Source organism: Phascolarctos cinereus, unplaced genomic scaffold (genome assembly GCF_003287225.1).
Source record: "Phascolarctos cinereus isolate Bilbo 61053 unplaced genomic scaffold, phaCin_HiC Scaffold_2;HRSCAF=192, whole genome shotgun sequence".
In the NCBI taxonomy this organism is placed as follows: Eukaryota; Metazoa; Chordata; class Mammalia; order Diprotodontia; family Phascolarctidae; genus Phascolarctos; species Phascolarctos cinereus.
The window spans coordinates 94,924,107-95,068,285 of NW_027555625.1; the positions used below are offsets into that span (position 1 = coordinate 94,924,107).

General features: G+C 37.2%; 1 protein-coding gene, 1 long non-coding RNA gene and 1 pseudogene across 5 annotated transcripts; 2 read left to right on the forward strand and 1 right to left on the reverse strand.

Annotated features, from left to right (window-relative positions):
* Positions 1-10,980: 10,980 nt before the first annotated feature.
* LOC110218575 (uncharacterized) lies at positions 10,981-17,016 on the forward strand. 2 transcript variants are annotated; one of them, XR_002327356.2, is made up of 5 exons: positions 10,981-11,085; positions 11,507-11,608; positions 15,613-15,669; positions 15,812-15,894; positions 16,379-17,016. It is a non-coding gene; the product is annotated as an uncharacterized LOC110218575 (long non-coding RNA). The 2 variants fall into 2 exon arrangements; XR_002327357.2 differs by having other exon boundaries at positions 10,989-11,085; positions 11,285-11,608.
* A 19,750-nt stretch (positions 17,017-36,766) lies between these two features.
* On the forward strand, positions 36,767-109,916 carry FOXN2 (forkhead box N2). Of its 3 annotated transcripts, none has more exons than XM_021001274.2 (6): positions 36,767-36,952; positions 65,583-66,130; positions 79,558-79,682; positions 82,960-83,024; positions 105,321-105,389; positions 105,955-109,916. In XM_021001274.2, exons 2-6 carry the CDS (start codon positions 65,597-65,599, stop codon positions 106,470-106,472), a joined length of 1,311 nt encoding a protein of 436 aa, XP_020856933.1. In that variant the 5' UTR covers positions 36,767-36,952; positions 65,583-65,596; the 3' UTR covers positions 106,473-109,916. The 3 variants fall into 3 exon arrangements, with proteins under 3 accessions (XP_020856933.1, XP_020856934.1, XP_020856936.1); XM_021001275.2 differs by lacking the exon at positions 36,767-36,952 and adding an exon at positions 37,089-37,178; XM_021001277.2 differs by lacking the exon at positions 36,767-36,952 and adding an exon at positions 38,167-38,203.
* Positions 109,917-144,015: 34,099 nt separating this feature from the next.
* Positions 144,016-144,179, reverse strand: part of LOC110218552 (DNA-directed RNA polymerases I, II, and III subunit RPABC1 pseudogene) — a 357-nt pseudogene continuing 193 nt past the window's right edge.

Here is a 144,179-nt window from a genome sequence, read left to right on the forward strand (position 1 = left end):
CTACATTTTAAGGTAGGGAAGTATATTCTCAAAATAAAACAAAGCTCAGGGATAGCTCATGTCTAGATTCCTTTCCAGAAAACATACAAGGGGTAGAGAAGGGAAGAAAAAAAAAGAAATTTTCATGATAATTCTGTTGTATATTTGAAAGAAATAACAAGTTGTGCATAGTAGATTTGCAGTTTCAGGTACAATCATCTTTTTTATTGTACCATGTTATGGAAATGCTTGTTTTATTCCATAAATTAAAAAGAAAATAAAAAAAGAAAATGTATGACATGTACCATTAGTTCTACCATGTATAAAAAAGATATTGATAACACTCACTTCACAATGCTGTGAGAATCAAATAAGATACTATGTGTAAAGTATTTTGCAAATCTTTAAAGTACAATACTAATATTTATTATTATAGTTGTCATTGTTTACAATATGGACATTAGGTATAGGATTCTGGGTTCTGGACCTCTGAGAGCTCTTCTGACCTTTTGAAGATCACAAACTCATAACATAGTCTGTTTTATCTCCAACACTCATTCACCTAAGATCAAGGAAAGAATAAAACACAATAGGAAGAACAAAATAGCCACCAGGTGACAGGAAACAGTCACAGTATACTTGCATATCCTCTGAAGTGGGGGCAAGATTCTTCTATTCCATGCACTTGCAGAAATAGGTTCCTGAAGCATGCTGGTAGGTTAATATGAGGCAGAGTCACTTTCACATTCTCCAAAGACTGGTTCCTCATTGGCCAATTCCATTTACTTTCACATTTCAAGTGTGCCTATATGCCTTTCTTCTTTAGAGGAAATGTTATTTTTCAGATAAAGCCTATATTTGAATCAATAGGATATGTATGTTAGGGATCAGTAATAATGCTTATTTACTTTTCTATAGAATCCTAAGGTTTACAAAGCACTTTCTTCACAATAACCCAGTGAGGTTCAGGGGTACCAAACTTTCGGTTTGGCCTCATCCCAGTACAGCAGGAACCAGATTTAAAATGTAATAGGGAAATGTTTAACAAAATAAATAAAAATACAATACAACAGCGATAATGTTAATTTGTGGTTTTCTAAGTCAACAGCTGCAGATTGGGATTGTTTTATACTTGAGGTTGACACCACCAAGAAGGTCACTCAAGTAGCTTCATTTTACAAATAAGGAAATTCAGAGAAGTTTTCTCAGTCAGTGTCCAAGCTGGGTCTGAATCCCAGGGCTTTTTTGTTTTTGTTTTTTTGGTCTTCAACATCCCTGCTCTTTACTGTGTCATGTTTTGCGCCCCCAAATTTGAACTTGCTCACATTTAGTCTGAAATTTTCCCCCTTCCCTCTTGTTTCCTATCCAAATCCTCTCCATTCTTCAAAGCCCTGCTTCAGTTCCACCTAGACTTCCCTGACCATCCAATAATTTCCAGAGCCAATAACATTTTTCCTCCCCACTCACAAGCTCCTGCAGCATTTATTGTCTTTCTTCCCCCACTTAAATTGTTCTGTCCCCTTAGCTCCCTTTTGATGTGCATATATGTGATTTCTCCTCAACTAACACAGGCAGCTAGGTAGTACAGTGGACAGAGTGATGGGCCTGGAGTCAGGAAAACCTGAATTCAAATCTGGCCTCAGACACTTATTAGCTGCGTGACCCTGGGCAAATCACTTAACCCTGTTTGCCTCAGCTCCTCATCTGTAAAATGAGCTGGACAAGGAAATGCCAAATGGCACTCCAGTATCCTTGCCAAGAAAACCCCAAAATGGGATCACAAAGAGTCAGACACAACTGAAATTGCTGACCAACAATAGAAAATGCTAGAACACTGTGCTGAATCTGACAAGATGAAACTCAGTAGGGATAAATGTAAACTCTTGTACTTAAATACCAAAAATCAGTTGCACAAGGATGCAATGTAGGAAGAATGGATGAAGAGTAACTTCTGAAAAAGATATGATATAGAGGACCACAATCTCAATATGAACCAGTAGTGTAATGTGGCCATCAAAAAGCTAATGAGATATTGGGCTCCAATGAGAGGGACAGAGTTTCCAGAAATAGGGAAATGATAGTCCCACTGTGTTCTTCCCTCATTAGAGTATATCAGGAGTATTACATTCAGTTCTGGGCTGTACAGTCCATTTCAATGGACTATACAGGCTGAAAAATGTCCAGAGGAAGGTAACTAGGATATTAAAGGGCCTTGAGTCTGTTATCATAGTGGAGATTCCTTTGGTATATGGGCTGGGCCATGGCCACTGAGATCCCTTCAAAAGCTGTGATAGACTGTAAGTTCCTCAAGATCAGAGATGAGGCCTGACACTTAGCTTCTAGCATGGTCTTGCACAGGGCCTTGTAGATTAAGTAGTAAATGATCAGTGACGTTTGTTAAGAGATTTGGGTGCTATCCCATGGCTGGCTACCTTTTAAGGAAAGTATTCTTCCTCTAGTTCTAACCAAGGATCAAGGAAATATGCTTTCTCTTTATCTAAGGACCTGGGTTTAAATGAGACCCTATTTATGAAATGCTTTTCAAACATTAAAGTGCTATAAAAATGCTAGCTATCATCATCATCATCATCATCATCATCATCATCAATCATCATAGTGGTAGTTGTCATCATTGTCCTCTTGTTGTAGTCATTGTCTCAGCCACAATTGGATTGTGACCTTAGGTATAAATAGAATATGCAAATTCCCTATGTAGTATTATCTGAAGGCCACCAGGAAGGTTCTATGATTTTTACCACATTTATCCAACCATAAAATTCCACCTTTTGTAATTAAATGTCCTCTTTCTAGCAATTAAATTAAATATTCTTGATATTGGGGGAGGGAGTGGACTATACTAAGTTTTTAACACCTCGCTATAAATTAATTTATAATGTCAGATATTTTGAAATCTGAAGAAATAAAACCATTTATGTTTTGATACCTAATGATGGAGAAGAAAAATGTGAAAAGGTACTATTTCAATTCAAATCAAACCTTTAATATTAATTAAAAGTCTATGTGCAAGGCAACAGAAATACAAAAATGGGGACATATTTCCTGCCCTATAGGAATTTACATTTTAATTGAGGGGGGAGGGGGAGGAAGTGACATAGTTTAGAGGAAAGAGCACTGGATTTGGAGGTTAAGTGTTCAGATCTCTGCAATGCTACTTATTAGCTATCTGACCTTGAACAAGCAATTCTGGGCCTTGGTTTTCTTATATATATGTGTGTGTGTGTGTGTGTGTATATATATATATACACATATATATGTATATATATGTATATATATATATGTATATATATGTATATATGTATATGTGCGTATATATATATATGTATATATATATATGTATATATATGTATGTATATGAGCATTGTTGAACGATTTTGAAAGCTTTAGGGAATGATCTCTATAGTCCCTCCCAACTCTGAATCCTATAATCCTCCTTTTAACATATACACAAGTAACTGTATCACGTATGCTCTAGCTCACCCTCCAAGAAGCAGGCCAGCTACAGCTTCCCTTCAGGGTTCTAAAGTACCTAGAGTGGTTGGGGTGGACTCTTCTCTAACGCCATTGGCTAGAGCTACAACCTCTGCATTCTCTCCCATTTTAGACAAAAGTGACTAGTGCCTCAATTCCACTGAACCTCTTAACATCAATTAGCCCTTTGGCCCCAGTGAAAAAAAGAGTACAGCATGGGAATAGTCCAATTAGGCTGGAACTAATAGTATGAGGTAAATCTTGAGAGATAGTTTAGAAGTCACTGAATTTATTTTTTTAGAAGAGTGACATAATCAGAGTGGCATTAGGAAGATTACTTGGGCAATAATGTTGATAGGTAGATTGGAAAGGGAGAAAATGGGGTGCATAAAAACAGGGGTGTGCTGGTGAATGTTTTATTGGCTAGCCAGTAAATAAGACAATAATAATAATAAATATTCTAGACACACTTTCAAGTTTAATTTGCATTATTAACATTTTCTTCATTACTTTCTTTAGCCTAGACAATCAACAAAATAATAAATCAAGTCCAGTAAACTAGGCTGCCTTTTTAAATGCAGAGTATTTTACTTGCCAAGGAGATAAGAAAGCTTCTACCTACTTTGCATGCCAAAGGAACACTGCTCCACTTCTGAGGTTTCACCCAAACCATGCAAATTGGCAAGGAAGGCAAAAAAAAAAAAAAGAATGGGAATAGTTAATGTTGGAGGAATTGTGAGTAGACAGATTTGTTAATATACTATGGAACTGTGGATTGATCCAACTGTTCTGAATATCAACTTGGAATTATGCAACAAAAGTAACCAAATTCTCCATATCCTTTGACCAATCTATCCCACTACTGGGCATTTTCCCCAAGGAAGTGAAAGACAGGCAAAAGTTCAATCCATATCAAAATATTCACAGTAGCACTCTTTGGGGGTGTCAAAGAACTAGAAACAAATGTGAGTGTCCCTTAATTTGAAACGTGGATAAAAAAAAACTGTGATGCAAATATAATAAAATATTATTATATAGTAAGAAATTACTACCATGAAGAATTCAAAGACGTGGAAAGTTGTTTTTTTTTTTAATTAACAGAAGGAAGGTTCTCAATTAAGGGGAAATCTGAAAGGCTTCATTTTTAAAAAATATATATATTTTTTTCAATTACATATTAAAACAATTTTTAACATTTATTTTTTTATTTGAATTCCAAGTTTCCTCCCTCCCTTCCTACCCTCCCACCTCCCTGAGACTGTAAGCAATTTGGTATAGGTTATACATGTGTAATCATGCAAAATATATTTCCATCTTAGTCATATTGTGAAAGAAAACACAGACCAAACAAACAAGAAAAATAAAGTTTAAAAAAGTATGCTTCTAAATATATTCAGACTCTATTAGTTCTTTCTCTGCAGATGGATAGCATTTTTCATCACAAGTCCTTCAGAATTGTCTTAGATCATTGTATGCTCAGAATAGTTAAGTCATTCAGTGGATCATTGTACAACATTGTTGTCAGTGTGTACAATCTTTTCCTGGTTCTGCTCACTTCACTTTACAACAAATCATGTAAGTGTTTTAGTTTTTTCTAAAAGCATTCTGCTTTCTTATTGCACAATAGTATTCCATCACAATCATAGACCATGATTTGTTCAGCCATTCCCCAACTGATGGGCATTTCTTCAATTTACAATTCTTTACTACTACAAAAAGAGCTGCTATAAACATTTAAACAATTTTTTTACATCTAGGTCTTTTTCCTTTTTTCCTTTTTAAATTTCTTTAGGAGATAGACCTAGCAGTAGTATTGCCGGGTCAAAGGGAATGTACAGTTTTATAGCTCTTTGGGCAGAGTTCAAAATTGCTCTCAATAATAGTTGGATCAGTTCACAATTCTACCAACAGTGCATTAATGTCCCAATTTTCCCACATCCCCTCCAGTATTTGTCATTTTAATATGGGAAGATTTGTATGAATGATACAGAGCAAAATAAGCCAAACCAAGAGAACAATATGTACAATGATTGCAATGCTAAAAAAAAAAAAATCACTAAAAGGAGGTTGAACTCTGAGTAATTAAAAACCAGTGTACATTCTGGGAAAATATTGGCTATATAGTGAAATGCAGTCACTATATGGATGGATTTGCTAAATACTTTTTCTTTTTCATGATAAAAGGTTCAACCTGGGGTAGGGTTAAAAATGATTATGATGTAAAGACAAAAGTCATCAAATAAAAAAAATATTTTTAATAGGAAGAAAAGATTATCAGAAGATGCCATAATTTGACTTGGGACTTGGGGGCATTGCTCCATTTTGAAATACTGGGAAACCAGGTCCCAAACGAGGATGTGTACTAAAAATCCCCTGCCTTTTCCCTTCCCATACTCATTCTCACTGTTTCTCTAGGTATTTACGAGGTGGTGGTAATATTTTTAAATGTCCTACCCTACCTACTCTCTAAACATCTTACCACTCTGGAGAAACTTATGCCATGGGGCCCTTATTGATTATGATTGGTGACTGCTGCTTCCAGAATCAATATTTCAATAAAGTCCTTGCAACCATGCCACACTTCACTCTCAATCCACTCCAATCATCTTCTCACTAACAGCCTTGTTTAAACCCTTTCCTCTAACCTCTCCCTTCCTAACCAAAGTGTAATTTCCTCGGCACTATCCCTTCCTCTTTGTGTGTTGTTGCAGGGCTTAGAAAATAAACTCCTTGAGGGCAGTAACTCTGCTTTTGACTCAGCATGGTGCTTGGCAAATAGCATGCGCTTAATAAATGCTTTTTTCATTATTCATTCCAAAGTCAATCAATCAATTTATTAAGTGTTTAATACTTGCTAGGCATTATAGATATAAGGAAAAAAGTGAAACATTCCTTGACTTTATGGAGCTTACAATATAGTTGGGGGAGACATTTACATATATAATTATATTAATCAATCAAAAACATTTATTAAGCGCTTAGTATGTGTCAGATTCTGGGGGCAGCTAGGTAGCCCCTGGATGGAGCACTGGGCTGGAAACCAGGATGACTCATCTTCCTGAGTTTAAATCTGACCTCAGGCACTTAACAACTATGTGACCCTAGGCAAGTCACTCAACCTCCAAGAAAACCCCAAATGGGGCCGTTATTTGTTCCCTCCTTAGGACTGAAACGACTAAACAAGAACAGTCTGACTGGACCTTAGTATTTGGGAAGAGGAATAATCAGTTATTGGGTCCTGGGGTTGGGAGTGGTTGGGGTCTAGAGGCTTCTGTTTTGGATTCACTAGGACAGTTCTGAAATGTCATTAATGAATTATTCCTATATATGTGTAGGTAATGTACTTCTAGGCAAAAGAAATCATTCATTAGATTTTTAAAGGAATTTCTAAAGGTAATACGTTTAACTGCCGAAGTAAATTGGTCATTAGCATTTGAGAGACAGGTGTAAATAGCAACACCTAAGGGGCTAAACCAATAAGGATTGTTTGGAAGCAATTAATTCACTTCAAGCTACTAATATTAGCATTACTTTCATTTTCCCTAATGTAAGTAGACCACAATTTGTCTCACCTTTTCTTTAAAAATGAAGAGAAAACAGTGATTTTCAGACCAGCTGGATTATGGGAGTGGTAGAAAAACTCCCTAGTCAAATGCAAATCTTGGTGACATTAATATGCTAATAAGGGAAACAGGATAAACTGTAGGTCAAATTTCCACTCCTTCAACCTGAATAGCCCTTAAAAAGAGGGCATGAGTCTGCCATTCTGAGTTCTTTCTGCCAAATATCTGGCAGTTGGGGAAATTTAGCTGTAGCAACAACAATTAAGATTTATTCCGGGTATATTATGTGCTTGACTACATGAAAATGGAATAGACAGAAGTGAATTAAAATGAGGCATCTATGTGCCTGGGAATTTACAGTTTATGATGAAAGATGATACAGATGGAACCAGCATGTTAGTTAGGCTCTTACCAAATCAAACTGAGCTTTTAATGTTTTTTTCTTGAGTTTTCCTGTTTTGTCTTGTTTAGTCAAAGGAAATTTTGGGAAGAATAATGGCCCCAAGGAAAGGTGGCAGAAGAGAGAAAGTTGATAGTTGATGTTTTGCTACTAGAGGCTCAAAAAATATTTAAGAGAAGTTCAAAATGTGGACAAGATGAGGATAGGGAAACCTCAAGTGACTTGTCTTTTTATTTGGTATATCCTCTTGGTGTTTCTTATTATGTTCATTATCAGCTGAAAGCTGAGGGTTGGATATTTTCCTTTTAAAGGTTTGTTTTGTGTCGCTGTTACAGGTCCAATGACTGTATGAAAATGAAGTTTCTGCATTTAACTATTAATTGCCTTCTCTTTCTCATTTAAAATGACATGTGACAATGACATCTGCTCTACAATGACTTAAAGTCAGAGCTGAGCTAAACTGTCTCAATTTTAAGAGCCATTAGAGCCAGATTGTCACCATGTACTTTTTCTTGAGAGTAAATTAAACTCTTTGCAGAAGGATATTACAGTATCATTTTAAGTTTTAAAGTAGCTACTTAACTAAATACCAGGAAATTTTTGTGCTCTGAGAAAAATAGGTTCAAATTATGCTTTTTATGCCTTGGTTTAGGCTCCAGGACTCAACTCTCCTTTTGTCTTTAGAACTTTTTGCTCTCTGTTGATTTTCTCCAATTTATCCTGTCTATGGTTTGTTTGTATATAGTTGTTTACATGTTGTCTTATCCCATTAGACTGTGAACTAAGAGAAAGCTGTAACTGTCTTTTGCCTTTCTTTGTATCCCCAGGACTTAGCACATTGCCTGTAGGTTCTTAATGAATTTTTATTGATTTACTTCTGTCTTATATAGGTACTCTCTCTACTAGCTGAGGGACTAAGTAATGAGCCTTGGGTAGTTAAGCCAGAGCAGTTCACAACTGTAGTATTTTCTAAGGTGCTGAAAAGGCCTAGAAATGAATGTACTTTGGGTATGCCAGCCAAAGAATTCTTTTTTAGCCACAGACACTCAATCAAACCACCTATTAAAATGTGTTAACAGTTTCTGTGTAAGGCAAGTACATGTAGCAATAAATTCTTACCTCCTTGAAATATTTAGGTATTGATCCACACCAAGGGTGCTTCGGTAGAATACATTTTTATTATGTTGCATTCTTGTTAAATTTCTTGACAGTCTGTGGAACCCAAATTATAGGACATAGTTCTTGGCTGATTCTATGTGTGCAGAATATTGCATATACTGCCAGGCATGATTTATATGTTAATTGTTTTTGCTCAACTGTTTTTTTTTCCTCTCAAATTAAAAATAAAAATTTTGTTGTAAGAGATAGCTCATTGGGTGGGGAGGGGGGTATATTAAAAAATGAAGATGATATAAAACCAAAAGATATTTATAAAAAATAAGTGGGGGAGTTAATTTTACACTAGTACCTATCATCATCACTATAAAATCTTACATTTATGCTGAACATTGTGGTTACAAAGTATCTTATATATGTTCATCTTGACAGAAATATATTAAGCATCTCATTTTTTGAGCTGGGAGATAATAATGACACATTTTATTTTATTTTTGTCTTCTAATAATATTTTATTTTTCCTAACTGCATGTAAAAGCTATTTTTAATATTCATTTTTTAAAATTTTGAATTCCAAATTCTCTCCCTCCCTCCCTTCTCACCTTCCTTCTCCAAGACTGTAATCAATTTGATATAGATTATTCATGTGTAATCATGAAAAACATGTTTCCATATTAGTCATGTTGTGAAAGAAAACAGAAAAAAAAATAAAGCAAAAAATATTATGCTTTGAAATGCATTCAGACTCCATCAGTTCTTTCTGGAGATGAACAGCATTTTTTATCATGAGTCCTTTGACATTGTCTTAGAGCATTGTATTGCTGAGAATAGTTGTCATTCATAGCTGATTATTGTAAAATATTGCTGTTATTGTGTATAATGTTTTCCTGTTCTCTTCCCTGTTCATTCTGCATGAGGTCATGTAAGTCTTTCCCAGTTTTTCTGAAGTCCACCTGCTCATCATTTCTTATAGCACAATAGTATTCTATTACAATCACATACCACAACTTGTTCAGTCACTCCCCAATTGATGGGCATCCCCTCAATTTCCAATTCTTTACCATCACAAAAGAGCTACTATAAATATTTTTGTACAAATAGGTCTTCCCCCCCACACCCCTTTTTAAAAATCTCTTTGGGATACAGGCTTAGTACCATACCCTGGATCAAAGGGTATACACAGTTTTATAGCCCTGTAGGCATAATTCCAAATTGCTTTCCAGAATAGTTGGATCAGTTCACAACTCCACCAATATTGTGTATGTTCCAATTTTCCCACATCCCCTCCAACTTTTATCATTTTCCTTTTCTATCACATTAATCAATCTGATAGGTGTGAGATGGTACCTCAGCATTGTTTTAATTTGCATTTCTCTAATCAATAATAATTTATAGTATTTTTTACATATGAGTGTAGATAGATATGATTTCTTTGTCTGCAAACTACCTGTTCATATCATTTGACCATGTATAAATTGGAGAATGACTTGTATTCTTATAAATTTGACTCGGTTCTCTACATATTTAAGAAATGAGGCCTTTATCAAAGACACATGCTGTAAAAAAATTTCCCCTAGCTTTTTTCTTTCCTTCTAACCTTGACTGTACTGGTTTCATTTGTGCAAAACCTTTTTAACTTAACACAATCAAAATGATCCATCTTCCATTTCATGATTCTCTCTCTCTCTCTCTCTCTCTCTCTCTCTCTCTCTCTCTCTCTCTCTCTCTCTCTCTCTCTCTCTCTCTCTCTCTCTTTTTCTTAGGCAATTGGGGTTAAGTGATTTACCCAGGGCCACACAGCTAATAAGTGTCAAAAGTTTGGTCTGAGGCTGGATTTGAACTCAGGTCCTCCTGACTTCAGGGCCGGTGCTCTATTCACTGTGCCACCTAGCTGCCCCTCTCTATCTCTTGTTTGGTCATAAATTCTTCCCTTTTCCATAGATCTGACAGGCAAATTATTCTATGCTCCCCCAATTTAACCACAGCATCACCCTTTATACCTAAATCGCGTACCTATTTTGACCTTATCTTGGTATACAGTGTACTGATACATTTTCTGAAGCTGAAGTTTAAACATTTTGGCCACCTAATGAGAAGATATCACTCACTGGAAAAGACTCAGATGTTGGGAAAGATTAAAGGCAAAGGTTGGTAATTACTGTTGCGCCTCAGAAGGATGGCAGAGGATGAGATGGATAGATAGTGTAATGGAAATAACAAACATGAACTTGAACAAATGTCAGGAGATAGTGGATTAGAGAAGGGCCTGGCATGTCCATGGGGTCATGAAAGGTCAGACAGGACTCAAGGACTGAAAAACAACTGACGTATTTTGTGTCCAACAAACATCATGGCAAACACTCATGAAAGAACAGATTACTCCCCCCAAACAATTAAGCAAACCACTGCCAATTAGAGTAATTGCAAATGATATTACAATAATTTCCCTTTTTTTTTGTAGTTCATTTATTAACAAGTCTACCAGGCTTTGGGGGACACAATGATTATTTCATTTGGTCTTCACTCCAGCCCTGTGAGGTAAGTAACACAGATATTATTTATCTTCATGTTGCGGAAGATGAAACTGAGGCCCAGGAAGGTTTAGTGATTTGCCCAATGTTACATGGGTAAGTTGTAGTCATTCATCCTTTGTTTTCAAAGAAGATGTCTTGCCTCATGCATGAATTGGTTTTAAGTGAGGCAGTTGTGAACATATCAGCCTCACTCTCTCTTCCAGAGTCATTGAAGTCCAGTGACAAGACAAAGGTCAAGACACTGGCAATAGTCTAGGATACAGTGGATGAACTTTAGCATCTTGGACATCTGACCAAGCTCTAAGCACTCCACAGCACCTGCTAGTTGCCTTCATGGCCACTGGAACAAATTGTTCTCATCTGCCCATTTCGCCAGGGGAAGTCTCCACATGCAAGGGGTAGATATCCCTCTAACTTACCAACAGGTTTGAGTCCCATCAGTTACCTTCAGCCTGGTTTGCTAGTCTGCTGAGATGCTTTCACCAGGGTATGGCTGCTGCACGTGCTACAGCTTCTTGGAGCCACAGGTGAGAGTTGGGTGATAAGTGGACACCAAAGGTGGGTGAGTAACACTGAAAAGGGTTTGGCAATCCTTCACACCAGAAGTGCTAGTACTCCCTGAATACCACATACCCCAAACCTCCTCACACCCCTACACACCCCATATATATCCACTAGGCTGGAATCAGTAAATATATTTTACATAACTACAACTTTGAATTCAAAGTGTGTGGATTCAAAGATATGTGACTTCTACCTTAGTTTCTTCATCTGTTCTTCTCATGGTTATTATGATGTTAAAATAAGATAATATTTGGAAAGTGCTTTGTAAACATTGAAGCACTATATAAATTCTTGCTATTATTATTAGTTGGCATTGGTAACAAAAAAAATTTCCCTCAGAGAGCTTAAAGTAATTTAAAAATAATTTGTTCTGTAGGTTTTGTTGCCCAGAAAATTGAAGCCAATGAATGTTTTTTCCCCATTTTTTTCCTTTTCTTTTGTTTTGAGGGGGTTGTTCATTTATTTATTTTTGGTTTTCAACATTCACTTCCAGAAGATTTTGAGTTCCAAATTTTCTCCCCATCCCATCCTTCTTCCCACCCCAAGATGGCATGCATTATGAATACCCCTTCCCCTAATCTGCCCTCCCTTCTATTCTCCCCCCCTTCTCTCATCTTCTTCCCCTTCAATTTTCTGTAAGAAGCCAATGAATGTTAAGGGATTAAGTCACTAACCGAACCAGGAAACACATTGCATTATCTCATCTTATCTCCACCTTTTTTATTCAATCACTTCAGTGTAAAGCAATAAACAAAACTAGACATGCCTAACACCATCCTTAGAGGTACAGAAAGAAGCCATAAATCAGCATTCATCCAAATAAATGAAATGTATCTGTTGAAGTGGCTGAAGGAAAGTGAGGGTCACTTTTAGTTCAAACAGGCACATGAATCATTTCAATCATTTCGTCACATTTGTCATCACATCACCTCACTTTTGGAAAATGCTTATAAAAACTATTATTCCAGAGGGTCTTGCTGTCTCAGCACTGGAAATAAATAAATAAAAATTATGATGCAATTCACATCTATGCGTAGGCAGCACTTTATGCTACTATAGCTAAAAGGTATGTCCAGAAAAAAAAATGAATACAAAATTCGAGGGCCAACTTTTCCCTCTCAGCTAATTTTAACCACAAATCCTATAATAAGATGAATACAGTGAGCCTTATGGGCATGAAAAGACCTCACTTTCTGTTGAATCTATCCAGTGCCATTGTAGATTAGCAATGTTCTTGATAAGAAATGTTTTGATGGAGGGAAGATTTATTGTTATTTCTGATATTGCAAAGTATTTTTTAAGAATGAGAAAGAAGAAAAACAATAGCAGAATTTGTCAAATCAGCAATAGACCAAATTGGACAATACCATGAGATGGGAAAATAGAGCAATGGAGACAAATCACCAATGGACATAAAATTCCAGTTTTCAAAGATGCGAACTTTGCAAACACTAAGCAAAAATAAATAAATAAATAAATAAAGACTTTTTAAAAAATTATCTATGTCCTAGCATATATGCTCACATATATACACATACAGACATACACACACTCTTACACACAGTGCTTCACACATTTGTATATTTGTAAACACATACTTCATAGCGAACAGACATTAGCTCATCGAAGGGAGTCCAAACATCATGACATGTGTAGAAGGGGAAAAATTGCTGAGTGCAATTTTTATGCCTAGGTATACAACAGGATCTTGTTGGATAGATCAATGAGTTGTCCAGAGTCCAGTAAAATAAGGTACAAAGTAATCACCAAATCAATGTCTTCCATAAAGATCATTTAGTCTAACTTAAACACAAAGTGAGGACTGGGATGTTCTGTTTACACAGAGCCAAAATTTAGAGGAGTCTGACAGCATTTATACTCCTTCACAATGCAGAAACAATTGAGCTAACAACCTAGTTGGCAAGTGTTAAAATAGGAGGCTAACAGATGGAGACCTTTCTTTTCACACCCACACATAGACACCTGATTGTACACAAGATGAGCTCCCCCAGGGCTGGCCCACCCTGCCCTGCTTTCTTTCCTAGTGGCCATATCTCTAGCAATTGCCTTATGTCCCAGGATCTCTGTCTTCCCATCATGAAGTGATGTCTCACATTATATCCCCATATACGGCTTTGTATCCACAGTTTTTTATCATCCTCCACAAACTATGTATCAGGCACTGTGCTAGGCATTAGAATACAAAAACAAAAGTGAAACAGCATCTGCCCTTAAGAATCTTATGATCTAGTCCAAAGAGACAACCTGTGTATGTATGTATGTATGTATGTATGTATATTATATATGCATGTGTTTATATGTGTATATATGTGTCTCACACACACACACACACACACACAATAAATGTAAAGTTTTTGGGAGGAGAAGGTCCTAACAGCCAGGAGGCTCTGCAAAGCCTTTTTTGTAGAAGATAGCACTTGAGCTTAAAGTTGAAGAAAACTAGAGATTATAAAATATAGAGGTGAGGAGAGAGTTTCACGCATGGGATGTGGGAGACAGCTATTACAAAAACATGGAAACTGGAAATATAATGTTGTCTGTGAGGAAAAGCAACAAGTTCAGCTTGGCTGGGCTGTAGAGTATAATGCAATAAAGCTGAAAAGATAGGAGGGAGCCAGGTTGTAAAGGGCTTTAAATGACAAAGCAGTTTATGTTTGATACTAGGGGCAATAGAGAATACTGGAGTTTATTGGGCAATGCTTTAGGAAAACCATTTTGATAGTTGTGTTCAGAATGGCTTGGAGTTGAAGAAGGACTATAAGCAGTCAACCAAATTGGGATGCTCTTACAATAGCTCAAGAGAAATGTGATAAAGATGTTAACTGGGGTGGTAGCTATGTGAAAAGAGAGAAGGGAACAACAGGAGTGCTATAGAGGTAAAAATGCTAAGATTTGATAACTGACTGGATATGTGGGATGAGCAAGAATAAAGAGCAGAGGATGACACTGAGGTTATTAACATGGTTGACTGGAAGGATAGTGGAAGTTAGGAAGAGGGGAAGGTTTTAGGGAAGAAAGATAATGAGGTCCATTTCAAAAATGTTCAATTTGAGATGAGTGTGGCACTTCTAGTTCAATATGGGGGCAACTAGGTGCAGAAGACAGAGTGCCAGACCTGGAGTCAGGAAGATCTAAGTTCAAATCCAGCCTTACTAGCTGTGTGACCCTGGGCAAGTCCCTTAATATCTGTTTGCTTCAGTTTCTTCATCTATAAAATGGGGATAATAATAGAACCTACCTCCCAGAATTATTGTGAGGACCAAATGAGATAATAATTGTAAAGCGTTTAGCACAGTGGCTGGCACATAATAAGCACAATATAAATGTTAGCTGTTGTTGTTGTGTCATTATTATGATGAGGAGGAGGAGGAGGAGGATGATATGATGACCATAGCTCAAGAGAGAGACTAGGGTCAGATATATAGATCTGGGAGTCTTCAGCATAGAGATGATAATTAAACTCATATGAGCTGATGAGGTCACCAAAAGAGAAAGTTTATACAGAGAATTGGGCCAAGTTCAGAGCTGTGGAGTATACCCATAGTTAAGTGGGCAGTACACAGATGATGATCCAGCAAAGGAGACTGAGAAGGGCTCGAATTGGAAGGAGAACCAAGAGAGAGCAGAGTCATAAAAGTTCAGAGTTGAAAGAGTGTCTGGAAAGAGAGGGTGGTCAAGAGCATCAAATGCTGTAAGAAGTTAAAAAGGAGTGAGAAAAGGCCATTAGAGAGAATAGTTTCAGTGCAGTGATAAGCACTGAAGCCAGATTGCAAAGTGTTAAGGAATGAGGGGAAGAGGAAGTATAGGCAATGTGTGACTTTTTCTTTGTGTTTGAGAAAGGGAGAGAAATATTGGAAAGTAGTTTGAGGGTACGGTAGAGTCAAGTGAAGGGTTTTTATTGTTGTTATGTTTTGTTTCTCTGTTTTGTGTTTTTTCACTTTTTAAGGCAGCTGTGAAGGAGGAAGAAGGAAGAGGATAGGAAGAGACTGGAGATCGTAAAGAGGTGATGATAGTTGGGGCAATCTGCTGGAGAAGGTGGGAACAAATAAAGGGATGGGACCAATTTGCCAAGGTTGTAGTGGGTTCAACATAAGCAAGACCCTTGCTGCTCTCATAGAGTTAAAAATGACCCATCTTCCCCACAGCAACAAAAGAGTTGAAAGTATTATCCTTTTTCCCCACACCTGGAGTACTGATGTTGCCTTCATTATTAACTATTTGACCTCAGGTAATGTATACTTCTCAATCTGTACTTTGACTTTGGGATTCATATGTGTCATAGACAGATAAGAAGTAGACCCTCTGGTCGGCTTTTGCTGGAGGGCACATGATGGAGCGCTAAATCTGTGCTCTAACAACTTCTAGGGAAACATGTGGCTTAATGCTTAGGGACTTGTCACTTTGGGATTATATAGCAAACCTTGGGTCTTTCCTTTGTCTTTCACCCTTTGACTGTTGGCCAATTCATTGGATTTTAAAGGAAGTGATCCCACCCTCCAGATATCCCTTTCTCCCCCTCTGTAGATATTGTCAGAATTCTTCAAACGTTTCCCTAGAGGCGAAAGAGGAGGGGCACCTGAACTTTCCCCCACCACAGCATGGTAGCTGTTAACACAGGGCAGTGATAATACATGTACTGGCTAGGTGAGCCTGAACCTGGACTTTAAACTCCTGGCTACCTTTTCTATTTTGTCTGCCTTCTGTGAGTATAGGTGACCAAAACATAATCCCAAGATGAATTTGTTCAGCCTTGGAGGCAGCTTTCTGACTTTGAAAGAGCAGAGAATCCCAAGTCCCTCAATCACAGCTGACTGTCAACAGGAGGAGTGATCTTCAGCTATACCCTTCTTGGAGAAATGGCACCAACAGGAAGTTGAGTCCAATCCCTGACCTGGCTTGCCAAAAAATATTACTCTTGAAGAAGACAGTGCAGAGCTGTGTGTAAGGAAAAATGCATATTGAGCAGGCCTACAAACTGCTTCGTGTTTTGATGGTTTTAAATCTCAACCTTCTGGTAAAGTGTAACAATAGCTAGCTATAAGTTAATACTGCTTGTTTAAGAATTTGGCAATTTGTGGTGACCTCAGACAAACTGAGACCTGGGAAAGACTTAAATTTAGAAAGGCCAAGGTCATCTACTATATCTTGGGCCATCACCAGTTGTCTTGACCTTTGTCTTGCCATTGGACCCACATAACTCTGGAGGAAACAGTGAGGCTGATGACTTTGTGCATTTCTGCCTCACTCAAATCCAATTCATGTACAAGCCAAGGCTTCATCCCCATGATATCTTTGTTTCTCTTTGAGAATGAAGGATGAACAACAACAACAACAACAACAACAACTTCAATTTGTGCTTGTGAGTTTTTTGTGTTCCATAGCATCTGTTTAAGTAAATAGCTAGGCTACATCTGATCTATGGGAATAGTACCTTTCTATTATCTCCCCCTTCTGGGGAGACCTTAGACATGAGCTAAGCCAATGATTGAAGTGATTCTCTCTCTAGGGCTGTGTCATCTGGGCACAAAGACTCAAAGATGGAAAGGGGAAAAAAAAGCCTTACTCTCTAGTGGGGACAACGGCTTCCCCAGCACTGAACCTGGTCAGAGCACGTGGACAGAGTTGAGAGGGGCCCCTGAGTGTAAGAGCAGGCAAACACCCTAACCTCTTCAGGCCTAGCAGCAGCAGGTTCTATGTGTATTGTTACATGTGTTTCTTACTTTTTTCAATCCCAGCTCTTTGAGTTTCTTGAGGACAGCCCAACCTCTTCTACTGCTCTAGCCTTCTACCAGAAATCTCTCTCATCCCTTTATTCTTATCCTCATGTTTTCCAACTACATGAGGATCAACATTAGTCTATAGCAAGACAGTCTATAGTACAGTTACATTTCCTTAATCTTTTTTAAGGTGGTCCTATTTCCACTGGCTCTCTTCCCTTCACTCCTGATCCCCTCATCTTCTTTGCTACCCTCTTTCCCTTTGAGGTTTTGCTTATTAGTTCCTTTTTCTCTCCTGATTTTATCTGGTAATGTAATTCTTCCCCTCTCCCTTTTATCTTCCCAGTCAAATAGTCTTCCTTTCTCTCCTCTCCTTTAATTAGTCCTGCTCATTAGTTCTTTAAATTTCGCTTTTTGTGCCCCTTTCCAAAAATAATTTCTCTCACTCTCTCCATTATCCATTATCCAACTTTCTTTTTAATCCAGACTCTTGTTCTCTGACTCATGACTCCAATAATTATCTATCCTCTCTCTCTCTTCTTTGTATTCCTCGTGCAATCAAAGATTCCAAGGTATCCATTCTAGGCTCTCCATGTGCCTCACTCCCACAACAATGTCAATTACTGCAGGTGTCAGAAAAAAATCTGTCCGTGGTTGGGCCCATCCTCCACCACATCCCTGATTATGCAGCCCATTGTGAATCTATACCTTCCCTGTTCCATGTTCTCACATTCCCTCAGGTTCCATTTGCCCTAAGAAGGTCCAATTACCCCTACTCTACCCCCAATCTTTTAAGGTAGGATAAGTATACTTTCCAAGGATCAAATTCCCTAGGCTATATTCGGCACAAGGTCCCCATCTTTTATCACAGACCATCTCTCTTCCTCCACAGGAACATTCATCATTCATCATCACCCTCTCACCACCAAAGGAAATTTTCCTTCTTTCCCCCTCCTTTTCAATCCTTTCCCCCTCCTTCTCACCCACTCCGCATTGCACATTGTACATTGCACATTCCTCTCTGTCCCCCCCTCTCCTTTTTATATACATTCTCATGTTGTGATGTAGTCCCCCAAAAAAGAAATCATTGATTCCTCTGTAGGCAGGGTGTTGCCAATATAAGAGTACCCCCAAGATTAATATGTCTGTTTTCTGTGAGTTGCCTTACCAGCCAGGTGCACTAGACACAGAGTAAGAAAGGAGTCAGATTCCTGCGGTGAGCCAAAGTCTTGCTCACTCTCAAGCACTTTTACTGGTGTTCACTCGCTGGCTGCTTGCTGAGCTGTGCACCACAAACTAGAACCAGCCTTGAATTCAACTGTTTCTACAAAACATCCTGATGGGCTCCTTTCTTACTCTATGGCTAGTGCACCTGCCTGCTAACATAACTCATAGAAAACAGATATATAAATCTCGGGGATACTCTCACACCAGGTCCTGTCCATAATGCCCTATGCCTCCTTCTTCATTATTACATCTATCAAATTTCCACCTTAACCCCGTCTCTCTGTGTACACTTAGATATATGTTTCTTACTAATCTCTCTACTGTTACTCTGTTGCTGTTGTTTGCTGCCTTTATTCATTTTTCCTGCATTTTTTGTGGTTTAGGGTGTTTAAGAAGTAAAAAATCTCTTCAGTTCTGGTTTTCTCTCTAAATCAAATACCTCTTTATTTTTGAATAGTCATCTTTTTTTTATAGATGATTAAGTTCATATTTGCTAGATAGGTCTATTTTGCCTGATGGCTCTATCATTCTTCAAAATATATCATTCCAGGGGGCAGCTGGGTGGCACAGTGGATAGAGCACTGGCCCTGGATTCAGAAGGATCTGAGTTCAAATGTGACCTCAGACACTTGACACTTACTAGCTGTGTGACCTTAGTCACTTAACCCCAATTACCTCACCAAAAAAAAAAAACAACTAAACCATTATTACATTTCTTCCTACATTTTCTGGTGGGTGCAGCATAGTCTTGTATTATTCAAATTTACTTTCCTTTGTATTTGAATCTCTTTCTACTGATCATTTTCAGAATTTGTTGTTTCTGAATTGAGTTGTTAAATATAAAACCACTATGTGTCTTAGAGTTGCAGTCTTGGGTTCTTTTCTGGAGGCAATTCTGGAGGTGAATTATTTGAATTGGTATTTCATTTTCTATGTTCAAAAGTTCTGGGAAGTTCTTGTCTATTATTTCCTGTATTCTAGTGTTAAAGGTTTTTGTCCAATCATATTCTTCTGGGAGACCTATGATCATTAGGTTAAACAAAATATACTAATCTCAGAAGTCAGGCTATATAGAGCTATACCTTGACTTTGGGATCAATATGTTTTGCTTTCACAGTGAACATGTTTTCATTTTAAGTTATTGGGGGGTTTTTTTGCTTCTCTTCTAGATTGTCATTCACTTCTGCATATAAGCATTCACAATCTATTCCTCATGTGACACTCTCTTTTGTTTCTTTGGGAAGACTTGTTATTGCAGATTCTAGTTTTTCTATTCTGCCCATTATTTTTGCTGTGCAGGCCATAAATTCTGCTCTAATAATTTTCATTTCTCTTTTGAACCACTCAGGAACAGAGTGTTATACTTCCATGTCCTCCTCACATTCCACTGGGTCCTCAGTCTCACCAAGTGTTGGATTATTTTTCTTTGTTTTGCAGTATTTATTTGTAGATGCCTGAACTCATTTACTAGATCTGGAGGCCATATTTCCTTCTGCTGTTAATGTTTTGCCTGTTGATTTATCTCCTTATATTCAAAGTCTATGAGTTTTCTTCTTCCCGAGATCTTTGGTAATTTCAGTCTTTTTTTCTTCTTTCTGATTTTCCTCTATTCACTCTATGGTGGTTTCTTTGAGGGTTGGATCTCAAAGCATCTCAGCCTGCTCCAATATCAAGCAATTTACAACCTAGGCTTCTGCCCCGAATGACTTTTGGATGGTCAGAAATGGTCCCAGCTGGATGCTGGTGCTCTTTCCTTCAGCTTTAGCGAAGTGCTGCACACATGGTGTCCTGTCATTCTCCCTCTGTTCTTTAGTTTTCTGCACCAACTGTTCAGAGCTTTGCAGTGGCTGTTCTATGCAGTCATGGCTGCTAGCAGGCTTTTGTTCCTGAAGGGTTGCAGCTATGCTGGCTGTCTCTTATGAGCAAACTTCTGAAACTTGGAGTTGGGGTCTTCATAGAACTTTACTGAGGGAAAGGGAAAAGGGTGTTGAGGGTGGGTTTAATTGTTAGCCTGTGTTGGGCCCTTGGGTCTGCTGGTGCAGCCTCATGTCAGTAGTGTGGGAGGTGGAGAGGGGTGTTGCATGAATTCAGGAATAGCTGAGACCAGTTCATGAGTTTTTACAATGCATGATTTTTATGGATTTTTTTTTATTCTGGGTGTCCTAGAACATGGAAACAGCTAAAGTTGCTTTATCTTTGGCACATAATTTCTGTCTTAGAGCAATTTGAGAGGTTAGGGTGATCAAAGAAAATGATCAAAGAAAATCCCTATCTTCCTTCAAAGCTTAGCTCAAGTACCACCTTGTAGATGAAATCTAACCTGATTCCCAGGCTTGGAGAAAGAATATAGATAGAGATCTGGTCCAGAAGGCAATAAAACCTGGATTGAAGTTAAGCCCCAACATACTCTGACTGTGTGACCCTGAACAAATTATCTAACCTCTCAGCATACTAGCCAACTCTCTTAAAACCATAAATTTCAGAGAAGTTGTTAACCTGCAATGGCAGAGGTAGCTTTCCTGAGAGTTCCCTATATCAGTGAAATCACAGGTCCAGTGCCTATCACTTATCTTCAACCCGAGCATAGTACCTAGTACATAGTAGGTGCTTATTAAATGCTGGTTAGTTGATTGATAAGTTATAGCCACCCCTTCATCTCCACTCATACTGTCACCATCCTAGTTCAGATGTTCTTCAGTTCTGACCTAGCTTTTAAACTACATGGCCTCTCTACCCCTTCATCCACTAACTCCAAACTATGTTGTCTCTACTCCTGAACTCCACCCTCACCTCCTGCCCTCCTGAACCTTAGGCCTGGAACCATGCTGGATCCTGATAGGTGGTTTTTTGCCTTACTTTCCAGTTGTCAATTCCTACTCCAGCCACCAAGCCCCTTTTCAGTTTCTCACTTGTGTGTATCCTCTTTTATAAGAGTGTAAACTTGTTGAGGCCTTGCTTGCTTATATTTGTGTCGTCAGTGCTTAGCACAGTGCCTGGTAAATAATAAGCGATTAATAAATACTCTATCATCTATCCCCTTTCCAATCTACCCTTTACAACCTGATAAAATAATGTTCCTACTTCATAGGCTTGACTATGTCACTACCTTGCTTGAAAATATCAATGGCTCTATATTACCTTTAGATAAAAGGACAAACTACTGTGGAAGGCTTTATCAAGGCCTCAAGTGTGCTATAAAATCCTCAGAAATAATATGGCAGTGTTCTAGTCTGAAGTTCTTGGTCTCATTTGGATCAAAAATCTAATCAGTCTCCCCAGAATAGAAGACATAATCAGTTTCAGGACAGGGTCTAGATTTCCAGAAACTAGGATTTTTAATGTCCCTCTCATTTATAGTAACACTAAGAAAATAAATGCCTCATGTTTACTCCAATTTAGAGAGGTTTCTCCTCATTCACCTTAGACCAGATTGAAAGGGGAATCTTTAGAGAGAGTAATCTTCCAGCAAAAATGCTAATCTGTTTAAGTAAATAAAACCCCCTAAACTTAAACTATGCACCTTTGTTTTCCTTTGTGGCAGAATTTTATCTTTTGTTTCTGTATTATCATAAAATGTAAATTGGGATTTGCTTGAATATCTTGATTGACAGGGGTCACCCTGACTTTCTCTCCAAGCAGAAATGCTTTTATATTAATAAACTATCTGACAAATTTTGGCCAAATTGCGAAGTATAGAGTTTTATTCCACATTATGCTGCAATTTACCTTTGCAGTCATAGTAGATAGAGTGTTGGACTTGTAGTTAAGAAGACCTGGGTTCAAATGTTGTATGACCCTGAGCACCCTTAGCCTCAGTTTGCTCATCTATAAAATGGAGATGATCTATGTCCCAAAGTTGTCATGAGAATAAAACGAGATATAGTGTGAGGCATTTTGCAAACTTTAAAGCACTTTATAAATGTAGCTATTATTATTTTGCACACTAGTCAAATTGGACTAGTAGCTAGCTGTTTCCTAGTCTCATCCCGACATCTACCTCTGTGCATTTTGGAAGGTCATCCCCATGCCAGACCTAGTGCCTGGAAGTCACTTCCACTTTATCTTAACCAGCTGGAGTCCTCTTCTTTCACAGTACAGCTCAGATGTCACCTCTGTGAAGAAATCAGTGCCCCTCCTCCAGATGAAAGTGTATCTCTCCTTCAAGTTTTCCTAGAGCACTTCGTATTTCTTCTTTGCCCCTTTCAGAATCTACCTTTGATCATACTTTTTGTGTGTATATGTACATACATACCTCACCTCAGAGATTATAAACTCTTTGAGAGTTTTGTGCTTTATCCATTTGTCTGACACAGTGCCTTGAATACAGAAGGTACTTAAAGAATCCTTAATGAATTGAATTATATATGTTTTGAACATCTTACTCTTTATTAGGGCTTTATGTAAAGTCCTGTAAGGCAAAATCTATATCTTTTAAAAACTGTTTATTAGGTAAGATGTGAAGGAGAGATGTCTGGTAGAGTATTTTTCATGAGCTTAAGCGTTTAATAATCATTTGTTGAATTAATTTGAACAAGTCTTACACGTGAATTCCAAAATTTAATTATTTGTTCAGTCATTCTGTCTGACTCTTTGTGACCCTGTGGACCATAGCATGCCAGGCCCTGCTCTCTTTCACTATCCCTCGAAGTCTGTTCAAGTTCATGTTCATTGTGTCCATGACACTATCTATCCATCTCATCCTCTGTCATCGCCTTTTCCTTTTGCCTTCAATCTTCCCAACATCAGGATTTTTTCTAACGAGCCCTATCTTCTCATTATGTGGCCACAGTATTTAAGCTCCAGCTTCAGTATTTGACCTTCCAGTGAATGGCTTGAATTAATTTCTTTAAGAATTGAAAACTTAATTAGGTTATCTTTTAAAAAATTTATTAAAAATTCACATTTGGTAAGGGAATGTGGGTTTTTTCATTATTATTTTTTCAAAATCTAACTATTCTTTCAGTTTTCCAGTTGCACCAGTGATCATCATTATTTGTTTTATTTCACTCTGCTTTTCATTATTAGGTGATATTAATGTTTAGTTAAAAATTTATCATCTCTGGGTTTCAGTTTCCTAATTTGTAAATTAGGGTTTTAAAAGAAAAATGTTTACTAAATTGAACTATGGTCCTCTTTATCTCCAGAATTCCGTGGATATTCTTCACCCCCTATCTAATAACCCTTCATTTTTTGAAAGGATTTCACAATGATCTGAAATTCATCAAAACAACAAATACTGCATTTTTGGCCTTTGGGGGGAACGAACCCTATCTATAGCTAAAGCCTCTACACAGTTAGATGGAGGCATGGATATTTTAGTCAGGCAGTTTAACCTTTTGGGCATAATTTTTAAAATCACTGTTTACATAGTAAATGCAGTGTCTCAGCTAGTTTAGCGTAGCTAGAGTTAATTCTAACCAGTGGGTTCTGGGAAATTTGCCACAAGTGAGTTATTTAAAGGTACTTAAAATGACAACAACTCTTAATTTAGCATTTTAATGAACTCCCTCAGGCAAAGGAGTGACTTTCTTGCACTTTTTTTCCACCTTCTAGCTAAAATGTAGCACTTACTTGAGAATAAACTATTTACTTTTTTTTTTCTATTTTAGTTCCTTTAAATGCTGTGTTTGTGGATTGATTACTTTAGGTAAAAGATCTAAGGACGCTGAGAAGTAAGTACCACAGGGCTAGTTTTCCCTTAACTGTAGGGGCGCTTGGTTAATAGATTTCGAGAGGTAGGGTCCTCCTTTATGAATTTAGAAATATCAATGCTTAGAGGCAGCCACTGGGCTATGACTTAGTGGATAAATCCTAGGGAGTTGCTCAAAGAACATAGAGGTTAAAAGTGTGCTTTGCCCAAGGTCACCAAGCTTTTAAGTGTCAGAGGCAGGATTTGGAACCAGGTATTCTTCTCTCCAAGCTCTACACCCTGTCTATTATACCAGATTGCCTCTTATTAAAAACATAAATGGTAAAATGTATAAATGATATTTAAATACCCTCTGGGTTAATAGTAAACACGAAAACATTTTAACAGTGAATCTTACAACCCTTCTTTCACATAAGGCATCTCAATTAATATGTCATCTCAATAAAAATATACATATTTTGGAAGGAGAAATAATTGAGCACAATATGCAGGGCAAATGACTCTATGTAGTACTGGAAGAACAATAAAAAGAATTAAAGAAATTATAAATATAATAATGTAATGAATTATAAATAAAGCATGAACTCAGCTGTTCTTCTTAGTTTTGACTCCAGGAACATCATTCTTCCCCCAGGACATTCCAACACCACAGAGATTGCTTCAGCTTTGGTGCCTCAACACCTCCTCAGTACCTTCAGTTGCCTTTCTCCTCTGACTGGAGGAGTGGAGGACAAAACAACAACAACAACAGATCTCCCAAATCCTTCCTTTATAGAGGACTCAGAATTTCCTGACTATTGGCTTTAAAAAAAATTTTTTTTTTGATTGAGGCAATCAGGGTTAAGTGACTTGCCCAGGGTCACACAGCTAGTGAGTACCATGTGTCTGAGGCCAGATTTGAACTCGGTTCCTACTGATTTCCAGGACCAGTGCTCTATCCGTTGTGCCATCTCGCTGCCGGGCTCAGAATTTCTAACTCATTATTTCCCACCAAGTCTTCTGCTTAATTTTGACTTCATAAACAACATCATCTCCCCTCATCTTCCACCCCCTTTTAGCTTTCTTTTGTGTATTGTCTTTCCTATTAGATTGTAAGATCCTCTAGGGACTGTCGTTTTTTTTTTCTTATTTGTATCCTCAGTATTTAGCACAGCTGACATATATTAGGCACATAAATGTTTATTGAGTAACTGACTGTTGTAAGACATTTTGCTAGACATCAACAACATAAAAGTGGGACACAGTCTCTATATCAAAGATTGTATATGTAAAACTACACAAGGGATAATAAAACAACTGCTAAAAAGAAATTCAGGCAAAGTGCTAAAAGAAATAGCAGGATCACTTTCACCTGAGAGAAGAATGGGTCGGTCAGGAAAACTTCACATGGGACATGGCACGTGAGATCCTTTTTGAAAGAAGAGAGGGGCACCAACATGAGAGTTGTAAAGGAAGTCCACTTTAGGAATGGGAAAATCCATGAGCAAAGGCCTGGAGATAGAAGAGGCTGGATGAAGGGAAAAGGGAAGGGAAGGCAATAAACATTTCTTAGGAACTTACCAGGTAAAAGGCACTGTGCTAAGCATTTTACAAATATTATCTCATTTAATTCTCACAACAACCCTTCCAGGTAAGTGCTATTAATGTCCTTATTTTACAGGTGAGGTAACTGTAGCAGACAGAGGTTAAGTGACTTGCCCAGAGTCATACAGCTAAGAAAGTTTTTTAGCTTAACTGGAAAGCATGACTGTACAAATATGTGTATAATCAACTTAATTTAATCATTATTTATTGAGCACCCAACATTAGGCACTGGGGATAAAAAGGCAAAACCAAAATAGTTCTTACCATCAAAGATTAGATTCTACTGGGGGAAAATAACATGTATATAGATAAATATCTGTATCCACAAAGTATAAGGTGAAAAACACACAGTACTTACAATCTAATCACTAAAGATAGCTGTATTCACGTAAAGGAGTTTGGCCTGATCTTTTACACAAGAAAGACCAAATGGATGAAGAATGTCTACTGCCCAGATTATAGCATGCATTTGAATAGACAGCCTATAGAGCTTTTTCATCATTATGTATATCTAGGATAGCCAGTACTGATCAACAAGTTGGGCCCAGAGTTTAACAAGAGGAGGAGACTTTGCCTTCCAGAATTTGCAAAGTTCCTTTAATGAATCCAAGCTTCCCATGAAAACAAAGATCTATCTTTTTAATACCAACATTTTATCAATGTTGTGGAATGGCAGTGAAATGTGGAACATAACAGTCTCTAAAAAATGAAGAATGAATATTATTATATTCTCCCAGGGTAAAAGGAAGGTATATGGTGGGTGTGAGCAGGCTGCAATATCTATCCCATGAGGTACTTCAAAGAAGAACAGAAGCAAAAGAGGTCCACAAGGAATTGTATTAACAGAAGAGAAAGTGGGTTGATCATGTGGAGAGTATAAGGATGGATGGCCAAAATGTTTTACTAGTACTGTCATGAGAGCCGGAGAAAACAAGAAAGGTCCCCAGCACAGTGGGTGGCCCCCTATAGCACATTTATAGAAGGTTATGGATAATAGGCAAACAGAATGGTAGGCAGGGACTAGGTTACAATCTACACTGTTGGAGAGAACTTCCAAAGGGATGAGCTCATAGATCCATTTGAGTAAACACAAGGTAATTTGGGGGTAGAATGGGATAAGGAGAAGAAACGTCTCCTTTTGGAGGTGGTAGATGAGCTGTGCTTTGAAGGAAATGAAAGATTCTGCAAGGCAAAGTTGAGGAGGGAAAGCATTACAAGTAGGAGAGTTAACCTGTTCAAAGGCACAGGGGCAGAAAATAGAACATCCTGTATGGCCGGACCATAAAGTACATGGCTGGGAACGAATATGTGATCAGTCTGGAAAGAGATTAGAGCCAGACTATGAAGATGTCAGACAGAGGAGTTTGTATTTTATTTTAGGGAAAATCGGGAATCTCTATGGGTATCATATAGGGGAGTGACTTGGTCAGATCTGCACTTTCGGAATATTACTCTATACTGAAGATTTCTGTGCTAATTTTTTTTTTCAAATTTAGCCAAAGTAGATGGAGCTGAACTAGAGCAGTATAGATGACTATATTTCCTAATCAAAAATTGAGATATATGGTCTGACAAAGGATATTCCTTCTACAAAACCTTGTCAAAACTACACTTCCTATTCTTGAAGTCAGGACCACCCAAGAAAATTGGAGGTACAGCTAGATTCCAATTATTGCAAGCAATGAATCCCCTGATGTGGTTACATATATTTCAATTTATATTATTTGAAGTTATAATTATGCAAAATATGGTAATTGCTATCATCCCAAAGGAAATACCCAATGCAAATTCAAATGATGTGACCACTTGAAGGGAACTAATTATTTGCACTAATCAGTACCTAGTTGTATTGCCACTGTACCCATGGGGTGGGGGCTGAGGGAGGGCAAGTGGAGATCTATAGAGCAACTGGATTTTCTTCTTTCAAAAATTTACAAGTTACTGCAGAGAGGATGCTAAAGAGGTCTCCAGATAGCTAAAGATGCTAACGACGATGTCTCCAGATAGAGGAGACATTTTGAACCAAATAGACTTGGAAATGATTACATTCTTTGTAGAAGACAAGGGTGAAAAAGAAAGGAACTAAGTTGTTTCTTCACCAAAACCGGGAACTTAATGTTTAAAAAAAAAAGGAATCAAATGTTGTTTCTGTTTAAGCCATTCCCCGTATCTTAGCTCCCTCTGAAATCCTTTAAGAATGGTTTCTAACTTCAGATATCAAATCTTTGATCACCCAGATAGAAATATAGACTTAAAATCTATTATGTAGGTTGCCAAATCCTAACCTTTTCCTCCCAACCAGTCCCTTCACCAGTAAAAATCAATAAATAAATTTAAAATAATTAAAATATATACATAACTTTATTTCTACCTTTTGAAGTATAATTGAATAGAATTAAAAATATAATATCTGCAGAGACCTATATGTTTAGGATCTATGGACACTATGGACAGTGCCCCTCAGGTTCACTCAAGGACACACACACATCAGTCTGCTAATAGTTTGTTTCCTTATAAATTATCTTTTTCATTGGGTCCAAAAGCAAGCTGGTAGAATATTCTCCAAAATTATTTACATCACAAAATTTTTCTATCTGATCAGTTCCAGAGTAAACTCCAGAGAAAACCAGGGAAATGTCTCCTACCCAATAACAAACCATAGATGTTTAAGCTTAAACACATATTACTTTTAGTGGTCATGTAATTTATTAGCAGTATCAAGTAATAAATACATACAAATAAGCATTTGAACAAAGTATAGAGGCTGTGATAGGGCTCCAAGTCAGTCACCTCTGTGCTCCAGGAAAGCAGATGAAAGAAGAGCTACTAACTAGACTCAGCCTTCCACCTACTGTCACAACTACTAGTTCTCCCTGGTGTTGGCTCTAACATACTCCTCTGCCACAAATTCACCTTTTCTAGCTTATGCATGTATCTACTTGTGTCTCACTCTCACTTATCTGCTTTTTTTACCTAGTACCCCAAAACTTAGGAGATAGTCCCTCCCTGAAGGCCACTGGAACCCCCAAACAACCTGGGCTCTATAGCACAAGGATTCTCCATCCTTCTAGGAAGGTCCTCCAAAGTCTCTGTAATCCTGGGTCTCTGAAATCTGGGTATACATTCATACCTAGGTAGTACTTAAAGGTTTTCTATGCAACCTCTTTTATCAGGAGCCCAGCTTTATTGATTTAGAACTAGAAGGGACCTTAAAAATCATCTAGTCCAATCCCTTTATTTTATAGGGGGGTGAGACTTCAATCCAGTGAAGCCCAGTGATTGGCTCAAGGTCACATAGGTAGGTAGTGAGAGATGAGAGTTGAATCTGGCTCCCTTAATTTCAAATCTTGGGCCCTTTTCACTATCCCACAAGACTTCTTGACTTCAAGACAACCAGTCTTTCAAGGAAACTACATTCAGTGAAACCCTAACTCACTTGGAGGACAACTCCTCTTACTTTGAGGGATCTAGAGCTTGCCATCTTAAAAAAAAATCTCTTATTGGGTTTGAAAGTGAAAGTGGAAGTTAAAGCCCGTGGGCAAAGAAGGCAAATAGGGTGTGGTTGGTGCTGAAAGTGTGCGTTAGGCTACTCACAAGATTTATGTACTGAGGGTGGAGGCTCTTCAAATAAGTGAGTAACTTCAAGAGAACTATTAGAAAATAAGATTTTCCATATAAAGGGTTTATATCTCTAAGAAATATGGCATCACTCTATTAATTTTTAGAAGGGAGGAGAAAATACATCAAAATTTTGGAATTTTTTTTTAAAGAACTGTGATAGATTAGTCATTGTATTTATTTTTGTTTTTTTATTGCTTTTTCATATCACATTCACTCATATTCCTCTCTTCCTCCTCCTCCAACCAAAGCATCATCTTTTATAATAACAAATTTCTTAAAAAAAAAAAAAGGGGGGGGAGGCGTGGGGATCAGCAAAACTAACCAACAAAGCAATTGAGTCTGATATTCTAGGTAGTTTTTTCATTCATCATCAACCACCTCTTCAGCAGCAGCAGCAGCAGCAGCAACAACAACAACAACCAGGATTTATATTCTCATATCACTTTTTCCAAGCCAAGGCTGGTCATTAAGATTAGAGAGTGTTCAGTTTCATTTTGCTGTTGCTATTATTTACATTCATATTGTTTTAGACACTCTGTATATTTTTCTTGATTCTGCTTAATTCACTTGTCATCAATTCATTTAAGTCTTCCCATGCTTCCTTTTTTTCTTCATATTCATTGTTTCTTACAATGCAGTAAAATTCCATTGCATTTATATACCACAATTTGTTTAGTCATTCTTCATTCAATGGGCATTTATTTTGTTTCTAGTTCTTTGCCGCTACAAAGAGCGTTAACCAGAAATATTTTGCCATATATGGGACATTTCTTTTTGTCTTTGACGTCTTTAAGCCTAGAGGAGAGAGAGAGAGAGAGAGAGAGAGAGAGAGAGAGAGAGAGAGAGAGAATATTAAATGCTTGCTAAATACTAGGTATATAAATAAAAGTAAGCAAGGCAATCCCTACCCTCAAGGAACTTACATTCCAATGAAGGATAACTACACATTGAGAGGTGTTTGAAAATGGGGGTTAGACATGACTAATGTGGAAATATGTTTAATATGATTGTATATGCATAGCCTAAATCAGATTGCATGTTGTCTTGAGAATTGGGAAAGGGGAGGGGGGGAAATGTAGAACTCAAAATCTTATAAAACGGAATATTGAAAACTAAAAATAAAAAATAAATTTAATTTAAAAAAAAGAAAAGAAAATGGAGGTTAGCGAAAGGATGGATTGCACAGCCTGGTGAAAAGGCTAGAAAGTGCCAAGAATGCCTGGTACTTAGTACCTAGCACTTAGCAGTTATTGATAGCAATTATTTATATACCCAGTACTTAGTAACTAGCAGTTATTGATTCAACAAAGATTTTTTGAGCCTACTATATATGCTTAGCACCATCAATTGTTGGTAAGTTCCATGAGGGCAGGGACTGTCTTTTGCCTCTTTCTGTATCCCCAGAGCTTACATAGTGCCTGGCACGTAGTAGGCACTTAATAAATGTTTATTGTCTGGGTTATTGTAAGTAAAGGGTACTTTTGAAACAAAGTATTGTGAAACAAGGGGACTCAGACTTAAGGTTAATTTGTCATGTTTGGAGACAATGTATCCTAGCTGAAGGAAGACTAGAGCAAGAGTCAAAAGATTTGCTTTTAAGTCTCCCCTCAGCAGTCATTTTGTCCTGTGAACTTGGGCAAGTCACTTAACTTCTGTGGATCTCAGTTTCTTTCTCTGTGAAATAAAGGTTTTGGATGAGACGACCTCTAGCTTTGCTTCCAAATATATGATTGCAGTTTTTTGTTAGGATCCAACAACATACTGTATGAAAAAGCATTAAAAGAAAGTCAAAGTTTACTTCTTCTAGAGCCATCCTCTGCTGCCTCCGTGTGACACAGAATTGTTCATGAAGGCAATGTAATTCGAGTAAAAATTTTAGGAAGTCCTACTGAGCTGGAAAGTGTTTGAACATTGTATAGCGATGTCATCAAAGAATTAGCCTAGCTAAGGTCAGAGAGGCTTATCACCATGTAGGCCACTAGAAGGCTCAAAGACTGCTTCTTAGGTTGTAGAAGAGGGGGGATCTTCATTGGTGGAGTAAGTACCTACATTTTTAAATTCATGGATCCTTGAATCATTGAAGTAAGGTGTTATATATAAATGTAAGGCATTATTATTGAGTCAATTCATGACCTGGGATAGATTTTGTCTCAGGAAAATAACTTGTGGTTTTGCCACACACTGAAGAAGTATATAGCAAATATGCCCTGGCCTCTACATCCCCTCAGGACTCTGCAGATAATCTAAGAGGCCTGAGGTATTTCTCTTCTCTACTACCTTCGGCCTGAGCCCCTACTAGCCATATCTCCCTCACTATTAGCCACAAGTAATTAGCATACCAATTTCATTTAAACTTCTGATATTAATTAGCTTTTAGAAAGGGATATTTACTTTGAAGATATAGCAAGAGCAGAAGTGCAAACTCCACCACCACCACTACACCCTTGGTGGGCACACTGTCCCTTCTCTTACCTCAGTCTCTGGGGAGAATAGGTTCAAGCCTTGCTTAGTTCCTATATAACATTGATCCAACCAAATTCATGTCCAGATGCTGTATCCATGCCAGATGGGTACTTATCTAACTTGGGATAGATCCTGAAGGTCACTCCAAAAAGTCATTCTTTTTTCCATGTGGCATTGATGCAGAGCTGGCTGCATAACTGGGATACAAGAAAATATTTCACAGGCCACCTCTCAGTCTTTATGGGGAGGACCTTAAGCCTCTTCCCTTAAATCAGTGTCCTTCACCAGACATCATTAAGGATGGAGTCAAATCAAGAGAGAAAAACTGAACAGAATGAAAATGGTGGCTCACACTAAAGACTTTTGAAGACAGTCCCAGTTCTGGCTACACAGCCAATTGAAAAACCATTTTCTAATTAAGTGGTTAATAGGGCAGAACCAGTTACAGAATGCCTACACATGCTCATTGTTTCCCCAAGGCACCTCCATTACATGTTATCACAATACCCCCAGAAGCAGGCTCCTAGTCTCTTCCATGTAGAGAGACACCATCAGTGGCTCTCTGTGCATGTGCTGGGCCCCCATTACAGCTGTGTATTCAGTTTGTGAGTAGAAAGGTTAACTAGTAGTTGATGAGCACCAGCTGTGTGCAGAATATTATTCTGGGTTTGCAGGGGAAATATATGCATACATAAAATTCAGGTCCCTCTCCTATCCTCAAAAACTTTCCAATTCAATTGGTAAGATAGAGCACTTCCGAAATTAATTTTAAAAACTCTTTAAGAGAGTAGCACTAAACAAGTAAAAATTAATAAAGCATAAGTATTGAGTGAACCCTGAGAATCACCCAACTATAGAATCAAAGATTTGAAAGAGACTCTAAGGGCCACACGTCCAGCCTACAACTAACCAAAAACCTTTATTGCGTCCCATACAAATGAACATCCAGACCTGACTTGAAGACATCACCTCCTTTTCCCCCAGTGAATAACAATCTGCCACATACAGCACATTTCATCTTGAAAATAGCTTTAATCATTATGTAAGGGGAAGCTAGGTGGCCCAGTGGATAGAACGTAGACTCTAGAGTCAGGAGGACCTGAGTTCAAATCCAGCCTCAGACACTTGACACTGACTAGTTATGTGACTCTGAACAAGTCACTTAACCCCAATTGCTTTGCAAAAAAAAAAAATTATTAAGGAGTAGGAGAGAGAAGAAAGAATCATTACAAATATGAGAACGCTGTCCTTACAACACTACATGTGTGACATCCTCTCAATGCCACATGTGTTCTACTGTTGTTCTAATGTGGCCCATTCTTCCAGCAATGGTAGATTTCTAACACCACCATGGATAGCATGCTTGTGTTCTCTAAGCTCATCCTTTTTTTTTTTTTTTGCTTTTTGATGAGGCAATCGGGGTTAAGTGACTTGCCCAGGATCACACAGCTGGTAAGTGTCATGTGTCCCAGGCTGAATTTGAACTCAGGTCCTCCTGACTCCAGGGCCAGTGCTCTATCTACTGCACCACCTAGCTGCCCCTAAGCCCATCCTCTTAATGCTGGTTACTATCCAACAACATGTGAAATGTGAACAAACTCTATACACACATTTAGGACATCTCTGATGAAAATATGAGAAAGGAACAGGAAGTTTTTTGCAAACAATATTCTACTACAGACCATATCTTTAGTCATACAATTGGTGCTTAGAATACAGACCTGCACTGCATTTTTTTTAACTATAAAAAAGGATTTGAATTGTTAAAGTGATATGTATCCTTAAAGTGTTTCCTCCAACAAGGCGACCCCATGTGTAACAAGCATAACCAGGGTTTGGAACATACCTATAGGATGTGCTCCTGAGAGTAGCACGAGGTCTTCTTTCAAAGGTGAATGAGGGGAGAGGAAATAGCTCCTTTTTAGGAGAGCCTGTCATCAACCTCTCTGGTTGCCTGAACAGGATTGTAAGACTTTGGCAATTTATACCTTGTAGAGGAAAATATTCCCTTATTCACACATATTATAAGCTCATACAAGGTTCTCGGAGAGATTCAATAACAGAGATAACTATTTGCCAATACTCTGATTATTAATTCAAGCAAAGTATAAAACAGGAAGACAAGTTTGCCAAAGGTGTCTGCTATTGTCATGGAGCATGAAAAGTCCAAAAGGAAAAAGAATTACCTATAGATGGTGAGGTTCCTTAAGTGGTCCTGCTTGTGAATGTCATTGTACTAACAGAACCAAGCTCTGGAACACTGCAGAACCTTCTTCTACAAGAGATCCATCACCACTCAAAATTGTTCAGCTTAGCTATCCACACAGGAACAATCATGTGGATAAAGAGTGCTTGTATCTAGGCTCTGATATGCAATTACATAACTTCTAGAGCTGGACCCAGAATTGATTAGAAGCAAAAGACTAGGCTGGATTGCTTTTGGGAAATCATGCAATGCTTTGAATGATGCCAAGTTTCTCTCTGGAACAAGAAAAAAATATGTGAGGATTTTTTGAAAAAATAGCAATAGCCTTCTAGTGATGCTATATGGTTTAGAATCATGGAAAACACATTCTCTGAAGAATCAAAACTGTGGGTCAATCTAAGCACAATTAAAAACAATATGGTGAGCTAAATAGACATATTACCAAGGAAGAATTACATACAAGAAGTGGTATAAAAGGTATTATCAAAAATATAAGGAAGTAGTGTGGACCTGCAGAAAGTAAGGAAATGAGTGCTTATTTTTTGCCTTAGTGCCTAAGCAATTTCAAGAGATCTAGAATCTAGGTAAAGGCCTTCCAAAATGTTGGACGGAATTCCTGTGGAGGGCTTTTGTGAAAATGGCACAGGATGAGAGGGCATTGATGAGTTTCCATTTGTACTACTGGAAAAAGATTCTGTATCAAAGAGATGATTCATCTAGTCAAACACTGAAGTACTACTAGTATTTTTTAAAGTGTTCGTGTCTCTCCAAGTTCATTTACCTCTCCCAGCCCAGGGAAGGACCTTGGATTTGCCTTTTTGTTTCCTCTGTTTCAGTGCCTAGTGGTTGCTCAATGAATATTTATTGAGTCACTGACCAGGCGATTATGGTACAACTGTAATCAATATGGAATTGATTCTAGTTTATAGAATCATAGGAGTTGGGACTAAAAGATCATGTATAAAATATATTTTTACATTATATATATTAGAGATCATGTATAAAAGAGATGAGAGGGAGTAGTGGCCAACGTGCCGAATTTATAGCCAGAAAGACCTGCATTCAAATACTGCTCCTGACATTTACTATTTATGTGACCATGAGGAGAGAAGAAGAAGCATTTACATGGCACCTACTACATGCCAGACACTGTGCTAAGAGCTTCTGCAAAGGCTTGGGCAAGTAACAACCTCTGTTAGCCTCAATTTCCTCATCTGTAAAAGGGGGATAATAATACCTGCTGTGAGGTTGAAATGAGGTAATGCCCATAAAGTTCATGATAACCTTAAAGTTCTAGATAGATGTTAGTTATTATTATAAGCAATAGATGGGTTGAAGGGAGTTCCCACACCAAGAAATAAGACTAACTGGGAATGATGGCTATCTTCAAGTGTTTGAAGCATTGGCATTCGAAGGGATTAGACTTGTTCTGTTTGTCCTGAGGGTAGAACCGGGAGCAAAAGGTAAAAGTCGCAAAAAGGTTGATTTAGGTTCCATGGCAGGGGAAATTTCCAGAGAAGCTTAAATATGGAATGGGTGGCCCGAAGTGGACTCCTCTTCCTTGGAAGTCTTGAAGCAGAGGCTATTTAACACTAGTGGGCTATGTTATAGGAGGGATTTCTTTCGTTGAACTTCTGAGGTCTTTTCGAACTCTCAAATTCTGATATGTATATGGAACAAAGTCAAGATACAGTTATTAAACTCCCTTCCAGCTTAGGGCCTGGTTAAATTATTTGCTCGTGGTTACACAGCTAGCATGTGTCACAGCAACACTTGAATCCAGGTCTTTCTGACTCTAGTCAGGTAACTAGCATTTATAAAATGTTTACCGCGTGCCAGGCACTGTGCTAAGCGCTCTGGAGATGTAAAGAAGGGCAAAAACAGCCCCCGTCTTCGTGGAGCTCACAGTCTAAAGGGGGAGATAACATTTAAACAGCTACGGACAAACATGATATAGACAGGCGAAAGGGGAGATAGTTTCAGACAGAAGCATTAGCCGCAAATTCCTGGAGATAGTTCACTGATGACGGGTTTAAGAGAGGGGTTAGGCGGGTTCGAGAGGAGCAACCTCCGACCAAAGGGGCGGTGCCCACCGCGCCTCTAGGAATTAGCTGACTAAGTCCCGCCCCTCAATCTTCGTATTGAGAGTCCAGCTAAGACATTTCCTCTTTTCCCGCCCCACAGCTCCCAGCTAGGCCACTCAGGGACGTTGCCCCGCCTCCGCCCCCTCCCATTGGCCCAGCCCAGGCCCCTGCACGGCCTTTCCATTTTCCCGCTTTATTCCATGCCCCCTTCTCCGCCCGGCCAACCCCTCAACGTCCACAACTCCCCGCCCCCAACAACCCACATCGCCCCCAGCTCTTTCAGTCCACAGTATTGTACGGAGCATAGTGCCCCGCCCTAGTTTTCCTCTCCCCTCCACCTACTTAGCGGCCTCGCCCTTTTGGGGAGGGCCAGCGGGGACTACGGGGTGAGTCCGCTCGGTAGGAAATGGGAGGAGCCCTGGAGGAAGGTGGGCGGAGCGCCTCTCCCTAGAGCCGAAGGGGCAGAGGGCGGGGCTAGGGACTTGGGCGCCTCGTTGCCATGGTAGCAGGGAGGGAGGGAAGAAGAGGAGGAAGAGGAGGGAGGGGGATGTGGCAACGCCGCCGCCGCCGCCGCCGCTGCCGCAGCAGCTGCTCGAGCGCCGCTGTCTCTTTCCCGGCGGCGGCTGAAGGGAGCAGCTGCGGGTCTCTGCCATATTGTGCGTCCCCCTCCCTCTTCCTCCTCCCTCCCTCCCCCAACATCCACCCACCCACCCTCCAGAGGCACACGCCTGACGGTGAGTCCGGTGCGCCGCCGCCGCCGTCGCGGCGCCCTCCCTCCTCTCCGTCTCCCCCTCCCGCGCGGCTGCTGCTCGCGCTAGCTCGTGGTTCGCGCCTTCTCTCCCCTGCCCCCTCCTCGCAAGTTCGGCCCGGGTCGGAGGGAGGGGGGCGGGCGGCTGCTGCCGCTGAGGAAGCGTGTGCCTACCCGGACTTGGCTCGGGACGGACGCGAGCGGGAATGGAGGTCTGTGTGAGGGTGGCGTCTGGGAGCGGAGCCTGTCCTGTCGGGGGGCGGTGGTGGATGCTTCTAGGGGGCTGGGGAAGGGTGGGGGGTGTCTTGTGTGGGAGAAGTTTTTTTGAGGAGAGGTTTGACCCCCGCGGCGGGTGAGGTGTCAGTGCAGGCGGGGAATCCCCGCCGGGTGCCCCCAGCTGTGAGGCGTGCTGTGCCGCCAGGGGCTGGGGAAAGGGGACGAGGCTAGCCGGGGCAGGAAGGAAGTAACCGCGTAGGACGATCGCTTAGTACTCGGGGCTAAAAATAATTGGAGAAGTGGGAAACTGCAGTTTGTGGGGGAGGGGGTGCCGAGGTGCCGGGTGCTGTTGGACGGCCCCCTACCCCCCACCTCCGGTGTCAGCAGCTGCCAGAGCGGTTAGTGGCACTGGCCTGGCTTGGTCGTGCAGAGTGGGTGTTTGTGTTGTGCAACACGGTCACTTTGGCCGCGCGCTTGTTTGCGTGTGCGTGTGCGGCGCCGTGGTTGCCTTTGCCCTTCAGACCCTTTTCCCTGGAAAATCGGGAGGCTTCTTGATGTGGGAGGAGGAGGAGGAGGAGGAGGAGGAGGAGGGAGGAAGGAAGGTTTCTCTTTATAGGGGTCATAAGGCACATGCTAAGCTCTTCCGCCTTACGCGTCCAGCCCTGCCCGGAGTAGGAGGAACAGGGCGGGGGGAGGGGGAGGAAGAAAGTGACCCGAGTGTCTCCTCCGGCCCTTCCCGTCCCCCCTGCTCTTCCCAACTTCTTCAAACTGCATGTGTCCACCGCAGCCCCTGGGATTTGGGGAAGGAGGAGGAGGAGGAGGAGGACCCCTTGGGCAGAGGAGCCTCAGCTCTGGCCCTTCCTGGTTGTAGCGGCAACCCCCCACGAGGAGGAGCGTATGCAGGCGAATGTCCCTCCTTCCTTGCCCTCTTTGCAAAAAGCAACTTTTTACTGTGCAAAAGGTGATTCAGCCTTTCTCTTTCCTCACCCCATATCTGTGAGCAAATGCCAGTTGGGAAGAGGTAAAGCAGACCCCCCCTCCCCCGCCTAATGAAGTGATAACTTTATCTTTAGGTTAGCTTTTTTGCTTTTTCCCCCATTGTAGTTCGGATTGTGAGAGACGTGTGGCCACCTCCGGCTTAAAGAGGGCGGGCAGCTTTTTGGGGTCAAAGGCTTTACTAGAGCTTGTGTCTTTATGGCAAAGGTGCAGCTACCTTCTGGCACTGAATTGTCAGAAATAAGATGTCATTGCAGCTTCTTTTTGCATGTAGTCCTCGGGTAACTTCTTGCCTTCTCAACCTTTTTGTTGACTCATCCTTAAGGTCTAGTGATGGCTACTTTAAGTAATTTAAAAAGGAGAGATCAAGTTGATAGAATTGTGGAGTTCCCCAGCTCAGGAAAATAACTCTAGATATATATCTGTATGTTATGTATAGATATATATAGATATAGATAGATATATATTGATTTCTTTCTTAATTGTGTAGATCAGTCATTAGATCTTGCTTTGATAAATTTTTTTAATTTGCTATTATTTTCTGTCAAAAGAGTTTTACTTTACCTCTCTAGTTTGGCTCTTCTATTTTTAAATAGAACCTGTTACCAGAAAGGATCTAGATAAGTTTTCTGCAGCTAGTAGAGTGCCTTAATATTGGAGTTCAGCAACTGTTTGTTGATTGAGTTTATGTTATAGAAATATTCTTTGATTTTAGAAGTGAGATGTTTAGTTCTTTTGAAGTACTGTGAAGATAAAATACATTTTCAGTGAATGGAATTTTAGGCTTGTATAGAATGCATGACAGCTGCAGCAATGTATGTGCAGATAAATTGAACATGTGAAAGCATAATCTAGATTTGATATTTGTGTGCTGAATTTCATAACTTTGTAGTGCATATACTAAAAATATTACTTGGAAAACAGACTACCTAACTACATAAAGTTTCATCCTATTAAATTTTTCTAAGTTATCTTTTGCTTTGTTTTTAGGTGATCTGGTTTTTACTTTAAAAAGTAACCTATGAAAAGCATTTAGATGGGTACAATGTCCAAATGGGAAACTTTGGTTTTCTATTATCTGTCATTGGAATAATGGCTAGGTAACAGTGGAATGCAATAATTGGATGAATGACAGTCAGTTGATTAAAAACATATGTAAGAGACTAATGGGGACGCTAAGTGGATAGAGCAAGAAGACTTAAGTTGTTCCAATGAGGCCTCAGACACTAGCTGTGTGAACCTGGGCAAGTCACTTAACCTTGTTTGCCTCAGTTTCCTCATCTGTAAAATGAGTATCTTTGCAAAGAAAACTCCAAAAGGGATCGGAAAGAGTCAAACACAACTGAAATTACTGAACAACGACAGGAGGCTAACACCAAGATACTATGCAGGAAAAGGAATGTGAAATAATTACTCTAGAACCTGATTGATCATCTTGTTATCTTCCCTCAATTAAATAAGTACTATACTGGCAATATAATGTGCCTCATAAATTATGATCAGAATATCATAGGGACATCAGTTAATAATATCCTCAATTAATTTGTCCAAAAAGGAAGAATTCAGCCACAGCAAAACTTGAGAAATATACCAAAAAGTACAGAAAGAGTCATGGAATGAAATAGAATTTTCTTGGTTAACATATATGTTTTAAAAACCAATTGTAAATAGTAGAATTTATGGTTTCATGTGCAGTCTTTAAAAAAACTTGTACTTTGGAATATTTTCTTTGGTTACTCAGTTTAGAGTTTTTAATGTCAAAAAAAACTAGAAATGTTTAGCTCAAAAAAGATTTAATTTTGGTTTGATGGATTGATTCATTCTACATTTAAGTACATTGATACAAAGGGAGACAAGTATAAGTAAAATCTACTCCCATCCCTCCCCCCACCTCCAGGTTATAATCTGGTTGCTCTGTTACTTATGTTTCTTATCTGTTACTTTGTCATCTTTATTTCTGTCTAGCTCTTAATAAATTAAATATCTGCTTTCTTGTGGTCATATAAAAATTCATCAGCAAGTGATTAGGTACTAAAAGGAAAACAATAAATTTTAAAAGATGTTTTTTGCCCTCAAATTGGAGAGGCAAGACTAACATTTCTGACATATTAATAAGAGCTGTTAACTTAATATTCTTAAGAGAGGTTTCAAGCTTCTTATCCTAGCACTAAAAAAATATTTGGTGCTGACATATTTTGCTTTTTGTGTCTGGCGTTTCCCTGCCCAATGACTGGGAGGGATAAATAAGTAAATAAATGAACAAATGAATGAGTAAAAAGGAAAGAGGGAAAAAAGCAATTTAGCAAAACTAACCTATGTTAGCTTAGTTTGATGGTATATACAGAGTTCTATATCCACAGTTCTCCAAAGAAGGGAGATAATTTTCTTGTCTGGTCTCTGGGGCCAAGCTTGATTATTATAATCTTGCATTAGTCTGGCATTTAAGCCCTCCATACTATGGCTCCTTCCTACCTCTCCATCCGGACTAATTTTACATTACTCCCATTCATGTATTCTGTGTTGCAGCTGAATTAGCTTACTAGTGGTTCTCTGTATTCTATGTGTCATAATCTGTATTGCATCCTCCCCTCTTCCACTTTGAACCACTAGCTTCTTTACGGGCTCTGATGCCTTCCCTCATTTCCTGAGTTCATGGGATCATAGATCTAGACCTGAAAGAATCTTAAGAACCATCTATTCTTACTTTACAGATGAGAAGTTAAGTGACCTGCTTAAGGGCACACAGGTAATAAATTTCATAAGAGATTTTAATCAAAATCCTCTGGCCTTAGAGCCAGGGTTCTTTTCAAGTTAGTCAGTGAGCTGATAATGGCTTTATCCCTCCTGCAATTACTTAGTATTTATCTGTGGATGTTTTGTATCCCTCTAGTAGGATAGAAGCTTCTTGAAGGTAAGGAATATTTTGTTTTTGTAATTTCAGTGATCTACCACAGTGCCTTGAACATCGTAGTTGTTTAATAAATGTTTATTTGTTAAATCTGTTGAAAGTGAGTGAAAGAACAGTAACCAATACAAGGCAATATGTGATCCTATAATTTAAATTTTAAACTGTGTGTTGCAAATTAGGTATTGTAGGTAACCTTTGAGGACTTGAGTAGTGAGGGTAAAGCTTCATGGAGAAAATAGGACTTGAGCCTAGCAATTGCTCAGTCTCCTGAACTTTTTCCTTTTCTGGTTCATCCTTTATACCACCACCATGAGATTCATCTTCTTAAATAAAGCATTGTTTCCTCTCTGCTCAAAAATGTTGGTATCTTTCCATTACCTATAGAATAAAGTTCAAACTACTCTGACTAATGTTTAAGGCTTTTCAACAGTGTTCATTTTTAGCCTTATTCTTCCCTATTCTCCTACATGAAACTTTCAAGCCTATTCTTTCTCACTATTTTCTGCACGAGAGACCGAATTGGGATTCTCACCTTTCCTAAAATATAACTTGTAAACCACCTGGAAAGCAGAAAGTACATCAGTTCTGCCTAATTGTAATACTCTCCCATTTCTTCATCTATGAAAATCCTAAGGCCCAGCTCATCTGTTTCAAGGTCCAAGTTTTCCTTGATTACACAAACTGAAATTTTGTGTACCACTGATTTAGCACTTAACTGATAATTTACATTCCCATTTAAATCTATTCTCATCCTGGGAGGCAGCTGGTTTCATAGAGCATTGGACCAGGAGTTGTCCTAGTTTCATTATGTATTATTTGTGTTATTTTGGGCAAATCATTTGAACTCTAAGCCTCAGTTTCCTCTTCTGTAAAATAGATAATTTTACTACTCACCTCATATGATAGTTAGGAAAGTGCTTTGTAAGACAGACTGCTCTATTTAACTGATCTAATAACCCCCGAATATCAATAGTGATGCACCCATTTTTACTATTTCCCATTTTTCTACAAAAATGGGGGGAAGATTGGTTTATTTCATTGTGACTCTTCACCATACTGATTAGCCATTTGGCTAGTAGTAGTCCTTAAAAATCTACTATCCATGTTGATGTATACACTTGTTCAGAACAAGTAATATGAAGATATAAATGTTATCTTTTACAGTATGTCTACCCAATGAAATTGTAAGCTTCCTGGTCTTGTACTTTCTGTTTCCCAGAGGTATACAAAAGGCCTTCCATAAATAATTTTTTGGTTGAAAGATTTGTAATGACAGAGTGTAAGAGAGCACTGAATTTGGAATCAGAAGCTTTGGGTTCTAATCTTAGCCCTTTGTCATTTACTAAGCCATGTAACCGTGGGCAAAGGACTGAACTGTTTTGAGCTTCAGTTTTCTCATCTGTGAAATGTGGGATAATAATTAGACTGCTCACTTCATGGAGTTGTTTGTGAAGATTAAATGACATAACAAGTTGCTCTTTAAAGTGAAGGTATTATATAAATAAGAACAGTTCCTTGTTCCAGATGAGGCTAATGAGCAAGTGTGGAGGGAGCAGAAGAAGCCTTGTAGGTTGTAGTGGATGATAAGACTGGATACAATAGGGTTCAGATTTTAGAGTGCCTTGAAAACCTGGCAGAGTTTAGATTTGAATCTATAGAAAACAGCCATTTGAAGGTTTTTAAACTAGAGTGACATGGTGAAAACAGTTTTTAAGAAAGATTAGTTGGGCAGCAGAATGTAGGTCTTAGAAGTGTGCAGGGCAGCCAGCTTATAGTGAGAATGGAGAGAATAAAAAATTTAAGTTGGAAGGAATCACACAAATTGTCTAATCTAACCCATACCAGAACAATAATTCTCCCTTTACAAATAACATTGCCAACGAGTGGTCATACAGCTTCTGCTTGAAGAACTCTGTGAAAGGCAGCCATTCCTTTCCCCAACAAGCCCTTTTTTTTTTTTTGGCTACGCTGTGGGGTTAAGTGACTTGCCCAGGGTCACACAGCTAGTGAGTGTCAAGTGTCTTGAGGTTGGATCAGGTCCTCCTGACTCCAGGGCCAGTGATCTATCCACTGGGCCATCTAGCTACCCCTACCCAACAAGCTCTTTTACTTTGGGACAGATCTAATCCTTGAAAAGTTTTTCCTTAGATAAATCCCAAATCTACCTCTTTGCAGCTTCCAGCCATTTGCTCTTGGATCTGTCTTCTAGGACTGAATAGAACAAGTAAAAATCATTCTTGGTAAGACCCATCTAAGTCTTCTCCTGGCTACGCATCCCTAGTTATTTCGTTTTATAGGACACCTTATCATACTAGTTCCTTTTCTCTAGAAACTTTTCAGGTTGTCAATGTCTTTCCTAAAAAGTGGGACTCAGCTATGGTTTGACCAAGGCAGAAAATGGTAGAACTAGAATTTCTTGCATACCCTGCTTTTCAGTACAGCCTTTTTGGCTGTCAAGGCACATTGTTGTTGACTCATTGAGCTTTCAATCTGCTAACATACTTAGATCTTTTTACACATATTGTTTTCTAGGCAAGCCTCCCACTTCTTGTACTTGTGTAGCTGATTTTTTGGGTTAAATTTCATCTTGATTCAGCCTAATTTTTTTTCTGAAAGTTTTTGTGTATTTTTTCAATTACCTGTAAAAACAATTAAATTAACATTCATTTTTTAAAATTTTGAGTTCCAAATTCTGTCCCTCCTTCCCTCCTTACCTCCCTCCTTGAGAAGGCAAACAGTTTGATATAGATTATATATGTGCAGTCATTTAAAACATATTTCTATATTAGCCATGTTGCAAAAGAAAACAGACCCAAAAACCCCAAGAAAAATGAAGTTTTTTAAAAAAAAGTATGCTTCAGTCTGCATTCGGTCTCCATCAGTTCTTTCTCTGGAGGTGGATAGAATTTTTTATCTTAAGTCATTTGGAATTGTCTTTGTTTCTTGTATTTCAGCCTAATATTCTAGCCTATCATCTTCTTTGTACTAACTGCTGTCCAGTGTGCTAACTCCTAATGTTTGTGTCATCTGCAAATTTGATGAGCATCATATCTATCCCTTCATTCAAATTGCTATCTCCATATGGTAACCAAAGTGATCTTACTTGCTAAATCCAATGACTTCCTGGTCCTCATCTCTCTTGACTTTTCTTCAGCTTTGGACATTGTGTTCTCTGGTTTCTGTGATGCTACTCTCTTGGTTTTCCTACTTAGTCTTTTGCTGGATCATTATAACTTCCCCATGACTTTGTCCTGGACTTTTTTAGTCTATACTCTCCCTTAATGATCCCTTGGTTTTAATTATTACTTCTATTCAAATGAATTTCCATATGTACATATCTAACCCTTATCATCCCTTTCCTAGGCTTTTAGCCTATATCACTGCTTGTATGACATCTCTGTGAATGTCCCATAGGCACCTTAAACTCACTATGTCCAAAATAGAACTCATCTTTCCCCTTAAACCTAGCCCTCTTACAGATGTTCCTGTTTCTATGTAGGGCACCACCGTCCTTATAGTAACCCAGGCTCACATCCTTAATGTCATCTGTTCTTACATTTCTTCCTTCCCTGTTGTCCCACCTTCCCAGTATCTAATCAGTTGCTAGGTCTTGATGAATTCTGTTTCAGCATATCTTGCCAAGATACCTAAGCTGTAACTTTGTCGTTGGGCATTTTACTTGTGAAAAGTAAAGGAATATATAATTTTTAAAAATTAATTTATTTATTTTTAGTTTTCAACATTCACTTCCATAAGCTTTTGGGGGGGGCAGTTGGGGTTAAGTGACTTGCCCAGGGTCACACAGCTGGTAAGTGTCAAGTGTTTGGTCTGAGGCTGGATTTGAACTCAGGTCCCCCTGACTTCAGGGCCAGTGCTCTATTCACTGTGCCACTTAGCTGCCCGCATAAGCTTTTGAGTTTTATGTTTTCTCCTCCTTCTTCCCCAAGATGGCATGCAGTCTGATATAGGTTCTACATATACAGGGAATATATAATTTTTAAGACACACATCTCATTTCGTTGTAAAATTACTTGGTTTTCAATCAACCAACAGACATTTATTCAACACCTATGTTTCAGGAACTAAGGAGAAGCAAAAACAGTCCTTCTACCTTTAAGGAGTGTAACATTCTAGTGGGAAAGGGAGGGAATGACATGTACACAAAAAGTATGTATAAGATACATGCAAAGTAGATAAAAGGTAACCTTAGAGGGAAGGTACTTTGGATTCTCCCAAAGTGAGTATTCTGTTCCTGTGTTCCTTAAATTCACGGGGTGGATAATTATTACTGTTCCTTAGGAAGTTTGCATGTAGGAGTTAAGGGAACTAAGCTGGTCATTGGAAAAAAGGTAGGACTTAACTATTCTTTTTTGTCTTGATGGTATTTTCACAATATTTAAATTTTAAAAATCACTTTTATGCAATTCTGAAATCTTTTTCTCTTCACCTGACTTTATGATGGGGCATGCTTGCTTCCATAGTAGAAAAAAAAATTAGATTGAGGAACTAGAAAATTCATAGATCAAAGTTAGTTGGAAGAGTGATAATATACTTTTCCAGGTATTTTTGTTTAATAATAGAATAGTGGTAGCATTTTTAATTATGACAACAGTGGTTATTAATAGAGCAATACTATAGAAAGTCCATAGAAAATTTATTGTGCGGTAAATAACAATGCTTAGTGAATGAAGATTTTAATTAACTGATTGATTTGGTTATCCAGAAAATCTCTTTAAATTTTAATCATTATTAAAACTCTTTCAAAAATTTGTTTGTGCTTATCATTTTTCATCTCATTTCTTATTTCTTCTGAAATTGAGTAAACTGAAGGTCACGAATATAATTTCTGTTTAAATATAGCCAATTGGAAATAATATAATGTGATCTGGCTTTTCCTCAGGGTCATTGTTCTGAAAACTGTTCTTATCTACATTGCTATACATTGAGAAGAATAAGATGAATTTGTACTGTGCAGGATATATTTTCAAAGTAGGCTTTTTGAACAAATCCCTCATTAAGTTGTTTTCTTGTGGTTTGATACTTTCTGATAAGATTGAGAGAGCTGCAAAACAAAATGGCTAGTTGAGACTTTGAGTTTAAGGTTTAACACACTTGGTTTAAGGACAAAGTTATGCATCCTTGTCAATTTGATAGTGTACCTCTTATAGTAAGAGGTACTATAAAAATATTTTCATTATTCAAAGGATCTTCTCCCAATATCCTTTTAAAATAGCTAGATGGCAGTTATTTCTTTTATCATTTTACTTGTGAGAAACTGAGGTACACTGAGTATACAGGCAATGAGATAAAAATATCAATGAGTTGTTTGGTTGCTGGTGCATATAATTGATAATCAGGGATTGCCACTGAAAAAACCTTAGCTTTTGCATTCCTCTATGAAGCTCCAGAGACCCCCTCCCAAAGACTTTTAAAATTTTCCTTCATTTATTACATTTTTAAAAAAAGGAATCTCAATTTAATTCTAAAACAATTTAAATTTTTTTTAGAGTTCTTTAAACTTTCCAAAATTGAAATTTTGGAGGATGTTCTTGTCACATTTTTTATACCCACTTAAATTTTGGGAAGTATTAATCTTTTTACAAATTTACTGAATTCTTTGAAAATTATATTCAGGCCTGGCTAATTCTTTTAAAATCATACTTTATAGCTTTAATATGTCTGTCACAGGGTATGTATACCCAAATGCATTGAAATCTGTTCAGTGGCCTTGATTATTTCCCTCTAATGAGAGAGCACTTAAGAATCAATTATTGCCTTTAGGGAGCATGTGGAGGGGTCATGGGATTGTTTTCTGTTTAGATACACTTAAGTGTTTGTGCTTTAAGTGTATTGCCTCAGGTTTCTCTATTTTTTAAAAACAGGACTGAGCTTTAAATATACATGGACTATCTAGAAGTTTTATGGAGCAAGAATTTTATAAACACTTTATGTGATATTAAAAGTTTAAATTTTTTGGTGCTGGATGACTTTTTTTTTCTTTTAGAGATATTAATCACATAGAGGAACAAAATATTGGGAAAAGCTTGATTTGGAATTCTTTTTTGTAGAAATAAGGAAGGTTACCTGAATCGCTAGCACCAGGTTCATTGGTATCATGAGCTAAGACATCATTTTCATAGAGCTGTACTATCAGTACCTTTGAGAGATTCGATATTGATTTATACTCTTTATAAATGGAATTTTATGTGGTATATCATTAGAGTCTTATGTGATGGTATTTTAAAATGATGAAAATCTTATTCAAAAAAAATTTTAGAGTGAAATAGCTAACTTTGCTACTTTGGATTTATGATCTCAATGTGGGTATTGCTGCCAATAATGTGTAGTTACTTTTTAATCTGTAGGGGTTTTTTTTCCATTCACAGGTTTATAATATATTTATAATTGTAGATTTATACATTTGTATACTTCATTGGATTTTATTGCTATGGATATTCTGTCCAGCTCTCTCGCCTCCTGCCTTCCCTGTCCATGTCTTTCTGTAAATTCTCTACAGAAGATTTTTTTTTCAGAAGATTTTTCTTACAGGCCCTCCTCATGAACATCAACCCTCATGGATATCAACAAGCTAGACTGTTCAAATCTTACTATGCCTTTACTATTGCTATTTAATCAGTGTGCTTCGTTTTCCAGTCTTTCATGAATATGGTGATATCTTCTGTAGGTAATGTCACAGAATTCCAGAGACTCTCAACTAGTCCCGTGCTAAAGAATCTTTTCAGCTACAACCCCAGTAAGTAGTTGTCTGATCTCTGTATGAAGATGGCCTGCCATTACCTCCTGAGGCAGCCCATTCTACTTTGGGATAGCTTTAATTGTTGAGGCATTTTTCCTCATGGCAGCCCTAAATTTATTTCTCTGAAACTTCTGCCCTCTGAGGTCAAGCAAAACAAATTCAATTATTCTCCCATGAAGCTCATCAAGTAATTACTTGAAGATATTTATCATGACTCCTCTAATTCTTTTCTTGGTTAAATGTCCCAAGTTTATATGCTGAAGTCTGTTTATACCTACTATATGTCTTTTCATTGATCTTTGCTTCACCTGCAATTATAATTCTTCACTTGTGTTCAATGTAGTTACTGCTGGGAGAATGATAGTGTTAACAAGGTGAGCTTTAACATTAATGAGAGTTTAAGATCATTGAAAATGCTATAAAAGTTCCTGAATACCTTTTAGTCTGATCTCTTCCATAGCCCTCTGGGTTCAGCTTTTTGTCTATATGCAATTTATTTCCCAGAAATACATTATTTTTTCCTATGTGGACAGTTAAAGCAGTCTCTTTTGAGTGACAGTGGATCTCAATGAGAAGGTCCCTGTAGCCTTCCAGGAATTGATATAATTAGCACAATGTCATCTGCCAGCATCCTCTCTCAATTGAGCTTTGAACCATCATGTCATCTGTGACACTGTAAATAGTCTCCATGTTTAATATTAGTACTCCTTAGTCTGTGAAGGAAGTTTGTCTCTTTGGTCATGTCTTCACCCAGTCTTATGTTATTTCAACATGTGTTTAGCATAGCACATGACATTTCATTAGTAGTTTTAAAATAAATATTCATAGCATTAATATGACTACTTCAATGTAGCCTAATGAAGAAATTACCATGAATTTTCAATACAGACACTTTCCTAGGCAAATCTGCTGCTGTGACTGAGAACAGGCCAATCACAAGTTATCTTAATCTGTACTTCCTTTTTTCTTACTCCTGTCCCAGTGTTTCTTTTCTTTTTTGATGAGGAATTTCATAGCCTTTCCTTGCTTTTTTGCAAGTAGACTCAAAACAGGTTGGCTAGTAACTAATTTAAAACACAGAAAATACCATGTTATTAAAGTGTACTTTCCCATGAGATTCTGTTAGTAGGGGAACTTGGATTTAATATGTTATCAGAATGAAAATAATAATCTGAATTTTCATGTTGATGGAGTTTTTCTATAGTGAGTCATGTAATATGCAACAATCAACCATTCAGTGGTCTTTAGGAATACTCTTCTCAATCTTGTAAGTACCAGCTCTGTGCAGGATACTGGATAGGTGCTGAAGATGCAAAATGAAGTAAAACTCAGACTTCAGACATCCTTAAGAAGCTTCCCAGTCTAGTGGGGAAATAGAGGGATAAGGTATTTATGCAAATACCTGTGATACAAGTCAAAATATAATCCCAAGCAAAGGAGAAAATCCAGACAAAATACTGTGGAAAGGTTACTTGAAATTGGGAAGAGGATATAGATCATCCTAGAAGAAAGTCAGTATTATTTGAATTTTATTTCTGATTAGGATTTGGATTATTGGAGAGCTGGAAAGAACCTTAGAGGGATTCTCATCCAATCCTGAATTTTTTAGATGAGGAAACTTGAGGCTCAGGACTATAATTTTCTTTCCCCTCTTGTTTTGTTTTTTTTTTGTTGTTTGTTTGTTTTACTTTTAGGCTTAATTTTACTTTGAATGTTTTATTGATCCCTTTTGTCTTTATATATGTCATTTCCCACTCTTCCTTCAGCTTGAATCCTTGCCAAAGGAAAAAAAAAAGCAAGTAAGCAAAAACATTTAATACAGAACCTTGTCCAAAAATATATACAAAATTCTGGACAAGTACATCTTGCCTCAGAGAAGTTTTAATTTGTCAAAGTCATCACAGAATTAGTGGCAGAAGAAGGCCTAAAACCCAAGTCTGACTCCAGGCTGATTTTCTACTATACTGTGTTGTTCTTCCAGTAATAATACTTTTCAAATGGTTCTGTGATCTTATCAGTTCAGGAGTTCACTCCAGTGATGCAAATTGCAACCCATCTAGAACTACCTATCCTGTGCAACTCTTGAACATATTCTCCTATAACTTTATTATAGGAGGTATACCTAATATTCTGGAGACCTTCCTTTTTTTCCTTTTTTGTGTTTTAAACTTTTATTTATTTATTTACTTTGTTTGTTCGTTTGTTTGGCTAGGCAGTGGGGTTAAGTGACTTGCCCAGGGTCACACAACTAGTGAGTGTTATGTGTCAGAGGGCAGATTTGAACTCAGGTCCTCCTGACTCCAGGGTGGTGCTCTATCCTCTGTGCCACCTAGCTGCCGTATTTATTTTTAAAAGTAAGTTTATTGGTATCTTTTCTACATCACCTAAATATCTCCAAGAATCCTCCATCATCCCTCAGAGAGCCTTCCCATATAAAAACAAAATGTTTTTAATGGAAAAAAAAGGAAAAAACCAATCTAAACACAGAAAAGTCTGAAAATATATGCAGTGTTTCATACCTTCCACCTCTGCAAAGGAGTGGGGGGGAGAGGGGAGGGAGACAGGGTGGGGATGTCTTCTCTTCTTTGGTATTATATTTGTTCTTTGAAATTCTGTGATGTCAACATTCAGTTGTTTTTGTGGTTATCCTTTCCTTATAAATTGTTGTGGTCATTATGTATCTTGTTTTCTTGGTTCTGCTTACTTTATTCTGCATCAGTTCATCTTTCCACGGTTGTCTACATTCATCATATTTCTTATAGCACAGTAATATTCCATTATATTCATGTATCATCATTTATTTATCAATTCCCCAATAGAATGACATCTACTTTGTTTTTAATTCACTGCCATCACAAAAAAATTGCTGCTTTAAATATTTTGGTGTATTTGGAAACTTTCGTATCAGTAACCTTTGGAATATGTATGTAGTAGTAGAATCTCTGGTTCAAAGGGTGTTTGTATAATTCCAAATAACTTTCCAAAGTGGTTATTTAGCTCCACCAAAATGCACTAATGTGCCTATCTTCCCATAAGTTCGCCAACACAGATCATTCTCATCTTTTGTCATCTTTGTCCATTTATTTGCTGGGTGTGAGGTGAAACCTTAGATTTGTTCTGTTATTCATTTCTCTTATTATTGTGAATTGAAACATTATTCTTTCATATGGAAGTTAGTCAATTCTTTTGAGAACTATTCACCTCCTTTGAAAAACTATCTGTTGGGAACTGGCTTTTAGTTGTACATACACATATATAATGTATCTATTTTCTCACACACACACACACACACACACACACACACACACGCAATTATAGAATAATACACCTAGAGTTGTAAGGGGTCTGAGGGACAATCTAGTCTATACACACTCCCATTTTACAGCTGAGGAAATTGAGGTGCCCATGGAGATTATAAAATGACTTGCCCAAAGTCTCACCAAATAGTAAGGATCGGAGGTGATATTTGAACCACAGCTTTCTGACTCCAGTGTTATTGATGCTCTTTCTGTTACAGTGGAATGTCTTCATGAATTTCTTTTTCTACCATTTTTGAAAGTGGTTCCAGTGAATTGAAAGAATGGTCAAATGGTTATTTAACCCTGCACAAACTTTAGCAGTCATCGTGATTAACTGCAAAACATGAGTCATAATGAATATGGATGTTCTAACTTTTAAAAAATAGGCAGTGAGAAGCCTGATCATGAGGTAGGACCAAATATACTAGTTATTCCAGCATTGTGGATGTCTGGAATAGGCATCTGGAATAGGATTTGGGAGAGTTCAAAGTATTCTGTACTTTACTCCATGTAATCCTGAATTAACTGAAATTTATTCTGCTTGAATAGTATATATGGTATATACTAATTATTACATATATAAATGTTATTACTAGATTGACGGTATAGCTACATGGCATCTAGCTGGTCCATAAAGAGAGCTGTCATTTTTAATTTTAAAAATTCTAGATATTTCATGCTGAGTATCACATCATTAGTATCTGGGAAAATATAAGACTTTTTTATTTAGATAATTGTACTGGGTTAGAGCTAATTGCATTTTAAGTAGGATTGATTTAACTATCTCCTATTAAATTAAACATGATGTTATAATGGAATTGCATCTGAATAGTCTTTTTTCCTTTATGGTGAGCTTAGGAAGTAATAGATTGAATGCTGTCAAGTTGTAAAATTCAATGAAGTGATTTAGAATTTCTAGAAGCAAATTCCTTTTGAGGTTTGTTTTATTTCTGTTGAAAACTTTACAGAAAAGATCAACACTATTAATAAGATAAAGTGTCTTCTACCTTTATTAAATTTATTTCTTATCATCATTGTACTTTAAATAGTTGCTTATTTTCTGACAGTAATATAGTGAAGTAATTGAGTAAAAAATGGTTGAAGAGTTTGACTGCATGACAGACATAATTACGGCAAAGATTCAAGGTCATTGAAACCATATTACCCATAAATTTTAATGACAAAACCAGTGGCTATTCTCAAGTGCCAACAAAATTTACCCTTGCATTTTATAGTATCTTAGATTCATTGACTTACACATTTCTGAAATGAACTTTGTTCAATGTGTGCATGTTACTTTTTAAAAGTGCCATTGGAAGATATCTGTCAGAGAACAAAGAGCCAGTTTAACCAGTGCCCATATCACTTGGAGCACATAACAGGTGGGCAATCCTTCTGATTATGAGTGAGTGTAATTAGCATTTTGTCCCTTTAATTTTTCTCCACTTTTAACAAATAATTTTTTATTTGAGGCTTGTGTAGATTGTTGTGACAGTTTAAAAATGTAGAGATTCTTAGGTTCGATTTGCTTGCTAATTATGATTTATGATTTGCAGGTTAATCTTACTATACTTTTATGAAATGTCTAGATAATAGAAGAATTTTATAAGTTCAATTTCTGTTAGCAGTATGCTTAGCAAAATATAGTAGAAACAGCCATGTTTCTTACTAGAAAATGTTTTTGCTTTCTAAATTTGGGTCTGCATTGTCTTTTGTAATGATCCTTTTTGAATTATCTATGTCCCCACTGTGGAAGAGGAAGTATTTGCTGACAGCATGAGAGCTATTTTATATAAAATTGTTTTCCTGAGACTATGAACTTTTGTCTTTGTGTCTCCAGCCCTCGTAGGGTGTTCTCTGCCCTATCTCCTCCTTCAACATAATAGGTTCTAGAATCAGATTTTGGAACTGGAAATAGATCTCAGAGGCCAGTGAGTCCAAATTCTTCATTTTATAGTTGAGGAAATCAGTGCTCAGAGAGATGAAATGACTTGAGCAGGGTCACACGTGTAATTAGTATCTGAGAAAAGATTTGTCTGTACCGAGGTCTTCCAGATTCCAAGTCTAGTAACCTCTCTAAAATTAAATGCATTGCCTCATTTTCTTAAGATGTTTATTGATTATCAGCAACGTTTTACTTTGAACGTGTATATACAACCATTTCACATCTCAAACTACTGAATATGACATATATATTGAAAACATGGAAAGAGGAACATAGTGCATGATGTAGAGTTTCTGGTTTTCACAAGTATTTGCCAGTAAATCAGATTTTCACAGAATTCAAGAATTTTGTTTTTTAATTGTTTTCCACATTCAGACTATATAATTCCAGGGTTTTTACTTTCTAGTGAGTGTCATTTTTGGTTACACCTTGATTTTTTTTATCTCCTCTGAGAATGATTTTTCTTAAGATTTAGAGAAATTATTTAGGTAGGTCTGGACCTTAAACACTTAGTTTTCTAAGAGTATTTAACCAAATTTTGGGAGCAGGAAGACTCAATGTAATATACCAGAATAAAAATTTCTTAAATGTTACTGTATTCTGCCTTTGAAAGATTAAAATAAATTTTCAAATGACCATAATTTGTTACCCGTTTTAAAAATAGTTTAAAAGGTTTTTCTGTGAAAACAGCTCTTTGACCCTTTTGTGTTTTGTCCCTTTTTGTTGTTTTGCTTAAGACTGCAGCTGCACACATTTTTCAACAGATCACATGCCATGTCACCTAAATCTATGACCAAGAGGCAGTTTTATCCCTAGGAGACCATAATGCTTCAGTTGTCCTGGATACATGACATCATGTTGTATTGTAATCAAATAGAAGCCTTTTGCAATGCATTTGGGATTTATATCTGATCTCCAGTCTGAGTAGCAGGTCTTCATGAGATGGACAGTGTCTTATAATGGAAAAAGCAGTGAAAACTGAGAATTGTTAAACTGATGAGAAAAATAGTTCTCCTTTGTGGATTTTAGTTTGTCAAAAGTCCTCTTAAGTTCTAAGTTGTTTTGAAATTGTGATGCAACCTCATAATTTTTGCTGCTAAATTATTCATTTCTGATAACTTAAATGTTGGGAATGAATGTTTAGTAAGAATTTGATTTTCCCTTTTTCCCCAAACTGAGACATTCTTCTGCTTCAGCAACTTATGTTTAGTATCTGTAAGATGTTAAAATGTTTTGTGTGTCCTGTTATTTTAACTATTAGAGGGAAGGTAGCATCTTCTTATAACTAACTGATATTAATGATCTCTTTCTAAAAGAATGGGATTGTAATGAGAAGGAACCCAGAGTTTCAATGGAAACTTCTGTTTCCCTTTATGATAGATACTAATCTAAGGCTAGGTTTACGATAGTAAAGTGAATTGTAGAACTGAGTCAATTAAATAGGCTAGTCAAGCAAAAACTATTACCATTCAGCAAACATCTTTGAGTTCCTTCTGTGTTCCTATCACAGTATTCTGCATGCTAGGGAAGATCTGAATTAATTGGATAGCTCAGCTCTCACTCTACGAGGGCATACCTGGCCTACTTAGTCAAATAAATGGCTGTCTGGAAAGAAACAAAATGGGAGAAGCACCACTGGTTCCTGCACAATTCTCCCATGACAGTCCTTTTACCTGGGAAATTTTTGAAATTTGCAGATGGAATTATGCTCTCCTGGATTGTAAAATGTCTTGATAATGGAAATAAAGCCAGCAAAGATATTAAGTGCCTAAAAAGAAAGTTTATGAAGATAATGAATTGACATACAGCAAACAATTTGGTAAAATATAAGACTGACATTTTTTATTACAGTTTTGCTTTAATATAGCATACAAATATAAACATACAAACCAAGATCAACTCTCTAAATATATAAGCAAAAAAAAACCAACAAAAAGAATTGCTAGTGATAGTACATGACAACATATACTTTCGTGATATATTTTTTGTTAAAAGAAAGCTGTGTTTAACAGGGTAGTACCAAGATATGTGTTGAATTTAGTCTGACTTTTGTTGCATTGTAATATTATCTTGATTTACTCAGTTGTATTGTGTATGTATACTGTGTATATATTCTTATGGATCTCCAGATGTTCACAAGGGACTATTTGTGTCCAACTTGTGGTAGAGTCTTCCAAGCTCCTGTTGGTCTGCTCAGCCACAGTTGGACATATTGTGCCTTGACTCCAATGTCTTCATGTCATTTTGGTCCTTTTCAAGCATGAAGGACAACAATCATTCTTATGGATCTACTGTCTTTGCAATTTAATTCAATATGAATTTTCCTATATATCTTTGAAGTAAATGTAAATTCATTCTTCTAAAAATATACTTGCCTACATTACAGAATGAATATTAATTTGGATTCTATCAATTCAGGATTTGTCATAATGCTATGATCCACCTTGAAGTTTCTTTATAGGGATTTAAGGGGAAGGGAGAAAAGTTTCCTAAACAAAGTAAATTAACAGTTTAAGCAAGGAAAATGTTTAGCCTACATAAGTGAATACTTCACTAGTCTGAAAGCAGCCCTTTAACCACAGTCAAGGAAGACTATGCTAATTATGCATGGTTCCTAAAGCCCTTTAGATTTCTCTTAAAATAGACATTTTCTTACTTCTAATACAATATAGAACCAATTTTCTGATTGGTTCTATAGTCCATAGTAAAGTGTTGCTTTGATGTGGATACAACAGATTCTCCATAAAAAATTACACAGTAACAGGGCTTAGAAATCACCTTAAGTTCTTAACTTGAGAAACAATATATTATAGTCGTACAATCAAAAATGAAAAAGTAAATATGTTAACATTTTCACTCTTGAATCTTCATTATCCTTTTCTATTATTTGTATTAGTGTAGGAAAGCCTCTCATTCCAAATGAGGGAGGAAAGGGCAATCAGTCTATGCAGTGGGTTCATAGTAGGTGCTTAGCGAAATGCTTGTTGATTGATTTCTTTTAATAGACGAGAACTTCACATATGTAACAGTTTCAATTTACTTAAACTCTTCATGAGATCCTTTTGGACATACTTTCCATCTGCACAAATTATAGCTCTTTAAAAGGCTTCTTTTTGGAGGTTCTTTCAGTTGCTGTATCCAGAGAAATTAGTTACTTGTTTTGCTTATTTTATGTTAACACGTGACTTGTAGATAATACTTTATCTACAAATGTGGTTTGCAATCCAAGTTGGTCATGGTAGAAACTCTTCTGAATTGTTTTGGCTTCTCAAATTTAGTATCCAATGACTAATCGAGTGATAAGCCTTTGTACTTAGCTATATTAAGAGCTAAGTCTATGACAGTCTATTGCAAGGTTGGTATGCAAAACCTCTCCATCCTAGTAGATAGCACCTGCCAGAGCTTATGTTTTCCTAGCATAACCTTAGAGAATCCATGATTACTTCTATACCATGTTAAGTAGGGCTTTAGTGGAGGAATAAGTAAAGTAAGTTAATGAACATTACAGTTCACACAAGGCCTATGTTACATGATTTCACAGAATCAGAATTGGAAGGGGCCTCGGAGATTTATCTAAGAGATTATCTAATTGAACCTGCACTTAAACAAAAGTCCACTTCACTGTTGAAATGACAACTAGTTATTTAGTTTTCCCTTGATGATGAGATCCAGGAGAGGGAATTAACTACTCTCTAGGCAGTCCATTCCTTTCTGGAGGCACCTCTGATCCTTAAGAAGCATTTTCTGAAGTCCAACGAAAACTTCCCTCTCTGCAACTTTCATATGTTGTCTTCTATATGACTGCCTTTCAAATTCAGGAAGAGAGCTATCATGTTCCCCCATTTCTTCAGGTTTTTCTTGTATGTGAAACCTTCACCATCCTGATCCGCTTTTTTTGGACACAGTACAGCTTGTCAGTGTTCTTCTTAAAATATAAATGCCAAAATTGAATGTGATAATCCAGATATAATTGTTCCAAGTCTGGTAACTTGAACTCATTTAAAATAGGTGCTGCTTACTATAAGTAGTGAGAAGTATTCCTTACTTCTCTTGAGTTTTAATTCCCTATAAAATATTTTTGTTCTATTTCTCCCAGTCTCAAAAGGATTCTCTTTGATAGAGAAAATGGCCGTTTTCCCATTTATCATTATTATTATTATTCACCATTAAGCACAACCTCTTCATTTTATAAATGAGGAAACTGAGGTTCAGAGAGGTTGTGACTTGCTCAGTGTCACACACTGCGTGACTGAGCTGAAAAACTTATTAACGCATGCTCTTCAGTCCCGTGAAAAAGACCCATATGTAACAAAATATTTATAGCAAATCTTTTTGTACTGGCAAAAAGCTAAGAAAATACTTGTCCCCTTAGAGGACTGGCTGGACAAATTGTGATACATGAATGTAATGGAATATTGTTGTGCCATAAGGAGTACCAGAGTCTGTTTCAGAGAAACCTGAAGAAAGGCTTGGTATGAACTGATGTATAATGAAGTGATCAGAAGGAAAATAGTTATACAATAAAAACATTGTAACAAAAAAACAACTTTGAAAGACTTCAGAACACTTATGAATTTAATACCCAACCAGTTCAGGGGATCAGTGATCAAGAACGCTATCTATCCCTTTCCTGACAGAGATGATAACACTAAAGATCCTGAGATATAAATTTTTTAAAAATGATTAATGTGGGAATTTGCTTTGCTTCATTGTTCATATTTGTTCCAGAGGTGTTCCCCCCCCCCCCAGTATTGGGGAGAGAGGAGAATATGAGAGGGGAGACAGTAAATGCATCGAAAGAATATTTGGTTTCTTGATTTCTTTTTTTAAAAGAACTTTATAGACGTTTGACTGGATCTGACCCCCATGAATAAAACCCACAACCTATGGAAACATCATATGGGAAGAAATTATTTTGAAAGTTTTTAATTGATAAAAGTTGTAACATCCTACTGTGGTGCTGGTTTTTTTAAAATTGATTTCATAGAGCTCAACATAGCCTTGATGACTCCAATGGGTTATCTCCTATGCATATGTTAAGATCATATGTTTACTTACTTGTTAAGTACAGAGGTTGAGATAAATGTCTCTTGACATCAGATAAGGTACTCTTTGCAGCCTGTCTTCATTCCTACTACACCTTTGAAACTGCTCTTTTCAAGGTCACTATTGGTCTCTTTAAAGCAAAATCTCATTGCTTTTCTCAGTCCTTATGCTTCTTGACTTTTGCAGTTTTTGTCACTGTTGAGTTTTCCCTCCTGAATTTTTTTTACTATTAAGGACTTTATTTTTTAAAAAATATTTTATTTTGAATTATCAACAATCATTTCCATAAGCTTTTGGGTTTTAAATTTTTCTCCCCCTCCTTCCCTACCTCTCTCCCCAAGACAGCACACAATCTGATATAGCTATACATATACATTCCTATTAAACATTTTTTCACAATAATGTTGTAAGTAAGAATTAGAACCAATATTGCTCGTGTATTTTCTCTTGAGTTTTTGTGACCAGCTCATGCCATAGTGGATAGAGCACTGGGCCTAGAGTCAGGAAGACCTGAGTTCAAATCCAACCTCAGACAGTTAACCTGTTTGCCTCAGTGTCCTCAACTGTAAAATAGAGATAATAATAGTATCTACCTTACAGGATTGTTGTGAGGATCAGGTGAAATAATATTTGTGAAAAGCACTTAGCACAATGTCTGGTACATAGTAGGCACTATATAAATGCCTATTCCCTTCACTAAAAGAGTTCCTTCTTACTATTGGATCAATCCTTTTTGGTTTCCTTTGTAGGTTTATCATCTATGTCCTGATCCTTATACTTAGGGATTCCTCAAGGCTCTGTCTTGGGCCCTCTCCTTTCTCTTTACCTCTTTTAAAGACTCTTGGTGATCCCATGTCTTCCATGGATTCAGTTAAAATCAATTCTGTTGTGTATGACATATGCATTACTAGAAATTACTGTACTATGCAAAATTGTGCATAAAAACCACTGGGCTAATGGGGCAAATGGAGTTAAGGGCACAACATTCAAAAGCTTTCTCGGTGACTTTTTTTTTTAATGACAAGGAACCTAATACAAGTAGTAACACAATTTTATGCATGTCAAGTGGTCAAGAATTACATAAACCAGGTTCCTGCTTAGCCTTTGTTCTGGTACTCACAGGGTAGGTTCTGGCAAGTTGAGTCTCTGCAAATGAAGCGGTGGCCTTGATGAGCTGCAGTTTGGGGGCTAAGAGCCTTAGCCATAGAGGAAGGTAGGGTGGGAGGGAGGTAGGAGTCAACCAGGCCTCTTCAGCCCACAGTTCCTACTTTGCAAGAAGATATACAATAAATTTACTACTCTGCTTGAAAGCGACTTGAAGTTTGCTTGTGGAAGTAGGAGTGAAAAGGGCTGTAGCTTGTGAAATTTGTGAGATGATGCAGTTTTCTGTGTTCTAACTTATTTTGAAGACAGTCACGCATAAGCAAATGCAAAATTTGAGTTATGCTCAAGTTGTTCCCTAATATATCCAAACATGTATATTAGAACAGATTTGCATTTTCAAAATAAGCAGTTATAGCACAACTGTGCAAATGACTTCCAAGTCTGCATATGCAGTTCTCATCCCTCTCTTGAGCTCCAGTTCTGCATCATTTAACTATCTTCATGACGTCTCTACCAAGATATCCTGTAGGCATCTCAGACTTAACTTGTCCAAAACAAGGAAGGGAAATCTTCCTCCCACAAACTCATCTCTCCTCCTAACTTCCCTGTTTCTGTCAAGGGCAGCATCATTCTTTCAGGTACCAAGGTTTACAAATTATGAGTCATCTCTGACTTTTACTCTCACCACCCCCCTCCCATATCCAGTCAGTTTGCCAAGTCTTGTAAATTCCATGTCTTCAACATATTTGTGTGCATCTATTCCCCTTCTGTCTAATTACATCTAGCACCTTGCCATTTCTCACTTGGACTATTTCAATAGCCCCCTAATTGGTCTGCCTGCCTTAGGTCTGTGCCTTTTCTAATCCATCCTCCTATACTGTTGCCAAATTGATAATCCTTAAGCATAAGTTGAATCATATCACTCCTCTGCTTGAGAAACTTTAGTGGTTGCCCATAGCCTTTTAGGATAAAAAACAAATTGTTTGCTATTTTCAGTTTATCGTCCTAGGCTGATTATATAATTTTTTTTCTTCATGTGTACTCTGTGTTTGAGCCAGACAAGACTGTCTGTTGTTCTCCATATACCACATTATATCTCCTGCCTTTCTGCTTTTGTCCAGGCTGCCCTTCATGAGCAGAATGTTTTCTGTTCTTATCTGTGTCTCTTGGTGCCTCCTACCTACCTTTAAGGCTCAGTTAAAGTGCACCTCTTTCAGGAGGCCTCTCTCTAGTTCTTAGTACCCCTCCCCCTCAATAACTTTTTAAAAATTTGGTATATATCTTGTACTCATTTAACTGTGACTTCTTGTCCCCTTGTAGCATCTTAGCTTCTCGAGGGCATCTCACTTTAGTAGCACAGTGCATGGCACAAAGCATGTAGTTAATAAATGCTTGTTAATTGCTTGATTTTGCTGTTATCACAGAGGACATCCACTACAGAGCTCAAATTGGAGAGGCTTTATTTATGGATAGAAGTCTTCTGGATGCTCCTGTTAGTTAGTTGATGACATTGTGCTGATTGCATCAAACCCCAGAATGCAGAAAGATTCACAACCTCTAACGAGAGGAAAAAAAGCAAAACAAAACAAAAAACAAATAGATGAAGAATGTCTTGTCCAGACTTTGATAATCCAACCTTTTGACCTGGTTCCTTATATATGTATGTGTGTACACATACACACAATCTTGGACAAGTAACTTGCTTGTGGCACAGTAAGATTGTAACAAAGGCAGGCTGAGACAGTTTTTTTCAGGGCAAGATAACAATTTATTAACAGTGATGGATAAACTGTTAGTAAAGTGGGTCACGCTGACCTTTTCAGCCAAAAAAGCCAGGGATCTGTCCATGATCAATTTATTAGGCTAGCAATAACTAATAAATTGGGTCAATAGCCTCTCTCCCATTGGCCTGTCAGTATATCATTTGGATCTCCCCTGCAAATTGGTAGGCATTTTAATAAGGAGGTGGGTTAAGAGTTGACTCAGCTCCTCCTTTGTAAACCTCAGGTGATAGGATTAGTCTGCAGGTGGGGAAGGTGGATTGGCCTTCAGGTGTGGCTTATCTTGACCCCATTTGGGTTTTTCTTAGCAAAGATACTGGAGTGGTTTGCCATTTCTTTCTTCAGCTCATTTTACAGATGAGGAAACTGAGGCAAACCGGGTTACATTTGCCCAGCATCACATAGCTCTAGAAAGCATCTGAGGTCAGATTTGAACTCAGGAAGATGAGTCTTCTTGACTCCAGGTCCAGCACTCTATCCACTGTGCCACCTAGCTGCCTAATTGCTCTGGCAATTAAGGAGTATTAATTGTTTGATGGGTATCAACTACCTCTAGTAAGTAATCTTGGCTAGAAAATCAGAACCATCTCAATCAGGATTCCCCTATTCCCATTTGGTTTCCCCTTGGAGATGAGATTATCCTCAACTTTAACAAGAAAAGAGAACAGGAGAACCCCTACCCACCCAGGATCCCAGGCCTAGCTGGTTTTTTTGTTTATCTGTAAATAAAAGCAAGGGTCCCAGATTCCTCACTGGGTGCCTGAGGGCTAGGAATGATTATTCTACCACGGCTATAGTTCAGACTGAATGTCTTTTGAGCTAGACTGCAAAATGGGGATTTGACCAAGTGCAGAATAGGATGGATTACAAAGTAATGTTGGTTATTAAATAACATAGCGTAATATTAATTTTCCTCAAGATGGACAGTGAACTAGATCCACAATTGAACTAGAGTGGGCATTTTTTTTGTGTTATGTTCCCCTTTGACAGTCTAGTGGAATCAACAGACCTCTTCTCTGAATAATAGCAAGGAACCCTGAGGGAGAGAGAGAAAACAGCATATGCCAGGCAAATCATACCACCCTCTCTACTCAGATCCTTTTGGAGACAGCCCAGGGTCCTGAACCCAAGAGCCTTGGTAATAATGCTTCTAGCCCAGTATACTCAGACATCATGGAAACTGATATGATGTTGTCAATCAAAGTAACACTAAAGAAGAGGCATTAACGTCTGCTTTGCTGCACCCTAAAGACCATGGAACTTCTATATCTGACTTGTAGCAGAAACCTTTCATGTATATTTTCTCCCCCCATTAGATTGTGAACTCCTTGAGAGTAGGAGCTGTCTCATTTTTCCATTTGTATCCCCAGCAGTTAGCACATTGCTTTGCACATGCTTCGTTCATGCTATATTTTTTTGGTCTGCATTCATAATAGAACAAATGCTCAATTTCAGTTAGAAGTTAGTGAAAATCTAAGTTCACTGAACCCTTGAAATCTGGGCAGACTCCAAGTTAAGAATTCCTGGTCTAGAATGTTGAGTGTAACCACTGAGGAAGGTTTATAAGAGAACAAAGATAAAAGCACAGGATGAGAAGACATAGGTAACTTGTGATCTGCATAGAGATAGTACTGACATCAGTGATAACACAGATGCATTGAAGATAAGTTGTTCAGTTGTTTCAGTCTTTTCCAACTCTTCCTGACCCCATTTGGGGTGTTCTTGTCAAGGATACTGGAGTGATTTGCCATTTCCTTGTCCAGCTTATTTTACAGATGAGGAGCTGAAGCAAACAGGGTATGTGACTTACCCTGTACCATACAGCTAGTAAATGAAGTGCCTCAAGTCACATTTGAACTCAAGTCTTCCTGGCTCCATGTCTGACATTCTATCTGCTGCACTACTAGCTGCCCCATTGAAGATTAAAAGAGTGGATACTCCCTCTACCAATAAAATTCACATTTCTTCATACTTAGTACACAGTTTGTTAATTGCCATGGCTAAAATAATTAATTACCATGTGGAAAACCCTCACATGTAGCTCATTTCTTCCTTTGCTCTCAGAAGTCTTTCCAGTTTACTAAAACCTATCAGATTTTCACTTCTGCCCTAGGATGAAATATATGAGAATCACGTTAGTGGAGGTCACATGAACCTTTGCTTATTTGAAATGTCTCTTCACAGACCTACTTTTTAAGTGGTGAATATTTGTATTTTGAGTGTAGTATTATACTGACTTGCAAAAACAAGTTAATTGATAATATAAATATTAAAGACTAAGCAGAAACATTTGAATTTGAGATTTAGTTATATACCTCAATTTTTGTATTTTTTCCCCCAAAGCTATGAGTATACATCAAATCAGCCAAAGGGATATAAAGAGGAAGGATAGATAGTATCCTTAACAAAATTTTTATGTTTCCAAAAAACTTTCAGTTTATTAAAGTTGAAAATTAAGAATGGTTTGAGTGCATAGTGTGATTGTATTTTAAGCCCACATTTCACTAATATGGGGTGCAGTGGACCATGTATCTGTAAAGAATAAGGAAATGAAAGTCTGTTATCAAAAACATGAATTCCCAATTGCAGCACTTTTTAGAGAACCAAAAGTTTTTAGTTTTATTCTTTTCCATGACTACAGACTGTACTTTAACCAGTCAGATGACTTTGAACAGGTGGCATTTGCCCATTGATCATACCAGATTGCCCAAAAGTGTTCCGTTAATTGGTACAAATCCTGAAAATAACAATCCTTTTAATATATCAACTTTATATGTGAAGGATAGAATGGATAAAAGTGGAGCTAATTGTATTAGCAATAATCATTTAGATTTTGTTGTGAATTTTTTAAAAAAAGACTTAAAAATTACAAATGGGAATTCATACCCAAGCAGTTTTTTTCTCTAAGTAAAACTTTCTGTGATTATGACAGTATGCTTTTAAATAAAATATATTCATTCTCTCCTAGAAGAAGGCTTTTACCTATTAGTGCTTTCTAGTGAATCTGACAAGACAGACATGAATTGAAATATGGGGAATTGGAGTACTAACCGGTTGAAGCTTGCTTGTAGAGTTGGTTCATCTAGGCCAGGTGATTTGACCTCATGCAGAGTGATTAGATGTTCTCTTACTTTCTCCTACGGTATCTTGGTAATCAAATCCCAGATTAGCCATTTTTGTGCTAGTCCACAGATCATTCTTCTTGGCAGAGAAAACAGAAGCAAAAATAAGGGCTAAGCAGCTCTGCCTTCTCCCTGAGATCAGTTATCATAATTCTGTCTCTTCTCTGGTCCTTCTCTTTTCTCCATTTTATTTTAAAAAAAAACACACACACAAACTAATAACCCCTTTTTATCTTTAGCATTCCTCTCATCTCCTAAATGTTTTCTAAAGTCCCTTCCAATTAGAGTGTCTGTTGTCCCTCTTCCCCTGGTACAAAAGTTCCTTTGATGACCAAATCTGGAACTCTACATTTAGAATTTCTTTCTAGCACTATTTTTTCAATCACTTATAAATTACTTTTCCCTCCCACAAATTTTTACTGTCTGAGAAGCATAGAAGTTGCTCAAAGGAAGGAGACATGCTAATGAGCCTGGATTACAATTAACTTTGGGTACTTGTAGACTAGCATTCAAATGCTTACTTGGGCTTGGGAGAAAGTGGGTGAATTATGTGAGTATATATAATGCTTAGCATAATTTGGTTTATTTCCTAGGTGGCCAACAAAGATTATAATTTTGATTATCTTCATATAGATATCCTAGCACTTCACCTGATTTTGCATGAGAAAGTTGCAATTATAGGTAATAGATTATAGTTTTTGAAAATTTGAATTTAAAGAAGAAAACCACATTTGGAAATACAGTGCCTCAGGCTATTAATAAAGACTTTAAAGTAGGCAGTAGTTGTCTAGTAAATACCTGTCCCTTTTTCTTTTTGTTGTAAAGCAAAACAAACAAACAAATAAAAAAACCCAACCTGATAAAATGAGTAGTTTGGATTATTCTAAATAATGATGGATTCAGTGGAGACGTTTTCCTTGGTTTCTCAAGTAGCGTGACTCCCCTCTTCACTCCCCCTCTTCCCCAGGGGTAAAGGTCCATTCAAATACATTGTTTTATATCTTTACTGTGATGATTGAATGAATTATTTGGAATTTGCTTTTAGAAAAGGAGTATCTCAAGTAGGATCTAGGGATCATTCTAAATATTAGTTTCTGTTATTTCTTATTCTTTATGTATTATAAGTGGGATTAAAAACTTGGTTTTATGTCTTTTAATTAATAAAAAACCTTTTTGTATAAAATTTCTTTTTATTACCTATTCATGTGATGGACTACAACAACATTCAATAAATAATCTTTTGATTATAAATATGGGGTATTTTCCATTACCTTATTCTTACTCTAAATTTATTTCATTATATGGGTATTTTAATATAAATATATATACACACGTGTATAAGTATGTGTTGGGATGGGCATTTAAATTATTACTTTGAGATGCACAAACAGGTTAAGAGTCTTAAGGATTACATTGATTTATAATTGTTTTCTTTCTTGCAGAGCCATAGGATTAAATGGGTCCGGTAACTGGAATGACTCCAGATAAGAGAGCTGAAACGCCCGGAGCAGAAAAGGTTGCAGGATTAAGCCAGATTTACAGAATGGGAAGCTTGCCTGAAGCAGTTGATGCTGCCAGGCCAAAAGCTACTTTAGTGGACAGTGAATCAGCAGATGATGAGCTCACAAATTTGAACTGGCTTCATGAAAGTACTAATCTTCTAACAAACTTCAGCCTTGGAAATGAGGGTCTTCCTATTGTTAGTCCAATATATGACATTGAAGGTGATAATGTGCCATCTTTTGTACCATCCTACCAGAACACAGAAAAAAAATCAGGGAATTCAAAACCCCCTTACTCCTTTAGTCTTCTCATTTACATGGCTATTGAACATTCTCCAAATAAATGTTTGCCGGTCAAAGAAATCTATAGTTGGATTCTGGAACGATTTCCATATTTTGCTACAGCACCAACAGGTTGGAAGAATTCTGTTCGACACAACCTTTCTTTGAACAAATGTTTTCAGAAAGTGGAGAGAAGCCATGGCAAGGTGAGATTTTTTGACCACTACTTTTTTTGGGGGGGGGGTGCGGAAATCTATCTAGCATTTTAAATGTAAAAGCAATCAAGAAGGTTAAATATATTCCTTAAATCGAATTATTTGCCACAATCTCATTATTGGCTTTAATTTCAGAGTTTTTAACTATTTTCTTGCTTTAGTACTGGGTGTATCTAATTATAGTAGAAGATCTTTTAAATTTGTCTGGTTTTATGTAGTCACTTTAATGTTTTTAATACTGTATTTGCCTCAGTAGCTTTAATTGTATCATTTTGTTCTTTGTGGAAAAGTTATGGTGGAAGGGTAATATTTTGTTTTCTAGGTGAATGAGCCACAAGAAATGGAATAATTATTTGCCTTCTACAAAGGTTACATAAAGACATTGTACCAGCACTCAAGGAGACAATGCAGACATTGCTTTCTTCTTTTTATATCATGAAAGGAGTCAGCTTTTCACTTTAAATTTCAACCTAGTAAGATCTAATTCTTAAGCCCTGTTAAGTAAGTGTGAATATAAAATAATTTGATTTCTTTTCATCATTACTGTCACTTATAGCCACCATAATCAAGGGACTTGGAATTTGCAAGTTTGCAAATTGGCCAGTTATTTGCTGTCTGTCTTTGTAAAATTTCTGTGCTTCATTCCTAATGTATAAAATGGAGATAAAACTGTCTCCTTGATGCATGATGAAAAGACTGACTAAATGTGTTGTCAGTTAATAAAAGCTCTTAAATATTGGACAATAAAGTGAAATACTGTAGTGATAGTTATAGAATTCTGTTGTAGCAATAGTATTTGTCATATTCATTCATCCTCATCTGTCCAGCATCACTTAATTTGTTAGTGAATGCAGTGAGGTCCAGTTTTCTGGGAGGTAAAAAAAAAAAACCCAACCAAAACTTTGTTGAAAATTTTCCAGAAATATTTTTTAAATCTTCATTGCGTTATTTAAATGAGTGAACATAACTTAATGTTATCTTATTTTGATGACTCAGGTTCATTGATATGAATAGTTATTATTGTAATATACATTAGTTTTTACTTTTTCTGTCAGTTTCTTGAGTTATTGAAGAGTTTAATAAACACTTATTAAGGCCTCCTAGGTATCAAAATCTGGGATATGTTAGGGATACAAAGACAAAATAGTCCATATTAAAATTAAAGAGCTTAAATTTATTTGGAGATGAATAACATGTATGTAAATACAAATAATTTCCAAGGGGAGGGCACAGGTTTACTATGAACAGAGAACTTCAGAGTTCACAGTGAAAAAGAGGAAATAGGGATACAAACTCCCTCACCTACCATCTAGTTACCCTTTCAAAAAAAAAAAAGATTAGACTGTCATGACATGCTTTTTTGATGAAACTAGGTGGGCTTTTAGTGGTCACTGCTTCCCTTTCTGAGAAGTCAAAAAGCCCTAAATCTGGACATTGGAGAGCCCTGGTTTGAATCCCAGCTATCCCCCTTAAGATGTGTGTTACCTTGGACAAGTCATCTGTCTAGCTGCTTTCTTCCTCAGGCACACTAGTATATAATTTGTAGATTCAATTCTCTTTTTTGAAAATAGAGTCAACATTAGTCTTCCATTTTGCAAAGATCCTGGACAGCAGCAATCTTGTCTACTAGTTTTTGCAGTTTTTTAGTATGAGGACAAAAATGGCTGATTATCTCATAAACATTTATATTTTATCTTTCCCAATCCAGAGATCATTATTCTTGACTGAGAAAACAGAAACCACAAATGAGTCTGAGTAGTTCAGTCTTCTTCTTATCAACCCTAAGCGGTTCCCAAACCTTTGATTTTTTTCCTTTCTCCCGACATACCTAAAAAACAAATCACCCACCACCCACCCCCTTTTTGTTCTCTTAGCAATTGTCATCAGCCTGAGTTCATTCTGGGCTTTTGCCCTTTGGATGTTAATCTAATAATCTAATACTCCTTTGAGTAAAGAAAATATTGCTTCTAAATATTCTAAATAAAATATTGTTTTCTAAATATGTCTTTTTAAAATCTGAGTATTTTGATAAGTTCTTTCAGTGTTTGTACTGGTCTCTTTAGACAGCTCCCTTTTTATGCTTTAGGACATAAAATTCAATTCAATAAGTACTTATGACACAGCTACTATTACTTAGTGTTGGGGATACAAAGACAAAAATGAAGTAATCCCTGCTGTCAGTGAGTTTACATTTTACTTTTCACTCTTGTCATGAACACAAAGATGTGGGGCGTCATACAGTACATTACACCTAAGTTACTGGAAAGTGCTGTGTTAAGCTCTGTGAAGGTGAGTGGGGTGATTATAACTCCTTACTTTTGAGATTTGCAGCATAGCATGATACTATACCCACTTCAATTTGGAAATTGCATACTAAACTTACATACTAATGTGTCCTTGCTTCCATTTTTGTTTAATGATACTCAAAAGGATACATGTTCCATAACCAGTTGGTAAAGGTGAGATTTTTGTAAGATAACAAACACTTCCCTATTGGCTTCTGAACAGTTTTTGTTGCGTGAATAAGGTCTTCCTCCTTTGCACACCTGCCCCCCCCCAAAAAAAAAGTCGTGGTCAGGTATTTAAATAGAACGATTCATTCCCCATTCCCTCTTCCTTTATGGATTATTAATTGTCAGAATCATTCTCTTGTTTAAGAGTCCATATCATGTACATTTCACTAAGCTCCCTAAGGGCTTTACATGCTATTGAGATGTAGGTGGTAAACAAATTATCCATGTGTTATTATAGGTAAAGGGTAAGAATTAGTCCCACTTTTTCAGACAAATCCCAGTTCTAGAGTAGCCTACCTAATCTCACTCTATCAATTTTTTTGGATTAAGTTATTCTTTTACTCTCATAAAAACAATCTTATGGTATGCCACGGAGTAAAAGTGGTATCTCCCTATGTAACATTTTAAAGCAAACAAATACACTTTTGAATCAGCCAGGTGAGAACTTTGAAAGATAGATTGGGAGGGAGCAGTATGAAAATTATACTTTAAGTGAATTTTAAGGTACAGTAGATTTTTTTTTTGTGGATAGAGATAATTCATAGTAGAAAAGGCTACTTAAAGTGAATCTACTTCAGATGGGAACCAGCAGTTCACAGTAAATAGTAAGGAAAGGGTGTGATTGGGACATTGTCTTGAAAAATGAAACAAAGTTTAAAAAATAAGTTATTTTATCTTACTTAACAAAATAATCAAAACTGCTAATTCTTACAATGAACACAGAAGCATAGAATGAACAAATTGGAGGTTTAGAGCATTTCTGGTTTTTTGTTTGTTTTGGTTTTTTTTTAGGGGGAAAAAGTGTGATAAGAAATCGAGATAACCTTTATTTCACTTTTTTTTAATTTCACTTTTGACATACAGTCATAGAGATGGTTGTTGCAAAATTGTAGGACTTCATCAATCTTCTTAGGGACTACTATTAATCCTTTTATCATTCCCTTTTGAAGACTCACCAAAAATGAGAGATTAACTGAGGCATGACAGTGAACTAGAATGGGCATATGTTCTGTCCCTAAGGCAAGAGGGATGTTTAAATTGAGACTAGTTTTATTAGTGATTCATTCATTAGTGAATGTTTTTCATATTGTGATTATTTTTGTTTCCCTTTGCAACCTAATAAGAAGGTGGCTAAAGAGTCAGCCTTGGTATCAGAAAGACCTAGGTTCAAGTTCTGATACAGCCTGGCTGTGTGGCTCTTAAGTATACCCCTTACCGCTGGATGCCCCGAGACAACTCTGTTAATAATTTGCAGAACAGTTGCTGATCTTTATTGCTTGAGGGTATTTCTTACTCCAGTGAAATCATGGGTCTGAACCAAAACAAATTGCAACTTCGTCATTAAGGGTACTCTAATTGGGAAGAGACTTGTATTTAAAGTTTTGAATGTACTCTTTTAAAAAGAGAAATTTTAATAAAATCAAATGAATACTTTAATAATAGTATTTGTGTAGAGCTTTAAAGTTTGCAAAGTGCTTTGCATATGAACTCATTTGGTACTTAGAACAGTCCTGTGAGGTAGGTTCTATAAAAAGGAAACTGAGCCTGAGAGAAGTTAAGTAATTTGGCCAGTGTCACAACATAGCTAGTGCTTGAGGAAGAATGAAATCAGGTCTTCCTGACTTCAGTCCATCTCTCTATCTACTACACTACCTAGTTTCATGTCAAATGGGGAGAAAGTTATTTTATGTTTTTTAAAAGCTTTAAAAAAGGTCATATACAAGATACTATATTGAAAGCTTTGAAAGTAAGACTGTTGTGTAGAGTAATGTTTAATGCTGCTTCCTTGTTTCTCTTTTTGTCCATTCTTGTGTTTCCAGGGAATAATGCAGTCAGGAATGTCGTATTCCCTTTAGAAAGAATAATGCTATTATTTTAATATTTGCTAGGTAGATGAAGGGCAAGTTGTGATAGTATGGAGCAATAGTTTGCTTTGAAGTCAGGATAACCTGGGCTCAAGGCCTGCCTCTGACATATAGTGGCTATATAATCCTCAGAAAGTCATTTAGCCTTTTAGCACTCTTTGTATTATTAGTTGCAGAGAGAGTAGTAGTCTACATTGATAGGCTAAATTCTTCACTGAGGGCTACATAAACTGATGAAATATAACAGGTTCTATCTGAAAGAAACAGATTAGCAGGTTAGGTTGGCAGTGGATAGATTGTTTAATCGTGAAATTCTCAAGCAGACGTGGATATTTTTTAATCTTTATAAATTTTGTGGCAGTTGTTTTGCAACAGTTGTATCTCTTAAGTTTAACTCTTTTTTTCTTCAGTCCCTATGCAAAGGTCCAGGGGTGTATGGGGTGTTCAGGAAGGACTGGCTCCTCTGGTGTGAGGGCTTGCTGAGTGCTTTTCAGGGCTGCTCATCCACCTGTGGTGGCCACATGGCACTCAGCTCTCACCTGGGCTGCAAGAAGCTTAGCATATGCAGCAGCCACACCCTGGAAAAACAGATGGGCTAAACCAGGCTAAGGGTAACCAATGGGTCACAAACCTGTCAGTGAGTTAGGGGGATGTCTACCTCAAGCATGTGAAGCCTTACTCTGAAAGTAATGGGCTTTGAAAACAATTTATTCCAACGGCCATGAACAATTGGTCAGAGCTTGGTCAGACATCGAAGATGCCAAGGTCATCCACAGCATCCTAGGCATCTTGACTTTTGTCTTGCCCCACTGGACTTTGATGACTGTGGATGAGAGAGTAAAGTAAGGCTGATGACTCTGTGCAACTGTGCCTCACTGAAATCATGTTCATGCACAAGTCAAAACATCACCCTGCAATGTCATTGGTTCTCTTTGAAAATGAAGTACAAGCAACAACAACAACAACAAGCAAAGGTTCTAAGTAAAAGTTAGAACAAAGGCTTTAGCTCATCTTATTTCACCTAATGGTTGGGAAAGCTCATAGTTCTAGTTTCTGAATGGTATGTTGACTTCATTGCTCATCAAACTTTAATTTGTTCATTGCTTTACAGCTATTTATAACTGTTTGCTGCACTGTCTATTCCCCTGATTGCCAAAATGGGATGATCCAGGTCAAAAGAACAAGAAATTGTGGCATGCTATTAAGTGAAGATAGTGGAACAATAGAAGAGCAGATAATGGACTTGACATCCCTAGTGAATAAACATTGGGAAGTACTCTAATCCTTTCAGACCACCAAGATGTTGTTTACTCTACTGGAGAGAAATCAATGTAATGAATTAATACTTTTCCCAAAGAATTTTACTTAATTGTGTGGAATAGTTAAATATGATCACCTACTGGTAGTTAGAAAAAGACTAGGGGAGTTAATAACATGAGGCAATGTAGAAATACCAAAACATTCCATTAATGCCAAAATTTAGTGAAAAAACTAAATATACAGCTCTTAAGTGTCAAGTGTTTGGTCTGAGGCCAGTCCTCCTGACTTCAGGGCCGGTGCTCTATCCACCACACCACCTAGCTGCCCCAGAAAGGGATCTTTAACTTGGCTTTAGTAGTAAGATAGAAGATTGACTTTTCCTACTACTATCTTGCTTTGTTGTTGTTTTTTTTCCCTTGTTTTTGGTGAGGCAATCAGGGTTACATGACCTGCTACTAAGTGTCAGGTGTCTGAGGTGAGATTTGAACTCAGGTCTTCCTGATCCGGGGCTGGTGCTCTATCCACTGTGCCATCTAACTGCCTCTCTCTAATTTGTTTTTGATGTCACTCTTTTACGTCTAAGTTATGCATTTGGAGCTTATCTTGGTATACAGGATGACATGTGGATCTCTACCTGGTTTTCTGCCAGATTGCTTTTCAGTTTTCTCAGCAGTTTTTGTTATATTAAATTCTTACCCCACTAGTGGGCGATCTTTGAGTTTATCAAACATGTGGCTAATGTGCTCAATTGCTTCTGTGTGTTGTCTTTCTGTTTCTTTGCTAGTATCAAATCATTTTGATGATTATATAAAATAAAGTCTTTATGCAAAGCAATGCAATTAAAATTAGAAAGGAAGCAGGTAAATGGGGAAAAATCTTTGTAACAAATATGTCTGATACAAGTCTCGTTTCCAGGATAAATAGGTTATTGATTCAAAGTTGAAAAAATGAATGTCATTCCCCAATTGATAAATGGTAGAAAGGTTATGAATAGGTTTTCTGAGGAGGAAATCCAGCCTATCCATAGTCATGAAAAAGTGCTCCAGATTACTAATAATGAAGAGAAATACAAATTCAGGAAACTCTGAGGTCACACCTTATTTCCACCAATTGACAGTTTGACAAAAAAAGGAAAGTGATAAAAGTTAGAGGGACTGTGGGAAGAAAGTACATTAATATACTATTGATGAAGCTATGAATTAGTCTAGTTATTTTGGAAAGTAATTTGGAACTGTTCTTCAAAAGTAACTAAACTGCATACTTTTTGACCCATCAATGACACTATCAAGCCTGTACTTCAAGAGATCAAAGAGGAAACCCATATGTGCAAAAATATTTCTAGCGTCTTGTTTGTGGTGGGAAAGAAATGAAAACTAATGGATTGCTATTCATCAATACAGGAATGACTGAACAAATTATGCTAAATTGATAGAATACTATTGTGCTATAAGAAATGATACAAAGAATGGTTTCAGAGAGAAACCTAGAAGACTTACAAGAACTGATGTAAAGTGAAGTGAGCAGAACCAGGAGAACTATATGTATATATACAAAAATATTTGTATATATATGTATGTAGAACTGTATATGTGTACACACACACACACACACACACACACATGCGCGCACACACACACACACACACACACACACACACAACATTGTAAAGACAACTTTGAAAGAAATGACCAACCATGATTCCCAAGATGAAACATGGTGTCCCTACTCCACAGAAAGGTGATAAGTTACAGACTGAGACATTTTTTTGGAAATGGCCAGTATCAGAATTTGTTTTGTCTTTCTTTGCATGTTATAATAGTTTTGTTTTTAGTTTTGTTTGTTTTGTTTTTCCAATGAGGGAAGGTAAGAGAGAGAAAAAGAGATTTTTCTTCATTAAAAATAAATTAAATTTTTCAAAAGGATGGATTGGAATAAGGAGAAACTTGAGATAGGCAGATCAATTAAAAGCTTTTGTGATAGTTCAGGTATGAGGTAATGAGAATTTGAACTAGGGCAGTGGCTGTGTGAATGGAAAAAGGGAGGCATAGAATATGAGGTTTTTTTTGTTGCTTCAGTCATGTTTGACTCTTCATGACACCATTTGGGGTTTTCTTGGCAAAGATATTGGAGTGGTTTTTTTATTTCCTTCTCCAGCTCATTTTACAGATGAGGAAACTGCAGCAAACAGCATTAAGTGCCTTGCCCATAGTCACACAGCTAGTAAGTGTCTGAGGCTGGATTTGAACTCAGGTCTTCCTGACTCTAGGCCTGGAACAGTATCCACTGTGCCACCTAGCTGCCTCCATGAGTTCTTATAAAGGTGGAAATGATAAGATTTGTCAACAGATTGGGTATGTGGGATGAGGTTATAAATCTGGGTGGCTATTAGGAGGATTGTGGTACTACTCACCATATCTGGGAATCACCTTTGTAGAGATGGTCATTGAACTCGTAAGAAATAATACATTCACTAAGTGAGATAGTATAAAGGAAAAAGAGAGGGGGTCCCAAGATAGAGCCTTGGGGGACACTCATCATGAGCATAACATGGAGAACTAATGAAGGAGCCTGAGGAACATATCACTAGGTAGGAGAACCAGGAGAGAGAAGTGTCACAAAAACCTAGAAAGGAGAAAGTATCCAGAAAGAGAAAAATGATGGACAGTATCAAATACAGCATAGGTCAAGGAACATCATAATTGAGTAAAGGGCCATTAGATATGGCAAGAGGTCATTGGTAACTTTGGAGAGAGAGTTTCACTTGCTGGAGGTTTACAGCCAGATTGCAGAGGATTTAGAAGAAAGTGAGGGGATTAAGTGGAGGCATCCAGTGTAGAATGTAGAAAAAAGATATAGAATGATGCTAATGGGAATGGTCATCAAGTGAAGGATTCTTGAGGATTGAGGAGAGTTGGGCCTATTTGTAGATAACAGATAGGGAGAGATTAAGATTAGAGAGAGAACAGGGATGATAGTGAGGGTGAGTATTCTTGGGGAGGTGATGGGATTAAAAGTGAATGCAGAGGGGTTTTTGCTTTGGGTAAGAGAAGGCCTAGGGCTGTTCATCTGAGTGAAATAAGGAGGAGGGGAGAAAGAGCTTTTAGCATACGATCTCAATCTTTTTGGTTAAAGTGTGAGGTAAGATTCTTAGCTGAGAGGGTGGAGGGAGCAGATGCTATGTATGGGAAACAAGGGGAGATGAAGTTTGGAACAGCCACTGTGGAGTGGTATAGCAGATCAGTTAGGGAGAATAGAAGGTTTTTCTTTTAGTGAGGGCCCAGTTGAGATGAATTAACATAAATTTGTAGTGGGCCCACTAGATAGATGATCTCTTATGATTTCATCCTAGCTTTAGGTTCTATGATCTGACAAGAAGGAGGTCTGTTGGTGAAAGAAAAAGATTGGAATATTAGCAAAATAGAAGAACAAATATTTTGTTTTTGTATTGTATGCTTTTTTTTTAAGAGTAAGGGACACCTTAGTGTTTGTAGGGAGAGTGGAATGAGATCCTTAGAGGAAGGAAGAACATATGAGATCGTGTACATAGGAGGAGTATCTTCTGTTGAGACAGAAAAAAAACAGTGAGATCTGGAAATAAGATTGTGAATAGAAACTAGAGTGGAGACAGGAATAGGGATGAGTAGGGACAGAAGTCAAGCTCAAGTAGAGGAAGTAGGGTTGAGGAGGGAGGAGATAAAACTGGACCATCCCTCAACCAAGATCCTTGGCTCCTGTCATGACACTTTCTACCACCTACCCCATTACTATGGAGATAGAAGTAATATCAATATCTGTCCCTTCTAAGAGAGAAAGGATATGTATTCCATCATCAGCTGTCTGGAACCAGTATTGATCACTGCATTTGATCTGAGTTCTGACAGTGTATGTATTTTCTTGGTTCTACTTTATTAACTCTGCATTAGTCTGTACAAGTTTTCTCATGTTTCTCTCATTTCCTTATGTTATTCTTTGTAGTGAAATAATCCATCACATTAATTTGCCACAACTTATTTTTCTGTCAATTGATGGATATATACTATTTCCAGTTTTTTCTACTGCTAAAAGTGCTATTAATATTTTAGTGTATACAGTATAGGGCCTTCTTTGTGTCATTGAATGCATTAGGATAAATGCCTAGTAGTAAGATTGCTGGTTCAAAGGGCATCCACATTTCAGTAACTTTTCTCTAAAGTTAATTTACAGTTTATAACTCTCCCAAAAGGATCATCATCGTCATCATCATTATTATTATTATTATTATTATTATTATTATTATGTTGATATTCCAGTGATGATTATTTGTGTTTTTAATCATCTTTGCCAGTTTGGGTGTAGAAGTGAAACCTCAGAAGTTTTAGTTTGCATTTCTTTTGTCGGATTTTTAGCATTTCCACCCATGCTTGTTGATAGCTCACGTTTCTTTTTGGAAAAAGAAAGTTTGCATATCATTTGGCTGCTTATTTGTTGGGGAATAAACTTTGCCCTTTCAGATTAGTTTTATGTGGAAAAACTATATATTATTCCAAAACTTTAGCAAATTGAGAGAAGATGTGTGCATGTTTCCTGTTCCCAATCACATATCTTCTCCTTCATTTATTTTGACAGCACTTTCTCAAAATCTCTTCATCTACTCGCATCTCAACCTCAGGAATCTATAATATAAAGATAATATTTTAAATGAATGTTAGTAAGTTGTTGGGTGTATTTTAACTACATAATCTAAAACACGACAACAGTAAGTACATAGTCATCTCATGTTACCAATGGCAGAGCTAGGGAAAGGAAATGCTACCATGGAAACATAACCAGAATTACTTGAGACCACACTCAAGAAGCTTAACTGTTCTCTAGCAGTACGTTTTCAATATTGATTTTCCTACTTTTATATTTTAAGAGCTCATTTTATAGTGATCAAAACAACTATAATCTTCCCACTAAACAATGTGGAATGCAATTTTGAATTTGTTTTTTAAGAGTCATAAGAGCTATGCCAAAATAGAACATTATATAGATAATTTTTAAAACTTGGTAATTTATTGGTGATTAAATTATTATGCTTTTTTTCACCTAACAACCATGGTTCTTGTGGATTAGAATTTATCTTAATCTAAAACTGAGCAAGGATCTAGCAAACAATAGTACTAGTTTCTGTAATTTGATACTATTATTTCAGAAGCAACAAATTATTTGTACTTTAATTTAAATTTTATATTCCTGTCATCCACATTTCAGTCACCCAAACACATAATTAGTCCTTACTGGTGAGATTTTTTTTTAAAGTAGTTGGTATTTTTCCTTAAGTACTAAAATATATATTTTTTCAAATTCAATATCTTTTCCCGTATTTTCTACTCTTTTTCCTCCACCCCCTAATAGAGAGACATCCCTAATAATAAAGTAGCAGGGAAGAAAGGAAAATTCCAAAAAACAAAACAACATATCCAAAAACTGATGTTCCATGCAATATCCCACAACCTTCATTCTCCCACTTCTGCAAAGGAGCTAGGTGATGTGTCCTCTCCTACCTTTTTTGAGGCCAAGCTTGGCTATTATAATTCTATATCATTATTTGGATTATTTTGTTGTTTTTCTTTTTTTGTGTGCATTGTCATAGTTGTTATATATATCCAGTCAATCAATAAACATTTGTTAAGCTATGACACTATGTGTCAGGCATGTGCTAAATGTTTCACTATATATGTCTTTCTGTGTTTCATGTTCATGGATCACACATTTATCATGTTTAGCATTTCTTACAGTACAATAATGTTCCTTTTTTAAAAATGCCTTTTTTTTTTTTGCATGAGTTCAACTTTTTTGTCATACTTTGTTAGGTAATAACTGCCTGTTCTTTAATCATTGGATTATACAGACCCAGAGATTTACATCAATTGACTATTAAGGGATAAGAAGGGTGAGAGAAGAGGAGAGGAAGAGGAGAGGTAGGGAAAGGGTAGGGGGAGAGTGCTTCATGTATAACAGTTTGTTTAGCCATTCCTTAAGCAATGCCTGTCTCCTTTGTTTCCAGTTCTTTACTCTCACAAAAAGTGTGACTACAAATATTTTGGTGTGTATGGGATCTTTCTGTCATTGACTCACTTGGGATTTACGAGTAGTGAAATTTCAGAGTCAAAGGGCCTAAATGTTTGAGTCATTTTCTTTGCATAATTCCAGATGGTTGTGCCAATTTACTAATTCACCAACAATCTATTAGTGTTCCTGTGTTGCCACAACCCATTGGATATTGCAATTTTAAGATATTGCCTTTTCATATGTATCACTTTGTTGCAGAGTTAAATCTATTCAGAGTTCTAATGAAACAGTTACTCTAAATTCTGAGATAGTTTTTGCTTTATTTTGGTTATGACAACCTGTAGTATACTGGAGCAATGTGGCACCAGCCAGCACTGTTCTTTGATTGTAGGACAAAATTAATTTATCTACTTGTTGGTCAAAATAAGAATTTTTTTTATTCACTATATGTTAAAGTGGTGTTAGAATTTGAGTGCATCTGGCATGGCTTTGAATACAGGACTGGACAATGTATAGACTGTAATCTTAGAATTAATCTAGCTACTTTGAAGAGATTTATCTGTAGGTTGATTTTGGAGTGATGGATTTTTTTAAACCAAAATATTTTTCTGCCATGGAAAAGAATGGTTGTGATATGCACTGGTGGAGAGAGTGCCCGTGCCAGTAAAATCCCAGATCCCTGAGAAATTGAAGTAATATATTAGATCATTTGAAAATAGAGTATGAAATAGTGTGCTGTTTCAGGTTTAGCCTTCTTATTTTTGATCATAATTGTTTTTTCTGAAAATTATAGCTAGAAAGATTTTTCCAATATGCAAATAAGATAATAGTTTCTCCACCTACTCCCTCCATCCCTAAACAAACCCTTTGGTTAGTGATATTTTTATCTTGATTTTCTAATCTTATTAGTAATATATAATTTAACATTACTTGCCAGGTTTCTTTGTGTAGGTAATGTTGTTATAATGTTCTGACTCAGCAGTGTAAGGATTATAAATTGCTTTAACTCTCCATCTAATTGCTTTCTTACCACCACCACCCCTCCCAGTTTCCTGCTATCTTGTGCTATAAATCCAATTTTATTAATCCTCTTTAAAGGGCATTTATTTTAGCAAAAAAGCTACCTGATTTGATTGCTATAATCTTCAGATATTTTGCAGAGTTTATGCATTTCAGTTAGCAAATGAATAAAACTCGGAATTGAGCCTATTATCTGTCATTTTCTATTAAAGACTATCTTGCCTACTCAGGCTGCTGTAGCCAGCAGTGCTTTCTTCTTGGTTTGACCTCACGATACTTATTGTTGATACTATTTGTTTAGCAGTTAATTGTGTTTTGACATCCTTTGTCAAATGAAGCCAAATATTTCCTGACCCTAAGACTTGGCATACTTATCCATCAAGTGTGCACAAACATTGCCATATGTCATCTGTATTTTTGATACACAATTTCACCTTTAATAGTTTGAGAGGAAGATATAACACTAGCATTGCATAGAAAACATCTTGGAAAATATTGGTATAAATTGTCTTTCCAGATAGGTTTTTTTTTAGCTTCTTAAGGGAGCAGCAGGACATAGTGATGTTACATATTCTCTCCCCCATCCCTATAGTCTTCCTCATTTCCTACCCTCTTCCTTCTCTGTAAGTTCATAAAGACTGGAATAAAAAAATTTAATTCTGGTTATCTATGTATCTAAAAGCTCTTTTTACAAAAAACATTAATTCTGTTGGTTCTTTACTGCTAGGTGAATGGAAAAGGTTCCTTATGGTGTGTTGATCCAGAGTATAAACCCAATCTTATACAAGCACTGAAGAAGCAGCCTTTTTCCTCAGCACTTGCATTTTACACCCCTCCTGCATCACCACAAAAGTAAGGGTTTATTCAGTTACAAATAATTAGTGGTTTAAGTGTTTTGTTTGGGGTTTCTGAAGTGGAGAAATGGCAAATTTTTTATTTAAAGAAGAATTTAGCATGAGAGAGTGATCTGCACTTTGTTTTTGCTTTGGGATTATTTCATTTATGCCTATGAGAAATAAGTAATCATTTTAATTTTTCTTTTAAACACATGTTTCTAAGGCCTAAGGATATGGTAGGAACATACATTTTCAGTTTGTTGGGGGGGAGGGGAGGGAAATAGCTTTTTTTGTGTGTCATTTTAAGTTTGTATATTCAGGTTTGAATTAGTGAAATCTCACAATTTCTGTTTTCAGAGTTCCTTTGCTCCACATTGAATTCACAAAAATAATCACTCAAGTGCTAAAGAAATTTGCCAAATAAAGTAAAATTTTACTGAGCTTTTATTTATCATTAAGATGTTTGTGGTTCTCCTAACCTTTGCCTTTGAGTACAATTTCTTCTATTGACCCCATATATTTGTCATCTTAATGCAGACCTTATTAAACATATTATATTTTTGAAGTAGAATTTGTTTCATTTGTCCAAGAAGCATTCTGTAGCCTTTTTGGATCTGTTGAGCTAGGTGCAATCATTATTGTATTTACATCAAGTAGAAGTCTGTGCCACTGTTGCAATGAACTTGCAAAAGTATGCAACACACTCATAGAACAGAGTTTATTTTTAATGTTTCTAGATTACATTAAAAATTTTGTTCGTTGAGAATTTAAAGCTTCACCTGGGAGTTTAAAAAAAATTTATCCAACCATTGGGAGGGAATATATTTGGACAGATACTATAAAAAGCCAAATTGACATGTCCGCAACTAAACTAGTAAATATTTTTAGCTTTCCATTGAACTATTATTAGGTTGGAAAAATGTGTATCAATAAGATCTAGCTCTAGTTAATACAATTTAAATAAAATCTAGCAGTTTTTACAGTTATCTTTCTTAGAGTAAAGGAAATGATCAGTTAATGATACTTATTAACAAGCCTAAAGAATTGGTAGTACAGTAAATGTCAAAATCGATGATGTTTTAAGTTTATTTAAATAATTTCTCCCCAAAACATGGCTAATTAAGAATTGACAATGTTTCCAGAAACCCACATATAACGCATTTGAAGTACCATGTTTTTTATGTTTCTACTTCAATATTTATTATTTTATTAATGGGGTTTTTTTGTTTTCTTTTGTTTTCTTTTTTTGACTTCCCATATGTTCAGGGTTTTACTGAGCCTACTGGAATTTTAGAATTTTTGCCCTGTCTGAAAAACAAATGACAACAATGTCACAATAAAGGATGCCTATTTTGATATAACCTTCTTCATTTTTTTGTTGATGTATTTGACTGCATCTGGCAATGTAGATAATATTCTGTACCTTCTCTCTTCCCTTTTCTCCTTCCTTCCCTTCCTAGATTAAGGAAGTAGGTTTTGTCTTGTGATCTCTAAGCTTGAGATTGGTCACAGCAATTGATCTAAGTCTGACTGCCTTTTAGAAAGGTTGTTTATTTTAGTCATTGTGTGTGCAGTTCACTTGGTTCTACTTATTTCATTGTACATTAACTTTATCTTGAGTTAAAATTCTCCCCATTTAGAATAATAAGATCTAGAAAAAAGCTTAGAGAGATTTTATAATTTACTCATCTTACGGATGACGAAACTAAGTTCAGAGAGTTGAAGTGACCAGCCTGCAGGCACACAGCCTGGTGTAGTGGTAGACTACTCTTCTGTTTTGAAGACTTTATTTCAGAAGTATTTGCAATAGAAATAATTTTTTTAACTGAGTGATCTCCCTTTGAACTCCTAAAATCCTATCACATTTATTTTTTACCACCTCCATTATCACTATTACTTTATCACCACCAGAGGTTCCCAAACTTACTTGGCCTACCTCCCCCTTTTGAAAAAAAAATTACTCAGTCCCCCCTGGGGTTAGGTTAGGTTAACCCTTATTTTTATTCAATGCCCCTCAATTGCACCCAAGGCTTCTACTGCCCCGATTCCCCCTTCCCACTTGCTGGATTGTTCCAGTGCCCCCAATGGCCCATTTGGGAACCTATAAATTCTAGACCCTTACCATTAAGTTCTCCATAACTGTTACCACTGAAATATTTTAACACTATCAGCACAGAACCATGGGACTAGGAACCTAGAAGCCATCAAGTCCAACTTAGAATTCCCGACATGAGACTTGGCACTGTGGCAAGAGCACCGGATTTGGAATCAAAGGACCTGGGCTTGAATCCTGGCTCTCCTACCTTCTTACTTGCTACTTATTTACTTCCTGATCTCAAACAAGTCACTTCACCAATCTGGGCTTTGGTTTCCTATTAGACTAGGTGATCTACAGCCCCTTTCTGCTCTGATGATGTATAGATCCTCTTGTGATATAAAATTGTAGTTCAAAAATCTGAAGGAAAAGACTTAATGTATGTAAAACATGAATAATAAACTAACAACACTGTGGTTATTAAAAAGCTGGAAAATGTATTTGACAAAGCATACATTTATTCTAACATAGATATCACAGTACAGAAGTAGTTATTTTTGTCCATTTTCTAGATTCTTGTGATTAAATTTTTAAATGTTGTTGCTTAATTCCATCTACTAAAAATAAGTACTTATTAGTGAATACAAGTGAGTATAAGAATAATGTTTACAATCTTTATTAGTATAAATGCTTTTTTAAGTGCTCACAATATGTAGATAAGTTGAATTGGTTGTCAGTAGAAATGAGTCTACATCGAGCAAACTTTTTTAACCCTGTAAATTATTGAAACTTTTGTCTCTATGGTAACACTTACATTCATCATTTAAGCATTGAGTCTTTCCTAAATTTCTCCAGTACTGAATATCATCTCAGGAAACAGAGACAATACAAAATTTTTTCTTATTGTTGTAATGGGGGGTGCTGTAGGGGAAAAACTCAGATAGCAAGGCCCAGACCTGTGATTTCGTCTGTGTTGAGAATTCCTATTAAGAAAATTCCTTCCATCAGTGTAAATCAGAAACTGTTCTGAATCTTATAATCTCAGAGAGTTGCCTGGAGTTCTGAGACATTGCCCAGGGGTCACACAGCCAATATGGGTCAGAAGTGGGCTTTGAACCTGGATGTGCCTGACCAAGGCCAGCCCTCTATCTACTACACTGCCTCTACCCTCCAAAAAATAAATTTGCTAGCTAATAAAAAAAAAAGTTGACTGTTAAAAAGGAATATAAATAAAACTCTTGTTGTGATTTTTTTTTAGTGGATCATCACCACCTCATTATATAACCTCTGTACTAAAGCAGAGCCAAGTTCGAACTCTCAAAGGTATGTATAAAAATTTGATGTTATAAATTATTTTTTTAAAAAATCTGAAAACATGCTGCTAATTCTTATAGAATTTAATTTCTCAATAATACCATCATGGATTTTCTTTCAGTTTCTGTTGTTTAGATCCATAGCTCAGTTTTTTTGTCTCAGTTCCTCAACATGTTCTTACCAGGTTAGTTCATAAAAAAGATGACTGAGCACCAACTGGGTGCAAGGAATGGTGTGTATGGCCAGTACCTCTAAAGAGCTCTTCTTTCGTCTGCCATTTAATTTGAGGAGAGTCGTTTTCACAGATTTTTCTTACCAACCGTCATTTGGTAGACTTAATCATGTTTTCCTCTTTTTGGGGGGCTGTATATCAATTTGCCTCTTCTACCTCCTCTATTCTCCCCCCCCAAAAAAAAACCGTAGTAGTACTATTGCCTTCCATTTGCATACTGCCCTCTAGTGCTCCCCTAGTGGAGCTAATGGATAAGCTGTGTTTCATTTTATGCCTTTGTATTTACCAACTTCATGGAACTGTTTTCCATAGTAATAACTGTATTTTCCCCCACCAATAAGCATGAGAAAAGTCTAGACCTAGAACAAGGAGGCTGATTCTTTCTGTTTTAGGGTAGCCAGCTTTCATTTGTGAGAATAGACTTAACAGAAAATATGATTATCTAGAAACCTGGGAAACCACTGAATTTGAATATAAGTTGAATTCTTCCCCCCCCCCCCACTTAGATAATTACATTGGGGCAGCTGGGTGGTATAGTGGGTAAACCACTAGGCCTGGAGTCAGGGATATCTTAGGTCAAATCCAGACTCAGACACTTACTAGCTGTGTGATCCTGAACAAATCACTTAATCTCTGTTTGCCTCAGTTTCCTTATCTGTAAAATGAGGATAATAACAGCACCTACCTCCCAGGAATGTTGTGAGGATGAAATAAGATAATTGTAAAGTGCTTAGAACATAGTAAGCTTTATTATCATTATTATTGTTATTATTATTATTTGGATATTTCTATCACAGTATACCAGTTTGCAAGATTCAGAGGAATTATATGCTGAGTAAGCAAGAGAACAGAATGAATTGTGTGTTTTTTATTGGATTTTTGTCTTGTTTGATGAGTTTGGAGAGTAGTGTTAGCATCATAGATCTACAGTCGGAAGATTTAGATTTAGATTCAGATCTTTGCTCTGATGCTTACTACCTGAGGGATCTTGGGCAAATCATTTAACCTACCTGGGTCTTAGATTCCTCATCTATAAAAGGAGGGGATTGAATTAAATGGCTCCTAAGGTCCCTTCCAGTTCTAAATGTATGATCTCAGGAACATCTGTTTGTATATTTAATTTAAGATGAAGCCTAGTTCTGAGATATAACAACTGTGGCTAAGAATTTAGCAATTTATGGTTAGGTTAAGGACTGTATTAATTAAGCTATTAAAAAAAAAATTGGGGCAGCTAGGTGGCGCAGTGGATAGAGCACCGGCCCTGAAGTCAGGAGGACCTGAGTCCAAATCCAGCCTCAGACCAAACAGTTGACGCTTACTAGCTGTGTGACTCTGGGCAAGTCACTTAACCCCAATTGCCTAAAAAACCCCCCAAAACAAAAAAAATCAAAGAGGCTAAAAAGTACTAACAATTATTGAAATAATATTCATACCATTTAAAATTTTTCTGGGCCAATAATTCCAGTAGGGGATATATCTTTTCCATTAAGATTGTCTAATATATATGTTTTGAGAGACTACAGGGCCTTTTCTATTTAAAAATGAAGAATTACCCATTGGAACTTCAGCTCCTCTCCCTATCATTCTTTAACCTGATTAAATAAGAAACAGACATCAAAAAGTTACTAGTATGTCTTGTAAGCTTCACCATTATAAGACTGACAAGGGGTCTTTGAAGATTACTAGTCTTGTTGTAAAATTGCTAGCATTTTATCACCATTTAAGCTGTGTACCAAATACAGACTAGATAGATCATTTATTAAGCACTTGTCATGTGTCTAGCTCTGTGCTAAGTGCTAGGGATACAAAAACAAGGAAGTAAGAGTTCTTGCCCTCAGTGGGGTAATGGTGAAAAGACAACACCAAAAGGAGAGCTGGAAAATAGAAATCTGAGGCAGACATTACCTACAATGGATCATAGCCAGTGGACTTTGGAAAGTTGCATAGAGGCCTGATTCCTGATAAGGCAAAAAGCTCACCTGTTAGAGCCAGGATGGCTAGGCATGGAATCCATGTTTCTGGGAAGGCAAAGAGGATCAGAGAGAAGTGTGATATTGAGGATACTGCCCTCTTTAGGTCTTTTGGAGTGAATGTGGACCTTCTGTTCTGCTTATAGTTCAGTTATTCCTATAGCATCTCAAATTTTGTAAATTGATAGGACCACTAAACTTTTTATTTCCCTTCCTGCCAGTAAGGGATCTTACTTAATCACTTAGATTAAAGAAACAAATACAAGCAAACTGCACCAAGCTTTATGCTACTTCGTTTTTTAATGAGCTCCTAATCACTAGAAGAAAGAATAATATTAGTCAAATTTTTTTTAAAAAATCAACCTCTTATTATTTGAGTGAGCCCAGAATTAATAGTCTTTTAGAATTCTAGCCTTAGAGTTTTACTTAGGAAAACCTATCTTAATAAAGGGAGGAACAGTTCAAATTTTTTTAATGCTGTGATCATACAGGGATGTGTAATTAGTATGGTTTGCATTTGTATTGAGCAAAACAATAAACATAATAAAAGCTATTGAAAAAAAATTTTCAATTATCAAGCATTTCTTGAAAAAAGTTTTAAACTATCAAGCTCGTTTTTTCTTTTCCCTTCTACTTAAGAGCTGGGGGGGGGAACCCTCTTATAACCAGTATGCATAGTTGAGCAAAACATTCCCAAATTAGCCACATGCAGAAATGCTTCTCATTTTATATATTTAGTCTATCACTTCTCTGTTACAAGGTGGATAGTTTTCTTCTTCATCCCTTCTCTGGAATCATGGTTGATTATTGTATTGATCAGAGTTCTTAAGTCATGAAAAGCCATTTTTAACAACGTTGTAAAATCAACAGCAGAGAAATTCTCCTTTATATCCCTATTTCGCTATATCTACTTAGAACCTTTGGCAAATTGATGCTTTAAAAATTCTTTCAATAGAGTGGGGGACCTTAAAGATGAGCTACTTAAACCCATTAATTTTTACAGATAAGGAAAATGAGGCACAGATGGTAAGCAGTCCATAGTTAAATGATTCATTTTTTTATTAATTTATTTTGATTTATCAACAATCACATAAGCTTTTGAGTTTTAAATTTTTCTCCTCCTCCCTCCCCAAGATGGTATGCAATCTGATATAGGCTATACATATACATTCCTATTAAACATATTTTCACATTAGTCATGTTGTGAGGAAGAATTAGAACCAATAGGAGGAACCATAAGAAAGAGGAAACAAAACAGAAGTAAAAAAAATAGCAAAAAGTATGCTTCTGTCTGCGTTCAAACTCTATAGTTCTTTCTTTGGATGTGGATAGCATTTTCTATCATGAGACTTTTGGAGATGTCTTAGATCCTTGCATTGCTGAAGGGCTAAGTCTATCAAAGTTAGTCATCGGACAATGTTACTGTTACTGTGTACAATGCTCTCCTGGTTCTGCTCACTTCAGTCAGCATCAGTCCATACATAAATGATTTTTTTTTAAGGCAGTTGGCCTTAAGTGACTTGCCCAGGGTCATAAATGATTCATTTTTTAACAAATAATGCACTTACTGTATTCAGAGAACTGTTCTAGGAAAAGATGCAAAATATTAGATGAGACTTAATGCCTACTTTCTTTGTAGTTGAGTATAGTAGGGGAATATTGCAGAATTTCAAGAGTTAGAAGGGCCCCAGAGGCCATCTAGCCCAATCTGTACCTGAACAAGAATCCTATAGCATGTCAGACCAGTGATCATTGAGTCTTTGCTTCAAAACCCTAACAAAAGTCTATAGTTGGAAGGGATCTCAGCAGCCATGTAGTCCAGTTCCTGCCTGAAAAGAAATCATCACTATAATCACCATAATGAATGGTCATCTAGTCTTGACTTGACCTTAAATGAGGAGCAACCCATTACTTTTTGGTTTTTTTGAGGGGCGGGACTAGGCAATGGGGTTAAGTGACTTGTCCAGGGTCACACAGCTAGTAAGTGTTACGTCTCTGAGGCCGGATTTGAGCTCAGGTCTTCCTGACTCCAGGGCCAGTGCTTTATCCACTTCTCCATGTAGCTGCCCCTGTGACCCATTACTTTTGAAGATCTCTGATTTCAGGAAGTTTTTTTCACATCAGACCAAACTCTTTCTCAGCAACTTCCGCCAATTGTTCCTGGTTCTACTCTATATTGTCAAACCAAAAAAGTCTACTCCTTCTTCTACAAAACAGTCCTTTCCAATGCTTAGAGGACAGGTAAAAGTCCCTCTAATCTCTGTGCCAAGTATTCTCTTTTCCTTGAGCTGATCCTCTCTGGTCATGAACTTGAGGTCCTGCCCCATCCTGGTCCCAGTCCTTTGAACACATTCACACTTAGCTGTGCCTTTCTTCTACTTTAGATGCATTCAGACCAGGGCAGACCAGAGTGGGGCTGTCATCACTATGGGTTTGGGCACAAGATTTCATTTAATGGGGGCCATAACTCTTAAGATTGCCTTAGTTTTTTGTTGTTTTGTTATGGTTTGGTTCCCATACCATAACATGCTGATTTTTACTGAGCTGGCTCCATTTTTAGATACATTGTCAAGCTAGCCATTCTCCCTGATACTGTAACTGCAGTTGATTTCTTAAATGGAAATATAAGATTTTCCATTTATTTTTACTAAATGTTCTTATTAGATTCCTATTATTTCATCTCTAAAACAAGGTTGGATTTAATACTCTTCCTTTTTTGAATCTGTAATTCCTATTTTATGCTGCAACATATTATCAATGGAAAGCTATGCAGGAGTAGCATAAAGATTGATTGATTGATTTTTGCTGTTTGGAGTTAAGTAACTTGCCCAGGGTCACACAGCTAGTATGTGTCAAGGATATGAGGGCAGATTTGAACTTAGGTCCTCCTGACTCTAGGGCTGGAACTCTATCCACTGCACCACCTAGCTGCCCCAAAGATTTTTCTTATTAGAGGTTTGTATGACGGGAAAAATAACTAAAGTGTCTAGTAATGAGAGCAAGGGCTAACCAATGAGCAGCCTACATACTGGTCTACTGGTATCCATGAAATGTTAAGAGATCTGGAGGAAGGTCCTTAGCATCTTGAATGAACCTACATTTCAGGCTTTATAGGAAGAGATCAGGAATCATATTCATCAAAATATTTGGCCAGGTCCAGCTGCTGTTCCTGACTTTGTTTTCTTGAACATTACTTCCACTTCCTTATAAGGCACAATAGTAAGGTAAAGCTGTAGAAATGCTGGCAGATCTGTTCCACTTTATACCTATTTATTGTCTCCTAGTGTTAACTGTAAGTACACTTGGAGTTATGTGGCTTTGTTGGGTCTCAGTTGATATTTTCTGGTGACTTGTTTTTCCTTCCACTGCTTTTCTTTTTTTGGAGGTCATATTGCATGTAATCTTCTGCAACATATTGCATCTTAGTCCACTATATTTGGGAAGGAGATTGAATGTTAGCATCTGAGGTGGCTTCAGGGCTCTTGGCCTCCTTATATTGCGATGATATTTTTTTTTTACACTGGATAATTTAAAGAAATAACAATAATCATAATCTCTTTCATCTAGCTTTCATTTTTTATTTAAAGGTCAAGTTGAATCTGCTTTAATTGCCAACATTGTTGCCACCTCACCTTTATCTTTCTCACTTGTTACTAATTTTTGTCTTCTAACCATTCAGTGATTTGAGTAAATAAAGACAGCTTGTTATTTTCTATCTGGTTAGCCCATTTCTCTTTTTGTGATGCTAAATGGTACTTACCACGTCCAGTGCCTTTCTGCTCCTTTCTCATAAAAAGTATTAAAAGATTTCTGATTAATGTACAGCCTTTTTGGCTTCTTTTTTCCCCTTTATCCTGTACCATCTTTTTCATTGTCCTTCTTGTGTCTACCTTCACACTCTAGTCACCAAGTATCCAGGTTTATGTTTACATAGTTTGGAGGACTTACATCAAGTTTGTTGTGGAATTTTTTCTGACTTAGCTACAGCATCATTAGCATAAAAACCACAACTATCTTTATGTTATTCCTCTTGCCTGTGCTCTTCTTTAACACCATCAGGTGAGATGGCCAAGTGCCCCTTGCTGTCTCTTGTTAACTTTAGGCACACAGTGAAACCAACTCTTTGTTGACAGGGAGAGTCTATAAAGAAATGATCCTTCCATTTAGTTGTAGCTTCTTTTTATTATCTATTTTATTATAGTGCCAGTATATGTGGTTTAGTTCTTACACTGGTATACTGATTCATTGGTTATTGGACAAAAATCTCACATCCAAAGTATCAAGTTGCATTAGTATTTTTAGATAATTATTTTAAAAAAAAACCCAAAGCATCCTCTACTCACCTTTCCCTGTCACTTTGTAAAAAGAAAGGGAAGGGCCTGAGAGGACTTAGGGTTATCTTGTATTGTTTTTCTGTTTTGTGTGACTAGCCTTTCCCACCTTAGCTACATTGACCCTCAGGCGGCAGGCACAATCAGAGGAATCAGCAAAAAGGTGTCATGCTCCTCAGGCATAGCCTTAAAGAGCTCAAGTTCACCTGCCTCTGGCACAATGAGACATAGGCATTGGACTTTTGTGACTGCCATTAAAAGCAGTCTCTTCTCAAATGGATACAAGGTGCTTTGTCAGTTAAAATGTAGCATTCTTAAGTGTTTTTAAATTAGCTGTAAAGATGCATTTTCAATTTTAAATACTAGAACAGATTGAGCACTATGAATAGAAATTGAAAATAAATTCCACTTAGAGATTATTATCTTTTTTCTAAGACTCCTAAGATCATACTTTGTCCAAACTGATATAAATCAGGGGTCTTTGATTATTACAGTTTTGAGGGGATTTTAGAATAGCATCACAATTAGGAATTTATTTTTCACTGCTTAATAGTTTGTATAAAATTTAGGAGGCTCGTATCAAAAGTGGAGTTACTGTTGCAAGGGGTCCACAGATTCACATTGCAACAAGCGTGGTTACTTTCGTCTTTAATTCTCAACAAATTATGCATCAGGCTTAGTATAATAATAAAGAAATGTATCTTCTGTAGGCTAAATGCATAATGTTTTATCTACATTGTGTTTTCAGATGTATGTAGATGCTATTGTAATTAATGAAATACAAATTTACATGAATTTATTACTGAATTCATAGTAACTTTTTGTCATTTTGTTGATCAAGAGATTCTAATATTACAACTGCTATTTGGGAATCTTAAAATATTTTTATATTAAAAGGAGACTTCATACTTTAAAAGTTAGGAATTGTTGATCCAGGGTACAGTTCAAGAGTTTGGCAGCTACGTCCCTCCTACATAGCCTTATCTTACTATAGCAAAACCAGTGTCCACTTTGATGTCTTCTCTTTTATTCCTCATCAGATTAGGCCAGCTTGGGGAAATCCAAAAATAGAGTAAAATTTTAAAGGAAATTCTCTCCCATGGCACTTGGCATTTGCCTCACTTCGTGGGACTTTGTGCGCTTCGAAAATGAAGGACAAACAACAACTCAACGGCATATAGTAAGCAGGACGAGAAGGTGGATGCTGAGCACTACCAACCCAAACTGGAGATTATTAACAAAGAGACATGGATTTAATATTAAAATGGATGCTAACTTTAAAATTAAGCCTGTGCAGGGAGTCAAGTTAAACCATCACAGAGATCACAGACTGCTATATATAATAATACTACTTATTCTCCAATATTCTCTTTTATTGAATTTAAAATCTCCAAAATAGTTTCAATGCCCTATCACTGAATATACCATTAAGTTTGAATTTAAGAATCTAATAGATTCTTCTTTTCTCTGATCCATTATTTGAATCCAGATACTATCATGATTTTAAGCTGTTGGAAGCTCAGTTTCTTTATCTCTAAAATAGGTAATATTAGTATTTGTGCCATGTATTTGGCTGTTGTTTTAAAGAAAGTCTCTTGGGAAACCTGACCTTTTGTGTGAATATAAAGTATTAATATTCATAATAGGGTGGTATAGTCTCAGAGGATCAGAGAATTAGTTCTCGATCATATACCAGAGATTGTATAATAACCATAATACTTCATTTTCTAGTATTTATGATTTAACTGTAAAATCCACATTTAATTTAATTTTTTTTCTAAAATTCAAACTTAATGGTATATTCAGTGATAGGGCATTGAAACTATTTTGGAGATTTTAAATTCAATAAAAGAGAATATTGGAGAATAAGTAGTATTATTATATATAGCAGTCTGTGATCTCTGTGATGGTTTAACTTGACTCCCTGCACAGGCTTAATTTTAAAGTTAGCATCCATTTTAATATTAAATCCATGTCTCTTTGTTAATAATCTCCAGTTTGGGTTGGTAGTGCTCAGCATCCACCTTCTCGTCCTGCTTACTATATGCCGTTGAGTTGTTGTTTGTCTTTCATTTTCGAAGAGCACCATGGCATCAGGAAGATGATGCCATGACTTGCAAGTGAATTGGATTTAAGTGAGGCAGGGCTGTGCAAGGTTATCAGCCTCACTTTCTCCTCCAGAGCCATCTGGGTCCAGTGGCCAGATGTAGATCAGGATGACTGGAGATGGCCCCCGTGCCATTGAGTACTACTGGAGAAAGTTATGAAATTGTGCCAGTTGTGTCTACTATAAAATTATGTTATTTAACCTCCACTACACCAAGGTTGCTGCATGGTGGGGGGGTTTTTATTCCTCTTGTATTACACTTTACTCAGCAATTATTTTAAAAGTTTTGTTACCTCAGTCCTCTAAATATACCTTCATTCTCAGTGGTGGTCTTGATTCTTACTTTAGAAAATGAAGGACCCTTAATATCAATTTCATCAACTTCCTTCTTAATAAATTTCAATTCCTTTCATTATTTATGCTTTCCTTTTTTCTTTCTGTCTCAGAGGAACTGGTGGCTATTAATTTGTGCTCTTGAATCCTTCTTCTCCACTTGCAGAGCCATCAACCATCCTTACTTTCCTGAATATCTTCAATTTGTTTTTTTCCCGCTGACCCTTTTCTCTATTTGCAGCTAGGCTTAGGTTTTCACAATTGTAAAAATAACCTTTTTCCACCCTGCTCTTCTCTTATTTCCATCATGTCTTTGTCTTTTTCTTGCCAATCATGTAGAATAGGCTACATTAAATGTCTACTCTAAAGTTCACCGTTTGGTTTCTATCTGTTTCACTCTACTGAAACTGCTATCTGAGTTACCTTGTCACCTAATCCATAGAATAGTCTTTTCAACCTTTCACTCTCTTTCCTCTCTTCAATGTTTGACATTTGACCATCCTTTTATTCTTGGTCTTTCCTATGCCTTTTGAGATGTACTCTTATATGTCTCCTCCTAGATATCTAACTGCTTTTGTTCCAATCTTCTTTCCCTCTTGTTCCTCCTTGTTAAATGGAAGCATCCCCCCACCATTCTTTGACCTTTGCCCTTTTTTCTTTTTGCATCTTTTGTTCAATATTTAAGTGTCTGTGGAAGATACTGTGCTAGGCACAGGAGAGATAAAGAATTCTTCTCAAAAACCTTCAGTTATTGTTTCCTGCCTGCTAATGAAAAATCTCTTAGCCCGTCATTTATGGTCTTCTACATTCTGGCCCTAATTACCACTGTAATAAACCACTCTGTACTCTAGTAGTCAACAGTATATACCCTTGAGGCAGCTAGATGGGGGGCACAGTGGATAAAGTGATAGACCAGGAGTCAGGAAGATCTGAGTTCAGATCCTGCCTTAGACACTAGCTGTATGGCCCTGGGCAATTCACTTAACCTCTATTTGCACGTTTCCTTATCTGGTTTCCTTATCTGTAAATTGGTACAATAATAGCACCTGCCTTCCAGAGGTTTGAGGATTAAATGAGATAATATTTATAAAGGACTTTATAAACCTTGAAAGTGCTATATAATATAAGCGCTAATAGTAGTAGTGGTGGTGGTGGTGGTGGTGGTGGTGGTGGTGGTGGTAGTGGTAGTATACTACCGCTCACCACAGCTTAAGTTATTCATAACTTTTCTCTATCACATCTCTAAATGTATACTTTGCTCAAACCATTCTCTATATGTAGAATGCACTCCCAACTCATTTCTCTGCCCCAACCCCAATCTTTACTTTTTGAAATCTTTCCTTTTCAGTGCTCAGTTTAGATACCACTAACTTCTATAAAACTAGTTGGGAATCCAGCAAGAAAAGAACTCAGGGAAGGTAGTCAGATAACCCACATAACACTTTATATCTCTTTTTCCAATTTAACTTTTTCTTGTCTTTATGTACTAGTTACTTATTGTAGTTAATTGTTATCCCTTGCTTGACTATATGCTTTTTGAGGGCAGGGAATCTTGTCTTATTTGGCTTTGTACCTCCCACAGAGCCTTCCACATAGTGGGTGTTTGAATAAATGGACAATATTAAAAAGCCAACTTTTCAAGAAGGTGGAAGATTATGAAGTCTTGGGTAAGAAGCTGAAAATCTTAGGGACATAGTTGTTGTTTTCATCACTGGTGTCCGTTTAAGACAAGGGGTTCAGAAGAAAAATACAGTTTGAGAAGTAAACAACTGGTTAAGAAGATGATGTTTAAGAATAAGATTTGGATGGAGCAGCTAGGTGGTGCCATGGATAGAACAGCACCGGCCCTGGAGTCAGGAGGACCTGAGTTCAAATCCAGCCTTAGACACTTGACACTTACTAGCTGTGTGACCCTGGGCAAGTCACTTAACCCTATTGCCTAGCCAAGAAAATAGAAGAAGAAGAAAAAGAATAGGATTTGGATTTATGGACTGTGGCTTAAAGCATAGGAATTACAGAACTTCCAGCCAGGGATAGAGTGCTGGTAAAAAGGTATTTGCCTAGAATATTACAAATCTAATCAAAAGAATTTTAAAATGAAAAGGAATTGGGAGAAGAAAATACTGCCGATGTATATTCACCAAGCTAGATGCCAGAAAGAAAAACTAGCTAAGTAGAAAAGGAACACTATCAAGTATTACCCCATGTCCCCTTCACCAGATGTTCACAGGAGACAAAATTGAGCAAGGAGTCATAAAAACCTGGACCTCTGACATTTGTACAGAAATATACAGAGTAACAAGAAAGATGCAAGATGCACTAGAAATCCTAGAGTAAGGAGGCGAATTTGACCTCAGTGACTGTATCACTGAGACTTGGTATGTTGCAGAAGGGATTCTTCTTCAGGTGTACTTTAGACTAGCCAGGGACTAAGATCTTGTCCATCTGTGAAATTACGTGATTTCCCCCAAGGTTCACAGCATTTCCATCCCAGTAACTTCTTCCTTGTTTGTTCTTGTACCTTTTAAAGGATGAAATCATCATTGAGGTAAGACAAGAAATTATTAGCACTCCTGCTTTGGGCAAAAAGAGATAACTAGCTCCTGTAAGAATCCAAGTAATGGAAGTATATACCATGCTGAAAATAAGTAGCATAAGTCAAGTTTGAGTCTGGTGTTTGGTGGTAACACTGTGTTTTAAGAAGATATATTTATGAGCAAATCCAGGAACCAGAATAGGAGGCAAGATGAAAATCTTCATTTGGGTAAAAATCAGCAGAGGCAGAAATGGAAGTAGTATTACCATTGGAGTATGCTGTAGCTCACTTTGACTGGGCCAAAAGAGAAAGTAGGTGTTTTTGAGAAACAGATCATAATTCTATTCCAGAAGCGTTTATATAGTATGAGATGCAACTCCATTACTTGGATTCTTACAGGAGCTAGCTATCTCTTTCTGCCCAAAACAGGGGTGCTAATAATTTCTTGTCTTACTTCAGTGATGATTTTATCCTTTAAAAGGTACAAGAACAAACAAGGAAGAAGTTACTGGGACGGAAATGATGTGAACCTTGGGGGAAATCACGTAATTTCATAGATGGACAAGATCTTAGTCACTGGCTAGTCTAACCCATACCTGAAGAAGAATCCCTATTGCTACATACCAGACATCCTTCCTCAAGGCATCGGTTCAGGGTGAACTTTGTTCTGACAGCCTATATTGGGGGTGGGGAACCTGCAGCCTCAAGGCCACAGGTTCCCCACCTCTGGCCTATACCAACTTAGGGAGGCTTAAATTATTAGTGAGTTTTTTTCTTAAAGCCCAGATTAGCATCCTTGCAACTTCCATCCATTGCTTCTATTCTGTTTTCTGCAGCGAAGCAAAACAGGTCTAGTTCCTCTTCCATGTGTCAGAACTTGATGCACTTGAAAACAGCTCTCTAGTTTTCTGTGCCTCAAGACTTTTTTTCCAGGCTAAAGATGCCATGCCCAGTTCTTTCAACTTGTTCTCATGATATGAGCTTGAAACCCTTCATCATCCTGGTTGTTTTTCTGGACACTTAGGTTTATCAGAACTCTTCCTAAAATGTGTTACCCAGAATTGAAGAATGTGTTCTGACCATGGCAGACTACATTGAGACTGTCACCTTCTTATATTTCTTGGCTACCACAACAGGGTATTGACATAAAATTCAGCTTGCTAACTAATCATTGCATCTTAGAGTTATGATTAAAGAGATGAAATGTCGGTATATTTGAAAAGCTTCCTAAGTTTTGGGACAGGAGATTGCAAAGGGTTCAGAAATAAGGTAGATAGGTTTCTACAAACTAAAAATTGGGGGGGGGGGCACCTGGACTGGGGTAGAGTCAGTTCTGAAGATGCTTTACTCGACAAATATTTTTTAAGTGTTTACTGTGCACTGGGGGGCGGAGCCAAGATGGCAGAGTGAAAGCGGTGACCTGCTTGAGCTCTCTCCCCCAAACCCCTCCAAATACTCATAAAAAATGGCTCTAAACAAATTCTGAAGCAGCAGAACCCACAAAAAGACAGAGTGAAACAAATTTCCAGCCCAATACAACCTGGAAGATTGATCAGAAAGGTATATCGCGCTGGGCTGGGAGCTCAGGCCTCAGAGGACTGAATCGCTGGCAGCTGTGGAGGTTTCCAGACTCCTCAATCCACCAAGGCCAAAGACAACTTAGAAGGTCATCGGGAAAAGTCTGTTTCTGCAGTTCTTGGAGAGGAAGGCGGGGTTTCAGCTCCATTCCCCAAGAGCATGGCCCTGGGTGGGGCAGCTGTATCCTGAGCTTCCGGCCCACAGACTGAGGGGGAATCCTGTGTCTGATCAGAGAGGGATTGCAGGGATCTCTTTGCCAGTGCTGAGGCAGGAATCTCTTGCTTTACCTGTGTTTGGATCTGGGTCACAGTTCTGGGTGGCAGTGCTGGGGTGAGGAGGAGAGCTGGCGTGGAGGAGCTTGTAGTGGCTGTGGAGAGGAGCCCCTCCTCACAGTTACAGGACAGAAAGGAGTACTTGTGGTCACAGGCCAGGAAAGGAGTAAACACCTCGCCCCTTATCATACCACCTTGGAGGAACTGAAAATTTACAGGTCCCTACAAGTATCTCTGAAAACAGCTATACAAACCCCTAAAGCTTGGGACAGTACGCTCTCCATGTTGGAAGCAGACTCTTACCTTAACAAGGAGTTTAAAACTCAAGTAATTGGCTGGGATCATGAGCAAGCAGTGCAAAAAGAGTCAGACCTTACTTTGGTGACAAAGAAGATCAAAACATACAACCAGAAGAAGACAATATCAAAGCTCCTACATCCAAAGCCTCCAAGAAAAATATGAAATCAGTCTCAGGCCTTGGAAGAGCTCAAAAGGGATTTTGAGAAGCAAGTAAGGGAAGTAGAGGAAAAACTGGAAAGAGAAATGAGTGATGCAAGAAAATCATGAAAAACAAGTCAACAGCTTGCTAAAGGAGACCCAAAAAAATACTGAAGAAAATAACACCTTAAAAAATAGCCTAACCCAAATGGCAAAAAGAGGTCCAAAAAGCCAATGAGGAGAAGAATGCCCTAAAAAGAAAAATTGGCCAAATGGAAAAGGAAGTCCAAAAGATTACTGAAGAAAATACTTCCTTAGTGTTTTGCATAACTGCACATGTACAACCTATATTGAGTTGCTTGCCTTTTCAATGAGGGTGGGTGGGGAGGGAGGAAGGGAGAAAATTTGGAACTCAAGAACTTGTGGAAGTGAATATTGAAAACTAAAAATAAATAAATTTATATTAAAAAAAAAGAAAATATCCTTTAGATGACTTCATTATAAGAAATCCTTTATTGAAAAGCAAAAATTGTCTTTCACAAACTATGAATAAATAGAAGAAAATGAAGATTCACTTTAACAACAGATATTTATTTTGCACCTACTACGTGAGTAAGGCACTGTGATTGGAACTGGGGATGCACAGACTGAAGAAACAGACTACCCTCAAAGAGCCTATATACCACTTGGGTTGTGGGGATATACACAAGTAAGCATAACAACAACAATAATACAGTATAAGAAGCTAGGAAATAGCAAAATTGGGAGGATCAAGGAAGACTTTTTGGAGGAAAGTACATCTAGATACATTTTGAAACAATGTAGTATATAGTGTAAGCTCCTTGAGAGCAGAAGGCTTTGTTTTTTTCCTGGTTTATATCCGGTATATAGTGTAACATTGGGCACATCGTAAACACTCGACTACTGTTGCTGAGTTGGATTGAGTGCATCACAAATTTATGTGGGCTTAATTGTGTGGGTCAAGTATTTTAAGTTTCTTAACATTAAGTGATCTGAAATATAATTTATTGAATTTTAGAATAATGTAACTGACATACTCAAAATAACTAACCACATAATGAATACTTTATTAAGTGTTGAGAAAAAAATCCATTAAATACTTGTTTTTGTTTAAAAAAAATACTTCCTTAAAAATTAGGATAGAGCAATTGGAAGCTAGTGACTTTATGAGAAATCAAGACACATTGTAAAACAAATCCAAAAGAATGAAAAATTAGAAGACAATGTGAAATATCTCACTGGAAAAACAACTGACCTGGAAAATAGATCCAGGAGAGAGAATTTAAAAATTATTGAACTATCTGAAAGCCATGATCAAAAAAAGAACCTAGACATCATCTTTCAAGAAATTATCGAGGAAAACTGCCCTGATATATTAGAACCAGAGGGCAAAATAGAAATTGAAAGAATCCACAGATCTCCTCCTGAAAGAGATCCCCAAAGGAAAACTCCTAGGAATATTATAGCCAAATTCCAGAGTTCCCAGGTCAAGGAGAAAATATTACAAGCTGCCAGAAGGAAACAATTCAAGTACTGTGGAAACACAATCAGGATAACACAAGATTTAGCAGCTTCTACATTAAAGGACCGCAGGACATGGAATATAATATTCCAGAGGGCAAAGGAGATAGGATTACAACCAAGAATCACCTACCCAGCAAAACTGAGTATAATCCTTCAGGGTAAAAAATGGTCATTCAGTGAAATAGAGGATTTTCAAGCATTCCTGATGAAAAGACCAGAGCTGAATAGAAAATTTGACTTTCAAATACAGGACTCAAGTGGAACATGAAGAGGTAAACAGGAAAGAGAAATCATAAGAGACTTATTAAGATTGAACTGTTTACATTCCTGCATGGAAAGATATTTGTAACTCATGAGACCTTTGTCAGTATTAGGGTAGTTGAAAGAAAAAAATTATATGTATGTATATATAGAGATAGATAGATAGATAAAGGGCACAGGGTGAGTTGAAGATTAAGGGGTCATATCTGGAGAATAAAATTAAGGGATGAGAGAGGATTATACTCAGAGAAGAAGAAAGGGAGAGGTAGAATGGGGTAAATTATCTCACAAAAAAAAAACCAAAAGAAAAGTCTCTTACAGTGGAGGGGAAGCAGGGGAAGGTGAGAGGGAATGAGTGAATCTTATTCTCATAGGATTTGGCTTAAGAAGGGAATAACATACACATTTGGGTATGGAAATCTGTCTTACCCTACAGGAAAATAGGGGGAGAAGGGACAAGAGAGCAGGGGGATGATAGAGGAGGGCAGATTGGGAAAGGGGTAATCAGAAGGAAGTACTTCTGAGGAGGGACAGGGTCAAAAGAAAGAATAGAATAAATGGGAGGGCAGGATAGGATTAAGGGAAATAGAGTTAGTTTTTCACAACATGTCTACTATTGGAAGTGTTTTGCATGACTGCACATGTGTAACCTATATTGAGGTGTTTGCCTTTTCAATGAGGGTGGGTGGGGAGGGAGGAAGAGAGAAAATTTGAAACCTAAAGTTTTAAAAACACATGTTTAAAAAAAATGGTTTCACATGGTGCTGGGAAATAAGAAATACAGGAGATGGGATATAGAAGTCTGTCCTGCCCCATAGGAAAATAGAAGGGGAAGGGGATAAAAGAAGGGGGTAGAGATAGAAGAGAGCACAGACTAGGGAAAGGGATATTCAGAATGCATGCCATCTTGGGGTGGGGGGAGGGCTGAGATGGGGTGAAAATTTGGAACTCAAAAACTTGCGGAAGTGAATGTTGAAAACTAAAAGTAATTGAATTTGTATTTAAAAAAGAAAATAAAATCTAAAAAGAAAATTTTTAAAAAGTGTTTACTGTGCGCTAAGCACTGTAAAAACAGAGAAACAATTCCATTGAGGAAGGGGATAAAAAATACACCAATCAAACTTAAATTTTTGTTTTTCTTTTTTTTAATTGTATGTTTTTTGTTTTCAGCATTCACTTTTATAATATTTTGAGTTCAGTTATGTTAAACATATTTCCACATTAGTTATGTTGTGAAAGAAGAATCAGAACAAAAGGGAAAAATCATGAGAAAGAAAAAATAGTATGCTACGATCTGCGTTCACTCCATAGTTCTTTCTCTAGATGTGGATAGCATTTTCCATCATGAGTCTTTTGAAATTGTCTTAGATGATTGCATTGCTGAGAAGCACAAAGTCTATCAAAGTTGGTCATTGCACAATGTTGCTGTTACTGTGTACAATGTTCTGGTTCTGCTCAGTTCACTCAGCATCAGTTCGTGTAAGGCTTTCCAGATTTTTCTGAAATCCACCTGCTCATCATTCGTTATGGCATAATAGTATTCCATTACATTCATATACCACAACTTAATAAGCCATTCCCCAGTTGATGGGCATTCTCTCAATTTCCAATTCTTTGCCACCACAAAAAGAACTACTGTAAATATTTTTTGTATATGTGGGTCCTTTTCCCTTTTTTATGATCTCTTTAGGATACAGACATAGTAGTGGTATTGCTGGACCAAAGGGTATGCACAGTTTCATAGCTTTGGGCATAGTTCCAAATTGCTCTCCAGAATGGTTGGATCAGTTCACAACTCCACCAACAATGCATTAGTGTTCTAATTTTCCCACATCTTCTCCAACATTTATCATTTTCCTATTTTGTCATGTTTGCCAATTTGTTAGGTGTGATATGACATCTCAGAGTTGTTTTAATTTGTTTTTCTCTAATCAATATGACTATAGATAGCTTCAATTTCTTCATTTGAGAACTACCTGTTCATATCCTTTGACCATTTATCAATTGGGGAATGACTTTTATTCTTATAAATTTTACTCAGTTCTCTATATATTTTAGAAATGAGGCCTTTATCAGAGATACTGGCTGTAAAAATTGTTTCCCAGCTTTCTGCTTCCCTTCTAATCTTGGTTGCATTGGCTTTATTTGTGCAAGAACTTTTTAATGTAATCAGAATGATCCATTTTGCATTTCATAATGTTCTCTATCTCTTGTTTGGTCATAAATTCTTCCATTCACCATAGTTCTGACAGGTAAACTTAAACTATTCCTTGCTTTCCTAATTCGCTTAGAGTATCATCTTTTATGTATAAATTCTGTACTCATTTGACCTTACCTTGTTGTATGGTGTAAGATTGATCTATGCCTAGTTTCTGCCATGCTATTTTCCGGTTTTCACAGCAGTTTTTGTCAAATAGTGAGTTCTTATCCCAGAAGCTGGATTCTTTCTTTGGATTTATCAAACAGTAAATTACTGTAGTCCAATCAACTTAAATTTTTAAAAAACACGTAGAAAATGAAAGCATGGAAAGACAACACAGGATCAGTGCAATAGGCTGACACAAGACTGTAAGATTAGTGTTGAGTGCTAAGTCTGAGCATGAACTAAAGGTAGGAAAAGTTAAGGATGACAAAAGGATTTTTTTAAATCTATATTGGGGAAATTAGATGGGATGAAGAAAGGGAAAGGAGGTCATTGCTTAGGGTACATGGGAAGATGACAGCTGACAGAGAAAACAGTTCAACTCTTCTTTTCCTTCATTTTTTTCTTCATAGAAGATAGTCTTTGGGTTATTTGAAAGGACAGAGCAAAAATGATTCGTGGGGAGTTGATACCCAACATACGTAGTGAAATAAAGTAAGAGAAAGCCTAGACAACCTTGATGAATTTAAGTTTCCTGACTCAAGTGAACAAACTCACGGTCTGTCACTCCAGGTGCTGGACCAGGTTCATAAATATCCTCTAACCCTTATAAACTGTGACCTTGGGTAAGTCTCTTGGCTTTTCTGAGCCTCATCTTCCTCATCTGTAAAAAAAGTTTGGACTTTTATGGTCCCTTTCGACTCTAAATCTGTGGTCCTATATATTCTAGGCACTAAACAAACTGGCAAATGTGATTTCTGAGCTATTATCAATTATCTTTGAAAGATCAGTGAGGATGGGGAAAATGTGGTAGGATTGGAGAAGGGCAAATGTCCTGATTTCAGAAAACAAGGGAAACAAATGGAGTTGGCAAAATTCTAGAACGTATTATTAAAGGTATGTTTAGTATCTAGACAGAGAAGCAGGAAATCTTACAAAGTGGTCACATGTATTTGAATTCATAATATTTGAATTATATTTATGTGACATAGTCATTTGTTCATTTGCTCAACGGATATATCCTGTGTGAATTCATTTGTTTTATTGGGGGGGGAATTCATTATTCATACTAATCAGGACCTAGCGTGCACACACACACACACACACACACACACACACACACACACACACTCTCTCTCTCTCTCTCTCTCTCTCTCTCTCTCTCTCTCTCTCTCTCTTTCTCTCTCACTCGTATACATATGTCTTATGGTATAGAAAAGATAGGGAATTTTCAGCTAGACATTGGTAATGTTTTCATATCAGCTTGGAAGGAGGTCTCCAGTGTTGTGCCCATGGATGTATGAATGACCTCATGCTTTGCAACTTTGTCAGTTTGCATAAAGGGATAGATGACACAAAGTTGGGAGAAATAGCTAACACAATGAAAGAGTCAGAACTTAAAAATACTTTGACAGGCTATAACATTAGGACAAATCTAGTATGGTGAAATTTAGTAGAGTTAAATGCAAAGGCCTACAGTTTGTTAACAAAATCAACTTCCCAAAGACAAGATGAGGAGGCATAACTTTAAAAAAGTTTGTCTGAAAAAGATTTAGAGGATTTAAAGGACTACCATCTTCGGCTGTATTAAATAGACACACAGCACCCAGGAGTAAGAAAGCAATGGTCCTATTATGTGGTGTCTTGTTCAGGCCACATTTGGAGTACTACGTTCTTATATTTTGGGAAGAACATTGATAAATTGAAGAGTGACCAGAGAAGAGCAGCTGGATGATGAATGGTTTCACATGTGTATTGGTTGAAGGAATTGGGTCTTTTAAGGCTGAAGAATAGATACTTTCATGCCTTGCTTGCAGTTTGCTGAGTCTGGACTTCATGATGCCTATGTTGCACAACTTCCACTGTACCCTTGATCCTTCTTATCTTATGCTTTCATTAGTGGAGTCCCTCCTGTCCTCTGATACTCTGCCTGGACTCATTTCTCAACTGCTGGCATACTCCCACCATTTCTTAGTCTTCCTGTTCTTTTAGAATTCCCATTTGCAGAAGAACTCTTCCCAATTTATGGCCAAACAAGAGATAGAGAACATTATTAAATGCAAAATGGGTCATTTTGATTACATTCCAGCAAAACAGTTTTACCTCATCATTCATTATTTATGTTTTCCATAGGTATTTTCTAAATTGTTGTGTTTTGTCATCATATTATTGTTTGCTAATTTTATTTTTCTCTTCATTGTCTTTATCCAAGTTGATGTGGTTTATAATACTTTCAGTTTCGTTTCTGGTGTTTTTTGGTATTTGTTATTTTTCTTTTGCCATCTTTCCTTTAGTTCATTTTAATTCATAATATTTATTCATCAAGGTGTAAGTTTAATTCAAATTCTTGTTTAAAGTTACAAAATTTTACTTGATAGATAAAACTTTTAGGAAGAGAATTGTTTGTTGTTTAATGATAATTACTGTTGAATTGTTCGATCCTGTCATCTTTATCATATTAGCAAGGCTGGCCATTACAATTTAAGATTTAATTTCTCTGCAAGAACTTTGGAATAGATAAAGTGATCATAATTTTTTTTTATTAACCTTAAAATTTCATCTTACCACAATGAAGAAGAGTGGAGCAGTGGAAGTTTTCCTATACTTGAACCATGTTTCAAATTGAAAACATATAATATGAAATAACTGTTTTGCCCTATCTGATCTTTTATAGATTCCTTCACTTCACTTTTTAAGGTGAACAGTTGTCTTGAGTAGGCTGATTACTGATGTGAACTGATGAAGCCTAGTTTGACTGGTCCCTAGTTCTTAGAATGCTTGTTTGCTAAGATTTAACTGCCTCAGAGACCAGACATCTCCCTGTCCCAGCTGCTTTTATGCTGTGGCACAATTAGAGTTGGGTTTCTTCAATCTCTATTCTTTATCCCTCATTTTTTATTAGGCAATTCAGGGAACGCCCTCATTTCAGTGATTTCTGGACTTCCGTGCTTCACTAATGATGAGACAGTCCCCTTTAGTGCCACAGCAGCTTTTTGGTACTAATGAACTAGCACTTTGCGTGTACGTGTACTTAGTCCATTCTCTGTCATATTATAATTTGTATACACATTTCTTCTTTTCTGATAGATTACAAACTCTCATATTTGTAATCCTTGGTATCTAGTATAATAGCTTACACATAGTAGGCACTAAATAAGTGTTTCATTGAACACATAAATAGACCTAAGATTATAATAGCATTCTCTCTTACAGAGACAGCTAATTTTACAATAGTTTATTATTTTATGCATGCTCCTGTACAAAGCTACATTTGTAGTTCTGTGAAAAGACATTGCTATTGAACTGTTTTTTTATCTTGTCACCTTTTATCTTGTGGCTTCATAAAGCATAGGTTGACCAATTGTATTTCCCATGTATTTGTTGTTCTTTGGCTTTCCTTCTCCATCTATTATGTGAGTGTCTTGCATGCACCTATTTCTGTACATGCACCTATTTCTGTTAAATGTTAGCTCTTTAAAGTCAAGGACTATTTTTCCCTTTTTTGTACCTCTGTCCTTAGCACATGCGTGTCATATACATATAAGCATTTAATAATTGCTTGTTGATTGTCTCTTTTTGTGTAGCCGTTGTAACTGATACATGGTGCTCACAATACCTGAGATTTCTACACCATATTAAGTATGCCAGCTACTTTCTATACATGATCACAGTTGAGCCTCACCACCTTGTGCAGCGGACAGCTAGGTGGCACAATGGACAGAGTGATGAACCTGGAATTAGGAAGACTCATCGTGCCTTCAGATCTGGCCTCAGACACTTTGACCCCAGGCTAGTCAATTAATCCTGCTTGCCTTGGTTTCCTCATCTGTAAAATGAACTAGAGAAGGAAGTGGCAAACCATTCCAGTATCTTTGCAAAAAAACAAAACAACAAAACCAAATGGGGTTACAAAGTTGAGCATGACTGAACAACGGAAACTGAGGTTCAGAAAGATTGACTGGCTCAAGGACACAGAACCACTGAATGCCTGAGTTGGGATTCTGACCCAGGTCTTTAAATAATTTTAGTATTTGTGGGTAAGAACATTATTCACAGCAAAAGACTGTCATGGACAACTTCATTAGTTTTACACACTTGCTGTTTGAGCAGTGAAGTTTGCAGAAACTAATTCTTGGACATGTGTCCTTGGCTTTCCCCAAAACTGGAAGCTTGAAAGCTGGTACTTAGTATTTTGTTCTAGCTTGTGATCAGAGAGCAGTATTAGAGGTTAAATAGAAGCTTCAGTAGTTTGAAATTTATAAATACAAGTGTCACATTTTTAAAATATTCTTTTAACAGAATATCTAAAATGTTACTAATGTTAACTTTTCTCATTACAGAATCTGATATTGATGCAGCCACTGCAATGATGCTTTTAAATACATCTATTGAACAAGGAATTTTAGAATGTAAGAAATAATTTTTTATCTTTTTGCTACAAAACATTTTGGACTTTTGAATATTTTTTTAATTAGAATATGAGTATTTAATGGTTTTATTTTCATGACCTTGGATTCCTATTGCTCTCTGTTCTTGGTTAAAGCAAGCTGCATTTGCATGCAACATTAATTTTATAATAGGTCAAAGGACTTAATCACCTTAGTCTCACACCTTTATTTTTCATTTGAGAAAACTAAGACCCCAGAAGTTGGGCCCATGTATGACTCACCCATGCAAGGAAGGTTACAAGTAGTGGAGCCAACCTAACAAAAACCTAGATCCTTTGACTCCAAAATCTATTGCCTTTTGTACTCTACTGTGCTGAAATTTTCAGATGTACCAGTAAATGGTGAAATTACCAGCATTTTGAGAAGATTAAGTACAATTTTAGATAATTTATAGCTCTGCTGAGGAAAGAGGCTGTGTAAATCCAAAGTAGTAGTATAGTTGTCTCAACAAGAAAATCCTGTATATAAATAACTCTTCATGTTGAGGTAAATGTTTTATTCATTGATTGAACTTCATTTTATGCAGGTGAGAAGCCCCTGCCACTCAAAACGGCTTTACAAAAGAAAAGGAGTTTTGTTAGTGCATTTAGCCATCCCAGTACCATAAATTTACAGGAGAGTGATTCTGCAGTCAACAATATTGATCCAAAGGAGGATCATAATTACAGTGCGAGCAGCGTAGCAACGCAGCGTTGTGCATCCAGATCCAGTGTGTCTTCCTTGTCTTCTGTTGATGAGGCATATGAGTTTATCCCAAAGAATAACCTTGCAGGAAGTGATGGCAGTGAAGGGTTTCACAGTGAAGAAGATACAGACATTGAGTATGAAGATGACCCTCTTGGAGACAGTGGCTACATATCACAGCCTTGTGCAAATACCTCTGACAAAGACCAGCCCATCAAGAAGCCTAAAAGAGAGTCATGTCAGGAAATTGATGAGGAGCTTAAAGAGGCAGCTGGATCTCTGCTGCACCTTGCTGGAATCCGCACATGTCTGGGTTCCCTGATAAGTACTGCAAAGATCCAAAAGCAAAGGAAAAAGTAGTAATACCAGATGGTCTGATTTTTTTTTTTAACGTGGCAATACTCTTCTACTTTCTCTTCACAAGGGAGATCAAAGCCATAATGGACTTCTTTAGCTGGGAGGTGGGGTGGGTGTTGGGGGGTGTGCTAATTACCTTTTTTCCTTTATACTTTTTTTTAATCACTGCAATTAGGGTTATGCTGACCTAAGATTGGGCCAATCAATGCATGATTGAAGTGCTAATAGCATACTTTTTCTAATCACTGATTCAGAGATTTGGAGAACTTCTACAGAGAAATCCTCAGGCTCCCTCTTAAAATTGTAGACGAAATCTTTCCCACATAAATATCTTATGTTGATGTAGCAAAATGGTATGACTTGCCAGTCAGTATAGCAATTTTTCCATTCTTTTTAAACCATTGAATACAGTGGATGAATTGGCTAAAAATGATATTTTCCCTTTTACTCTGTTTATTTTATTCACCAATGTAGAATATACACACACACACACACACACACACACACACACATATATACATATATATATTCTAGTGAATGCTGATTGAGACATGAACCAAGTGGGGAAAAAAGCTATATGTGAAAAAATCTTAGGTAGCTAAACTAGAATGATTGCAAGTCTACTCCATGTCTCTTATAACATCATCTTTTGAAATTCTTTGATTTATCTATTCTTATATCGAGTTTATTGGGGGCACTTTTGCTTTTACCCTAAGTGCTTTAAATCAGTAATTAGTTGGTTAGTTCTCTGTTAACCTTTAAGTTCTCTTCATATAGCAGATAGCCAATGAGATGATACCATGTAATAATCTCCATTTTTGGCAGACCTTTGCAATGAGAGATTCTGTTCTCTTATATTTTCTTGTCTCCACAAGAACAGTTATAATTTCAAATTATAATCATTATAATTTGAATGGAGTGTGATCTAGAATTTGGTTCAGTTCAACAATTAAATGCCTACTATGTGCCAGGCACTAGAGATATAAAGACAGAAAAAGGAAGCAATACTTGCCCTTTAGGAACGTGTAGTCTATATGAATAAAAGTTTTGTTGAATGTTTACAGTTAAGTAATGATAAGTAATTTTTGAAAATCTATCTAAACCCAGGGTAAAATAGGCATAGTCTTAATATTTCAGAATTAGAAAAATTAAACCCCTTTGGATAAAGCTGTTTAATACTCAAATGTGCCATTAATCTTTAGCTAATAGATATTACTGCTTCTAATAATGAATCCATTGGCTGAGGTGGTTAAATATTATTTGAACAAGCATTTCTAGGTTTGAAGTTATAGTTCTTCAGAAAAATCTAGGGATTTGAGATAAATTCAGTATTTATTAAATGAAATTTTTCCCCCTCTGGGCTTTTGGAAGGAAATCTTTTAAAAGTTTATTCTTGTCCTCTGTCATCTTTTTTTTTAAGATTCTCCCTGTAGGATTTTTTTTTCCCTCAGAAAAACTTCCTTCCTCTTCCTGCCTTGTCAGGATTATGTTGCCTTGATGCTTTCACATAATTTCAAGCTCTTAGGATTGTTAAAATTTGTTTGGGCATAATTTTCAAAGAAGATGCATGTTAATAATAAATGTTTCACAGAAACCTTAAGCAGGGATATGTAATGTTAAATGTTCTCTATTCTGTGTTAATGTCACCTATTTCAGTAATGAATGGACCTGCTTGGCCTTGTTAGTAGAATTAGTGGGAGTGTGAAGGTAGTCATTTTATTTATTGTTTGTGAAAAATAGCTCTTAAGCACAACTAGGTTATATTTCTTAGATTTTTTTAATTTTATCATATATGATGCAGTTATCAGAGGACATTAGTATCCCTAGTTAATAACTGTTAGATAGTAAATATAACACAAGTGCTTATTACCACAGTTTTTACAATTTGCTCTTTCTTCTACTAGGTTCAAAATAGGGCTTTTTACTTGGTAAGATTGGGAGTTAGCTCTAGGCCCAATAGACTGGGTACATGATGTCTAGCAATTTATTTATGACAAAGTTCAACTGTAACAACCACTTAAATGTCCCAGGGAATTTGTCACAATGGAATTTTGGCATTGTGGCTAAAAACCATGATTTCAGTTCAAATATAATTTGCCATATGTCAAAATAATAGAAATAGTATTAAAAATCCATATAATATTCCCTTATTCAATTTTTTACTTGCCATAGTTAGTATTCATTTTTCTTATCCCAAATAGAAATCAGTGTCTTCTAAATATATACATATGGATATGGATATGTATATATATATATATATATATATATATATATATACACACATATTAATTTGCATGTGCAATGTCTTACCAAAAGTTATATTTTCATTTTATTTTTCACATATAGAGAAAGAACATAGCATTTCCATATATATAGGAGGTATTTCTTTTAGTGAATCATCTTCTTTCTCCAGCTTTGTAACATTAAGTTTTTCCTGTCCCTCCCATATCCAGCATGGCTTCTCTTAAAGAAGTTTTTTTGTATATAGTACAAACTTAATGTAATTTGAATTGGGAAGGGGGGGAGCGTAATTTTATCCTTTGCTTACTTTTGTTTTTCATTTTTCCTTTCTCTTTTTGGGCTACTTTTCATGACATTATGTAAAGGGTTCATACCAAATGGTCAGCTGAATTGTGTTTTAGCAGGAATTCAAAGGTAGGAGGAAGTGTTTCTGGAGGAATGTGTGAGACTTGGTAGACCAGGAAGTCTTTCCTGCCAGTTTAAGCAACAAATGTGGATACTTCACAGAGTTCTAAAGACTATTGTCTTGAATTCTACAGCAATTTTTTTACATTTTGTGGAGACCATAGAATTTGTTGAAATTTTGAGGCTTTCTGGTTTGCAACTTCTCTAGAGTTCTTTGTTAGGCTGGAAAGGGAAAGCTTTGGTTAAAGCAAAGCTTGCTCAAATTTGTTAATAATGATGTAGTCAAAATATTTATTGACAGGAAAAGTAGAATATTTTAAGCATTGTACCTGCCATTATTTTTAAAGCACACTCTTTGTATCTAACTGCCAGTGCCATTATCAAAACTTTTTTTAAAAATATAAATGTATGTTTCTATTCAGCTAAAGTACTTAATTTAAAAGTATTATGTTGCCATCATATAGTGATATGAAACAATTTACAATTGCCGAGTCATTTTAATTATTATTTATTTAAAGTAAAAATGTAGAAAAGCAATTTGAGTTACGCTATCCCTTAATCTTGTTTTCTAATGTAGCATATGGAATGTCCTGGACTGTAGAATAACTCTGCCTGTAGATGACCAGTTATGAGTGAACCTATTTTCAGTTCCAAGTTTTTTGCTCATTTTAAAAACAATTTACAAATGTTTAGTTTTTGTATCTAATCTCTGTTAATTAAAATGTTTATAAAGTTTATTTTTACCAAAGAGATGCAATTCATTATGATAAAGTATTGCAGAATAAACTTTGTTTTATAACATTTGTGCTTGCTTTTTTCATTGGGAATAGATGTGATACGTTGTTGCAGTATTTATTCTGAGAGAGAACAATATTTGAATCACATCTTGAAAAATAATGCTATGACCCTAAAAAAAAATATGAGAATACTCTCCTTTCCCCATCCCCTCCCAGCTTTTGTAGAGGCAGGAAGTCCCTGTTTGTAGAACAGTACATATACTCCTAGGGGTTTGGCTGAATATTTTGATCAATTTTGCTGATTTTTTCCCCCCTCTTTTTGTCTTTTTAAAAAATTGCTATATGAGATGTCTCTCTGGGAGGCATACAGGGAGAAATTTAACTGATACAGGAACAAAAGATCTCAATACAGTGGTTTTGTTTTGTTTTTTGTATTTTAAAGAATAAACTTACTGAAGATAGGGACTGTCTTATTTGCTTATCTTTGTATCACCAGCACTTAGCACAGTGACTGACACAAAAAATGCCTGATAAATGCATCAGTTATCTCTATTGCTTTGAAAAACAAATAATACTGTTCAAATTTCATTATAAAGTGATCTCAATTCTTTTATTTATAGAAAAATGTTCTTGTTCCTGTTTTATTCCTCATAGACCACTGATGATGGAAGTAATGCTAGCTAGTCCAAATCAATCCTATTTTACAAGGTGAATTACGTTTCTTTTATAATACTCATTAAAAAAACCAAAACAGTTCCAAAAACACTAGCTACACATAGAGACTTCTGGAAACTTAATGAATGCAATGGAATTATTTGTAAGTAGACAGATGTTTAACAATTTAAAGATAATTACCATTGGCATACAAAGTATCAATTTTATGGCTCCTTGGCTATGGGATCTTTCTGTGTGTAATATAAAAAATGCCATGATAGCCCAAACTAGATTCCACATATACTACCATGTTATAAACCTAAATTAGAAAATTCTAAATGGCCATTACAAAATATGAATCTACTATTATTTTCAACTAAATCTTTGTTACTTTTTTTTTAATATGGACAATGAAATTTTGTTGGTTTTTGTTTTCTTTATTGTGCATAGTTGCTACTACGGTTTTATGGCTTGGTTTTTTTTTTAAACTTTATTATTTATTTATTTTTAGTTTTCAACATTCACTTCTATAAGATTTTGATTTTAAATTTTCTCCTCTTCCCTGTCCTCCCCCCTCCCCAAGATGGCATGCAATCTGTTATAGGCTGTACTTATTATACATTCATATGAAATATTTTCACATTAGTTATGATGTAAAGAAGAATTAGAACTAATGCGAAGAACCACAAAAAAGAAGAAACAAAACAGAAGGGGAGCAAATAGTATGCTTCCATCTGCATTCAGACTGCAGAGTTCTTTCTCTGGATATGGATAGCATTTTCCATCATGAGTCTTTTGGAGTTGTCTAAGATCCTTGCATTGCTGAGGAGAGCTAAATCTATCAAAGTCAGTCATTGGTCTTTGTTACTTTAAAGTGACCTTCATAGCAAGGTCCCGATTAGTTTAAATAATTAGCACCAATAAGTTGTAATTATATAAAACATAATTAGTTCCAACCCAATGGAAATATGTAGTAGGAACTCAAATAATGTGACTGCATAATAGGATTCATATTCACACAAGTCAGGATCTAGTTTTAAAACATAACAATGTTTGTAAATAACGTGAACCATATGACATGGTATCCTTATGATGCAGAATACCAAATTACTTTAAATTTGGGATCAGTGCACCTGTCCTTTAAGAAAAAAAGTTATTGTCACTCTCTCCCACTATTGTATCCTAAAGAATATCTGTCCTGAGAAAGGATAGGTTGGAGAATATTTTGTGCAAAATCTCTAGGAAATAAATTTTTATCTTTGCCCAAATTCATGTTAATTATGAATTCAAACTTTGTCCTAAGATTTCCAGGAAATCCTAATTTGATATTAAAAAGCTTGGTAATAAAGGTAGCAGAGAGCCATTAGCATACATAGGGACAAATTGTCCTGTTGTACAAAGGCTGAATAAAACCATTAAATCATTAGGAATGGAAAATTATTTTCTTGTTCATTTTTAAAGTCAACCTTATAAATGTATTATTACACAGTCACAGGATGTTAAGAGTTTAAAAGGAACCTCAGAGGCCATGTAATCCAATCAGCAGATAACAAAAGCTTCTTTACAGCATTTGTGACGAGGAGTCATTCAGCCTTCACTTCAAGCCCTCCAGTAAGGAGCAACCCACTAATGCCCAAAGTAGACCATTCTTTTAAACAGCTCTAATTGTTAAGTTGTTCCCTTAAGTTGTGCCTATATTTCCTTCTTTGCAATTCCCACCCTGTAACTGCTCTGTAAATGTTAGCTATTATTATTAACAACAATAATGGTGTGTTATTTATTTCTTTAAGGTTCATGAAGGACTTTATATACAACATACCACCTAATCCTCACAGAAACATTGTCTGTAAAGTAAGTAGTAGCTGCAGGAATAAATATGCCTGCTTTACTGATGAAGGAACTAAAGGTGAAGTTAAGTGACTTACCTATGATAACACAACTAATAAATCCTAGAAACAGGATGTGAACCCAGCTGTCCCTAGCTGCAGGTTTATTAGCACACTTCCTGTTACCCTGGGTTGTCTCTCATTTGCAAACAAGAAAAATATTTACTGGAAAAAAAAGTCTCCCCTCTCTCCCCCTCAAAAAAAAAGTTGTTCTAATTCTGCTCACATCTCTCCATCATCTCAGAGCTGTTTCATCATTTCTTGTAGCATAATAATATTCCTTTATATTTATATACCACAATTTGTTTAGTCATTCCCAAATAGGAAGGCACCCCCTTAGTTTACAACATTTGGCTGCCGTGAAAAGAGCTGATGTGTGTTTTTATATCTGTTTAAAATGTGGATCCTTTTCGTCTTTGATTTCTTCAGAGTATTGATAGACCCAGGAATGGTTAAGTCCTTCATAGTTGATTATCACTATAATATTGCTATTACTATGTACATTATTATAGTTCTTCCTTCATTTTGCATCAATTCATGTAAGTCTTCCCAGGTTTCTTTTAAAAAATTTAAACTTCAGTTCTCTCCCTCCCTGTAGTCTCTCCCCTGCCCATTGAGAAGGCAAGTGAGATAATATTCATTACCCATTAGAAATCATGCAAAACATTTTCATATTAGCTGTGTTGCCAAAAAAAAGTAAAAAAAAAATACTTCAATTCACACTCAGAATTCATCAGTTGTCTCTCTGCAGGTGGATAGCACTTTTCATCCGAAGTCCTTATTGTATTGATCAGAGTAGCTAAGTCACAGTCCATCATTGTTGTAATGTCACTGTTATTGTGTGTAATGTTCTCCTGATTTCCCTTTGCATCAGTTCATGTAAGTTTTCCCAGTTTTTTCCGAAACCATCTCCTTAATCATTTCTTACAGCACAATAGTATTCCATCACAATCATATACCACAACTTGCTCAGACATTTCTTAGTCCATGGACATCCCCTCAGTTTTCAATTCTTTGCCACCACAAAAAGAGTGGCTCTATTTTGTTCATATGGGTCCTTTTTCTTTGATCTGTTTGGGGTATAAACCTAGTAGCAGTATTGTTGGATCAAAGAGTATGCAAATATTTTATAACTCTTTGGGGATAGTTCAGAATGGTTTTCTAGAAAGACTGGAGCAACTCCACCTACAGTGCACCAGTGAACAACGTTTTACAATACTCAAAACTTAGCACTTACCAAAAAAATCACTTCTATACATAGCAGAACACAAAAACAATCCTATATGAAAGTGAATCTCCACTTCATACCACTTGCTTTTTTAAAAGTATATAATAAATTTTATATTACTTTAAAAATTATTCTGCTTGTCTGTGCTTGCTTTTGAACTTCATTCTGTTCTTTGTATTTCAGTGACCTCTTTTAAAAGTTTTTGATAACATTAACTCCCCCTACTCCCAGCCCCCCCAACTAAAAACCAAGAGAAAGAAGAGAAAATCAAAAACACTTGTGACAAGTAGTATGCATAATCAAGCAAAACAAATCCACACAGTGACCATGTGTAAAAATATGTCTCTTCTGTGCCCATCACCTGTCTGTCAAGAGATGCGTAACACATTTCATCATCAGTCCTTTGGAAACAGTTCATCATTGTATTGATCAGAATTCTGAAGTATTTAAAGATTGTTTTTCTCAATGTTTCTGTCACTGTATAAATTGTTTTATTGGTTATGCAGACTTCCCTCTCCCTCAATTTGTATTATGAACTAATTCCAGGATTCTCTGAAATCATATCATTTCTTGTGATTCAATAATATTTCATTGAATTAATATGCCACAATTTATTCAGCTATTGCCCTATTGTTTGAGAGAATTTAAAGCACGTAAGACTATAGATCTTTGCTTTTCTTTCTCTCCCCACTACTTTTAATTCCCCTTTCAGGATCAAGAATTTGTTTCATTTATAGCCAAATGTGATAATATTTGTAAAATGTTTAATGCAATGCCTGGCACATAGTAGGCACAATTCAGAGTACTGAATCTTCTGGTCCTTTGATGTCTCAGGACAGGGCATTAGGGACCTCAGAATAGCTAGTCCTTGGCCATCCCTGGACTTCTGAGGTCTCCACCCTGGGATTTTTTTGAAGATATGCCCCCTCTTCTTGCATTCTTAGGATACAGAGTCTTGATGGCCACACATGTCCTGTCTCTGGTTGAATTAGGAGGCTACCCTTCGCTGATATTTACTTTCCTATTGCTTACGAACTTCTGGCTAACTTTTGGTGCAGTTCTGGGGTAAAAATAGCCACTATAATTTCTCAGATTTCTTGATCATTTTCAGTCTTGTGTGAACATCAGGGTTTTGCTAGAGTCGGTATATGGGAGCTGAGTAGTCTGCTTCTTATTCAGGCTACTGTCTTGGCTGGAGAGTATCATAGAATTTAGAGCTTAAAGGAGTTCTAGAACTCCTTTTTTTGTAGATAAAGAAGCTGAAGCCCAAAGAAATAAAAATGATTTGTCCCATGTCACATGATAACTAATAGCGTAAGAACTCAGGTCTTATCTCCAAATCCAATGCTATTTCCACTTCATCTTTTAGGGTGAATATTCCCAGTTATAGATTTCTAGATTGTTGCTTCAATTTAAAGATGGTAATTTCAAAGCTACTTTTCTATCCCTGGAAGATTTGTGCAGGGAAAGGGAAAAGATGGGATAAAAAGACCGAATCATGGACTCCGAACCTAAATGGAGTAGCACTCCTTAAATATACAACTCCAAATTTGGGAGAGAAGACATTCCCCACTGCCACCCCCAGGCATCAGTGAATAGCAGTGAAAAAGTTTTCAAGGCAAATTTTAAAATATTAAGTTATTTACTATGCTGTTAAGCCTTCATCAACAGAGATACAATTATCAGTAAATAACTGTGTATGTTATATTAAAGTTTCAGTGGCTGTTGGGCCACCTTTGCTCTATCTACAAATTCTTAAAGTTTAGAACTTTGTTATATTTTTTATTATCCTAGCTATGGGATAAGCTCCAAGGAGATATGGCGTTATAGTGGAAAGAACACCAAAGTGAGAATCAGGACATCAGGGCTCTTAATCATGACTCTGCTGCTAACTAACTTCATAACTTTCACTTAAATTTCCTGAGTTTCTCCTTTTCTCATTTGTAAAGTGAGATGGTTAGCCTAAATCATAACTAAGATCCCTTCTAGGAACATTATTTAATCCCTTGATTTTATTTGACCTGCTCAGTTCTAGCAACCAATCCCATACTCACCAACTGAAGAAATCCTAACTGCTACCTTTGAATGTTAACTAAGCAGTAGTTCCTAGCTCTTGGTATCTAGCAACTTTCAGTATAAATAGCATCTTTACAAGGTGGGAAAAATAGGTGCCAAGATATCTTTTGGTGAGAGGAAGCAGGTACAGGAGTGGAGGTCTCTAAGCTAGAGCTATAGGCAAGAAGTAAAAATCTCCTACATAGCTTAAACTGAGTTACCCTTGGAAACTATATGGAAGCACAGCCAACCAATCAGCAAGGATTTCTTGAACATTTCATGTGCCCCACCCTTTGATAACCTCAGATAAAAAAAGGCCTGAATTCATAGTGAACTTATAAGCCAGTCCAATCAGAGATTTACTTTAGGCCAATATTCCAGGACAATTGAGAGTAGCACTTTTCCTTACCATTGCTGCCACAAATCCTACCCAGTTCTCCCCATTCTGCTGGCCTAGTTGTGGCCAAACCCTATTTCCCCTTAGTTCTTTGGAGATAAAATTTTTTAAATAAGATGTTAGTGTAACCAAAGAGTTTCTCTTCATTGGAACTCTTGTGGCATTTCAAACAGAGGAGCAGGTAGCAAATGGACAGGCATTGCCCATGTGGACATTCCCAAAGTGAGTGATACCACCCCCTGGGGCATTGGAATGATCCAGGGGGGTGGTAGTAGTCTCAGGTGCAATTGGGGGTGGGGTGTTGAAGCATAAGGAAAGAAGAAAAGAAAATTTTGAAAAACCATTCATACATGTTTTATCTGTCGTGTGACAGTTAAAGTTGTAGTGAAAAGATTACTTTCCAAGTAAACACACAAAATGCTAGTTGTAACAAATCAGTGGTCAAGTCCACAGACAAGTCTTAACAAGCAAGTGTTGGCAGGCAAGCCTATTGCTCATTGTCAGGAAGTCCAGCACACATCAGCAGGAATATGTGCATGTAATGATTTGTTTACAATACGATACTATACGGTTACATGATGTAATATTATATCATCAAAATTTCAGTGCAGGAAAAAAATTTACAATTAATTATTAATATAAGATGTATAATTTTTTAAAAAAATTAAATGTAAATTAAATTATGTAAACTAAAAAAAAACTGTTAAAGGATTAAAGAAAATAGATTTCTAGGGGGGCACTGAGTAATTTTTTTTTAAAGGGGCAGTAAGCCAAATAAGTTTGGGAACCTCTGCCCATGTGCCTCCCAGGAGTGGAGCTAGAAAAAAATTAATCAGTGAAATCTATTTATCAATTTGTCTATCTGTCTATCTATCTAAGCCACCAGATGGTGCCATTAGCTTGAGGGGCTTCAGCTCTTTCCTTATGCTCACACATTTACAGGATGTCTCTGCAGATTGAGATTTACTGGCTTGGATTCCCTACCTCCCAACCATTTAGTGCTTTAGAAATCAGTCCAGATTCTATCTCATCTCATTTAGTCTAGGGCAGAAAATGAAGATTATCATAATTGATTTGACTTGTTTATTCACCTTCATGTTAATATTCTAACTTTCCCAATTTCCCATAGCTTCAAAAGAACTCTACATTCACATTATAATTCTTTTCAATCTGAAGAAACTCATATTTCATGTAATTTGATGGTATAAAGGTTATGATTTTCAGTTGTGTTCCATATAAATATTTTATCTGCAGAGAAGATCAAGTCTTTGCCTACATTAGAATTTTTATTTTACCCTAATTGTGTGTGGGGTGTATGTATATGTGTGTTTGTGCTTACGTGGCTTCTTTTTAAAAAATTTTCAATTCTAAATTGTCACTCTCCCTTTAACTTCTCTCCAACTCACTGAGAAGGCAAAAAATATGATATCCATTATATGTTTTATTTTGCATCTCAACATTGAACCAGCTGTGCATTCCTAGTATAAACCTAACTTGGTCACAGTGTATGATCTTTGTGCTATATTGCTATAGTCTCTTTGCTAGCATTTTATTTAAAATTTTTCATCAATGTTTATTAGCAAAACTTGTCTATAGTTGTCTTTTTCTGTTTTTGCTTTCTGTGGTTTAGGCATCAAAACCATATTTGTGTCATAGATGGAATTTGTTAGGACTCCTCTTTGCCCCCTTCCCCCCCCAAATAGTTTATATAGTATTGAGATTAATTGTTCTTTAACTGTTTGGTAGAATTTGCTTGTAAATCCGTTTGGTGCTGGTTGGTTTGGTTTTGGGGTTTTTTTTTTGTTATAGTGTTACTATTTCCTCCTGTATTCATTTAACTTTTCCTTTAAGAATTTGTATACTATGCCATTCAGTTCATATATGTTTAGTGTTGATATTAATTCATTGCCTATGGTACCTTTTAGCAAAACATAGCTTCTCTGATTATCTCGTTTCTTTTTCTTTTTTTAAAAATTAATTTATTTTTAGTTTTCAACATTCACTTCCATAAGCTTTTGAGTTTTAAACTTTCTCCCCCTCGTTCTCCTCCCCACTACCCTAGACAGCATGCAATCTGATATAGGCTTTACTTATACATTCCTATTAAACATATTTTCACATTAGTCATGTTGTAAGGAAGAGTTAGAACCAATAGGAAGAACCACAAGAGAGAAGAAACAAAACAAAACAGAAGAAAAAAAAGAGCAAATAGTATGCTTCGATCTGCATTCAGACTATAGTTCTTTCTCTGGATGTGGAAATAGCATTTTCCATCATGAGTCTTTTGGAGATGTCTTAGATCCTTGCATTGCCTTATCTCTTTTAATTAGGTCTATTTTTGCTTTTGCTTTGTCCGAGATCATGATTGCTATTCCTGCCTTTTTACTTCACCTGAAGCATAATAGATTCCGTTGAAGCCCTTTATTTTAACTTTGTGTCTTTCTGTTTCAAGTGTGTCTCTGGTGAACATATTGTTGGATTCTGGTGTCTGATACATTCTGCTATCCTCTTCCATTTCATGGGTGAGTTCATCTCATTCACATTAAGTTATGATTGCTAACTGTATATTTCCTTCCATCATCCTTCTCTCTCTCTCTCTCTCGCTCTGTCTCTCTCTCTCTCTCTCTGTCTCTCTCTCTTTCTCTTTCTTTTTGCCTTGTGCCCTCCTTAAGTCTGTTTTGCCTCTGTTACTATCTCCTTTAATCTGCCCTCCCTCTTATCATCACCCCCTCCTTTCTCTTATCCCCTTCACTTCCTACTTCCCTGTTGAGTAAAATTAATTGTTGGGTAAGAATAAAATACATTCTTCCTACTTAGAATCAGTTCAAATGAGAATGAGGTTCAAGTGTTGTCCACTCTGCCCCATTTTCTTCTCCACTGTAAAAATTTTTCCTTGCATGCCTCTTTTATGTGAGATAACTTTCCCCATTCTTCTTTTCTCTTCCCCCTTTCCCAGTACATCCCTCTCTCTCACCATTCCATTTTACTTTTGTGATCATCCTAACATGATTGACTTACACTCATGCCTTCTGTTAAGAAGACTCCTACTAACTGCTGTAATGATGATAAAGCTCTTAGGGGTTACATATATCATCTTCTCATTTGCTAATGTAATCGGTTTAACCTTATTAAGTTCCTTGTGATTTCTTACTCATGTTTATCTTTTTATTCTTCTTTTGAGTCTTGTATTTGAATGTCAAATTTTCCATCCAACTCTGGTCTTTTCATCAGGAATGCCTGGAAGGCCTCTATTTCACTAAATATCCGTTTTTTCCCCTGGAGGATTATACTCAGTTTTGCTGGGCAGGTTATTCTTGGTTGTAATCTTAGCTCCTTTTGCCTTCTAGAATATCATATTCCAAGCCCTTTGCATCTTTAACACAGTAGCTGCTTTTTTTGTGTGATCCTTATTGTGACTCAGCATTATATGAATTGTTTCTGACTACTTGCAGTATTTTCTCTTTGATCTGGGAGCTCTGGAATTTGGCTATAATATTCCTAGAAGTTTTCGTTTTGGGATTGCTTCTAGGACATTATTGATGGACTCTTTCAATTTATATTTTGCCCTGTGGTTCTAAGATATTTGGGTACTTTTCCTTCTTAATTTTTTGAAATATGATGTCTAGGCCTTTTTTTTTTTAAATCATGGCTTTCAGGTAATGTAATAATTCTTAAATTATCTCTCCTCAATTTATTTTCCAGGTCAGTTGTTCTTCTGATGAGCCTTTCCACATTTTCTTCTATTGATTTCACCCTTTCAACTTTGTTTTATTGTTTCTTGGTGTCACATGGAATCAATAGCTTCCACTTAACCAATTCTGATTTTTAAGGAATTACTTTTATAGTGAGTTTTTGTACCTCTTTCACCTTTTGGCCAGTTTTGCTTTTTAAGGAGTTATTTTCTTCAGTATTTTTGTGTCTTTTTTTTTTCAGCTAAAAACAAGGTTTATTAGAACATCTGTCATATTGGGCAGACTCTTAAGGAGTCTGAACATGGGTAAGCAGTGGCTAGATTATAAGAATCCCAGCAGTGGCTAGATTTTAGGAATCTGAGCATCTTAATGGAGACAAGATGGACCTTATATATAGAAAGACAGTAGGAGGGATCTAGGAGTGGCCAAGTAGTCCATGAGGTAATAGAATTACCAAGGGTAGGGGCAGCTAGGTGGTGCAGTGGATACAGCACTGGCCCTGAAGTCAGGAGGACTTCAAATCCGGCCTCAGACCAACCACTTGACACTTACTAGCTGTGTGACCTTGGGCAAATCACTTAACCCCAATTACCTAAAAAAAAAAAGAATTACAAAGGGTGGGAAGTGGCCTGGGGCCATAGGGAGGCAAGACAATGGAGGGGAGATTGGGTGTAGCCACAATGAAAGGCCAGTTGATGAGATTATAGCCTCAGGTTAAAGCCTGAGATTTGACCATGTGGGAAAGGCCAGGGTTTTTCCTTTCTGGGGCCCAGATCCCAACCCCTTCATTCCCCCCTCAAACAAATGGGACCCAAATTCTTTTGGAGTAAGGGGCCAAGGTCTTGGCTTCTGAAACTGCTTCTTGCTGTCAAGTGGCATAGAGCTGTCCTTGCCTCGAGGGGGTCCCAAAGAGGAGATGGACAAGAACCGAGCATAGGCTGCATTCAGGGAATGTAGTGGGGACATTGGCTGGTACTCGCTGTTTGCTACCAACTGTAGGTGAATGGCCCACAGTCTAGAAGACATAAATCTGACAGAAAAAACTGCAGGGCCCATATATAAAGCAGGGACTAGATTTAGGGCCCAACTTTGAGAGGATAACACATCCTTAGCTCTGTTTGGATTCAGATAAATCAGTTTTCCAACAATGCAGTATCAAATCCACCTCAGGAATAGCAAGGTGGGTAACATTCCCTTTCAAAGGAACATAATGGGGAAACTGAGCCAGGAGGATCCCATCTTAGACTGAGGCTAAAATTGTCCTCTGAGCTTTTCCCAATGCTGATTTCCCACCAGTATTACCTTCTCTGAGTAGCTTATGGCATTTCTCTCAGATGGTGGATTATTGATTATCGATGGATTATGACCCATCAGACAACTCAAAATAAAATCCTATGAGCTTTTACCTCAAACAGCAAGTTTTACGAATCACAGCTTAGGAAAAATCCTTTTCCAGGATTTGCATCTCAAACTTAAATTTGTCCTGGTGTAAAAAGCCAATCATTAGAAATTTCTATACACTTGCAAATTCTCAGCAAGCCATACATAACCCAAACAAACTTTTTGGCTAGTTTACACATTATAACAATAACCAATAATAGCTAAATTATCTTAGCAGTAACCAAATTATGAAAAGTTACTTAACATAACTGATACAGAAAGTTCACCAATTTGAAACTTCAAACAAACCCATTACCTATCAGGTGACTTCAGTTTTGTTAAATGCACTTCCAAATTCCTTCACTCAGAGAATCAACATCTCATTAACAGTTAAAACTACAAATTTAAAAGAGCATGCTTACCCAGGTTCAGAGTATAGCTTCTTTACCTTGAGCAGGATGTGCTGAACCTGGGTGATGTTTCCAGGCAAAGACTGCCCCAGGGCCCACGGCCATTACCAGTGGGGCACATGCTGTAGCTGCTGCCCCTCCTCCCTCCTTCGTTTTTCAGGTGGGAGAAAGCAAAATCAAAGGTGAGGGGTAAAGGGTGAAACTCTCTTCTCTCATGAGAGGGGTTAACAGATACCCTCTTGACTCAAGGGAAGGGAGTGGGAGAAAGGAGTGACCAGGGTTGTAAGGAGGAATTTCAAAATAATCACAAAACCTCCAGAATCTGTCAAGACATTTTTAGGTGTTCTAACTTTTCCCTGTAACCTCCATGAAGGAGGATTCAGGGGTGTATAGGGAAGGGAGTAAGTAAGCCTCAGGGAACCAAAAAGGAACTGCAGTTTTCCTCAATTCTCTAGCACCTAGAAAACTGACAGAATTGGGCATGCACCTCCAGATAGGGCATCCATCCTTGTCCTCTATGCTGCAGAAGGTATACCCAGGTCCATGGCCTCGAACTGACCCAGTGGACCAAGAGCCTGAGAACATCAAGCTGAGTGTGAGACAACCTCATAACTGTCTGCCCAAAAAGCACCTCCAAGCCTTGGTGCTTGGAGAGCGACCCCAACTGCAGAGCAAGAAAGGGGGTGGAGGGGGGTGGTGCTTACATACCTTCCAATCTCGGCTGGAGAAGAAATTGGGGTTAGGAAGTTTCCCTGTATGGCCACCAAAATGATGTGGTTTAGAGGTTCAGGGGTGCTGGGACCCCAAAATCACAACACATGGGTCCTGCCTGAATGAATTCGACCCAAGCCTTCTTTCAGCCAAAGATGAGGTTTATTAGAACATCCGTCATATTAGGTAGACTGTTAAGGAGTCTGAACATGGGTAAGCAGTGGCTAGATTATAAGAATATGACCAGTGTCTAGATTTTAAGAAACTAAGCAGTGACTAGATTTTAGGAATCTGAGCCATGGCTAGATTTTAGGAATCTGAGCCTGTGTGTCTTTTACCAAGCTGTTCTCTCTTCATAATTTTCTCACGTTGCTGTAATTTCTTTTCCAAATTTTTACGTTTCTCTTATTTCATTTAAAAAAAATTTTTTTTTGGATCTTTTTAAGAGGTCACTTTCTTTTGCTCTTCTAGGAATTCTTGTTGGGCTTGTGTCCAATCTGCATTTTTCTTTGAGGCTTTGCTTGTAGAATTTTTGTTTTTCTGTTTTTTGCTTGCAGATATTTTTAAGTCATTGTCATCTTCTGGTTTGTGTCTTAAGCTTCCTATATTAGATTTTTATGGTCATGTTCTATTTTTGTTGTTTGTTCATTTTTCCTAGCTTATTTCTTGACTTTGGACTTTATGTTAGAGTTGGGCTCTACTTACCACTGTCTCATGCTTCAGGCTTTTTGATCCTGCTGTTTTCACAGCTAGTTCTCAGGGGCCTGTAAGTTTTTGGTGCTTCCAAGGTGGTGGTCATTACTACCCTGGTCTATACTCTGGTCTTTATCCACGTGAGGCCCCTGTTCCTTTGTGACCAAAAGAGCTCTTCTCTTCCCTAGAATTGTGACCTGGAACTGGGTAATGGACAATGGAATTGCCAAATGGTGCCCAGTCCTTCTTCCAGTGATAAAATGAGATCCCCTATAATCTCTTTCTAACCAGGTGTTCCATCCCCATACTGTCACTGGGTACTGAGCACTCCTGGTACCTGCTGCTGCTGCTACTACTGTTGCCACCTCAAAATCCCACAGCTGGTGTTGCTTCCACCATTCTGTGCTCCAGACCAGCCCCCACCCCAGTGCTTCAGACCTCTCTTTCTGTCCTAAGCTGTCCTGTGCTGGAAAAATTACTCTGACCTTTTGTTGGTTCTGCTACTTAGAATTTGATTTGATATGCTTTAAAAAGATTCCCTTTGAAAGGGAATGTTGGGAGAGCTTGGCAAACATGCTTCTTTTACTCCTTCGTCTTGGGGTATGCCTCACATTATACATTAAAGTACATTGATTGAATGAAAGTGAAATGAAAAGATATAATCTTAAAACTTCTAAGTGGCTGAGCCAGTCACTCCTACAATGGTCTGAAGTCACAACTTTCCAAAAGCTAGAGTCTCTCCTGTCCAGATTTGTTTTTTCAACTTGACTTTCACTATGGGAACATGGTGCATACAGGGGAGGACTGTCAAGCACTGCCATCGTTACCCTTCAGCTTCCCAATATCAGAGTCCCAAAGAGAAAAAGTTAACTTCTCCATATGACTGGTAGTTATCCCTATCTTTACTTCTCTAAGGACAATATTTTTTTCTCTTTACCAAGTGAAACCTAGATTTAGATTGTCGCCAGAGGTTCTCTGTCATCTCCAACATCATCATGCCTCAGTCAGTCACCCCACACTGCAATCTCCTTGCTTGTGCTGTGTCTCAGTCATGTTTTCTGTGTGTTCCTCTCTGGCTTTGAGCATATCCTCTTGTATTGAGGATTTCGTCTGATGTATTTCCCAAGAAGCAAGTAATAGCTGTTTTTCAATGTCCAGATACAAAGTGAAACACTGAACAACTTTCTGACCTCTGTTTTCACAAGCCACATACTCCCTGTTCCTTTGGCACCTTTAGAATGGTAATAATGCAGGGAAATTAAACCCTAGACCTGACTTGGCCATGTGGCCAATTATCATACTTTCTTCTGGAGTAAATATTGGAGGATGCAAAAGTGGAGGTGATAGTCACTGACCTCCAGGATGTTTATCTATGAGGAGACAAATCATACATGTGAGAAACGAATTAGGCCATGTTTTTATTGTTGTTCAGTTGTTTCAGTGGTATCTGATTCTTTGGGGTTTTCTTGGCAAAGATATTGGTTTGCCATTTCCTTCTCTAACTCATTTTACAGATGAGAACTGAGGCAAACAGGGTTAAGTGACTTTCTCAGGGTCACACAGCTAGTAAGTATCTGAGGCTGGATTTGAATTAATGACGATGAGTCTTCCTAATTCCAAGCCCACTGCTCTCTCCCCTATACCACCTAGCTGCCTTGGACTATATTTAGTAATGTGTTGATTGTGTGTTATAGACAGATACACTGTATAACAGTATAATTCTAAAAACATGGAATTTTTTAACCTTAGTCAAAGCAAGTTATCTCAAGAAATCCTGTAAAGAAGTTTTCTAACTCTTGTCTTTGCAGAATGACATAGTTGGATTCTACATACTAGGTCTTCTGTCCAAAAGCTAATACTTGGAGATAACTGACCATATTTACAATAAAGATCCTTGACTACTTGAGGGTTAAATGTTTTAAAATTAGCTCTCACCGTTCACTGGCTCTTGTTGCCTAGTGACTGCTGCGTTGCCTGCTGCTGTCACTCACGTGGTCTTTAGGGACTTCATTACCTTCCTGCTTTTAAAAGACAGGTTATGATTGGATAAAGGTGACATCATGTTGAATAATGTAATTCTGTCTTTGTCTAAGCAGTGCCTAATAAAGTAATTCAGGATTTCATGGCAAGGCATTTTGGTTCTTTTGTTTTGTTTCTTTAATGTTGATCAAAAGCAGAATAACCCAGACTTCTTTGAATAGTTTTAATATACACATACAATTATAGAATATAGCCAATAGCCATAGGGTGACTCTATAGAATATGGCAAGGGTTAAGTGGGGATGTATTTCCCCATTAAAACACACACACACACACACACACACACACACACACCCCTTTTCAGGTTTTAAAAGATATCTTCAGCTTCATTCTTTGTGTCTCTCAAATCAGCATTAGTGCCAGCAAAGCATTATGTCCCAAGTGTTTTCAGAGCTTCAGACATTTGAGGTGCTAAAAGTAGAAGACAATTACACTGTCTTCTCCCAGAGACAACTTTCATTCATTCAATAAACATTTATTAAGCGCCTACAATGTGCAGACACTGTGATAAGCACTGGGGATACAAAAAGAGGCACAAGACAGTCCCTGCCTTCAAGGAACTTACAACTTCCTTATAAGGCAGGTTTTTCATGGGGTCCATTCAAGAAGGTTTGGTTACCAAAATACCTAAAGGAACTCTGGTGTGAGATGATCCTATGCCATCAATCCCATAGACTTTGGTGCAAGATTCCAGTGTTATAAGTTCATGTCATTTGGAAGGTTAAAAAGGTACCACAAAAGTACATTTTGGGTTTGTTTGTTTTTTTAAAGAATAGTTGGAAAACTCTTTCTGGTTAAAGAACAAATATGTTGGGTTTTCTTTTTTTTTTTTTAAATTACATTGTGCTACATATTTTACTGGCTTCTAAATCACAACTTAATAGACCAGTTACTATGTAATGACAGGTTGTTACCTTACTTCTTTGAAGATTCCAACAATTTAAGATAACGTTATCAATGAGATTGCAGTGTCAAGTAGCAGATTCATCATGCCACAATTCTGTAATAGATAATTTGTTAAATGTATCTGCTTTTACTTGAACTAATAAGCAGCCTGCAGAGTGCTAGCTGAGATACATATATACATCACCTCCTCTTAAAAGCTGGCTAAGAGCATTTGTGGCACTGATGTTTCCATTTTAACAACCAACATTGTTCTTACTGTGAGTTAAAAGGCCTCCATACATTTCTTGAGTTTCATTTCAAAGTTGAGAATAGAACATTTCAATCATTGAAGATTTCAAACACCATTGCTGAGCCTGAGCAATTTTTATCTTGCATAAGTAAAGAATAAAGACAACATGCATGTCTACTAAGAATAGATTGGCAGTGGCAAGTTTTGAGAGAACCAGCTTATTTATCAAAGACAGAGCCATAAAAGGCAAGGAATGAAAGAATCTTTGTCCCAGGTTGCTGACATCTTGTGGGAGTGTGCTTCCGTAAAAGAAGGGGCACCAGTGAGATTGCTTCAAGGTACTCTGGAGACCAAGGCGGCAACCTATGGCCACCTCAACCCCCCCAGGGTCTTGTCACAGTGGCAGAACTGTCTTATCCCTTTAAACTGCATTTGGATGAGGGGCTGGGGCCCTGGCTAACAGGCCCCACCTCCTAGTACAAATGCATCCAAGATTTGAATATGCCCTGAAACACTACACTCTCTTCTCCCATTGATGGATAGCTACATACCCCTCTCCCTAGTGGAACTTGCATCAGGTGCAGTTTTAATTACTTATGATTCTGATCAAGGAAAGGTTTACATTTCCATTTTGTTTTGGCCTAACTGAAGAAAAATACTCTTCATTCTCTCCCCACTTTTTTCAGGAGAAAGAATTTTTATGTGTCTTTTTTTTTTAATTTGGGTTGGTGTAGACAGGTAAATTGGTAATGCTTGGGTTATTATTGCAGGTCTGATGACAAGTATGTGTGGAAAATTTCTTAAGTGAAAATATTGCTCATTTGAAGACAGGAAAAGAGGAAGAAAATAATGATGAATTCTTAGGGAGTTATGCTAAGAATAGTTATTTCAAAGGGTCAGGAAGTGCTTAGGAATAATCAGTGACTGATACATTAAGTAGGCTCTAAATACATGTCTACTGGTTGATTGATTTGTTAGAAGTAGTTAAATACCTCATCAATTTATATGCATACAGCTTGAAATGTGTGATCATTTAAGCATGAGCTTACCTGAAGTTTAACTTTGCCCTGTATAGGGAAGGATTGCTAGAGTAAATTGACAAAAGAAACAATATTGTAAAAAGGAAGTTTTCACACATGCTTATTATAGCTCATTCAATGTATCCACTATTATTTGGCTTAGTTCCAATTTTATTTAGAATCAAAAAGCATTTATTGATTGCCTATTATGTCCCCTTGCCCCACTCCATCACTACCTTGTTGGTCAGAGAGGCTAGAATAGAACAATGAAACTATGAGCTATGTCATTCAAGGTTACCCAAGATGGACAAGTCATAATGGAGAGTTCTAACAAGGGCAATGCCAAGCAATGTTCAAATTACTGAACAGTTATTCTCATTTCACTGCCAGCAAGATAACCTTAAGATTCTGCAAACTAGGCTTCAGCAATATGTGAACCAAAAATTACCAGAAGAGCAGGCTGGTTTTTAAAGAGGCAGAGGAGCCAGAGACCAAATTACCAACATTCACTGGATTATGGAAAAAGCAAGGGAGTTCCAGAAAAACATCTACTTCTGCTTCATTGACTACACTAAAGCCTTTGACTGTGTGAATTACAATAAAATGTGGCAGGTCCTCAAAGAGATGGGAATACCAGATCGTCTTACTTACCTCCTGAGGAACCTGTATTCAGGCCAAGAAACAACAGTTAGATGCAAACATGGAAAAACTGATTGGTTTAATATTGGGAAAGGAGTACAACAAGGCTGTATATTGTCACTTTATTTATCTAACTTATATGCAGAGTACATCCTGTGAAAACGCTAGGCTGGATGAATAAAAAGCTGGAATTAAGGTTGCTGGGAGAAATATCAACAATCTGAGATACAGTCTGATGGCAGAAAGTGAAGAGGAATTAAAAAACCTCTTGGTGAAGGTGAAAGAGAAGAGTGTAAAAGCTGGCTTGAAGCTTAACATTTTTTTTAAAAAAACAACTAAAATCTTTGGCAACTGGACCCGTCACTTCCTGGCAAATGGAGGGCGATGAAATGGGAGCAATGTCAGATTTTATATTCTTGGGCTCAAAGATCGCTGCAGATGGTGACTGAGCCCTTAATTTAAAAGATGCTTGCTCCTTGGAAGGAAAGGCAAATCCAGAAAGCATACAAAAAAGTAGAGACATCACCTTGCCAACAAAGGTCCATATATTCAAAGTTATGTTTTTTTCAGTAGCAATGTATGGCTGTGAGAGTTGTACTACAAGGAAAGCTGTACACTGCAGAATTGATGATTTTGAATTGTGGTGCTGGAGAAGAATTTTGAGAGTCTTTTGGACAACAAAAAGATCAAATCAGTCAATACTTGAAGAAATTAATTCAGGTTAATCACTGGAAGGTAAAATACTGAAGCTGAAACTTAAGTACTTTGGCCATATAATGAGAAAATGGAACCCTTTGGAAAAGACCTTGATGTTGGGAAAGATTGAGGGCAAAAGAAAAAGATGATGGTAGAAGATGAGATGGATAGATAGTGTCATAGAAACAATGAACATGAACTTGGGCAGACTTTGAGAGATAGTAGAGGATAGAAGGGCCTGGGGTACTATAGTCCATGGGGTCACAAAGAGTCAGACACAACTGAATGACTAAACAACATCAAATGTATCAGGCACTGTTTGGGAGTTAGAGAAGTTCATTTCTGTATATTAGAGGTCACACATCATTATCTCCCTATATGTGAATTAATAAGATTTTACTATATGGTTGAGGAAGGGAATGGTGGTAGATAATGTAAAAGTGAAACATTTGGTTCTTAAAAGTCTTTTTTCTTACACTTGAATTAGGCATGTCTGCTGTTCTGAAAATTTACATTTCAAATTATACAATGAAACCCTACTGCAAACAGACTGGGGAGAAAGTTGTCAAGTCTTCTTTCCATCTTGTGGATAACTCCATAGGGGAATAGACTTTGTGACCTCTTAAGTCTAACAGAAAAGATCAGCCTAAAGAAGAAAACATCCTTCTCAGTTTATATTGAGTAGTTATTTTAGCTTCAAAGATCCCTTCTTTCTGGATGTATTAAACTGGAAAATTTGACCACTTCCACTTCAAGTCTGAAAGGGACGTGTTCTTTGTTAACCTGGCTCTAGCACCCTATAATTTCATCAAGTAGGGGACAGAGGTGTCAGCTATCACCACACATTGTATAGGCTATCCATAATAACTGGAAAAGATAAAATGTGTGTAATGCACTTGCTATGTGATAGGCACTATATTATATACGCCCAACTTACCTCTGTTTCATTGAATCCCTAGCTTCCTTCAAGGCTCAGTTCAGGTTCCCCCCTTATAAGAAAGCCTATCTTGATCCCTCAGTTGCTAATATCTTCTCCCACCTTCCAAAAATTACTTTCCTATGTATATATCGTTTTTTCCTAATAGAATGTAAATTTCTAGACTAAAGCAGAGTATGTTTTATCTATCCCTCTGGAATCTTGGTTGGTCATTATACTATTCAGTCTTTCAAAGTTGTTTGTCTGTATAATGTGATTGTAATTGTATAAATTGTTCTCCTGGTTGTACTCACTTTAATCTGCATCAATCCATGCAAGTGTAACCTGGGGTTCAAGCCTGAATATATTTGCAAGATTTTCCTTTTTTAAAAAATTCTTTACAGAAGCTAAAATTTTTCCAGTTTAGTAAAAGACAGCCCAAAGGCGAATTCTTGGGAAATGAAAAGGATTGACCTATTGTGGGCTTAGGGAAAAGAAAAAAAAAGGAAAAGAAAGAAAAAAAATACACGTCCAACAGTTTCCCAATTCCCTAATGCCGAGAGAACTGAGAAGTTTGAACCTATGCTTCCTGCTAGGGAGTCCATCCTCTATGCTAAGGAAGGTATATACCCAGGTCCAAGTGCTGAAGCAGAGGCACTGGACTGAAAAGCCCAAGAACGTCAGGCGGAGTTCGAGATAGCCTCATAGCTGTCTGACCTAAGGGAACCTGAGAGGTCAGGCCTAAAAAAAACTTCCAAGGCAAGCCTGGCTAGCTGCTTGGAAATCCAGGTCCAAGTGCTCAAGCAGAGACACTGGACCGAAAAGCCCAAGAATGTCAGGCAGAGTTCAAGACAGCCTCATAGCTGTCTGACCTAAAGGAATCAGAGAGGTCAGGCCCCCCCCCAAAAAAAACCTTCCAAAGCAAGCCTGGCTAGCTGCTTGGAAATCCAGGTCCAAGTGCTCAAGCAGAGGCACTGGACTGAAAAGCCTGAGAACATCAGGCGGAATTGGGGAGGGGGAAGCTTACCAGTTGTGGCTGAAGAAGAGTTTGAGATTTGGCAGTTATTTCCCAGTCAGGGAACCATATGAAGAGGTCTAGAGGTTTTGGGGTGCTGCTGGAACCCCAAGATCGCGGTACCGGGCCCTGTCTAAAAGAATTCAACTCAAATCTTCTTCAGCCAGAGGAAAAATTTATTAGTGATAAGACATATAGGCCAGGTGATGCCCATAAAGATGAGCGGGCATGAGAGGTTCTCAGCCTTTTGAGCGCGAGATTCTCAGCCAAGATTTTCCTTTTTGAAAAACATGATCAATACATGCTCATTGTATGCATGAGGAGTAAATAGAGATCAACAATAATTTCAATGATATGAAATTGCAAAGCTTTTACATGGGCAAAAGTAATGCAACTAGGATAAGAAAGGAAGAAGTTGGCTGGGGAAAAAATCTTTGTATCAAATATCTTTGATAAGAGTATCATATCTAAGATAAGAAAACCAAAAAATACCAAAAGCAAAAGCCATAGCATAGTAGATAATTGATAAGAGAATATGAAGGAAACTACTAAAAAGAACTGTAAAATTTTGAAAACCATTTGAAAGAATGCTCCAATTCACTCATAATAAGATAAATGCTAATCAAAACAATCTTGAGGTTTCTTCTCACACTCCACAAATTCACAAGGATGACAAAAGATAGGAATAGCCAATTTTGGGAAAAGGTTGTAGAGACAAGCATACTTTATGCCATTTGTTGGTGGAACTGTGAATTGGTACAGTCATTCTGGGAAGCAACTTGGAATTATGTCAGAAAGTGACTAAAATGCTCATAGTAGCACTTTTATGGTAGCAAAGAACTGAAAGCCAAGTAGATATTCATTAGGAAATGATTAAATAAATTATGACAGTAAGTAACAATAGGATATGCTTATCTGTATGAAGTGAGAAATGTGATGAATACAAAGACTTGTGGAAAGATTTAGATGAACTGTTCCAAAGTGAAGTAAGCCAAATCAAGAAGATTGTATGTGTGTGTGTGTATGCATGTATATACATTCACACATGTATATAATGATTATAGAAATGAAAATGGAAACAAGAATAATGAAACAATCCAGACTGAATGTTGCATGACCAAAAGCAGTCCTATAGAACAGATATGAGAAAATACTTTTCCTCCCATTCTTTGCAGAGGAGGGAGGCCATAAGTATGGAGTACTGCATATAATATCAAACTTTTTCAGTATGTTGGTAAGTATTGTTTAACTGTTTCTTCTTTTTTTAGTCTTTATCCTAAGGCCTGGCTCTCTGAGAGAAGAGGAAGGGATAGAATAATGATAATGATGATCACTAGCATTTCTATAGCACTTTAGACTTTACAAAGCTCTCCTCTCTCTCTCTATCACCACATGTAGGTGACATAAAAACAAAAGATACCAATAATTCTTTAAAGAACTAAACAGAGGGTTCCTGTGATAGTCCAAAATCCTTCTGCTTTGTGTGTGTGTCGGGGGAGGATGTGGAGGGAGCTTCTCTGGACACATGTCAAGCTGACTTCTGGTAACTTTCATGCTTGTACTGTCAGGGCCTCACTGGCCAATTCTCGGAATTGTCTTGAGACAGGAGACCAACCACTAGTGCCTTACTCTCTCCCCCTAAAAAATCCATGGCACCCAACTGCTTCCTTGAGTGAAAGAAGACAGACTAAACATAATGATAATAATAATAATAATAATAATGTAAGAAATAGTATGCTTCAATTTACATTCAGACTCTATAAGTTCTTTTTCTGGATATAGATAGAATTTTTTATCATGAGTCCTTTGGAATTATCTTGGGTCATTGTATTGCTGAGAATAGCTAAGTCATTCACAGTTGATCGTTGTACAATATTGTTGTTACTATGTACAGTGTTCTGGTTCTGCTCACTTCACTTTGCATCTGTTTATGTAAATCTTTCCAGGTTTTTCTGAAAATCATCCTGCTTATCATTTCTTATAGCACAATAATATCTCATTACAAACATATACTACAACTTGTTCAGTCATTCCCCAGTTGATGGGGAATTTTCCATTTCTTTGCCACCAAAAAAAGAGCTGCTCTAAATATTTTTGTACAAATAGGTCCTTTTCCCTTTAGCAAGCAGCAGTTTTTAAGATTATTCAACAGTTAATTTCTTCCTTTGTTTCTGACCTTTTTACTAGTTTTTATAGGAATAGGGTTGTTTTACATAATAAGTTATGTAAAAACACAGGGGCACAGGGATGAGTGAAAAAATATCAGCAAACCAGTCTAGAAGGAAACATTAAGACTGTTCTTACAAAGCAAATGTGCTGAAGTCAAAGAAAGTTAACACACTGAGCCATTATCTACCATTAAACCATAGCACAAATTGTCTGATCTGGTTTTTTTTCTGTTATTCTTTCCTACCCCACAGATGATACACTGACCTCTTCTCTCTGAGATGCAGCGTTTTGCAACTCCTCAAGTTGCAATGTAATGCTTTGTAGCTGTCTGCTCATCCCCATCCACACCCCTAGTGCCACCCTAAGCTGTCCTTCCTTGTCTATTTAGCCTTACAAGTCTTTGAGTAATAGTTATAGTAGTGGCAACAGTTGGCAGTAGCAGATGGTGGTGGTGGTTGGAAGAAGGAGGAGAAGGAGAAAGGAAGAGAAGAAAAGAGAAGGAGAAGAAGAGAAAGAGGAGGAAGAGGAAAAGAACAATAACAAGAAGACTTTCCTTCCCCAATTTGTAAAGTGGACTAGTTCAGAGATTCTTAACTGGGGTTTATGAACTTGTTTTACAAAATCTTTTGGTAGCTTAGTAGTGGTTTCCTTTGTAACCCTCTGTATTTTATTTTATGCATTTACAAATATTATTCTGAGGAGAGATCCAGGGGTTTCCCCAGCCAGTTACTAAGGAGATCTATGATACAAAAATGGTGAAAACCCTTGGGCCAGATGATCTTGAGGGTCTCTTCCAGCTCTGGAATCTCAATTCTACTGGGTCTGTCGGGTGAGTGGATGGTGGTAGGATGATGGGTTCAAGCTCTCTCCTGAAGATCTTAGAGGTCTAGCAATGAGGTACCAGACCAGAGCTTTTTCCTTTTTGGCAATTATTTTCAAATAGGGCTTTTGTAATGAAGCCTTTCTCCACAGATGCTTAACTTCTTGGCCACACAGAAATCATCAACATCTACCCTATTTTCACGTAAGGTTGCTAAAGCCAGAACTCAACTCTTATGTGCTTACTATATGAGATTATTATTGCCCCCACTCCCTTTAAAAGTCTGGTGGCTCAATTATTCCCCAATTCATTCTCCTTAGGACAAGATAGGACTATTCAAAACCATATAAGAATGGAGTTTATATATGCTTGAGGCCTGTTTGCAATTTTCCTAAGTTACCTTGGGGGAAAGAGAAGACTGAATTAGGCCATTGGAGAGATCACTGGATAGGTTCATAGAATTTAGAACCAAAGTCAACCTCCTTAAATGAGTGAATCGACTTGCCCTAGGTCAAAGAGGTAGCAGAGCTAGAATTCAAATCCAGGTCTTCTGATTCCAAGCCAGTGATCTTTCCACTACATAGTGCTGAAAATAGACTGTGCTTTCTTCATAGTTCTACCTAGACTGGCCCCATCAAGTGTTTTGTAATAAATCAGATAATGGAAGAGTTGATCATGTTGGCTTTGCATGCAGGAAGTAGTTGAAGTGGATTTGGGGGTAAGGATGCTGGCTAGTTTGTGTGAGAGAAAATGGAATGGAAACCATTTTTTTTTGTCTTTTGTCAAGACTACAGAGTGGAAGCCACACTAAGAAGGAAGCTTTTTTCAATAAAGAGGACCCCAGTATTCAATAAAGATCTATGAATGACCAACTTCACAATAATAGCAATTCATATTTGCATAGCACTTTAAGTCAATCAGCAAGCGTTAATTAGGTGATTACTAGTACAGGCATGATTTTAGGTTCTGGGGTTAAAAAACAACTTCTGCCTTTAAGGACTTTTCATTTTAATGAGAGAAACAACATGTAAATAAATAGGTTAGTACAAGATATATATAGAGAGAGAAAATGGAAGACAATTTGAGAGGGGAAGGCACTAGCAATAGAGTGAGGAGGGGATGGGACGTGGAAAAGCCACGTGGAAAAATGGATAAAGGCAAAAAGGAGGTCCAAAAAAATAGTAGGAGAAACTTGATGAGGGAGAGGTGGATTTCAGCTGAAGGAGAAAGTGAAGGCTTCATGGAAGAAGGGACAACCAGGTTAGGCCTTGAAAAAAAGGAGGAATTTCAGTAAGTAGGTAATGAAGTTTATTCTAAGTATAGTGGAGGGGAACAGTGTAATATGAAAAAAAGCATGATCAAAGTGCTATCTCTTTTACATGTCAGCTTCTTCCCAGAGTCTTTCTCCCTTTGGGGACCTCTTCCTGAAACGAATTTGGAACCAGAGTTCTCCCAAAGCTGGAAGCCTAAAGAAAAAGATCTTTCCTCTCTCAAACTCTCGTCAACTCTACCCTTCACTCAGGCCTGGAGCATTGAATAATCGGTCTCCACCAATGAAGACAGTCTTATGCAAATGTCCTCGAGTCCCTGCTTGCTTTTAGTAAGTAATGGGGAGACACTGAAAGTTTACTTTTTTAAAAATTGTAAACACATTTTATTGATCTCTTTTGTTTTCACAGTAACCTACATTTCCTAATGTATCACTCCTTCCCTCCTAGAGAGGCATGCTTACAGGAAAAAAAAAGTGAAAAGATGAAAAAAGAACAGTTAGCAAAACTAATCAACACACTGAAAAAGACATATACTATTTTAATGTTCTATACCTATAGCCCCCTACCACTTTAAAGATGGAAGGGAGGTACTTTCTTATATCTCATATATCAGCAAAACATGGAATACAACAGTCTCCAAAGAAATGAAAATTAAAAGTCTTATACAGGGCAATGGAGAGGAATATGATGGCTATGAGAGCTGCAACATGTAGCCAATGAGAAACTTTAAAGAAGGACAGGAGGTGAAAGACATCATCAGGAAATGTTTGATGGGAGAAGATGGGCTGATCAAGTGGTAAGAGATGTCAGGTTGTCAGCCACAGTGTTCTACTGGTTTCTCAAGATGTCAGAGAATGAAAAGAGGTACTATGGGAAATTGGGTGGATACCTTATGGTGAACTTATGAAATGATATGTATAAGAGCCATAAAAGATGAACATCTAGGGATAGGTTGCAATCTGTATAGAAAAGACCAAATGTATAAACCAAAATTCCATTTAAGTGTTAATTTAAAGGGGCAGGGGAATATTTTGAAAGGAAATTAATGAATTTAGTTTTAGAAATGGTAGGTTTGAGATACTCCATCATTTGTGGCCAAATAACATCACTAGAAGATTTTTTTAGGGGGTCATTTTGTTTCAGGAAGGGTAGGTTGGGATCACATAAAGTGCTACAATTTTTTCTAATACAATCCAATATGCTTTTTTCTTCCTATTCAATTTTGGGCCTAGCTCATTGTCCAGCTATATACATATGTATATATATATGTGCATATATATATATATATACACACACATATATACATATATATAATATATATGTGTGTGTATTTGTGTATACATATTTACACATGTATATACCTGTATATATACTTATTATATATTGTATACATATATTTAAATACATTTTATTGATATCTTGTTTTTTCAAAGCCTACATTTCCTAATGAATTTTTCTCTCTCTCTGCATATATATGTATGTATACTTGTATGTATATATATATATATATATATATATATATATACATATACATATGTATATATAAGTATGTGTGATATTCTGATCAGTAGCCACTGATCTAAAGAACCAAAGAGTGCCAGTGACCAAAGAGTGATGGAGAGATGTTCAGTGAGAGTAAATGAATTCGAGTAGGACTGGTGTGCAACAAAGTCTTTTGTAAGCTATTATACAGGCGATGCATGATTGGTAAAGGAAGTAGGCCAATCATGTAGTGACAGCAAGTGAAAACAGATCGACAATCTAAGTGTGGCAAAGATAGACTTACCCAGCAGGCAAATTTAGGATTGGAAATCTGGGGAAAGATCGGGGCTGGAGACATAGATTTGGGAGTCAGAAGCATAAAGATCATAATAAATCCATGGGAGTCTATACCCAAGGGAAATGAATAGGGAAGAAACTCACATTTAAAAAGGAGAAAGATGAGGAGCCAGCAAAGGAGCAACCAGAGAGAGAGGAAAGGAGCAGTGAAAATGGGGTTTCCTGGAAGCCAAGGAAAGGAAGCACAACACAGGTTTCAAGCTTGAGTTTAAAACCAACCTCAGATACTCAGCTGTGTAACCTTGGGCAAGTCATTTATGTCTGCATCAATTTTTTCATCTGTAAAATGGGGAAAATAATAATACCAGACTCTCCAAGGTTGTTGTGAGAATAAAATGACCTAACATTTTAAAGCGCTTTGCAAACTTTGACATGCTGTATCAATGCTTGTTGTCACTGTTATTTTTATTATTACTACATAAGACTCTCCTCATTGGTAGACAAAATTAGGAGTCCATGCTGCGCTCTGATAGTTTGTTATCTTGCTTTGAGAGGTAGAGTTAAGGTGCAAACTTTGGAGAGGATTTTCTTCATTCCTGTTTTAAAAGGACACATGTAGTTCCAAACTGTCTTGAGGAAAAATTCCAGAAACATGGAGGGAAAGAGAGACTTTGGAAGGCAGACATAAAAGAGAAATGCAGCTTCTTAATGTATTGCTGATTTCCAACATGCCTTCCTAGAGACTTTGGTCAATTTCTTCTTGGGTAAGATTCAGCCTCTGTCTTCATTGAACAAGATGTCAGTCGGCTCCAGTCTAAAGACCTCCTTCACTTTTGTATAGTTCCTGGTACATTCTCATCTATCAGTCTCTGATTTTTCTTTGCTATCTGGTTGGATAAATAGGTTTACTTGCTATTCATTATTTGTGATAGTCTTTTGTGTATTGCATTTGAAGGGAGCCAAGCAGATAGTCGTAAACGTCCCTTTTAAAGGATAGCAACCAGGGAAGCCAGTAGCTCTGTTGCTTTTGAACCTAAAAAAAAAAATCACACCCCTACACCATCAATACTGGGGGGAGGGGGAGGCTGATAAATATAATTCTAGTCCAGTACTCACTCTGAGCAGAGCTGCCAACCTTAGGGCCCTACTCCTGTTCTCCAGAGAGGAATCAAAGTTTCTCTTTGAGAGGGATAGGCAAAATTCTGGAGATAGATACCTATATGCCTCCCCATGAGCCACATTTAGACAACAATGTGGATATATACATCTTACCTGGGACACAGTCCCATGTAAAGAACATAAAAAATATCTAGGAGATGTTGGTCAACAGCAAAACTCAAAAAACTACAAGAACATCTCAAGAGTTTCTTGTTTCTCCAGAGTCTACTTGTCCTAGGAAAGGCAGCCATGGTGCCATGGCAATAACACTGGATTAGAAGACAGGAAACTTAGGTTATAGTTTTGACTGTTGCGAAGTTGCCATGTAAACTTGAGTAACCTCCCTTTCCTTCAGTTTTCTCACCTATAAAGCAGGAAGAATATTCTTAATCACAGAGGGCCATTATGAGGATCAGATGAGATGTCAGTGAAAGCTATTTGAGGAACATAAGGACAAGTACCCCAAAAAATTATTGAGTGCCTACTATGTATGCAGTGTAAGGTATGATTAGACAGTCAGTAATATTCAGACCCTGAGAAGCCTTGCATAATTTTTAATCTTTACCTTCTCTCCAAGGTTTCCTTCATGGAAGCAGAAAAATCAGATTTGGAATCATCAGATGCCCTGACAGTTCAACCCACCCACCATGCAGCATATTTCAGAGATGCATCAGAAAAGCTGTTCAGATATAGCTGTTGCTATGATTTGAAGAAAAAAATAAAGAAAACACAAACTGAGGGTGTTACCATTTCTGAGGATGTAGCTTGTGTGTTGTTCTCCACAATGACAGTCTAATGACTGTCAATGGCTCTTTTCCAAATATTTTGTTTTGGAGTAAATCCATTTCTTAGAAACCCTTTTGATGTAAAAATGTGTTCAGGACTGGAAGTGATGTAGTTGCATCTTACCAACACCCAAACACGAGGATGAAATGAGGAACAGGAGGATTGGCAGAGCTTTCAGAAATATCTTGCTTATTGGGGGTCTGCCACTGAGCTGGCTTCTGGCTACCTCTTCCTGGAGGTTCTCAGATGAAGCCAGGAGGAATTTTGGTCCTCAGACAGAATGTGTTCACAGTCTTTGCTTTCTTTGAATTCCTCTGTACACAGTTCATATGAAAAAGCAATGCACTAGTTGTGGATTCTAGTCTTGTCTCTGTTACCAATTAGCTATGTCATCTGGGACAAATTGCTTCACCTATTAGTGCCTCAGTTTCTTCATCTGTAAAACAAAGATAATATCTTCCACCTATTTAGCTCACAGAGTTGCTGTGAGGATCAAATGAGCTCATTGATGTAAAATCACTTTGGAGAGTATAAAGTATAATACAAACACCATGAATTCTCAAATGAAAGGTATTCTTTTCGATTTAAAATTGTCTAGACTTTTTTTCTCTTTACTTTAAAATCTTTATTACAAGGTTAGGCTCATGGGTTGGGGATAGGGGTGGGGAGAGATATATTTAGAAATAAATGTCATACTTTTGCATGACATGCTTTTGTTTTTACAAAAGGCATCATTTTTTTTAAAAAAAAGTATACAGTTGTTTTTCTTTTTCTTTTCTTTCTTTTCTTTTCTGTTTTTTTTTTTTTGTGAGGCAGTTGGGGTTAAGTGACTTGCCTAGAGTCACACAACTAGTGTCAGGTGTCTAAGGCCAGATTTGAATTCAGGTTCTCCTGACTCCAGGGCTGTACTCTATCCATTTTGCCACCTAGCTGCCCCAAAAGTTGTTTTTCAATGAATTGATCAGTTGTGCTGACTTTCTTTTCCCTCTCCAAAAAATGCTATTCATCATATGAGTTTCTGGGAGGGGGAAGAGAAAACATATATGGGATACAGTGGTGCTATATAAGAAACAGAAGAATATCAATAAAAATTTATTTTTTTAATTGCCAAGTTGACTGAGCTGATTCTGCTATTAGCCTACTAATCTCTTCAAGGATGACCCCAAACAAATTAACCTCTCTGGGCCTTAGTTTTCTTGTCTATGAGGGACTGGGCAAGATGACTGCAGAGGTCCCTTTTTTCTCTACATTTATGATCCCTCTTAAGGAATCCCCTCCAGGTTTTGACCACTCTTTATCTGGCTAGTGGCTATTCCTTAAAAGTCCTTTCCAGCTCTAAAGATCTAGAACTTGAAGTGACTTTAGAGTACAAACCTTAATTTCTTAGTTAAGGAAAATGAGGCCCAAAGATATTAAGTCATTTGCCCAAAGTTGCAGAGGCAGTAAGTGTCAGAAGCCGTCAGCAACTTAGTGTAGAGATGGTACCTTCTCCTTCTCAGGAAACTAGATAGCTAACATTGTGGGGTGTGAAGTAGAGGTTCAATACATGCATTGAAGAGAATGTATGTTGAGACATGTTGAAGAGAATTAGACTAGGTTAAAGGAAATAAAAATGAACTGGGGTCACTTTACAAATGTCAGGGGACATCTCTCAGTTCTAGAAGATACAGGTATCCAGCGTGTTTGGAATCCAAGCTTTTAGAAGTCGAATTATTTTGTCTCTATTTTTTCTGGTCCTCATAAATTTATGGGCTCAAAATACTAGAGCTATAAAGGATCTTACAGATTATCTTGCCTAATTGTCTCATTTTACAGGTGAGGAAACTGAGGCCCAATAGGAGAAGTATTCAATATTACACAAAGCTAGATAAAGGTAGTTCCTTGCTGACTTCCAGTCTGGTGCTTTCTATAATAAACACTAGTACTAAAAAAAAAAATAGGCTAACACTTAAATGAATGAATGAAAAAAACATTTCTTGAGACTTACTATGTGTCAAGTACTGTACTGATCATTAGGGATATAATAACCAAAAGAAATACAGTCCCTTGTCAGGAAGCTTACATTCTAATGTGAAAGGGCCAGGGAAGCTCACTTGGGTATAAGTTGGGTATAAGCTATAAGGACAGTGACTGGAGCTTTGGTGGTGTTGTAGATTGACAGCAGAGTTGATGTGTTCATAGTTAATGATTCCAGAATTGGAGAGAAGGAGGGGAAGGATAGAAGTTTACACACTGTGGTGAGGGGATTGTTGAGGCTGTTGGGGAAGATGGCCAGAAAGCCTGGCGGAGGCTTCCTTAATCTTGTGTTCTGGGAGACGTAGTAACCAATCAGGAAAGTGGGGGACCCAGGACAGAAGCTTCTCCAGGGTTTTCAGGCAGTTAGGGAGATTGTGGAGGATAGGGTTGGGAGTGAACACTTGATTCAGACCTTTAAAATTGTTTCTCTCATGACTTTCTGTGCTCCCTTCCAGCACCTGGAATATCCTTCCTTCTTCTCTTTGAATCCAACCATCTTTCCATATGCATAACTTAAGTCCTGCTTCTTCCATTCAGGTTTTTCTGACCTTTCTAATATACACTGATTTCTTCCTCCTCTGAATATCTATGGCGTTTATTAACTATAGTTATCACTCATAGATAATAGAATGTTATATCCATAGTGTTGAGGTCTAGGAGTTCTAGGAACCCCCAAATTCAAGGGCAAACGACTTGGGTCCTGCCCCAAACGAATTCAACTCAAGCCTTCTTTCAGTCAGAGACAAGCTTTATTTGTTTAGAGCCATTTTTTTACAGGTATTTGGAGGGGTTTGGGGGAGAGCTCAAGCAAGTCACTGCTTTCACTTCACCATCTTAGAGACAAGCTTAGTTAAAACACCAATTGAGGTGGGCAAGATTTTAAGAATCTGCACTATTGTGACACTTGTATTGACAAGCAGGCCAGACTCTTAAGGAATCTAAGTGATTGGGTAAATAAGACTGAGCTTTTTATAGTGTGGCCAATAGCTTGGGGTAACTGGGAGGTAACAGAAGAAGAAGGGCCGGTGCACACCAGGGACCTGGGCCATGTGGAAGGGGTCTAGATGGAATCAAGGAGTGGTGGTCTAGGATGGGGCCAGGTACAGATAATGAGGGCTGGGCTGGGTTAGAGGTAACCAAGAATTGGAGATTGGAGCAGGGTCAAAGCCTCAATGCAAGCACAGTTGAAAGGATTATACTGAGATGAGCCTCAGGTGAATGCCAAGGACCTGGGCCATGTGGGAAAATCCAGTTCTCAAAAAAAAAATTATGAAGGACACACTTTTAAGTTTAATCTGCATTTCAACATTTTCTCCATCATTTTATTAAGTCTAGAAAATCAACAAAACAATAAATTAAGGCCTAGTTTGTATCATTTGCTGATTTCTGAGATGTAAATCGTCACATTGAACATTTAACAACCAGCTGTCTCGAGTTGCTTTAAGCTGGCTCCAACACACCCCTCAACGCAACTGAAAGGAACTGATGAAGACTGGTCAGACAGAGTCCTTCTCCCTGCTGGAGAGGTGGGGGTGGGAACAGATAGACAGAAACTGCTAGAATAACTGATGAATCCATGAGTGTGGTTTCTGACATCAAAGGAATTCCACTAATCCTATGTATGTACTCTGAAATAGCTCATTCAAAAGGTGGCTGGCATCTGGTTAACCTAGACTGGTACATGTGAAAAAGGTTCCAGTTCACTTCATGTTTTTCTTAATATAAAATAATATTACCCCTAACACTGGTAGCTATGGCCACTCAGACCCTGCCTGTAGCTCTGGACAGGACTGTTTCCCTGTGACTGTTGTTTTGTGTTGCTTCACAGAGACCCCTGAGTGAAGCTAATTAGTAATGTGTCCTTCTATATATTTCTTATGTATGTGTACCTGATGTATGTTTTTAATTCAACTGTTTGTTAAGTTCTTGCCATGAACAAGGCACTATACTAGGCACTTAGGGTTATAAAGATGAAAAATGTTACTACCTGTACTCAAGGAATTCACAATATCTAATTTGGAGGCTATGACATATGCATAAATAAATATAATGCAAGTAGAATGTGTGTGGGACAGCGACCCCAACCCAAATTAAACTCAGAGACTTCTCACGGTGGAAAGCAAAGGTTACGTTTATTACAATCTCGAGATATAGCTGTCTGCTCCTCCGCTACATGTGTGGAGAGAGAGAGAGAGAGAGAGAGAGAGAGAGAGAGAGAGAGAGAGAGAGAGAGAGAGAGAGAGAGAGAGAGAGACCGACCACCTAACAGGGGCCACCTTATAAAAGCAAATGTCTACCCACCATGAAAACAAGTCTCCACCCACCACTATCCCTTACCCCCTTAACTGGGGGTGGGCTTACATTCTAAGCTTGAAAGTTTCTTCCTATCCCCTTAACCGGGAGGTGGGGCTTACATTCTCATCACGAAATTCAAAGCCAAGGACAAATGGCTCAGGTTGGGGGTGGGGCAGGGCTTATTCTTTCTGTTAAGTGCTTAAAAACAGGGTCTGAGTGGGGGAGGATTTTGAAAGTAGTAATCAAGAATTATTTGACCCTTTGAGGAACCTTCACTTCTGAGAGTTCATTTCTCACACTACCTTCTGAACTCATTACCTTAATTACACTGACAAGTCTTCACTGGGACATCCCCCCATTCAAATGTGATCAAGGTAACGGTGAGATTCAAAATGCTCTAGAAAAATTTGAGAGTGAGATGATTTTGAATAGCAGAGATAACTGACATTCATATAGGTTTTTAAGGTTTGCAAAGTAGTTTACACACATTTCATTCCCACAAAAACCTTATGAGGTAGCTTTGTCATTTTACAAATAAGGAAATTGAGGGTTAGTGATCTCATGGCCACAAAGTAGTAGAGGAAATATTCAAACCCAGCTCTTTCTCATTTCAAGTCCAGTGTTCTCTCTACCAAGCCACATTACTGCCTTATCAAGAACAGGCTTTATGGAGGAAAAGGTACCCTGATGTACCTGAAGTAAGCTAGAACTTAATGAGAATAATCTCAACAGGCAGAAACAAGGGAATGGGTTTTAAAGTACGAGGTACTGCAGTGTAGAACAAGAACAAGAATCTGGAAACAGCTACTCATCCAATTTAGCTAGAATATAGACTACAAGTGCACGAAGGGAAATAATGTAAAAGGTCAGTCATAGCCAGGTGTGGAGGGTCTTAAATGCAAGGATAAGGAATTTTCATTTTATCATAGAGATAATAGCAACCCACTGATGTTTTTTAAGCAGTAAAACAGCATGATCAGACCTGAAGATTATTTGGCAGCCCTGCAAAGGACCAAAATAAATAGCCATGATATAAACTTTTATTTAAGAAACCTGCTCCCCTTCTCTTATTCAAAAAAAGATACTATACTATTTCTTTGTCTCCAGTGTGTAAACAGTCTGTTGAACAAGTGAGAGGGAAAGGACCATGCTTTCTTCACTGGGATACACAGCATAGACACATAGCAGCTAAAAAATAAGTAGAGTAGGAGACAGACCCTCTTCTTTACCAGGATTTGCCTTGCACATTGAAAAGAGGATTGCATATCTCCTGAGACACTCTCAGGGAGTAAGTGGCCATTTACTACAGTAGCTGGTAAGTGATGTATCTGCCTGTAGTCTCTTATTTCTGCCTGTAGGGTCTTATTTCACCACCTGCCCTTGCTTTATTCCAAAGTATTGTGCCACTGGATCTCCTGCTTGGATCCTGGGAAACTGATTTTCTCAAAGTTTTCATCATGTCAACAA

Coding starts and splice junctions, on each gene's coding strand:
- FOXN2 (XM_021001274.2), top strand. CDS start 65,597: ATGGGTCCGGTAACTGGAATGACTCCAGATAAGAGAGCTGAAACGCCC. Junction 66,131..79,557: donor TGGAGAGAAGCCATGGCAAG/GTGAGATTTTTT, acceptor CTTTACTGCTAG/GTGAATGGAAAAGGTTCCTT. Junction 83,025..105,320: donor CCAAGTTCGAACTCTCAAAG/GTATGTATAAAA, acceptor TTCTCATTACAG/AATCTGATATTGATGCAGCC.